At 40.9% G+C, this 144179-nt stretch overlaps 3 protein-coding genes across 16 annotated transcripts in view; 2 read left to right on the forward strand and 1 right to left on the reverse strand.

The window, feature by feature from the left end:
- The window catches only part of CZH5orf63 (chromosome Z C5orf63 homolog), a 10100-nt gene extending 2594 nt beyond the window's left edge, over window positions 1-7506 (forward strand). For 3 of the 6 annotated variants that reach the window (XM_068667090.1, XM_068667087.1, XM_068667091.1), the window contains 3 exons: window positions 3021-3141; window positions 6422-6478; window positions 7250-7506. In XM_068667090.1, coding sequence (XP_068523191.1) covers window positions 3025-3141; window positions 6422-6478; window positions 7250-7429 — 354 coding nt within the window. In that variant the 5' untranslated portion in view covers window positions 3021-3024 and the 3' untranslated portion in view covers window positions 7430-7506. Of the gene's footprint in view, window positions 1-3017; window positions 3142-6421; window positions 6479-7249 lie in introns of all 6 variants that reach the window. The other 3 variants (XM_068667092.1, XM_068667088.1, XM_068667089.1) reach the window with 1 other exon arrangement.
- Window positions 7507-22148: 14642 nt separating this feature from the next.
- Window positions 22149-90253, forward strand: MARCHF3 (membrane associated ring-CH-type finger 3). Of its 9 annotated transcripts, none has more exons than XM_068666920.1 (8): window positions 22773-22851; window positions 31963-32024; window positions 61958-62050; window positions 63527-63634; window positions 65850-65899; window positions 71436-71643; window positions 84607-84816; window positions 89557-90249. In XM_068666920.1, exons 5-8 carry the CDS (start codon window positions 65874-65876, stop codon window positions 89713-89715), a joined length of 603 nt encoding a protein of 200 aa, XP_068523021.1. In that variant the 5' UTR covers window positions 22773-22851; window positions 31963-32024; window positions 61958-62050; window positions 63527-63634; window positions 65850-65873; the 3' UTR covers window positions 89716-90249. The 9 variants fall into 9 exon arrangements, with proteins under 9 accessions (XP_068523018.1, XP_068523019.1, XP_068523023.1 ...); XM_068666921.1 differs by lacking the exon at window positions 22773-22851 and adding an exon at window positions 23192-23336; XM_068666922.1 differs by lacking the exon at window positions 31963-32024 and having other exon boundaries at window positions 22762-22851.
- Window positions 90254-99402: 9149 nt separating this feature from the next.
- On the reverse strand, window positions 99403-128041 carry LMNB1 (lamin B1). Its single transcript, XM_068666788.1, has 11 exons — window positions 127611-128041; window positions 116945-117101; window positions 115631-115756; window positions 114434-114604; window positions 112956-113081; window positions 111172-111392; window positions 110022-110247; window positions 102049-102153; window positions 101445-101564; window positions 100643-100744; window positions 99403-100331 (listed from the first exon to the last, which is right to left on the reverse strand). Exons 1-11 carry the CDS (start codon window positions 127961-127963, stop codon window positions 100290-100292), a joined length of 1749 nt encoding a protein of 582 aa, XP_068522889.1. The 5' UTR covers window positions 127964-128041; the 3' UTR covers window positions 99403-100289.
- Between the last annotated feature and the right edge of the window lie 16138 nt (window positions 128042-144179).

Consider the following 144179-nt stretch of genomic DNA (forward strand, 5'->3'; position numbering starts at 1 on the left):
GGCCTCTGTGTCATTCTCCAGAGGTGAATGAATTGACAGCCAGGGTTCTGTTTTCCTTAGGTTACTTATAAAAACATTCAGACAGATGCATGCAAACTCTGAAAATGACAGACTCCTGTTTCAGTAGTAGTACTGGTCAATGAGGATTTGCTCCTGAATTCTCAGGGTAGTGTTGCTTATGATTATTTGAAATTTTAGGGGGGCAGGGGTAAAACCCTGCACTAGTTTCTTTATTCTTGTGAGATCCTGAAGCTTAGGTATTGATACTGTTTCATCTGTTCCCCTTAGGCTGGTGTTTTGGCAGGAGCAGTCTCATTGGGCTCAAATTTATCTGAGGATGGAGAGATCTAAAAATTGGTGATAAAGGAGGGAACCAGAGTCATTTTATACACATAGTGTATGTATGTGGGGGAATAAGATCCATGGAAATCTAGGCATTACTCATTCTGCTGGTCACAGAACAATTTGAGGAGCATTTCCCTTGTTTTGAAGGAACAAAATTTGTCTTGCTAGGCTGGCAACTGAAGCATTCCTTTAAAAACTTGCCAGAATGCAAATGGTTTGTTTTGACGTTTTTATCTTGCACGTGAGCTGGCCAACATGCTGCACTTCGTTGTGCCAAAAACGCATCCTCTCTGGGCAGCTATTTGCTGTGGACCTAAACATTTCTAACTATGGGTGAGGCTAGTCACTGTCATTCAGATTTGCATATTTTTTTTTCCCCAAAATGCTCAAAGCTGATTTTTGTGTTTGTGTATTTGCTGTGTAAAATCCTGGACAATTAGATTTCCAGCTGGCTAAGTGAAACACATGCACTGCTGTGCACCCTGAGGAATAGCAGCTTGTGCCGTGCTGGTCACCTGCTGCTTCGCAGGGACAGCAGGCATGCTGCTCTGCCCCGGCAGCTGACTCTCAAACTGGTGCCAAGCATGACGCCTGCAGCTGAAGAACCCTTTTTGGACCAAGGTAGACAGTAAACCCAAACACAGAAACCTGTTTGTTGCAGAATATTCCGTTTTAACCAGCATTTTCAAGGTGGTCAGAAGAAAAAAAAAAATAAAAAAGGAAAAAAAATTATATGTACATTTTTCCTGAAATTTGGCCACCCCAGTTACAATTTTCAATGGATACCAAGTTTTCTTTGTATTTGTTCTGTTTAAACTTTTTCTGGAAATATGGCAGGGCACCCTTATCCATGTCCTGTGGAAAAATGGGTGGCCCTAAGGCAGGTGGAGCAGTGTCAAGTCATGTGTTTGATTTTTGTCATGGTTGTTGCTTAGAAACATAGCTGCTAAGTAGCCTTAAGTTTAGATCCCACTGCAGTGTTTTGTGTTCTGTAGTAGACATGCTGGTTAAACTGTTTCTCTTAAAATACATAATACTGCTGTCCTAGTTTCAGTTAGGACGGAGTTAATTTTCCCCGTAGAAGCTGGTAGGGTGCTATGTTTTGGCTTAGGATGAGAAGAGTGCTGATAACATGCTGATGTTTTAATTGTTGCAGAGCAATGCTTGCACAAGCCAAGGACATTTCAGCTTCTCACTCTGTCCTGCCAGCGGGCAGGCTGGGGGTGCAGCAGGAGCTGGGAGGGGACAGACCCAGGACAGCTGACCCAAACTGGCCAAAGGGGTATCTGTATCATCAGATGTCACGCTGAGCAATAGATAGGGGTGGCTAGTCAGGGGAAGAGGGCTGGACTGCTTGGGGTTAGGCTGGGCATTGGTCAGCGGGTGGCGAGCAATTGTACTGTGCATCACTTGTTTCATACATATTATTAGTAGTAGTACTATTATCATCATTATTGTTATTATTTTCCTGTCTTAATAAACCATCCCTATCCCAACTCACAGGCTTCACTTCCCCCTCCCTCTCTGGGATGGGGGAGAGAAATGGGAAAAGGTGAGCGAACGGCTGTGTGGTGTTTAGCTGCCGGCCAGGTTAAACCATAACAACTGTATAATATTAGTACTGAGAAATCCAGTGAAAGCACTGGGCTCTTTGTTGCTGCACATCCTAAAACATGCTTATCAATTGCAACAGTCCTTTTCTTCTACAGTATACCTCACACTGAAGGAGCTCAAACATATAATGTGTGCTCTCACGTTATGTTTGTGATCAGCTGTAGTTAGTAAAACTTCAGGCAAGTTGCGCTTGAACAGAAATTAAACAGAAACCATTTGGCTTTATGTAAAACCAACTTGATTGCCACAGTGTAGACTGTGTATCATCTCTGCCCACTGTCAGTGCAGTCTCCCTTTTGCTTCTACTTTTTACCTCCGAGACCCAGAATGTCTTGTAAAGATCACATTAAGATGCAACCTGGGAGGAAGCACTGTTGTTAGTAATGTTACTTGAAATAGATGACTTCAAAACTCCAGTATGGTACCCTTCAACAAGACTACTTTTAATCAGCTTTCTTAAACCACCCCAAAGAAACCAGAAACAAATCAACATCTTTCATAAATTAATTTGCTGTTGCATTATGGACTCAGGGCAATGTGCATTTTTTTAATGTTGCTGAGTTAAAATGTCTTGGCTACAGCTTTTCTTTTGCTGCAGGAAGCATTATTTTAATATTCCGATTAGGTAGAGATTAGTTGTTTGATGGAATAATTTTAAGTAGAATATGTCAAGCACTGTAGCAAGATTACAGAGGTTCAAAGCATTCACTTTGCATTTTGTTAATATCACGTAATTCTTACTGGCACATATCGAGTTGAAACACCGTAATGCATTTATGTCAGCATCGATGTTACAGAATTTAAAAGAGGCATTTCAGCAAGAAAATATAATGTTTTTTAGATGAAGCTACAGTTCTGGAGCTACCCCAAGTTCTTTCTGGCCAATCACATACTGACATATTTTTCTGACTAATATGTTGATACTGTGAACATAAAAAAGCTGTGAAAATGGTTTGATTGTGTACTTTAGAACTGCTCCACATTAATTTTAAAATTAAATTTCATAAGTTTTAACTTATCGCAAAACAATTAAACTACACATTTTATTTTTGCCTTAGCAGGATTATGGTGCTGTGTTTTCTAAGCAGAGCCATGCATCTAGCAAGATATTCATCCCGTCTACTGGGAAGACAACTGTGTTCAGCCAGTGCAAATAAGCCAGTGTTGACTTTGTTCACCAAGGTAAAAGTAGTTTACAATGTAAAGCTAGGCAAGACTGCATATATATCAGTTTTGATATATGTGAATCCCAGATGAAGCAGCTTGGCTTTTTGTGTAGTATTGGGTATTCTGCTTTGGGGATTTCTTTAGATTCTAGGCTTTACAGCACACTCCTCTCACAAAGAAGTAGTTACAAGCAACAAATGGAGACTTCAAGACTGCTGAATCTCACTGGCACTATGGTCCATTTTCTAGTGGAAAATTATTCTGTGACTACCAGTGTTTTATCCTGGAAATGGACATCAAAGATGAGTTTTCATACCTAATCTGCTCTGGACAAGCATGAGCAGTCAAAGCAGGCTCTCCAAAGCACTCACGTTTAATTTCAGTGCAAACTGTGAGACTGAAAATATATCAAAGCAGTATTGATAGTGTATGAAGAAAAAGAAAATTCTGCTTCACTCCCTTTTGCTTTATTGGCTCTGTAAAGCTAACAGGAATAAAATACAGAAAAAGCTTTGTGGCATGAGCAGTTATTCTTAAGCATATGTGATGAGCAGGAATGGTCATCTGTGAACTGTCACCTTCCACAAATTGTGATTAAGGGCCTACATTGTCTGCAGAGATCTTCTCCACTTTTAGTCAGGACGGCACACTGCAGTCTGTGATGCATTTGTATGGTTCACGTAGCCGTTGAGGTCTCTGAGAGGAGAAAAGCTAAAAAATGCAAAGCACTGAGAATGTTGAAATCAGTATGGAGGTATTTGTTGATGAGGGATTTGATTAAAATTATTTCCTTCTCCTGCACAATGTTTGTTCATTCCATCCCTACCCATAAAGGAATGTTTAAACTGTGGAATGTAGGAATAGATTTAAAAAAAAAAAAAGTACCAGTTGTTTCTTAATCAGTGGAATACATTCTTTAAGATGTACTATACTTTAAAGTTAAAAGTCTCTTCTCTCCCTGCCTGATTCAGCATCAGTTCACTCACAGTCAGGATGTGATAAAGTAGGGAATAATGAGCTTAGCTTTGGGTTAATAATTGGAAAAAAGCTCTTCTGTATCATTTTGTGTCATAAAATTTTATACTAGTAAAACTGTATGAAATCAAGTTTTCTGGGAGCAGGGTTCAAGTAGTTCTCTAACTGGCCGCTTTGGTTGAACATGTTTTTAATGTAAAATGTTTTTTGTGTCTGATATTACTGGCAGATGCAAAGCAGAATACAGACTGCTTTAAATTTAGTCAGCACTCTTAGTTAATGCTACTTAACTACATTTTTCCTTCCTTTGTATTTTTAAGTATAAGGAGGAAAAGGCAGGAGAGAGTTATGGCTTCTGTGACCTCTTCAAACTGGTAGATGCTAGCACTGCCAAATGGTTTTCTCCCTCACAGGCTCCATTTATGCCAACACACATGTATTCATATAACAACTGCTCCAGGATTAAGGAAAAAAGAACACTTTTTTTTTTTTCCTCAAGATTACTGTAAGTCAGATCAGTTCTGCTGTCTAGCTTTACTTGCAGCTTTATGAGTACTTATGCCAGCACAAAAGAAGCGCTGGCAGGAAGATGGGCCTGCTTCGTTCACCATCAGTGCCAGCTTAAAATGAGCACAAAACTTCAGTCTAAGTATGCAGCATAAATGAGAATTATCTGCGGAAATAAAACTGTCTTCCACCACGTGTACATTCTAACAGATTTAGCTAACAGCCTAACATTGGTCACTTTAGTAAGGTATTTAGTATTGCTACCTCAGCAATAGGAGTCCTGCTTGCCACAGTAACATACCTCTCAGATGGGAGATTTTCTCAGCTTCATCCAGGCAGCCCTTTTACAAAGATAAAGTCACAGCAGAGACCTACTTTAGGGCACACTTGTACTGAAAATATGCTAGAATATAAATGGACCTTTAAGCAAATGTCACTGTTCACTGAAATAGTTTACAGTCTGATTTTAAACCAGCTCCAATCTTTTTAGTGCCATGTAGTGGTAAAGGTTGTCAACAGGGCAAGAGTAAAAGCATATTCTTTGCTAAGAATCAGCTTAATTTTTTTAATACTTTTGTGTGACTGTTAGAATGCTTTCCACAGAACTGTGTACATCCTACTCCCTCTGTAAGGAGCCTGAGACTTTGCAAAATAGGATTCAGGAACATTTGTCTCCATTACTGATACATACCTTTGAGTCTTTAGTATGTCTCTCCATGCAAAAGCGTCAAGAACTAGCTCCTCATACAGGACTGTTGACCTTTAGCAGGTTGCATAGGTTTTCAGAGTATAAGGATTTGTCTGTATGAAAGACAGTTTAGATCAGATGTGAATTAAAAGTAGAGTATTTAATCCAAATTAATTCACACACAGGAAATAGTTATTTCTTATTTCAGATTAACTCTGTGTGTAAAGAAGATTTTAAGTTGAAGGGAGAGAAGTAAATACTTCCCAGCTGTGAGTGGTATTTCATGGCAGAGGGATGGAGCCACCATATTTGCTGCTGTCTACTTTGTTATGTGAGTTATAGGCCAAATGCTACTACTGAATGCTGAAGCAACATGCCTTCATGTTCTTCAGATATGCATTGCTCTAACAATCATGATGCATGATCAGCAAAAGACAGCTGTATAACTGTAGTGGAAGACTAGGAAATTTTCAAAAACGAGAGGTTTTATTGGAAAATCTGACCCCATCACAGGTTGAAGCTGTGTTCCATTTCACCTTGATGGAGGTTCACTATCCTCCCAGCTGTGCAGGTTGGAAGGAAGCAATTGTACTTAATTCCTATGAGCCAAACTCAGCCATGTTATTTTAACTTACTTTTTTTTTTTTTTCCCTGTTTGAACTGCCCCCAGTGACTTGATCTGAAGTAGACTAGGAGTTGATCATGTTGACTCCCTCATTCCCCTTCTGACAAAAGCAGTACCAGCAGTTGTTTCCAGCTGGAGATGGCAACACTTTTAATACCCATTACAGCTGAAATATACTGGGGGGGGGGGGGGGCGGGGGGGGAGGATAAAACACCTAAACTGTGCCCTTTACTTTTAGAATAGCAGTTGAAAACTGTTTGTTTGTACCATGAGAAAAATAACAGCAAATGTATAAATTTTGTGAGGGAAGCAAGAGTAGTTTTTCATTTCATCCATTCTGCAACAGTAAAGATTTAGAAGCAATAAGATGTAGGAGAGAAATGGGAGAGGGAACCCACATTTACAGTAATGACCACTCCTGTCTGTTATGTCACTTGATGCTATAAATGATCTGTGTGTTTTAGTGCATGCTTTAAGATGGTCTGAATGTTTTCCTTTAGAAACCTTGCCCTCTGTGTGATGAAGCAAAAGAAGTGCTCGAGCCATATAAGAGAAGGGTAACGTAATACTGTACAGTTTATATAGAGAAAGAATAGCTAATCAGGATTCTTTATTTGGGAAAGAAAATTGCTTGGATTTATTTGCATCCAGTATTCTTTCATGGGTGACCTCTTCAAGACAATTTCAGAACTGATTTCCATAAAACTCATTATCCAAAAACATTTTGCAACAAGGCTACTCTAATATCTATTGGCAAACTAAACCAACATACACTTAATTGCAAAAGTTTTAAAACCACTGTGTTTATAGATACTATTTTTCTTGCTGGTAGAGGAGTTTGCAACTCTTATGAGGCAAGAAATGATATAATTTGGGAAGGATACTGGTATTGATGCAGGGCTACCAAATATAGTTCAAATATTTGAACAGTTTTTGCTGTTCTTCAACAAAGATTTGATGTCTTTCTTGAAAGAAGAAATTGTTAGTAGCAACATTAAAGAGGTGTTGCACTCTGCAGCTTAACATGAAGCTATTGTGTTTCCAGCTGTATATTTGTTGTAGCTTATGCTCAAAGGAGAGTGGTTCTGCACAGGGATTCAAAAATACCTTGCTGGACTAAAGCAAGAGTTGTTTGCAGATACCCAGCCAAAGACAGTGGCTGCTTATTTTTTGTATCCACAAAATGAGCAATTATCTGTGACTTGGAAGAATAAATCCAAAAGCACAATGAAAACATTGCATTTCTGAGGAAGAAACTTGATTAAAAGACAATCAGATATTGTTTTTCAGTGTTTAGTATGTACTAACATATTTCTTTTCTGTGACAGTTTATTTTGCAGGAAGTGGATATTACCCTTCCAGAGAACTCTGCATGGTATGATAAGTACAAATATGACATACCTGTTTTCCATTTAAATGGAAAGTTCCTAATGAAGCATCGAGTAGACATTCAAAAGTTTGAGGAGCAGCTTTCAAAGCTGGAGTTGCATAATGACAGAAACCATTGAAGAAAATGCAACTGTTCTCATATGATTCTGAAAGGACTGTGCAAAATAAATGGCATGAAAAAAAACAGTGTTCATTATCTGGCCTTACTTTTATTGGAACTTACGGTACCCCTGTCCTAAAAAAATAGAGTGACTTATATTTTATTTTGTATTAGTCAACCATACACATAGCCCCACAAGCAGCCTTTGCTGTGCCTACTGCATCTATTGTTATCCTGGACTGGCTTTTCATTGACAAAAAAAAATGTTGCTCCCTAGCAGCAGATAAAATGAAATATGCATTGAGATTGTTAGTACATTTAAGTTGCAAGTCTTTAAGAGACATGAAGAAATTGAGGAGTGTATCCTAAATGCTGATTTTGAAATGGGGAAGAGGTCTGTAAATGCACTGTAAATGAAAAGGACACTTGATTAAGGACAGCACACTCTCAGTGAAACAGTCATACCTCTAGAACAATCAGCACAATTTGATATAGCTGTTACTCATATGTGAACACCAAGTGGATTTTTTTTCTTCTCATGGGATGAATGTGTTGCACTTAAGGCTATCATATCTACTACAGCAAGCTTTTGTCTTAGTATTTGAACTACTCCCAGTCACTTCTGAGAAAGAAATAAGGAAAAAAAAAAAAAAGTGTAATAGAGCCAAAAGAAGAAAATCTGTAATGGAAACAATATTTATTAGCTCCAAACCAATTTCTACTAGTGCCACCGATTTCAGACTATAAAATGGAAGCAAGAAACCCAGAGAGTTTCTTCAAAATTTTCCAAGCAATCAACACAAAAACAACACAAAGGCAATGGGAATTCTCCCTTACATTCCAATTACATTCTAAAACAAAAGCCATGCTAATACACTATCTTCTGCTCTGCTTAGGGATGCTTGTGGCATGATTCTCCATCATTACAAACCCAGTGAGCAGAGAAAACTTGTTTCTCTAATTGTGTTATGGGAACAGTGGTTGGGCCTCTGGGCTAGAGTTCTGTGGTAATTCAGTCCAGTCTTTATGTTTTCTGACAGAAAGGAATCACATTTAGTTACACTCTGCAACACAACTGCAAATCCATTTATCATTTGGCAACAACATTCTTTTATGGAGGGGTTCTGTTAGTACATTATTGGTGATGAAAAAATGTGTTGTGGACATACAGAATGCCTAAGTTAAATTTCAGGAGCAGAAGAAAGGTAAATTAAGTCAACTGTTCTAAGCTGAATAGTCTGTAATATACACCGAAGAAAGGTCTACTTCAGCTCTACTTAATAGAACCTCCTAAACAGAAGCTAATCTACACCTGCTGCATTTCTATTCTTTCTGTCATTGTAATATTCATTCTTCTCTACTTATTAAGAATTTAAACAATTTTAATAGATGTAGTCTTCGCAGGGAGAAAAATCCAGACACAAAACCTGGTTAGGACAGCAGATTGAAATTCACTGGGATTCACTACAGGCTTAAGCTTTTAGGGTATGGTTCAATAAGAAATGAGCTAATCTTCTATTGTGAAAGTAGGCACATGGTCCCATCCGGCATCTTCAGCCAATGAGGATGAATTTTGCAAGATCAAATTTTGCGGGAGGGGCAGAAATTAAAACTTTCTTCCAGTTCAACAGCTTGAATCTACTTTGCAAGGGGTATGAAAATGTCTGAGTGTTGCCAGAACAGAGATCTGTGCCCTTCATAGAGCATAGTTCAGGAACATCATCTAACTACACCCTGAGATTTGCTTCAGAGGACTTCAGAAAACTTCATTTCATAGTAATTCCTTCTCTTCAAGAAGACTGCGGAAAGAGAAAAGCATCAGTCTTGTGGTGGATTTACTAGATTTGCAAGAACTCAAGAGTCAGCTTAGAAGTTTAAGCATCTCATTAAACCTGTTTCAACTTTTTATCAGCAACTCTGATTAAATGTTTGGTCCAAAACTGAAATTATAGCCAATTTTTCCTTTATGTAACCATTTTATACTTTCTGTAACCTTACTTTACCTCTAGATCCTTTTCTTTTACCCTGGTGTCATCGTTTACATTGAAGATGAATAGTGAGTTGTGGAGACTTAAAAAACAAGCTGAAACTTCTCAGGAGTAAGTGACTGAACCCCAGTAACACAACAAAGTATTAAATGTAAAGGGAAAAAAACATGTACTTTATGCAGTATATAATGCTGCAGTTAAATTTCTAAGTTAACCACAAGTTACTGTTAAATAATGTGTGTGAATTTTATCTGTATCAGCAAGCAAATGCCATTTTATTTCTTTCTATAATATGAGATGGTTTCAGAGGGCTCTGGCTGGTTCTTCCTTGCTGAGATTTTGTAATAAAATGACCAGCATATAGTGCTTTTCAGGCATACATCAAGCACTCTTCTAAAATACACCATTGTTATCTCAAAGATAAAGAGAACAGAGGTCATGTGGACTTGCCCCATTTCCTAATATACATCACTGACAGTGGCTGGAATAGCCATCATAGAGCAATTTTCCTTTATTTTTAATGTGGTCTGCTTTGGGGAAAAAAAAAAAAAAAAGAAAAAAAAAAAAAGGAGGTCAAAAGCAAACTTCTGAATCATATAGTAGGTGATGAATCTTTTGTTCCTTATTCATTTGGACTGTGGAGGTTTTCCTCTGTAGTCACTCAGATATTTTTTTTTTCCTCTTTATTTTGTAACATGAATGATAACAGGATTTCTATAATAGCTTTTGTTCGTGGCGTAGACTTTATCAGTGAGATAGAAGTTTTCTATTTTGGCTGTAGGTGCTGTGTATAATGTAGAGACAAGGGGTGACTGCCTCTTCCAACTCTTCTTTCTGTTTAAAATCAAGCACAACCATGTATTGTGTGTGCCTCATCAATTTTCTTTTTCAATACAAGTCTGTGAGAAAGGTCGTTGTAGACCTATGTGCAAGCAACAGGCCCAGACATCTGGGTGGATGTTCTGTGATGTGGAAAGATCGCTTCCAACCATGAGTCTTAAAATCCCATCATAGCCTTCCAAAGTCAAAACAAGGATATAATTCCCAAACGTTCCAGCAGTATCTGAGAAGACACTGCTATTCTGCAGTTTCAAGGGAGCGGTATCCCTCCTCTCATCAGTTTGGGCATAAAGACAGGAATTGGGAACGTATGAATATAAAGCACTGGTAGCAGACAAGGAGCTGAGCTATAGTCATTGCCAGGTAAAAGCCCTGAAGGACAAGCAGATGAACAAGAGTCTGGGAGTAAGTTTTAGACCACAGGTTCTACTGCAGGATTCTGATTGCAAATTTAGGTTGTGTCAAGGTTGCAGATGTTACTCCCTCCTCTGTTGTCTTCACTATTCTCCCTAAGTGGGAGAACCTCACTGGGATCAGAGTTTTGCCTCAAATGGTTAACTATTTCCCACTTCCTTTGGCATGCAAGGAGACTGACTAAGTGCTTGTGTGACTTTGCATGACTAGTGGGTCTGTCACTTCCATCTTCCAAATACAAGAAAGTACAAATCATATGTAAACTTGTTTTCCTCTGTTTCATATATAATAAAAGCAGTAGGCTCCCAGCACATGCGTCTCTCTTAGTCAAATGTGTTGAAATGTAACTTCAAAATGAGAAGGCATATGCCCCTGCTGAATATGTGTTTATGGAGGCATATGCAACTTTGTGAAAACTAGCAATTCACTCTTGACAGTGAACATTGGCAGGAATGTGAAGCTCCATAATATACTAGCCCTGCAATGTAAAAAGAGATGAACTTACTTCCCGTTCCTGGCCAATTGAAAAGGACATACACAATGTCCCATCTTCCTCCAGTAACTATAAATAACAAATACCCACCAGGCTCACTTGTTTTATGTTCTACTGACTCTTTATTTGTGTCTTCAAATTACACATGGCCCATAGAAGGGACTGTCTCATTTCTCTAAGTAAAGCAGTTCTAGGACAGTGTCGTCCCACATATGTGATACATAATCCCGGCTTTCCCTCCTGTCTGCTCAAAGAAAACTTTCAATAAAGTATCATTCTAGTCTATATTGTGTTTCTCACACTGCTATTAGTGTCTAACTCCCAAGTCATTAAGTTCTGTGTATGCAAGACTGAAATCTAGTCATGGCAATCTGTATTAATTACAAGCGCAGCAATGTGCAGAAGCAAACAGGTACAGGTGCACATGTTGGCAAGATAGTGTTAGCTCCTTTTTTTGTTCAGTGAGAGCATAAGTTTCTAGTGAGTTTTGCCCTATACTGTATCATCTGCTTTTATATCATCTTGCTGGCAAGAAGTTTCTGTCCTATTCTTGAGAAGTTATTGGACCTTGAATATCCAAACCTGAGTTGCTTCTGGGCAAGACTGGAGCTGTGAGATACACCTGAACAAGAAAGATTCAGCAGTTAGGCAACAGTACTCCAGCTGGATACTGACTTGTGCCTCCTTGGGAAAAAGCATGGTAAGAAAAACAAAACCGTCCTCTCCTCTGATCCCCACTTCTCATAGCATTTCAAATCATATTCTTGTTCCTCATCTTTATCTTCAGGTGTTACATGGCACATGCTCAAGATATCTCAAAAGGTAAATTGAGTTTTTTGAGGAGGCAAATATTCTCAGGTGTCTGTTTTGCCTATGGAATGAACTGCAGAAACTGAGGGTGCTCCACATTTTTCTTTTCTGGAGTATATACAATTGATCAAAACTACACAGAATATAAAATAAAACACTTCCAGTTAAACACAAACCTTACTGAAATGAGACACAGCTACATTCATTTATAGGGAGAAGATGCCAGAACAACATACGATATGCATTACTGGAAAGCACCTACATTTTATGGTGATGCGCGTGTCTAGAACCGTCAGCTTTAGTTCTGGGACTTACTTCATACCACATGGTTTTAGCTTGTCACTTAAGTGATAATCCCATTAAGAAATGAGATTTAGAGCACATAATCATGTATCAGCCCGGCTCTTTTCCTTCTCTTCTCCCTTTCCTCTCTGTCTCTTTTCAGGAATGTTTAGCCCATGGACCAGTTTGATAAAGTGATCCAACAGAATTTTATTCAACTATTACATTACATTCCTACAAGTTTCCTGAAGATCTGCTTTCTGGAAAGTGACAGTAATCTCTACGTCAATGCCCCCCAGTGGGGGAAAATCATTCTGACCTCTACACTGACCGTAAAATTTGACATCTCTTATCCAGAAAGCGTATCACAGCAAATAGGCCATGGAACTGTACTGCTGTGGTGGAAGGAGGTTTATGGGACAGAGGACACCAACCTGCTGGTAACCAGCTTCATTAAGTAGTTCTGTTTTTCACGAATCAGCCTGTTTAGTTGAAAACAAGTGCTTGAAGAGAACCACTGTAAAATTCAGAGGCTCAAAAATGTGAGCAGGGACCACATTTATACACATAGATTTAATGGGTCTATAGATTTAAGCTTCTACCCTAGCAGGTGAGGCATCCATTTCAACAGTGGCTCCGCCGTGACTCATCACATCTGTCTGCAAGACTGGGTACTCAGTGATTTTATTAATGTTCACACTCCAGTGAACATCTACAGTTCTGCTTCATTTAATTCACCTGCATTTCACCAAGGCTGAATGACTCCAAAACCACTGTCAGGTCCTATCCTCTTATTTCAATATACAAATAGCACCTGTATGCAGCTTACATTTCCACCTGGAAGAACACCTGTGTCATTGGAGGTGAACACACGGCCGGGTGCAAAGATAACTGGTTTTTGCTTGTTTGTTTGTTAAGGGTTGTGTTTTTTTCCAACCATGTCCTAGGCTGTATCAAAAGCAGAGTGGCCAGCAGGGTGAGGGAGGTGATTCTCCCCCTCTGCTCTGCTCTTATAAGACCCCACCTGTGAGAGCACTGCATTCAGCTCTGAGGCCACCAGCACAGAAGGGACATGGACATATTAGCATGAGTCCAGAGGAGGGCCACAAGGATGATCAGAAGGCTGGAGCACTTCTCCAATGAAGACTGATCAGGGAGCTGGGGTTCAGCTTGGAGAAAAAAAGGCTCTGGAGAGACCTTATAGTGGACTTCCAGTACCTAAAGGAGATGACAAGAAAGCTGGGGAGGAACTCTTTGCCAGGGGGTATAGGGATACGACAAGTGTAATGATTTTAAAATTATTTGGAAGAAATTCTTTACTCTGAGGGCGGTGAGGCACTGGCACAGATTGCCCAGAAAAGCTGTGGATGCCCCATCACTGGAGGTGCTCAAGGCCAGGCTGGATGGGGCTTTGGGCAACCTGGTCTGGTGGGAGGTGTCCCTGCCCATGGCAGGGGGGTTGGAATTAGACAGTCTGTAAGGTCTTTTCCAACCCAACCCATTCTGTGATTAAAAGAACACAACAATTATTACATCAGCACTGCAATGTTCGTTTGTTTTTAAAGAAACAGCATGGCTGTTTGGGAAAGTTTACAAATGGAGGTCTATAATTTAAAAATAAATAAATAAATAAATAAAGTTTCGAGCATTTAATTTTTTTCAGGTTTCTTTTAGGTTTTCAAGTTTGCTGTCTCAGAATTCATAATCATCATTTTAGATGCAGCTTTAGATTTTTTTTTTATTATTACTTGGGTGTTTTCCTTGACATCAACACCCACTTCACAGGCGTAGAGATGCAGCTGGCCTCAGAAAAAGCTGTAAGACCTGTAAGACCACTGAGAGCAGGGGTTTTGAGGTTTTAACTTTTTTGCAACGAGAAGCTGACCCAAGCCTGGGCCTGGCACCACTCCCTTTCGCACCAAGGTCCACAGCTGCACCAGTACCTCGGGGCCCCCTTACTCCAGGGCAGGCTACAGCAGGGGCCATGCAAGGGCCCGGCTGCCAACAGGGTGCCCGTCGGTGGAGTAGTAGGAGACAGGTGGGGAGCAGCAGCTGGAGACATGGCCTGGCCACCTGAGCCCAGCCACAGGGAGGTGAATGCTGGCCGCACCACTCAGTGGCCTTAGGTTCAGCCTCCTTCTGCCTTTATTTATTTATTTATTTTCTAAGTAGCCAGGGTTTGTGTGGCTGTTGCAGATGAAACTGCACAGTACCATCTGCAGTGTGGGGGGGAAGTTTAGCTTTCCATGTCCACAGATTCCTGAACTTCATTTTAACCCTCTGTTGCATTCATCTTTCAACATGGGCTCTTAGTAATGTGTGCAGGAGGTATGCAGGGTGATCTCTAATTCAGGCTGTACAGAGTGATCCAGTCACTTCAAAGCCCTGAAACCAGCAAAAGCAGAGGACACCTACCTATTGGAAGTGTCTTTAAGGGTGAGGGGAGGGGTTATCTGACAACCACTCTTGGGGTTGGGTCTTGGTTTATTCCTGTGTTACAGATAGTCCAAGATGTGAGTTTTGTAGGGTTTAAAATGTCATTGACCTTTTAATAATTGGCAATGGCTTGGTCTGTTGCTGCCCCTTAGGCTGATGAAGTGACTGACCTGCGAGGTGTCCTTCTGTGTTGAAGGTACCTGGGGTGTGCGATGCCTGCTTTGAAACTGTCAGGTGGTGGGCTGCGTGCATGCAGTGGTTACAGGCTTACTCAGGTAATAACCTTGGTTTGGAACATCAGGATGAGCAAGTTGACAGATTTCTAAGCCTAAGAGGAACTTTTGTTTGTCTTCTACCTTCATCTTCTGCTTAATTCAGGCCACAGGATTTCATGAATAAATTCTGTACCAAGCCCATAACTTTTGTGTGGTCTTCACTCACCATTAAGGACAGGCTCCATTCAAAGAAGGTGTTCAAGTGTTTTCAGAACTGACTAGCAGATCACAGGCTTAAGCTCCAAATGGCCGTGTAATATCTACTACTTAAATTATCAGTAATCACAATGAGAGCTATTTTGGGCTATCCAGATTTTGCATATACCCCTTACCAAAACACACAAGGGTATTTACAATTCTTGTGAATCAGGTACCAGCAAAGCCTCCTCCTCCTCTTACCATGAAGGTGAAACATTGTCTGCTAATGATGTAGATGGGACTTCTTGAAGCGACTTTGGATTTTGCTGTTGGAAAGTTCTTTGCTCTCTCTGAGCAGTGGTGCACGAAGGATATCCTGGCTTCTTCTTGTTTCTTCTGCTTTCCTGAATTTGTCTGCTGTGGGTCACCTGCCTTGACCTGCCACTGTTTTCAGCAGCAATCAGAGAAAATACTTTGGGTCTGGTGTCTGGGTCTCCTCAGCCCTACACAGGGCTGGAAAAGTGGTACCTGGTGGAGTGCTGGTGGCCACTGGGGCTTCCCCTGTGATTCAGTTTGTCATATGGTTCTGCTTTTCCCTCTTGGATGAACCTTACCATAGAGCATGCATCAAAGTAGCCAGGCTGTGTGAGCAGCTAATTTAGACTTTGGGAGCATTTCAACATGGCATATGGCAGCGAGAGTTGTGGTATGCAAGAGAGCCCCTTCAGTGATAGCACAGCTAACTGATGCAGGTAACGTAGCACATTCTGTGTTGCAGCAGCAAATTTACTTCTAAAATTCCTCCTTCCACCACTGGTTAGGTGCAGATACTGAGATGCTGACCATAAGGTCCCTGCCCAAGATCAGTCTGTCTGCATTTGGATGGCTGGGTGGTAGAGGGAAATGCTCTTTTAGTTGCATCCTCTTTTGGCACTGCTAGAGATGGATTACCTTCAACTGTCTCATATGCAGGTGAAGATTAAGGAGGTAACAGGAGCTATATAACAAGGACCTCTAGCAGAGCCATGCCAAAAGTACTACAGCTAGTGTTACACTGCCCTAGGTAGGGGGCAGCCCCCTGCCTGTGTGACAAACAAGAGGAAAAAAACATTGAAAATAAAGAGGAAGACAGAGAAGCAATTTTCAAACTTGTTCAGTTGTTTTTCCCCACAGCAGGAGACCAGAGTGGCACGTAAATGACATAGGACCTCATGGAGAGAAAAAGCCCATCCTGCTTTGCTGAACCTCTGGCTGCAGCACTGGCTACAGATGGGCAAGCTCAGGTACTGGCCGTGCTTTTATCATGGTGACATGAATCTTCACACGTGCTTATCTATCTTCTGTGTTTATGTGGCTATGTGTATTTCTGATGCCAAAGCCAACGCTCATAACACTAGTTGTAATGTGTACATTGCATGACACTGCAAGGTAGAGCTGCACTGAAGAGCATCAGAAGGAAAAGCAGGAAAGAGGAAACACAGGGATGATGCTAATGAAACATGTTTATTCTAAAAAGAAAATGGATACACTTGCTGCCCTCTCTCTTAAAACACCTTTCTGAATTTGTATAGAGTATTACTTCTTGCATCTCTGCAGTAGATATAAACTCTTTCAGAGGTGTGCATAATATTGGAACTTCGTCTACATTTGAAAACACAGCTAGCAGCTGCATAGAATGCTCTTTGCAATTAGTTTTTCCCCAGGTCCCTTGATGCAAGCCTTAAAGGGGTTGTTTTTGCCAACCTTTTGAACAGATTTATCCTCAGACCATTATTGATTGAATGATATATTACCCTAAAGATGATTCCAGCTAACCAGAGCAAGCCCAGAAGAACCATTGTGGGCATCCTTTGTTTAAAATAGAACATAGATTATATGCTGAGGAAAAGTGTGTGAGAGCATTAGAAAGGTAGGCACAACAGATTTCCTCTGCAGAGGGGCTGTCTTCCTTTCCTTCTGAAAGCTGGCAGGAAGAAATACGGCTGCTGCTTACAGTCACCGTTTTAGGGGGAGGAAGAATATTAATGACACTGTGCAGGAAGGCTTGTCACAAAATCGAAGTGCTGAAAATCAGCAAAGTGGCAATACAAAGTAGAACACTTATCAAGGAATTCAAGCTTCACCTGTATGTCATCCTCGCTGTGTCAGTCCACTGAGTACAGCAGTTATTCCTCCCTTCCCTTATTATGATATAGCCCTTCCCACCATGCAGAGTATTGAATCTATCTTTCTTTGCATTACTGAGCCTGCTTTTGCATAAATGTAAAATAACAGGAAGGAAAAAGAGGTAGTGACTCTCACTTTGCTCTCAGTTAAGCTCCATGCAAAGCACTATAGACCTGAATTAATTCCAATTATATTTTCTGTCTTGAAGATATTGATGATATTTTTAATTCCAGGTTGAGGCTTCTTCATTTTATTTATTTATTTATTTATTTATTTTTACTGCAACAGCAAAGCTTTTAAACACATCTGTTTTTTAAGCCTACTAGCAGTCTCTTTGACTTAATTCAGCTGAATATCCTGGGGTGGCTGCAGACAATTATTTAGTATAAAACTCTCACTAGTCTGGTGAGAGTCTAAGTTGCTGGCATTTTGTTGGGTTTTGGGGGGAGGAGGTGGGAAGGAGAGAGGAAAGAGCTATCTGTTTCTTCCTGAAGACTAGCATGTCTCTGCTTATCTGTCCTGTGCAAACTCTCCAAACAGGACTTCTAGTTTTATTAAAAATTCAGTTATCTTGACACTTGTTTCCACCCTGAAGTTAAGGTCTTTGGTACAAATTAAATCCACCCACCCACTCATCCATCCATCCATCCATCCATCCGTCCGTCTGTCCGTCTATCCATCCATAAAAAACAAATCCATCTCAGCCCAACAGGCTCTTTGAAAACCCTTGCTCTCCTCTCACAAGCAGGATAACAGGGGGTTCAGAGCTTAGGTGCCCACAGATTGTTGGCTCCCAGAAACTACATGCTTAGATTCAGTTTAAAAAGACCCAAGACAAAATGCCTCGTTTTTTTCCCAATACAAGGATGTGTCAAAAAGATGTGGGATCCTGTGGGAGAATGTAATTTTAAAAACACTCTGTTTTCGACATGAAAATCATTTGTTCAAAATGGTTTTGCCAGGCCTTGCTTTCCCATTGAAAAAATCTCAAGAACAGCATTTTAAAGTGTGATGGTAACACCCACACAATGCTGAATTGTAAGAAAACCACATGTTAAGTCTGTCTCAGGTATGTCTTTCTGACCTGGAATATGTCTGTGTCCACAGTCTTGCTACCTTAGCATCCTTACACACTTCACCCTTCTTCTGCCTGCATGTCATGCACTTTTATTTTTCCATGTGGCCAGTATTTGCCTTCCACTTTTTCTTCCCTTACCAAAATGTAGATGGTAGAGCTGATATCTTTGCTGAAATCATCATTCTGATTTTGTGTTTTGCTCTCTCTGCTCATTGTCTGCCTGTACTCTATAACCAATGTGGGACAACGACTTCAGCATTTCCTCTGTGTTTGTGGAGTGCTTGGTGTGGTAGAGCTTCATAATTAGCCAACTGCATGTGCTACTGTAATAAGTGTGGTGGTAGCTCTGACTGTGTCAGGGAGATTTAATAAAACTGATATGAACTTCCACATGTTCCCTATTTTTTTCCCTCATTTGCTGTTTGTTTTGAATTGTGTTCCTTTCTCAGCAGCATGCTTTATATAAAAACAAAATAAAGAAAAACTTTTATTACATTGGCAAATAGCAAACAGAGTTATTACACAGACCTTCTTGTGCTTGGGACTACTGAATCACATAAAGAACTTTTCAATTCCCAAGAAATTTGTACTTATACGACAGGAAAGAAATAATCAAGCATCATGGACAGGCTGAAGTGTTTTCCACAATACAACAGGCATGGTGGGAAGCAGGCCTCCCACACTGTCTGTGCATGAGGGCTGCTTGCCTGAGTTGTAGGGTGAGCGTATACTGGATGTAAGCTGGTGGAGAAACTAGGGGAAGATAACTATACCATGGAAAAGTCTAGGGCTGTTCCTTAGCTGGTTCTTCAAAAACTCCTTACTTTGCTCCGGTTGAGCCAGTTTTGAAGCCTTGTGGGAATTTGAACAGAGTGTGTACACCAAACTCAGGTCCAGGCTCTGTGCATGTCTCTTTACCCCTTGAAGAAGGTGAGCTTTCAAACAGTGTCCTGGTAGGGAATACTTCACCACAGCCATCCAGAACAGGACCCTCCAACCTTTTGGCCAGGTGCTCAGTGGAAGTGAAACAACACTGCTGTGTCCAAGGCTGTGACAGGCTTCGCAGAGGCTAGTGTCCCTGCCAAGAGGTCTGGGAGCATTGCTTACAAGGAGCATTACTTACAAGAAGCCCCTTGTACATGGCAAGGAGCTTGTCAGAGAAGCTCCCCTGGAGAAATGAAGCCAGAGGTGCTTGCCTGGCCTCCCTGTGGTCAGGCCTCTTCCACTCAGTGCTGGGCAGCCAGTGCTGGAGCCTGTTGCACGTTGGGCAATGGTTCCCCATAGCAAAAGTCATTTACTTTTGCTGTGAGGTTGTGCCTCTTCTCAGTCATTCTCCAGTGACCAAGCAATTGGTCAGCATTTCTCTGAAATTTGGATCAGCTGGGGCAGCCAAGAGATAATTACTGACAGCCCAAATATTCTGATTGTCATGGTGAGCATTACGGACAGCATGTGATATAGACTAGCCCTATAAGCACGCAGTTGTTGAAGGGCCCCATTTCCATTGTAATTAAGACCTTCAGAAAACTTACAGTTCTGGAAAGATTCAGACCACGAGGGAGAGAAATGCCATTTGTCCCTATGCTGTGTATGACAGGCAAAGGCTGAAACTCAGCATGCAGGTCCATGTTGGTCTAAACCAGCCTGATCCATGGTGCTGTGGTTCTGCCACAGGGTGAATGAGAAAATACAAGGGAGTGCCTTGGGGACAAGGCTGGTGCTCAGACAGCTCTGTGTTGAGGCGACTCGTGAAGGTGCACCAAAAAGCTGCTGTTTTTTTCCTCTGGTGGGACTGGTTTGCGGCTAATTTAGCACCCAGTCGGATCACTGTAAGTTACGACTGATAGGGAAAGAGCATAAGCCACTACCAGGATTGTAAGGGGAAGGGAAGGACTGTAGCTGTAGGATGCTGTGAATTGGCTTTAATAAGAGGCCTATGGCCCAAGTGACTGCTGGATGTCACTTGGAAAATTTCTGTCTTCTGGGACCTTAACGCTTTGATCACTGGCTATGGCTGCTTATTCTTTCTTTGTTTTGTTTTGTTCTCCTCTTGGAAGTGACGTTATTTAGAAGTGAGTCGCAGCATGCTGACAGGTAGGAAGTCTGTTCTCAAATCCATATTGCCCAGAGCAAAGCAGTGGCTAATAACATTGTCCACATGGTGTTCATGAACAAGACAGCTAAAGGCGTGGCTGTTTGATCTTAACGAGCCTTGCTGCTTCTTGTTTGCCACAGAAAGCAAGGCAGAGAGGTGGCAGCCTCATAGCTTGGATGTGGAAGTTGCTGAGCTCTACAAAACGTAGCAATTTAATAAGGTTGGGCCAGCTGAGGCAAGGTTTGGGGTTAGGCCTTAAGCAACTGTGGTGTACTTGAGCTCCTGAATTGCTCTTTGTGCCAGCTGGATTTTGTCTTGATAGGATTGGAAATAGTGTTTATTTGTTGATGAAAACCACAGGTTGCTTGAGGACTCATGCAAGTACAGCCTGTCCGTGAGCCTCGTGTGGTCCTTGGTGGAGACAGGCATATATCTGCTGGCTTTCCCCGTGCTCAGAGCTGGGGGGGCAGCAACTCCTCCAGAAGCTGTACAGCTGCACCAGCCTGCAGCCCTGCCCAGGGTGGCGAGGCCTGTCCCTCTGGGAATGTTTTAGGAGTTTTTGGCAGGTAGGGGCAAAATCGTTTTCTCTTTAATCCGGGCTGACCTAGAGTCATTATTACCTCATATTCACTTGTGTGCCAAAAAGCGGTCAAATGGTTGTGGCTTGGCTGGGAGGATTAGGTGGATCGAGTTTCCTCTGCCTGCAACTGCCTGTGCAAATGGTGCCCCTGAAGACCAGCCTACAGCTGCAAGCTGCAGGGTGATTACCCTGTGGTGAGCGTGAAACCCTGCAGACCTGCTGTCACCCCCAGCTGAACCAATGGATCGTGCAGTAAAGGGGCGGTGTGAAAGACAGCCCTGACCATAGCCAGAAGTGACCATTTTACCTCTAACCAAAACATCATTTTCACATCCCAGATCTTTAAAGCAAAAGCCGTGGCAAGCCCAGTGATGTGCACATACAGATGCAACTCTGAAATATCAGAGTTTTGCAGTTGTCATTGCAACCATCAGATTTTTGGGAGAGGGTTCCTCTACATGATGGCAGAGGCTGCAGTGCCTCGGGAGCAAGGCAGGACAAAATCTTGACCCAGACAAGCATGTTTTTCTGCTCCCTGCCCCAATGCAAGTAAATTGCTCTGGTTTGGGTCTCTTCCTCAGGTTATTTCATCGTGGTATTGTTGGTGTGCTGCTGTCAGGCAGGTTCTTACAAGCTAAATTTTAAACTGGCCACCACTGTGTTAATGCTACTTGATACAAAGGTGTTGCAACAGGTTCCCACCTAATAGCAATGCATTTGTTATATTTTGTTCTGGGAAGTACTGCTTACTAACATGTCTGTTTCCTGAACAACCTTCATGTTGTCACTCAGTTTGGTTTCCTTATTCTGCAGGCCATCGTTCACAGTATCAGACCAATTCCTGCTGGTGAGACACAATGCTTAACACTGCATCATGACATCCCAAATTAAACGGGAAGGATGAGGGGGCTACTTAGAAAATACTGTATAGCCAAACATTTTGTAGGCATTGTGGACTGACAAAGAAAGCAAGGCATACTTGAAAAAAAGGTGATGGCAAAAGTGTCTACAATTTGTTAGACATTATATTCATTATCTCCATACATGGATGTTATGAATAAATCTGGTCCTGATAGCTGCCACTTGGTATGTGCACACTTGGTATGTGAATACTTGCAAGTCTTTTGACTCATCTGTAATCTTCTGCAGTTTTTTAGTAAAACCATATTCAGGCCTGAACACTGAAGCTATCAGCAAAACAAGGTATCTATAATAATTTTAATAGTATCTCCATTCATTTTAACAAGGTAAAACTGTTTTTGTTTTTATTTTAAGAATGGAAATTATTCCTTTTGAAACATTGTTCTTCCAGGCACGCAAATTTAGTTTATACCCTTTTGTTCCATGATAACTAGCAGGCTGAGTCCAGCTTTTGAGCCTGAGAATAGCCGCACATTTTTCTGTATCTTGACAAGAGGAGTATTTTCACTTCTCCCCAGGTTCTTGAGTGTGTTGCCAAAAATGATGGTATGTGTTTCTTATCATGTCTGTCAGAGTAGTTTAGGTAACATCCTCTTCTTCATTAAAATCATAATTCTGGGAACACTGAACATGAGAGGAAAACTTATGGTTGATTATCTTAACTATGAATACTTTGTGTTATGCAGAAGGCAAACTTCTATCTTTTCATGATTTATGTTTATCCAACTATCATATCAGAAACGGTTTAACCAAGGGTATTAGAATTTGGTTTAATTTATATAGGCATCCTTAAATATATGTTATGTAATCAGCTTTAAAATGTGTTTTTCTATTGAGAAAAGACAGATAGTGGAGCACAGCTAAGAAAAAAAAAAAACTGAAGCTGACTTCAGCCTCCACACGCATGTCTGCATTATCATATCTGGTAAGTTTTCCCTGTAAAGTTTAATAGGAAATCGTTTTCACTCCACAGGCTGTGTGGGTGGGAAGCAGCATGGGATTATAGAAAATGTGTAGCAGAAGCAGTTGCAATTAGAAAGACTCCATAATGGCTACACATACATATGTGAAATGCTTCTGAGTATCAGTGACTCTCTGCTAAATCCAGAGCTGGGCATGTGTTTTCCTGTGTGTGAGCTGTGTGCTTTGAAAGCTCTTCTATGATTCATCAGAGCAGCTGCTTTATGGCTGAAGTCACCATAGGGTTTTTGAAATACAGTTAAATAGGTAAACTGCAAGCTGCTTCCATCTGTTTTGAAGATTTCAGAGCATGAAGTTTTGGGAATGCATTTGTTCACGAATAGCAATGACTTGCAAAGCACGGTATTGTTGTTCATTCATAGTGAAGTAGCCTGTTTTCAGCTGTCTTAAGGTCTGAGGATGAAAGCTGGCAACAAACCAAAATTTTGAGTAAGTTTTGGCAGATAAGTAATCCATCTAATTTATTGAGTCTACAGAAAGGTAACTTATATTCACCCAGGTATTTAAAACAAGGGGATGGAGATTTCTAAACTACAGTTCTTCAAATATCTCTGATAAAAAGTATTAGCATTTAATGGAGTCTTTTAATCTCAGTGATTAATTAAAATTAGTTTTTAATCTTTTCATCTTGTTTTTCAGGCTTGTATCTAGTCCTTTTCTTTGTAATTATATCCCTTTGGATTGAATTTTGTTGTCTATATTTCCTTTGTCTGTGTGAGGAAGTTTGCTTTTGTGCAGCCTTGGCTAATGTAAACCCAAGGAGCAATTTTAGTGCAGTTTTGAACATTGTGCCCACAATGCTTTTTAATCAAAAACACATGAAAATTGCAATTCTGCTATCTCTGTGAGGATAATATTAGCAGAGTTTCATCTTCTTCACACTGTGCTTGCTTGAGACTTAGCTTTGTGTTAAAAGCTCTTGTGGAGGCATTCTATAAAATTGAATGGAGATTAAAGCTAATTGGTTTCTATATAAATCATGGAAGAAATATGAATAATAAGTTGAAGAAAATGTCTTTTTGGTATTTTTTTTTCTGCTATTGAAAAATTTTGTCACGGAAGAGGTGTTTTCCTCTCATAAGATTTAGAGCCAAAGATCAGGCATGTGTTTAAAAAGAAAGCTCTGAAAACACTGGAAATAAAAAATGATGCAATTATTAAGATTTATATCTTCAAAGTTTTAATAATTCAGAAGCAACATTCAAGAGCACTTCAATTATCTCAGATGAAAATTTTGTGGACATTAGTCATAGTATGTTTCTGGCCAAGAAGCAGAGAAATGTAAAATACAGTTTTCAAATTTCAGATCTGAGCTTTAAGCTTTGAAAATCCCATGTAAAAACTGAACAAGGAGGTTACTCAGTAGTGTAACATGAGACAGGAAATGTCACAGCTCTTATAAGCCAAACCAGTACATCTTGCCACTCTGTGCTATTGTCTGTTGTGCATATCTTTGTTGTGCATAACTGAGAGGCTGCATGAGCTAAGTTTCTCAGCTTAACAGCTTTAGGAAGAACTTCTATTTTGTCATTCCCCATTGCCTACAGACTACTCAGTTACATAGTGAGAAAAGGTGTCTAGATTTGTTCACTGCTGTCCAACTCCCTACTGCAGCAGTATTGGGTAGGCATTAAGCATTAAGCGTAGGTATGAAAAAACAATACTGTAAAAAAAAATACATATATATTAAAAACATATCCCTGAATGAAGGAATAGCAGGCCTAAGAAAAAGCCTTAAGAAAAAAGACTTCATCACTCAAAATTTTAGTTTCTTCTCTGGTGTTGTGTAAGTCCTTTCATCCCCGCCTCTGCTTACTTGTGAAATAGCTGAGCCTTACTATTCCTATCTGAGAACACGTTCAGGAAGGATTAGGGAATGCATGGAAGTCAACACATTATTGAAATGCACAGCATTGCCTGACATAATTCTCTGCCCCTGTTTAAATTTAATCTATTGATTAATATTGATTAAATAAGTAAGGAATGTGCTATCAAGAGAAAAAATACTCGCATCTTTTATGTAAATCCCAGGTTGCTTGACATACTGTTTTGCTTAGCTGTTAGTCTTCTATTGCCCATTCCAAATACATAGCTCATGTATTTAATTTGAACATGTTAGCTACAAATAATTTGTCAGTGTTTTATTTGCTCACTGTTTAATCAGAGAATCCCATGACTATTCAGCCTTAAGATGTATGAATCTTTTGAATAAAAAGCTTGCTAAAAAATACTTTCCATGTGGAATTTCCATAATGCATTGCAAATTGACCTGTGAGCCAGAACAAAAAGAGGCAAAAGACACATTTTTACAAATTCATGTAATCCTCAAACTTGTATAGGTAGGGACAAAAATTAAAAGCAAACAAACAAAAACAGTTTATATTTGAAAACTTTAATTCTTACAAAATATAAAGAAAAATAAATGAGCTTAATATTAGCTTAAACAACATCTTAGAACAGAACAGAAATCTTTTCTACATCCAGTCTGCTTAAGAGCTACTATATTTGCTGGTGCCAGACTGAATCCTAGCTTTGGGTACTGACAAAAACCATCCCCTCATGCTAGATTAAGTGGTTGAATACATGCCCAAAAAGCCTGGGGTTATTTGGATGAGAAGACAGAGTCGTGCAGCGATGATTGAATTTGAATCTGTCATGAGAGCAAGTATTCATTCACTCACAGAAAGTCCAGAACAGAAATAACCTAAGCTTATAAATACAGGGTACACTGCACAGATGGTTGCTGCAACAATTTGCAGAAACTTCTAGGCTCACATTTTCAGGGGCAGTTCTATTGATTAAACTCTTCTAACTCTAGACAACAGGATTCAAATTAGTCTCTCACGTCCTTTTGAAAGAAGCTTTCAGGGGACTTTTCAGGGAAGCTTCCCAGAGATAGTGACCCTTCAGTTAATCCATAATCTTTGTCAAGTCTATAGGTGTGACCTGGAATTCCCTCCCTCCCCGAGTAATATAGTTATTTTGGGACTGTTAAAATGTTTTGGTAGTCACTGTACAGCAGTGGGATTTTGCTATGTATTTGCATTAATCTGGCATTACCTTATTTATATTAATCTGGAATTACCTTTCTTCATAGTAGCCCATATGATGCTTTCTTATGTATGCTTATGTATGTGTTTTGGGACTGTGGCTGAAACAGCCTGACAATTACTGAACAGTGCCTGCACAGTCTTGAGGCTTCCTCTCTTCCCCCTCCCCCCCCCCCCCCCCCCCCTCCTCCCCTGTCCCCAGCATTCTGACCCCTGAGTGAGGAGGCTGCTGGGGGAATGGCTGACCTGAGCTGGCCAAAGGGTTTTTCCATAGCATATATCATCATGCCCAGCAATAAAAATGGGATAGAGGATGGGGTGAGGGTGTATTCTTCTAAGGTGGCTGCTGCTGGACATCAGTCTGCCTGTGGGAAGGTGAATGATGGCTGCCTTTGCATTGGTTCTGGTTTTCCCCTTTTCTTAACTTGTTAAACTGTCTTTATCTCAATCCACATGCTTTCTTGCCTTTGTTCTTCCTGGTCTCTTTGCTGTCCTGCTGTTTACAGTTGGGTTGGGGATCAAGCGAGCCGTATGCCCCAGTGCCTGGCTGCTAGCCAAGGTGATTCCACTGCAGCGTTGTACAGAGGAACTGGAGAATGGCAGCCTTGGTTTGGTCACTCAGGAAGATGCCACTCTCTGATTGCATTTTTTCCTAACAGGAGAGAAGGTGATCATTTAGTCCAGCTAAGGTAGAAGGCTCTTTATTCTTCCTTTGAGTGCAGAGATGTAAGTCATTAGCTTGGGGGCATAGGAATTGCATTGGGTTTCTTCGAGTCCTATGTTGCAATCCAATGCAGCCTTGGATCTTGCTAGCCTCAACATCACCTGGGTGTGAAACAAAGCTTTGTTTTCCTTTGGTCAAAGTGCTGCCAGAAAACACAAGCTACTCCTGTCCTGTTTCTGTTCTGTAAATTGATATAAATGGATGACAAATAATGTATGTGTTAATTTGAATGGTATCCTACATAGTGTATGTATGTGTTTCCTAATGAAGAATAACTGTTATCCCTTTGCTGTGTACCACAGTGACACGTATTATTTAAAAAGAATGCAGCAACTTGGAGTAACTGTGGCTATCTAGTCAACTCATGTTTTGATTCCCGTCAAACAAACACCAGAGCCTTAATTCATGTACTTAATAAGAGGCTGCAATGAAAGAGTGACTAATGTGATCTGCCTTACTGAGGAATCTATCTGACCAGGGAGATGTCCAACTGACATCTCTTTAATCTAAATCAATGGCTTCATTTTTTTTCCCACTTTTTCAGTGGGAAATTTGACTGAGTGTCTTCTGGCCAGTTCTGTATTTTCATTCGTGTTCCCATGTGTGGGACAGTCTTCGTGGCAGTGTCCTCAGGGTGTTCTTGTTTTCCCTACCCCAGACACTTCTGGAAGACAAATGCTTACCACAGTGCCTGTAAGAAAACTTACTGACTGTTAATGATATAGGAAAGGAAATTGAAAGGAATTTATATATTTCACTTGCAAGAGCTATCCTTGACCATTTGTGCAGCAGTTCTCAGCATTAACTGTATATCTTTAGAGCTGGCACTCCACTGTAATTAAGTAACAGGTCTCTCTCGTTAATAATCACTGCAGCAATATAAGAGGGGAATTAACTAGATGTAAGCACCTTTTACATAAATAACTTTTCTTGTTCTCCCCTAGCTAGTCTGTTGCTTCTTTGGATGTGGATTATAAATGCTTTAGGACAAGGAGTTCACCTATTTTTACTGTTCCAGAAGTGCTTCATACATTAGCACAACCCATAACAAACAAAAAGCAAATCATCTTTGATTGTAATGCCACTATTAATGCAGAATTAGTAGATGTGGCATTCCACGGGATTTCTGTTGTAATTTTGCATGTGATGTACTTGTTATCACAAGCTGACAGGTTCTGGAAAGCCAAAACAAAACCAGAGCTAATCAAGACTGAAGGTTTGCACGTGCACTGTTACTCATTACACTGTCAGATATTAAACTGCTTCAAACCAACTGAGTATTTTGAGACCTTGACTTCATATGTTACCGGGAGGAATGTCAAAGCTAACAAAGGATGATGGGCAGTTCTGCCATGGGTAGTTTCCTCTTTCTGTCTAGAAATTTGAAAAGTTGCTGAGGAAAAAGTGAAGTAAAGGAGGATATGGTTTGGGAAGAGGGAGCTCATATTAATGCTTATCCCCTACCCTAGGTGCCTAATGTTTTGGATAGTATACTGTGTTATCATTTAACCTGGAAAAGAGATGACTGAATTCCCTCTGGACTGCCAATTATTGCCTTTAATATTCAGAATTTAGCAACATGTAACAACAGAAACATTGCATTTCTGTGAAATACAACTTTAAAGGCTTTTCAGCTCTTAGCTTCCCTGCAGCCTGTGTTTAGTAGTTGCACTGGAAAAGGCTGAGTAGCTAATGTTTCACTGAGGGAGTGAATATAGCCTGATGTTGTCTGTAGGGGATTGATTGTAATATGTATGTTCTCTATTATATACATATTCTGTAGAATAAATGTATGTAGTGATCTGTAAACAAGTGAATGCAGTTTTTCTTTTCACTTTCTCCTTTTCTCTGTTTTTTTCCCTTTTCCCTTCTCCCTTCCCTGTTCTCCCTCTTCCTTTCTTTTATCTTTTATTCCTTGCTTACTATAATGAAAAAATGAAATCATTACCCATTTCCCTTCCTTTCTGTAGTTACTGGTAGACCTAAAAATAGCTTTGGCCTGATGCTGTTTGTCACTAAATTAGTTTTAGAAAGGAAATCCTTTGGGACAAAATGTTAGTACTAGTCTTAGGATTCAGTGTATTTCTCAGTGGCAGGAGTAATGGTAAAGAATACTTGTAAGATTCTTTGATTTGAACCATCAATCCTGGGCAACTTTTAGAGCTGGACCTTTAAAGAGAATGTTATCAAAGTGTCATCAAGAAGGAATCACGGGTTTTCTGGTCATTTGAAAACAAGACAGTTCTATTTCAGCCACACAGTTGACTGTATAGCAACAATTAAAAAATCTGCAAGAATCTCAGCAACAAGCCCTCAACCTCAGCGTTCTTGCACCTGTGTAAAAAAAAAAAAAAAAAATGGTTTGTGGCCAGAGAGGCAGATACATAGGATTTACCATCATAGCAGCTGCAAGTTACAATACAAATAGTCCAATATGTTCCGCCTCATTAAATGAGCAGTTTGGTATGTTATGTGATCCAGATGGTCTATTAAGCAACAACTGTAACTCCTCCCCTTTCATGTCTGTTCATTTTTGTGCTTCCTGCTGGAACAGCCATCACAGAGCCTAGCACTGGAGGCAGTGCAGGCTTTTGAAGGGGGATAGGAAATCATGATCAGAAAAGACTTTCAGAAAACTGTTAATTAGTATAAGAGATCCTGTGAACAAAAGCATGCTGTTCTTTTAGGAGAGATTAAATTCTGATTCTCTCTGATCTTAACATCAATTTATCATGGCTTTATAGATAAATGTGGGAAACAGCAGAAGGTAAGCATTTCTGGCCTGAACAGTGGCGTATGAATATTGCCAGCCCCCTCTCCTTTCCTCTTCAAATGACAAAGGAAATTGCTGGGACTGAATGTGAGCCCTTGCAAATTTCTTTCCAATGTGCAAAGCAAAATGCTGGGTATTGTTCCTTTCCTAGCCTCTTTCAGTTCTGAAACTAAAGTTTCAAGGTGAAAAAATAAGGCTTCAGATATCAGACACGTGGCTTCATCCCAAAACAGTGGAGGAAGCAGGTAAGAGCAGACTGGCATGGAGACTGGTGTTTAACCTTAGCAGCAGTTGACATGAACAGTGCACAGTGAAATTCCAAATGGAAAGCAAGGCCTTATCTATAGATACTTTGGAAGTGATCTTGTAACACTTGTTTTACTGTGGATCTCTGTGCAAGTCAGATCCACTCTTTCCAAGAAGCACTTTATGCATTATTACATTTGGCAATGTAGAAGAGATGTGGATGAGCATTTAAACCTGCTGCTTGCTTTGATACTTGCTAGGAAGGAGACATTTGGGATTCTAGTAATTTGTCTACATTCATGTTTCTTAATGCAGATATATATTTAAGGTACCAGATACTTTCTCTTTGGACCTTTCTCCTCACATGTCCTTTCTTCTCTCTTAAACTAATATTTTTGTAAATATTGACACTGTGTTCTCTGACTTAAACAAAATGTATGCTTTCTCACTTGCTTCTTGATTCAGCAAAGACACAGAGATAAAGCTGCCTGAAATGCACTAGAAATATTTGAGATTTCTGGGGCTTGATGACAAAATCTTAGTTCTGATTTTTTTTGCATGCTGCTTTTAGGCACTTTTAGCTGTTTCCTCTCACTGCATGAAGCTTTTATTTGGGGTTCTCGGTGTCTTTCACTATGTAGCACTGGTAAGTGTTTTACAGTCAATTCACTGAACAGTTTTTGATATCTTTGTGACATCTTTGCCATATGGGTATAGATGATTGATCATCAACAGTCAACCTCCCTGCTATTTTGCCAAGGAGAACAGCTGAGATTAAAATACAGCCTTGTCCTGAAGGGTACGTGATCGTGCAAGATTTGGGCAGTGCTATGCTAGCACTGGGTTATGATGCTTGGACATATGGAGTGCAGCACACATGTATAGTAAGTACATGGTGATCTGAAGTGCAGCCAGCATAACTGGTGACAAATCATCCTTGCAATTTGACAGAGCCCTGCAACTATGTAATCTGATTTATTTTTAAACTTCATTTGTACCAAGTATTGCTGCTGTGGCAGCGTAGCTCATGGAGAGAGCAAGTGCAGTCCAGCAGTGAACACAGGGAACTTGGCAGCCAGGACTCCCTGTTCCTGCCTCTGCCATTCAGTCTCTGGGCACACAGAAAGAAGCTAGGCAGTATTTCTTTCCACCTGCTTTATTATTTATAAAATAAAAATTATTGTCTTGAAATGATTATTTGAGTAGTATATTAGAAATTACATCCTTTCTTATAAAGGAATGGTCAATTTTCACGCTACATATAATATCAGTAAACTAAGCAATATTGTTTGTCTGTCGTGGCTGGGCTGAAGGATCAGCATCCTTCAGGATATCTTCTGAAGTCATAACAGGTATGCTAATTTCCTTCAGATAGCCTGCATGGCACATCTGGTTGCCAGTGGTCACCAATCACTAGATTTTCCATGATGACAGCCAAAGGAAGTGGTCATTCTTCTTTCCTCTAGCTTTGCAATTTACTTTCCTGTGCTGATACAGTTGGGCAGTTTATTCCTCCACAACAATGCTCTGCTACTTCAGCCTTCTTCCGAAAATTATTGTGATCAAAGCTTCATTTTAGAAATGAATTTGAAAGGATCATTATCAAAGATAATAGTGTAATAGCATAATAGTACTTGATTTTCTGAACTTCATGAGGTCTCAGTTTATTGTTATAGTCATATAAATGTATTCTTTTCTCTAGAAAAAGCATGTTTTTACTTTTTCTCCAGATCTGGTTTATTGTTGTTGTGTTACTGTTGGTTAACTACCTTTTTGTTGTCTTCCTTTTCATTTATCTGCCTTGTTTCATGACCTTCTTCCTCTTCTGCTTTTTCTATTCTCTCCTGTCCTTGCTGGTCTCCTCATTCCCATCCCTCAAGGCTTCTTAGCATCAGATGTTACCAGCATCTCTCACTTCTGACTCCAGTAATTCATGTTGGCTAGGCGAGCACTGGAGGGAAAGGCTGCCTGCAGAGACTTCGCACTGCATTTTTCATGCTGACAAAGAGGTTCTTCAGATGAACATGGCACTCACCCGTAATGTCAACCACGTATACCATAAATAACAGGAGATAGCGATGTGGTCTTAATGTCTCAAACTTTCACAGGCAGAGCTCTTTAGCAATATACAAAGCCTGTTCCGATTACACACAGAAAAATAATAAAATAAAATAAAATAAAATAAAATAAAATAAAATAAAATAAAATAAAATAAAATAAAATGTAAATTGTAAGAACTCACCATTTCTCTCTCTTGTTTAGCTGAAAAGCAACAAAAGATCTCTGCAAGTTGAGGCAAATCTGTCAATGAGTATCCAAGAAAGGTAGGTTTGTTCTGCTCCTTGAAGAGCTAAATATGCTTACAGAAGGTATTGATGTGTTTCTTGAGTTCATTGTACACACTCTGCAAGAACAGGCTGGCAAGATGGCAACCAGTTCTGGAACACTGCAAGGCTGATGAGTAAATCTTTTTCTGTAGAATATAGAAGTACCTCATCCTGTTGCAAAGACTGCAGTAAAAAGAATTTATTTCATTACCCAGCTGAAAAGAAAAAAGAAAAAAATATATTATATATAGCTCTCTGCTTCTGATGAAATACAGCTATGAATCTGTGTGCCTTTCCAGACTGAGGAGTAGAAATATGAACTTTTATATTCCAATGTGTTCATGGATCCAGGCAGTCCTCCACACAGGACTCACTACTATGTAGTGAGACCAGGAGAAACTGTGCCATCACACGGCAGGGATTTGGTCAGCTAAAGGGGAAACCCTCAAACAAACAGGAATTCTCTTGGCAGTCCTTCTTCTGTAAAGAGGGTTGTGTACCTGGGCAACTACTTGACATGCTAGGTCTGCCCTAACCTCCTGGTAGACTCCAGAACTACGGTTAGATATGTGGGGCTTTTTACTTGAAGGAAGGAACAGTGCAGGCAAGGAAGTAATAACACTCTCTTCTCTAAAGCTGTCATGGACATTAAATCCCTATATGGAATAGTTAGACATTTGGTTCTAATTTGTAGGTTTCTTTATTTCCTCTCAGCACATGTGTAAGGTGAGTTCAAGATGGACATGTCATTGAATTCATTATCCCATTGGATAGTACAGAGAAAGATTGTGGTATAAAAGCAATCTTTGACATGTTTTTGAGGCTCAGTATTTTCTCACTGCATTTTGAATATAAACAGATATAAAATGATTTTCAAATAATTATCTGGTTACCAAATCTCATCTTCATATTTCTCCCCTCTTACCTTGTATTGACGTAATGATGCATATCAGAGGACACAAGCAGAATCGCCTGCTCCAGCAGATACAAGACAAAGTATTTTGGGTACTACTGCACTCTGATCCAGCTTGGCCAATGGTCACTCAACACAAATTGTTGAAGCATACGACTGACTGCCAACAGGGAGATAGGAATTCTATTTGGAAGGGGCTTTGAGTTGTATACAGGAACAATAATAACATTCATAAATCCTAGGTTTTAGAATTGTAATTATAAGACATAAGCAATAGGATGTATGGCATGATGCTTGGTTACACCTGATTATGGACCTCTGACTGGAAGTTTGTAGTAGATCTATATAAAGAGCCAAAGGTGGATAAAATAGCCTTGCACTATATGTGGAGGTAAAAATAATTGCATGCATGTATTGACTGTCCTGGCTTGGTAGCAGGAAAAAAGCCATTTCATTACACTGTAGGTGCCGGATGCAGAACCAGAACTCCTCTTTAATGCTTAGCAAATATTTTTTCTAGAACTGTTCGTGTTTTCATGGGAAGTTAAATACACAGCTTCTCTGTATTCCACATAGCATGAATAAAACACCACTGGCAGAAGTTATAAATCAATTTGAGATGGTAGTTAGTACATGGAGAAACCTAAGGAGAGTTATGCTAGCTTAGTGTATTAAGCACGCACACTGCTAGACACATTTGTCACTCTGGGGAATGTACTTAACAAGGAATGTAAGACAGCACTAATGAATATGGGGGAAAGAAGCAATAATGGAAAAAGCTGTCAGCTGTTAATTTTTGTTATTTAAGGTAGACAATTTTATACTGTATTAAAGATTTTTAAAGTGTTATGCAGTAATATAGGGATGTTTAAAATTGTATGTGAGGATGCTGTGCTGTTGATGTGAACATTTTCTTGCCAAAATAATTTTCATCTTCCCTTGTGTGTTACATTTTATGGCTTGGTTCACTTTATTGGTGCTACTGGCAGCTCTCCAAACCCTGTGCTCCATCCAAAAGAAGCTGCCAAAATGAAGCTGTGCCAAACCACAACTATTGCAGTGTTGGTTTGTTCAGTTTTTTTGCAGGTATGATTTACAGTATTTAGCAAGCAGTCATTTACTGATATTCACAGCAGCAGCAGATCTTCAGTATATATGCTGATATAAAGATGAAAAAAAAAATGAAAAGGGCCCAAAGCAAAGTCTTGAACCTTAATATCACCTGTATCTTAGATAATGTCTGAACATGAATCTACTCCATGACTGTGGGTGTTTTCTACTTTTGTGAGGGAAGTAAACAGATTTTTGAACTTCTGCTTGACTTGTCTTGTTAAGAAATCTCATTTTCCTTGTCTTTGGTAAGATGGCCTCACTTGTAACCTAGGAAAAAAAAATATCACTCCCTTAAGCAATATCTTGCACTTCCATGTCTCCATCAAACTGCTACTGTCAAAAAATCAGTGAGATAGGAATGTGGATCAAATGTGGCATATTATGGAATGTGGTATATTGTAAATGTCTTTTGTAATATGTTTATTTTTAAAAATAACTTTGAAGAAAAACGACAGTTTTTGTCAGAGTTTGAGAAAATAATCACAATGTATGTTTACATTTTAGCATTTAGCATTTGTGGATTATTTTATTTGTATGATGTTTTCTGATCTAAGTTAAGAAAGGAGGTAAACGTGCTAAAAACAGATACATGAAATTGAGGAAAGTACCTCCAAATAGAGGTATGAGACTTAATTCACAGACTGCCTGCATCTTCACAATCATTCTGACAAGCGCTAAATGGCAGTATGTTACACCTACTTCTCACATAAGTAATTATGCAGAGAAGTATCACTGGTGGCTCTAGTCCAGTGTTTGTTTATAAAGTAGCAACAGGGATATGAATAATTTAACAGAACACCTTTAAGCAGTGTGATTTTTTTTTTTCTTTTTGAACACTACTCAAAATTGAAATTGTAAATACTTTCTCTTGTGTTTTGAGATTAAATATCTAGGTATATTAATACCTCTTTTGTTTATTGTTCCTATTGTGCTTTTTTATTTTTATTTTAAGCATATAACCTTAGATAAAGACTGAAATCAGTAGTCAATATCAACAGTGGTCCATGCTTCATCTTTTTATGCCCTTTATAAAATAGTTTATCTTAAATCTGGAAGCAGTGTGATATGGCTACATCTTGGTACCAGACTGTAGGTGAAGTGAACCAGACTGTAGAATCAGCAGCCTTATTTCTGGCAAGTTTCTGGATCCCTGTTAGCAGCTGTGGCCTGAGAAAGGACATTTTTTCCTGTTTTACCAGTCTTATTGTGGATTATTACCACCCTGAGCAAGCAGTGTGAGTGACACAGCCCAGACCAGCTCTCCCTCTCCCTCTCCCTCTCCCTCTCCCTCTCCCTCTCCCTCTCCCTCTCCCTCTCCCTCTCCCTCTCCCTCTCCCTCTCCCTCTCCCTCTCCATTTTTACTGAGTTGTCACTGAAATATTTATCAGCTGGAGTAAGAGTTTGGTCAGCCTTTGCTTACAAGGAAGAGTCTTTCACACAGTTCTGTGTGCACTTTATTTCCTTTTAGAAGCTATTTAAGATGTCCAAACTACTGTTTAACATCCTTTCCCCTCTTATTTGTTTGGGTTCACTTATAAAGACATTATAATCAAGCTAATTTCTTTAGTTCTATGAGGATTCCTGATTCAGAAGCAGAGAAGTCAAATGTCTAATATTTCTGAAAGCAGTGATAAAAAAACTTTAACGGTGACAAAACTTTTTTTTTTTTTTTTTTTTTCCTACATGAAGAGAGACACTGAGAGTGCATCAACACATTGTCCTGTCATTTATGAATCTTTTTTTATGGGCTCAAATCTATGCCATCAGCCTTGCATGTCAGCCCTAAGTCTGGGCAATTTCAATCTTGCCTTTAGTCTGTTTTCCATGGAAACACTAACGTTTTTCGTTATAGTAGCAAGGGGCAGAATTTTTCAGTTGTGTTAAAAGTCTCCTGACTTTCACATTTAGCTTCTGAAGAATAAAAGTGCTTGTATGGGAGGGAAGGAAGGAGGGAAGAAGGGAGAGAGGGAGAGAGGGAGGGAGGGAGGAAGAAAGAGAGGGAGGGAGGGAGGAAGAAAGAGAGGGAGGGAGATAACTTTTTAACATAGATTTATCATAATTCTTCATCAGTCTGCCAAGACTGCTTTTCCTGTGTGACGAGATCAAGGAATTACACCTTTCCAAATCCAGCTCACACCTTCCCCGTGTCTCTGTAAGGTACTAAAGCAATAAAGACTTGCCGGAGTTTTTAGAAACATGACAGCAGCTTGTAGCCTGAGGAGAGATCAGTCATTCTCCTGCCTGTCCCTCCAGCTCATTGCGTCCTCCTCTAACACCACCAGTGTGAAGCTGCCATTAAGCTGAACTTAAATCAGAAGAAAAAATGCAAGTTTCTAGTTGTTTCTGGTCATTCACAAGGAATAATGGTTAAAAGCAGCTTAGGAGAAAGCATCAAGGTGAAGATCTGTACTCCCTCTGGCCACCAGAAAATTATGTGATGGAAGAGGAAAGGTGGAGAATGAAGGAAATGGTCTGTGTTTCAGCAGTCATATTATGATGTAGATTTAATTTTTCCTAGAAAACTTTCCTTTCTAGATGACGGTTTATGAGAAAGATTTCAAAATTTAAAATAAAATACAATAATCTATGGATACCTAACTGAATTATACATTAACTGATTACCTTGTATCTTGCTCTTTTCCTAAAGCTAGATGGTGGGAAAGAGGCTCAGCTTTACAAATGTTTACATACCTCTGAGCTGATTGAGCCCCTTTGTTATTAGCTGCCACTGCTTGTAGCTCTTCTGTGTAAGGCATGTATGTGAAATGGAATGAGAGAATAACTGGCTGTGGATAAGGGGGGAAGAATATATACCCTGCAAAACAGAATCACAACACAGACAGGCAAAGTGAAAGCTTGAGAGAGAGGGACGAACAGGGAAAAGAGGGTACGGAAGGGAAAAATATAAGGGAAAAGCATGAAACATACTGAATTAAATTGAGGGAAAAGCCACTAAAATATATATATATATGGCCAGCAGGAGTAGGAGTGAGAAATACCAAGATGATCGAGTAAGTTACACATCTGTCTCTGAATTAAAAAAAAAAAAAAAAAAAGAAAGTCTTACACTATGTTGTTCAACGAGGTACAAACCTTTAAATTTGGAATTCTTTTAAGTTTTTTTTTGTCCTTTAAATGAAGAGCAGGGAACAAGAACAGATGATCTAGCTGTTTCACAAGCTTACTCCAGGCTTACAGGAAATGAGAATCACTCAGTGGTCCCCAGGTCACTCAGTGGTCCTAGTATTCAGTAGGCCTCATGCAACTGTCTTGGTAGTACTTGCGGTTGTTTGCAAGCACCTTCCTCTGCCTGTGTGTTTTGTGAAATGTTGAAGTACAACAATGCTCAAAGAGATCCTCTCCAGAAAAGGGGAAACTTCATCATTATATTTCTGCTTATCTGCTGGGTGGGGATGTTGTGCAGTGCAACTGTATCTCAGTGTCCCTTTGAACTAGGTTTTGACATTTACCAGGTGCTGGCCTATCAAAATCAGGAGGAAAAACATTGTGCATGGCTAGTGTACTTTAAAAGAACCAAGTATTGTTGCCTTGTATCTGGGATTTTTCTCTCCTTCTTTCAAAGAAGTAAAAGGCAAAGAATAATTAAATAAGAACCAGTAGGATTTCTAATTTGTATTGTGGTATAGTCTTCTTATAGGTATACCTAGTAACTTTTCATCTGAACTTTTTATTTATTTTTTTATTTATTTTAGTCATGAAGGTAGAATACAGCAAGTGAAACCTGCCGTCTAAACTAAACTAAACTAAACCAAATAAATAAAATAAAATAAAATAAAATAAAATAAAATAAAATAAAATAAAATAAAATAAAATAAAATAAAATAAAATAAAATAAAATAAAATAAAATAATAACATAACATAACATAAAGGTTAACAAGCTGTTCATATAGAAAAAAAAAATATCTTTGGCCATGAGTAGTTACAACTTACCGCCTTGTAAGAGTGTTTGTTGTTAGGTGACAAGTGATGTGACAAATTGATTTATTCTGGCCAAATTCCCATCATTCCCACCACCATACATCACCTCCTGCATGTGTAAATTTATGAAAGTGATTAAAATCAGGCTGTTAACAGCTGAAGTTATCTGTATATCCTAGTGCTACGATATGGTCACAAGACATGAGACTCAGCACAGATTCATTTATTTGCTGGAAAATACACTTTTGAGGTTGGTCTCCAAGTCACACAGCTGTCTGTGCTTTATGTATATTGTTGCCACCACATACGCTGGCTAGATTACACAGAAAATAGAAAATGAGGCAGTAAATGAAGTCCTAATACATAAAAGCATTTTCTGCTGTTGCTTATCTCGTACTGAAACTTATGTTGACATATGAAACTACAGGCCAGTCAGTCTCACCTCTGTCCCTGGAAAGGTGTTGGAACAGTTTATTCTGGATGCCATCTCCAAGCAATTGGAAGAGAAGAAGGTTATGAGGAGTAGTCAACATGGATTCACCAAGGGGAAGTCATGCTCGACAAACCTCGTTGCCTTCTATGATGGCATCACCAGCTAGGTAGATGAGGAGAGAGCAGTAGATGTCATCTACCTTGACTTTAGCAAGGCTTTTGATACTGTCTCCCTTGACATCCTGATAGCAAAGCTGAGAAAGTGTGGGATAGAGGAGTGGACAGTAAGGTGGGCTGAGAACTCAATGACTGGCTGAGCTCAGAGGGTGGTGATCGCTGGCACAGAGTCTGGCTGGAGACCTGAGACTAATGATGTTCCCTGGGGGTCGGTGCTGGGTCCGGTCTTGTTCAACATCTTTATCAACGACCTTCATGAGGGAACACTGTCTCCCCTCAGCAAGTACGCTGATGACACAAAGCTGGGAGGAGTGGCTGACAAGCCAGAAGGCTGTGCTGCCATTCAGCAAGACCTGGACAGGCTGGAGAGATGGGCGGGAAGTAACCAAATGAGATTTAAGAAGAGCAAGTGTAGAGTCCTGCACCTGGGAAGGAACAACCACATCTATCAGTACGGGCTGGGGGATGACCTGCTGGAGAGCAGCTCTGAGAAGGAGGATCTGGGGGTCCTGGTGGATGACAGGTTGACCATGAGCCAGCAGTGTGCCCTGGTGGCCAAGAGGGCCAATGGGATCCTGGTGTGCATAAAAAGGAGCGTGGCCAGCAGGTCAAGGGAGATGATCCTCCCCCTCTACTCTGCCTTGGTCAGGCCTCACCACTGTGTCCAGTTCTGGGCTCCCGGGTACAAAAAAGACAGGGATCTCCGGGAAAGAGTCCAGCAGAGGGCCACAAAGATGATACAGGGCCTGGAGCATCTTCCCTATGAGGAAAGGCTGAGAGACCTGGGTCTGTTCAGCCTGGAGAAGAGAAGACTGAGAGGGAATCTCATCAGTGTGAATAAATACCTGAGGTGTGGGAGACAGAGGGATTTTGCCAACCTCTTTTCAGTGGTTTGTGGGGACAGGACAAGGAGTAATGGCCACAAAATGGAGCACAGGAAGTTCCACACCAACCTGCGAAAGAACTTCTTCATGGTGAGGGTGACAGAGCACTGGGACAGGCTGCCCAGGGAGGCTGTGGAGTCTCCTTCTCTGGAGATATTCAAGGCCCATCTAAAGCCTACTTGGGCAGCCTGCTCTAAGGAACCTACTTTGGCAGGGGGGTTGGATCCAATGATCTTTTGAGGTCCCTTCCAACCCCTTCAATTCTATGATTCTGTGATTCTGTGATTTATGTACAGTGGACAGGCTCTGTACAGTGCGGGACAAGTCTCTCCATTAGTTGGAATGCATCTTCTATGGCATTAGTTAAAAGAAGAAAGGTTTTGCAATCTTTTGGAAAAAAAAAAAAAAAAAAAGAAAAAAAAAGTTGAACAATTTGAAACATTGCACCTCTTTTAGAAGTCAGTAACTTAGCTGTCATGCAGCCATCTGTGTGTTATATTCACTGCATTCAGCTCTGGGGCCTCCAGCACAAGAAGGACATTAGTGTTTTAGAATGAGTCCAGAGTAGGCCACAGAGATGATGAAGGGTCTGGAGCACCTCTCCTACAAAGACAGGCTGAGGGATTGGGGTTGTTCAGCCTGGAGAAAAGAAGGCTCCAGGCAGACCTTACAGTGGCCTTCCAGTGCCTAAGGAGGGCCTACAGAAAAGCTGAGGAGGGACTCTAACCCTTTCAGCTGTGGCATTGATGAGTGACAAGGAGATGGGTCTTGGCACACACAAGAATCACAGAATCATAGAATGGGTTGATTTAGAAGGGACCTTAAAAATCATCTAGTTCGAACCCCCTGCCATAGGCAGGGATGGCACCCACTAGATCAGGTTGGCCAAGGCCCCATCCAGCCTGGACTTGAACACCTCCAGGGATGGGGCATCCACAACTTTTCTGGGCAACCTGTGCCATTGCCTTGCTACCCTTACAGTGAAGAATTTCTTCACAGTGTCTAATATAAATCTATTTTCTTTTAGTTTAAGACAATTCCCCTTGTTCTGTCATTTTCTACCTCAGTAAGAAGTCCTTCTCCATCAATGAGGTCTTCCTCAAGCCTTTTCTTCTTCAGGCTGAACATCCCCAGCTCTCTCAGCCTTTCTTCATAGAGTGTTCCAGCCCTCTGATCATCTTTGTGGCCCTCCTCTGGACTTGCTCTATCAGACCCATATTTTTCTTGTGCTGGGGGCCCCAGAGTGGGGCCCTGGCAGCACACTAGGTGGGGTCTAATGACAGCAGAGCACCTCCCTCAATGTGCTGGTCTCACCTATTTTGATGCAGCCCAGGATGCAGTTGACCTTCTGGACTGCAAGTACACAATGCTGGCTCATGTCAAGGGTTTTATCCACCAGAACCCCCAAGTCCTTCTCCACAGAGCTGCTCTCAACGAGTTCTTCTCCCAGTCTCTGCTCCTGTCTGGGATTGCCATGATCCACATACAGCACCTTGCACATGGCCATGGTGAACCTTGTTGGGTTTAAGTTGGCCCACTTCTCCAGTCTGTCCAGGCCTCTTTGGATTGCATCTCTTCTTTCTTTGGTATCAACCTCACCTCTCAGCTTGGTGTCATTTATAAACTTGCTGAGAGACAAAAAGGGCCTTAAGAATGTAGGGGTAGGCAGCTTTAAATGCTCAGGTGCTCTACTAAAAGGGTGAAAAGCCTGTAAAGATGGAAAAAAATAATACAAATTTTAAGTGTTTAATCAAATAGGACAAGGTTGCAGCTAACTTCTTTTCCTATATATATGGACACAGCACAGAGGTCTTCAGTTCATCTTTTTTCCATTTTTTCCTTTTTTTTTTTTTTAAATATTAACAGAAACAACATACACAAAGTTCTCCCACCTGGAGACAGTACTCCTTTCATCAGTACTGTCCTTTCTAAGGCAACTCATAACCAAATTCACCAAGCTGTTAGTTAAAACATCTGTGAGCTAGAAGTGATAGAAAAGTTTCTGAGTTGTTTAGAAGGGTGATACAATTCACAGTGAATTAATTTCTCTCAATTTGAAAACTCTTTTGGGAGTACGTTTACATGCTTTACAGTCTGTAGGCACAATTAGTCATTGCAGATGAATCACAGGTACATATTCCTAAGTTTTTAAGGTACTTAATTTATAAAACACCATACAGGATGTTAAAAAAGGAAAATAAATAAATAAATAAATAAATAGATAAATAAATAAAGGACAGTTTTCAGGGAAGCATATGTTTGTTTTTGAACTGCTAGCATCCAAAGTTACCCAAGTAGCAGTAGCACAGGAATTGTTAAGCTGGATTTAGAGGAAAGGAAGGAAACTAAATCCAGACTGATGTGTGCTTGGTTTTGTTTTGCATACATTGCTTTTCAGATACAAAGTATGGGATTGTGGTTCAGAGAACAAAGTATTTCAATCTATTGTACTCGTTCTTTTAAAAATTCAGTATATGAAAGAAAATGTGTGATACACAGTCTACCAAGATATCTGGGAGAGAACAAGAGCTCATTCTGAGAGTGCTGTTTGTTTTTAGGCAAACAAAACTTTGAAATCTCCAGGCACAGTTTTCATTCTAGGACTGTTGAGATTCTGTTGAAGTAAATCTAGTGTTTTGTTATTGTTTTTGTTGTTTTGTTTTGTTTTGTTTTGTTTTAAGACAGAAATCACAATTATTAATAACTGCAGGATTTGAAAAGTCAAAGTTGAAGATGAGACAGAGAAATAATAGTGATGTATAAAACTAAGCAAATCTGTCTACGTATAAATCATCTAATTATTGTCTGTTTTACTTAAGGCTCCATTATAGAGCATCTGTTCATACAGTATGTATAACTGTGAAATTAACATTTTTTAGATGATCAAAATTTGGGAGGGTAGGTAGAGAAAGAAACTCATCATGTTTGTTTTTTTTTTACTTCAGAGTCTCTGCAAAGTTGTATGTGTTTTCCTTTTGTTTCTGTTTAATAGGGGCAGGAACATTTTAAGAACAGGTGTTAATTAAAAGGTTAAACTAAACTTCACACCATATGAGATTCCAGTTTTGAGGTGTTTTTTTGTCATCTGGTGCTTGGTAACCACCTCATCTGCTCTGAGTTACAAAGATCTTCTGTTCTGGCACCTTTCTTAAGCCAATGTGAAAGGACTTGAGAAGGCACGAGTCTAAAGAATCAGACAGATGAGAATATTAGATTCTCTACCAGTAGGAAATAGTACTTGAAAGTAGGAGGGGATCTGTTTTAATTTTTTTACAGTGAGCATTAACCTGTGTGGGGGAACTCTCTATTTGACCCTATAATAACCTTGTGAAAACAATATTTTGGGAGTGCAAAATTGTACAGAACCATGTGAAAGAGGCTTTGTGCAATATTAGTACAGGCATATGGCTGTAAACTCATGAGCAGATGCACAGACAAAAATTCAGTGTTTGTCTGGGCTTGTTGGAAGGGTCTACTGGGCACACTGTCCTGTTTTTTCTTGAACAGGTAAGTGTTATACTACTGACCTGCTTAAAGCTTTGTGAAACTGTTTGTAATTCAGGAAGTGGAAATGCTGAACAAATTTTCTTTTGACTTTAATACTGTGGGTACAGAAAAGCCACTTATCATGGACAGGCTTAAGCAAATGGGTTACAAGTACTTGGTGCTTTCTTTTGTGTCACACAATTGAATGCACTTCAACAGAACTGACTTGGGATATCTCAGAAAAGCAAAATGCATTCATAAAGGGAGATACTGATAAACTGGTCATCTCTGGCCTTTTCAACGAGCAATGGCTAAGCAACAAAACAGTTCATGATTTGCCAATGCTAGTGTGGAACTGCATCAAAATTTGTAAACAAAATTGGCAGGGATGAATGGGACTCAGTAAGTCAGGCTGATGGTTGGACTTGATGATCTTGAAGGCCTTTTCCAACCCAGATGATTCTATGATTCTGACTCTAATTTGTATGTCACCTTTTCTTGTATTCAAATTTTAATAGAAAAAGAGTAGTGAGCTGATCAAAAAATCTCTTTCTACAGCTACTTGTTTAGCTACTCACTTTAAGAGCGTTAGGGTAATGCATCACATAGAAATCTGTTCTTCCATCTGCTGGTCTAATGATACGTTAAGCTATAACAAAACATTCATTCCCAAAACCTTGAAATTTTATCCCCCGTATTACTGACATTATGATCCATTTCCTTCATACATTCAGAGCACTTTGTAACTTTGTAAAATAACTGCAAGACTGTGACATTTCTCTTTTGTGTGTGTATGTTTTTTGATTTTTTTTCCCTCTTTCAGTTTCTTCTTTTCCTTTTCCTTTTCTTTCCCTCCAGCATTGTAGGGCAAAGGTTGTGGAACTGGTGCAGAATGGAGGTTTAAGTACATGCAGAAGGTTGTGTCATAAAGCCTTGCCATGAGGAAGAAATTATTTTTTCCCAGTTACATAAGTGAATGCCAAGACTTTCAATTAATATTATTTTGGATTCAAGCGATCCAGTCCTCGTTTAAAAGTTTCAAGCAATGGAGGCAAATAAAACCCCATGATAATAACCCACTGGTAGTCAGTGCTCCTTCTTTGAAAGGCATTTTATAATGAGCTGCCAATACATCTTGCCATGTGCTTATTTGAACTGTCTAAGAGCCCCTAACTTCAAGTATATCTCTGTAAACATTGCTGGACCCTCCACATTTTAGCCTTTCTGCAGGCTAAACCCAACCCAACTTAACCCAACCCAAGAAAGACTTAGGGTCAGAAGAGAGTCTCACTGTGGAGAAGTTCTTCGCCTACTTCTGTAATAAAACAACTCATCTTTTCCTCACCAATTTAGTTTTTTTTGAAAACATCTAGCTGAGCCCAATCAGAGGTACCTCAACGAGTAACCAGATCTTTACCATCTGTCCTCAGAGACATCATGCCTCTGTAAAGGTTGCTCTGACTCCATCAAGAACTGGATCTGCTTATTCTGTCCCAAGAAGAGGCAATGTCTGCTGAGAGGCTGAAGATGACTTTGCATAGAAAGTGGATGCTTTCATTTTAAGCTCACACAGATGCAAGGTGGTTTTTGGTGATTAAGATCTTTTAAAAAGCAAGTGTACTGTCTTCTGAGGGCAGAGTACTGCCAGAAACACTGAAGAACAATATCGTCTCCCTGGCATTTTTCTATCTTGGGTATAAGTGCCTAATCTTGAAATGGGAAGTTTGGATACTTATGAATTGAACAGCTAAGACAATGTCACAGACATACTTTCTATGTAATAAATATCAGCTCTATCAGTCTTAGAAACATTATGATTAATTAACACCAACATTTTGAGAACATGTGCAGTTCTTTATTTTTGTGAGTGCACAATTTAAGCAGTGATAAATTTCACTAGCAAATGTAGAAATATCGGTATGGTAAATGCCAACTTAAATGTTGAACCAGATGATCTTCGAATTCTTTTCCAACCTTAATGATTCTATGATTCTTGACTGCCAGGCGACTGACTTTTGACCAACATTAGATTCCTACCTTTCCAGGTGTTTTTTAATTATTTCATTAATCAGATGCATTTTCAGCCTCTGCTTCTAGCTCACCTATATGCAAATACTATTGAAATGATTGCAGAGCAAAAGGAACAAAAAGCTGAATTTGACAAATTTTTCTGTACCATTAGTAGCTAAATTGTTGTTGCAAATCTCTGAACTGAAGAAGGTCTGCAACAACTAATCTGTACTTTGGATGTAGCATAACATTAATTTTGGCATTCTTTAACCCCACTTAAACTGTGGAAAAAACTGTTCAATCTGATTTACAACTGACATAACCCATTTCTGGCTGATTTGGAATTTCTAAAGCTTGAGACAATTATAGCAAAGCTAACCACTAAATATTTGTTGACACAAAATAACTGAATGCCAAGTGAAGAATCAGACATATCGTAATATTAATTTTGCCAACTGGCACAAAGGAGCAACATTTAAATTTTGTGCATTCTATTTTTTAGTATCATCATGATTTCTAATGATCAATTTTGTAAAATGGGTTTCCAAGCCTGTTCTGCAAGTATCCAAAATAACTGATTTTGCTGATGTGGCCCTACTAGGAAACTATAAGATGATGGTGGCCCATGTAATGAGACCTTGCTTAACATCAAGGAAATCTTGTCCCTGTGGTGGTTCATGGCTAATCTCTCCTTAAAATCAGTAGATCCAGAGTTCAGTGTTAGGTTCCCATTCAGAGCTGGTGTTTTCTACGTATTTCAAGAGAAGGGAACTTGATGATATAAGATCATGAGATGATTAATTAATGAGAGTTTTAGGAAAAAGAGGTGTTTTGTAGGAAAAGGCACTGAAAATTAGGTACCATCTCAGTAGTCAGATCTAGAGGAAGGATGGGGAACTGACAGCCTTCAATCAGGATACAGCTTCACTTCATGTGGAGCAGTACTATGTGATTATATGAAAACTGAAATGGTGCGTCATGGTGAAACCTTTCTTCACTTACTGCTGGAGAACATTGAAGTTGTATGTCAATGAGTGTCACACCAAAAATCCTTGAATACCGCTCTGGGTCCCACATTCTTAGTCTGGAGGGAGAGCAGAGCCCAGTCCATCACCTTAATTACAGGGCTGCAAACAAACAGTAAACAGTGACAGCAAACATTTTTGCTAGGAGAGTTGTCATTTCAGAAGTGCATGATGGCAGACATGCCAAAGAGTAATGGATGGGCTTATTGTATTAATGTATTAGTGTTCCTTAAATTAGGAAAGCAAATGGTCAGCAGCTTACTGCCTCTGGTGTCTATACCACAACCCTGCAGGGAAGAGCAATCCCAATGTTACTGGAAGTAATGGAAGGGTTCTGGTGAAATACCTAGACTTTGTATGCAGGAAAGGAAGGGGTTTTTTGTTCCTTTCTTCTGTCTACATTACCTCAATGGAATTGTGCCTGACCTCTCCTGCTGAGCACACCTCGCTGTCTGCAGCTATGGCTTATTCCTGCCACATACTTTACAAAACTCTGTTTTTGTTGTTGTTGTTGTTTGTTTGTTTGTTTTTTCCCCAGTCTGGAGTTCTAAAAAAGCTGACATTGTTTTCGGGTGTTATTTGCCTCATGCTGTTCTTGGGCCACTCCAACACTATGTCCAAGCTGCTGGGCTCTACACAATTCCAATAAACTTTGGAAATAAACATAGCAGTTGTTCTACGTTACATTTAGTTTTATGGTGCCTAGGGATGCAATTATTTAAAATCTTAAAGTCTGAAATTAAAAATAGAATTCTTTTTGTTTACTTCATCTGTTGTGGAAAATAAGTAAATACTCACATATGCAATCAGGTCAAATACTGTTCTTTAAAAAAAATACATACATCTGTTTTTTAAAGAAATGGATAAAATAAATAAAAGCTTAATACTTAGCAAAATGAAAAAAGCAATGGCTTACACTAGACACAGGTTAAACAATAGAGTTCTGTTTGATACGGCACTAAGACTAGTCTGCTACAAAACCTTACCAAGCATTTAGGGTGAAAGAGATCGATGATCGTGCAAAACATGCAGCCAATGCCCAGAGCCAAAGCTCAGAGCCAAAGCTCAGGTTACTTACAGTACTCTCTAATTAACACAAAACTTCTCATGTGGTATACTGAAAGCTTCCCAAAATGTTCAGAGGAAGTAGATTGCAAAAAATATTAATATTGTTAATAATATGTAATACTTCTTAAGTAAAGCACTAAACAACAACACTTACCAGTGATGGAGTAAAGCTAATACCACCTTATGAGAAGGAAAAAGAAGGAAAAGCTGTATGTGCTAAGTTATAGTCCAAGTTAATTTAGCTATTTTATCTTCTTTTTACATATGCAGAAATGTATCCAAACATCAAATGCTTTATGCTTTCATAAAACCTCAAATATAGAGATTCCAGGAAGGTCTTCTAAAATGGGAGTGAATTAGTAACTCGATACAGCACTCAACATCTCCAGCTGTCTAGATTAACCCGAGTTTTTCAGGTAAGCCCGTCTTTAAGCAAATAACATGAATACAGACATCACTTCAGCATGACAAAAGGTTCTAGTTTTGTGTCATGTTTTTGTTTGCTTGTTTGTTTGCTTGTTTTAAATTAAACTGTGTTTCTAAAAAGTACTGAAAATGAAGCATAAAACTCAGTTTGGCTTGAGAAAATTATCTTTCTTTCTATACTACTCATTTAACTTAAATAGAATGTTAATTTCCACCAATCAGTATATTATGGAAACAAATGTTCCTGTGTTGTGAGAACAGCTACAGATTGTCTGTGTGCAAATCCTGTTAGCTATACTGAAGTCCTGTCTGCAGGTCATTGCACACAACAGCAATGTAAGCATGGGATAATGTACACAAGCAACTTGGACAAAGTGAAGTGATTCCCAAACTCATGCATTAAATGGGCAAAAGACTATCAGATTAGACCCAAACATTAGGTTTTATGTAAGTCAGCCAACCTTTTTCTCTGTAAATGCTTCTCCAAGGCTACGTAGCAGCAAAGCTACTTTACCAGTGTCTGAAATGCCCTCCTAGGCTTACTCAGAAACAAATTCTTTCATAGCACTATCATTAGAAGAAATACAATACAGAGAATAAGTTTCATGAATCTGGGATTCATTCTTTACAATAATTAAAAGCTCACTGAACTGAGGATTTGGTTATCAGTAGTGTCAGTTCTTTGTGAAAGAATGTTGGTAATAAAGTTGATATTCAGTTTAATAGAGTTTTGACTTTTTTTTTTTTTTTTTTTTTTTTTTTCAGTAGAACTCAGGAAATATACAATCTTGTCAACATAACCTGTGCTAATTTGTTGGTTGTCATTGCAACACTGCTCTGCCAAGGACAAAATAATAGAAAATAACTTAGGATAGTACAGTCTGTAAATTATTTTTACCTGAAGAGTTAGTGTACATGTATTCCTATTCTGAACAGACCCTAGAAAAGTGAACATTAATTATCTGACTGGGGGACGTTTGTTTTAAAGAAAAACTTAGCAAGAGAGAGATAAAATAATGAGAACAGAAATATCATCTGGTTTAATTATTGAACAGTATTTAGTGGTGATTAATCATTGCTGGTACTGATGAAACAGAAGCAAGAAAAAATATTCAGTCTAACATTTTGTAAAAAAATCTCAAAATGCTTAAGTCAGAATCCTTTTTACTCAATTTTTACTTATCAACATTGCTAGGGAACTTAGAAACTCAACGACTTGTGCACAAGAGAAATTAGCTGTGATATTATCCTGTCATTACGTATTATCCTCATCCATAACTTTTCACTCTCATATTTGTTTTTCAGAATAATGCTCTGAATGATTTATGTAATGATCTTTCTGGCTATGGCATACTCACATGCTATTTCCCACAGCTCATGCAACAAATACTGCTGTTGCTGTGGAATTGCCAGCTACTTAATGCTCTATTTATGTCTGCTGCAGACTGAATGACTCTTAAAACCTACAAACCACTTTCAGGATAATCTTGTGAAGACTGTCTTATTTTTTCTGGGTTCACGTACTTGGAGTAAATTATGGAAGCTAAGTAAGCACCTTCTTTAAAAAACACATATATCTTTTTTAAGATTGCATGAATCTGGTTTGCTACACAAAATTGCTGCATTTTAGGAAACAAATATCCTTGTCTGGCCATGATGGCTACAGGTAGAGAGGCAAAGAGCTTTGTATAGAAGTCTCAGGAACTCTTTTACTTTTACTTAATTTTACCAATTTTTTGTTGTTGTTGTTGTTGGCTGTTCTGTGGGAGATGGAGAGATATTACATGGCATGTGGCAGTCTGTATGAGACCAAAGATTGCTAGAAGGTAGAAAAACAGTCAGAGACGTGAAATAAAACTGTGGGTCATGCAGGTTGCCAGAGTACTCGAAAAAGCTGTTGCTGAAATGTTGTGTATATTTTTAGGAGGAATAGCTTTAAGTAGAAGCTGCACTTTCCTTCCCGGAGGGAGGTGGTAGTGGTGATGGCAGCTGGTGTCACTTTGCCCAGCTTTCAAGCTCATGACCTAAGAAAGGGCCATGGGCCATGCACAGATCCCCTTTGAGAGCAGGGGAAGAGCTCCATTAGATTCAGTTGATGATTGTTTTTTTCAGTGTTCTGTTATATTTTTTTCAATGTATCCAAGCCTTGCAGCAGTTGTGGTAAAACCACTTGGCACATATTAAGAAGTTAACACATAAAAATTGTAAATGTGGTGTCTGCATAGAAGTACCTATGGTGAAAAATTAAGCAAGAGTGACTGCTTTCTGGCTTAACTGTGACAGTCATGATAAATACACAAGCTCTGCAGAAGGTGAGCCAAAGGATACAGGTAACTGGCATAAAACCTTTATTGACTGCAATATTTATTAAGATATGACAGTAAACACAAATGAATCGACACTGTTATGAAGCTGTTACAGCCCAGGCAGTCTGAAGTATTTTAGTTTTGTTACTCTATAAAAAGCTAGTACAGAAAAAGGCATACCATATTCCAGCCCTTTAAGGGGATTTCATTCTATTTTTTAACCTCATTCAACAATCAGGATGTAGCACCATGTAGTGACAGATGATTTTCATTGGAGTTATCTTATCATTCCTTTCACTTCCAACAGAAATCCCTTTGGAGGAGAAACCAAAGAGCTAATTCTTTTGGTACTGGGCAACAAACATCTCCATGGACAGTGGGGTGAAACTTCTGGGGAGAACAACTCCTAGGGATGAAGTCTGAGGATAGTAAAGAATGTGATGCAGCTGCAGAGACAAAGTCAGTTCTCCTTTTGATGTTTTTTGTTTGGTTGGTTTTGTTTTTGGTTTAGTTTTGTTTTTTACTTTTGTTTTTTAACTTAGATATCCAATCGGAATCTTTCAGTGGAATTCTTACAGGCTAGTGTGTTATTGAGAGAGTTACCCAGTAGAGGGTTTTTAATTGTGTACTCAGTGATGGTGACTGTTTCTTGAGACAGTCAGTGCGTGGTGCCTACCTGTGGCTTGGTGTTCCTTGTTGGAAATGAGGCAAATGTCTTTAATTCTTCCATTAAGTCACCACAAATGCAGAAAAGGGAGAGAAAATACTCCAAGATGCTTGGATTGCAGCTGAAGTGCAAGAGACCTTCTTCTTCTTTTGTCATCAGACCTGAGCTGTGGTATCTTAGTTCTCAGTACAGCTGACCAGTGCTTCATCTCAGGAAAGACAACAGTGTGAGGTGAGGTCAGAAATGTGGTAGTCTGCAGCATCCACATAATACTTCCTATCAGTGCATGAGCTACAGAGGAATGTTTTCATCACCTTGGCATTATATTGAGGCTTTTTTAATTTTGGTTTGGTTTGTTTTTTCCTCTTTCTTATGCAAAGAAAATATGCCTTGGCTGATGATGAATAATCTTGATAACCTAAATCAAGAATCTGACCCATCATTCACTAGCATTTGCAAAATTCTTTGAAAATGCAAAGCGCAGTGCAAATACTCTTTGTTCCTGCTCTTCCATCACACTCCAATAGCAACTCTGAACGACTGGTGGAGGTTTAATTGGTGGAGTTTAGTAGTTAAGTTTTGCCAGGGTTGGAGTGACAGAATCAAAAAGAACTCGGTCTGTGGTTTTCACATCAGTGTACTTGAGAACAATCTTTTTCCCCAACAGCCAGATGCTTTATAAACCTCACTGGACTGAAGAGTGAAAGATTTGTCTTGTCCTAAGTAGGTTACATTTTAGGCAATTGATTTTCTGAGGGTTTAAAAAATGAAATCATAACACTGACACAAGGTCAGTGTTAGTTTTTTGCTTTTCTGCTCTAGGCTGTCCATGAGAAGCATCAAATGCTTTTATTTATAAAATGTTTAGAAATAAAGAGCTTCAACAGTTCATGTTTGTATCTAGAGTTAGTAAATATACAGGGCTTGCTTAAGCTTTTCAGTATTCACACAGTCATAATCACAAGGAGAACAATATTACAGCCTCACCCTTTGGGCTGCTTGAACCATTAAATACATCTTTAAGGCCTGATTCTCTCTGAGCTCAGGTCTCTGTGAAACTGAGTAAAGTGACTTTTGCAGATGCTGTTGGAGACCTTGCCGACTAGTACAAAAATCCTCAGACTTTACGCAAGCTGAGGTAAGCAGGGGCTGAAGCAGCTGCTGGTGCCAATGCTCAGCTGATGGAGACCATCCTGAGTGAGGCCTCCACTTGGGTGGTGGAGGTCATGGACATTCAGGGGACAGCAGCTGCTGAGCATGGCCATGGGCACGGGAAGTTTTCTGGGAGGTTATCTCTCTGGATGCTTCATGAAGGGCCATGTTAAGCCTTGATTTGAGCCCAGACCTCTGCACAGGCTGCTGTCCTGAGCTGAGGAGTCAGCTCAGAGCCTGGCACAGTCAGAGAAATGTGCTCTAAAACAGACTAGTGTCCCTCGCCTAGCGTATTTATGCTGTTCACTTTTTAAGTATGCATAAGGAATATCAATTTCTATTATTACAGCTTAAATCACATCTGAGGGAGACTGGTGCAGCAAGGGGAGGAGAACTACTTAGTGTGAATGGGAGTATCACTGACAGGGAATAAATTTTGTCTTCTAAGACCAGCTCATGAAGATGATCAAATTTTAAGAAGTTGGAAACTGAATCCTATTTCTTCCTTCTGCCCCTCCAGCAAAATGGGAAGACACTTTTTCATGACTGCTGGAGTTGTAGTTTCTCTGACTTACTGCATGGGTCTCTTCCAAGGCAGAGAGGAAGACGAATGTAGTAGCTAATCTTCCTATTAGTAGGACCAATGTTCCTACTTTTCTCTTCATTGTGCCTGCAACCTCACAATTCATACAGCTCAACTGCAGCATGAAAGGAGGGCTTCTCCTATAGAAGCTCATTTTAAATTTAGGCTGTGCTAAAACCTGATAGATCAAAGTATTTTCAATAACGTAGTAGGAACTGATCCATAATAAAGCCCTTAAAGCTAACTTGGAAGTTGTAAACTGACTTCATCGCATGGGGAGCGGTCAGTCAGTCAGTCATTGTGACTGTAGGGTTGTGTCGTAAAGGTATGATAATACTGCTTTTAAGGACACATTTTGGGCTGGAAGTAATTGTTAGCTGCAAGGGTAGTGTGGGCTTTCAGGCATGACCTACAATACAAACTTAATGCCTAAGTGCTGTGTGGCTGCCTGATGTTTCAGTGCTACGCATGTGAACAGCCAGCATTTTATGTGTACCACAAAAAGTGCAGCAGGGGAGAAGAAATGGAAGTACTTAATTTAACATTACCATTGTAATCATGCGCTGCTACCACTGAGGTTTAGAAATCAACAGGCAACAGTCACAGTCCTTTGAGATATTTTGTACATATGCATGTTTCCCACGCACACAGCATGGGAAACAAGCAGGAGGAGTTGGAAACCGTGATGCAATTAGACAAATATGACCTGATTGCTTTCACAGAAACATGGTGGGATGGATCACATAACTGGAGCACTGGAATAGGGGGCTACAAGCTCTTCAGAAGAAATAGGCAGGAAAGAGGGGCAGGGGTGTTGCTATCTATGTCAGGGAAGGGACTGTTTGAGAAGAGCTGCCTCTGAGGAAAAGGACAGGCTGAGAGCTTGTGGGTGAAAGTTAAGGACCACACCAATGAAGGATACCTTGTGGTCAGGGATTATTATAGGCCACGTGATCAAGGGGAGCCTGTGGATGAGGCCTTCTTGCTTCACCTACGAGAAATGTCATGCTTGCATGTTCTCATCCACTTCAGGTGGACTTCAACCACCTGGATGTCTGCTGGGAAAACTACACAGCAGGCTGTGAGCAATCTAGGAGACTCCTGGAGTGCATGAGGATAACCTCCTGGTCTATGTAATACTAAGCAGAGGACAAATATTACTGAACCTTGTGCTTACCAATGCAGACAAGCTCATTTAAAAAGTTAAGATTGGAGGCAATCTGGGTTGCAGTGACCAAGCCCTGGCTGAGTTTCTGATCTCAAGGAACACGAGCCTGGCAAAGAGCAAAATCAGGACTCTGAACTTCCAAAGAGCGAAATTCAAGCTATTTAAAGACCTAGTGGATGGGTTCAGAGATCCCCTGGAACACTGTCCTTAGGGACAAAGGAGCTGAACAGAGCTGACAACTCGTTAAGGGTGTTTTCACTGAAAAATGAAAACACAAAACTCTCCTTTTGCCTGTGTAAGAAAGCAAACAGGGAGGGCAGAAAACTGGGATGGCTGAGCAAGGAGCTGCTGGTCAAACTGAGACACAAGAAGGAAATGCACAGACAGTGGAAGCAGAGACATGTGGCCTGGAAAGAGCACAGGGATGCTGCCCAGATGTACAGGGATGGGATCAGGAAAACCAAGGCACAAGTGGAACTGAGCTTGGCAAAGGATGCAAAGAGTAAAAAAAGAGACTCTATAGGTACATTGGAAGGAGAGTGTACCTCCTCCGATAAACAAGAAGGGAGAACTGGTAATGACAGACATGGAGAAGGCTGAGGTACTCAGTAACATTTTTGCCTCAGTCTATACTGCCAGTCAGGCTTCCCACATCTCTTGTTTCCCTGAACTGTAGACGGGAATGGGGAGCAAAGTATTTCCCACTGTAAGTGAAGAGCAAGCTTGAGACCACCTGATGGAATGGAACAGTACAAGTCTATGGGGCCTGATGACATGCATCCCAGGGTCCTGAGGGAACTGGTTGATATAGTTGCCAAACCTTTCTCCATCGTGTTTGAAAAGTCTGAGCAGTCAGGTGAAGTCCCCAGTGACTAGAAAAAGGGAAACATCGCTCCCATTTTTAAAAAGGATAGAAAGGAGGATCTGGGGATCTACAGACCAATGAGCTTCACCTCTGCACCTGGGAATATTATGAAGCAGATCCTCCTGAAAGCAACGTCAATGCACATGCAGGACAATGAGGTGATCCAAGACAGCAGCATGGCTTCACCAAGGGCAAATCATGCCTGACCAATTTGGTAGCCTGCTATGATGGAATGACTGCATCAATCAACAAGGGAAGACCAACTGATGACATCTACCTGGGATTCTGTAAGGTCTTCAACATGATCCCACATGACATCCTGATGTCTGAATTGGAAAGAAGTGAATTTGAAGGGTGGAGCATTCAGTGTATAAGGAACTGGCTTGAAAGTCACACCCAGAGAGTGATGGTCAATGGCTCTATGCCCAGGAAAAGGCTGGTGGTGAGTGGTGTCGCTTGGTGATCTGTCTTGGGCCCAATACTTTTTACTGTCTTTATCAATACCACAGACCATGGGATCAATTGCACCCTCAGCATGTTTGCAGACAACACCAAGCTGAGTGGTGCAGTTGATACCAAAGAAGGAAGGGATCCCATCCAAAGGGACCTGAACAGGCTGGAGAAATGAGCCTACCTGAAGCTAATGAGGTTTAACATGGCCATGTGCAAGGTGCTGAACCTAGATCAGGGCAATCCCAGGCATGAGTACAGACAGGGAGATGAGCTCACTGAGAGCAGCCCTGCAGAGAAAGGCTTGGGGGTTCTGGTGGACAAACAGCTCGACATGAGCCAGCAGTGTGTGCTTGCAGCCCAGAAGGCCAACTGCATACTGGGCTGCATCAAAAGAGATGTGACCAGCAGGTGGAGGGATACAGTTGTCCCCCTCTACTCTGCCCTTATGAGGCCCCACCTAGAGTGGATGTCCAGGTCTGGGGCCCCAGTATCAGAAGGATATGGGTCTGTTAGAATGGGTCCTGAGGAGGGTCACAAAGTTGATCAGAGGGCTAGTCCACCTCTCCTATGAAGAAAGGCTGAGAGAGCTGGGGTTGTTCAGACTAAAGAAGAGGTCTTGTGGGAGACTTCATTGCAGCTTTCCAGTCCTTGAAGAAACTCTACAAAAAAGATGGAGAACATTTTTATTTTTTTTTCTCAGTCAGACAGGACAAGTGAGAATGACAGAACAAGGGGGAATGGTTTTAAACTAAAAGAGGGGAAATTTGGATTAGAGGTTAAGAAGAAATTCTTCACTCAGAGGGCAGTGAGGCACTCGAACAGTTTGCCCAGAGAAGCTGTGGATGCCCCATCCCTAGAAGTGTCCAAGACCAGGTTGGATGAGGCCTCGGGCAAGCTGATCTAGTCGGAGGTGTCCCTGCCCATGCAGGGGGGTTGAAACCAGGTGAGCTTTAAGATCCCGTCCAGCCCAAACTGTTCTATGTTTCTATGGTTCCATGTTGCTCTTGCTTGGTTTCACTGTCTCACCCACTTTTTCATATTCTCACTCATTTATATAGGTTTCAGACAATGTTTTATCCACTTAGTTTCACTTGAAAGCTTCTCTTAAATAAATCAAAAAGGAGTAATGAAAAATTACAAACCTGACTGACTATTGCACAAGATTTTGTGTATGTCTTTTTTAAAAAGAGTTGATTCAAAGACATCTTCATAGAAACTCCTAAGAGTAGTGGCTGGTGGACTGTCACCATTTTCTTGTTCACAGTTGTGTAGAAACAGAGCGTGTTCAGAATCATAAGCAAGTACGTCTTCTCCCAAAAGTCTCAAATGGCAATGAGTCAGGTACTACCTTGCACTAGCATAAAAAATTAAACAGGTTAAATTTGCCACCATCTGGGCTCCCTCACATCTTCCTGCACTGGCCTGTTGCCATTACTTACCTACCTACTTTGGCCATTAGGCTACTGTGGTTTGCTTTTGGATGATATACCTGAGCTCTGGTGGGTGCCGAGCTTGTTAAGCGTTAGGGGACTGAAAAAGGGAATTTTATTCCTCTGTTTTGCTTTTTCAGCTCTGCCTGACAGTTATGAGCTGATGGATATACGCAATGAGACAGATAATCTGTATTTAGGTTCCGGGAACACTTGTCACAAATACCTACCCATAATTAGTCCATCCACTGACTGTATCGGCAGCCAGGAATGTAACGTGCGTGAAGCAGATACTGGCTGTCAGAAAGGGCTGATCTCACAAACATTATATGCACATATGTTTAATTAATGTAAGGATGGGACTGTTTGACTTTGGAGAAGAGCTGCAATGAGGAGGGGTCTGAACAAGTCTTTGGCTTACTTTCAACTGATTTTTGTTACTCTTTTTAATCAGTTTTCTTTATTAGGGTTACAGATAAATTGTATGCCTGGAGGGTATTATAGAGACAAGTATGTCAACAAGTGTGCCAGATCATTAAGATGAATTTTCTTGAATGATGTGATACCAGGAATTTATTCTGCATCCACAGCTGTGGTAAGAGATAAACCAGGAACTAGGAAGGAAGGAGAGTTGTTGGAGGATATAAGCTTTCTAATAAAAACACTGGGGATGCTCATGTTGGAAGACTGAAAAAATGTAATGATAAGTATGATTAACTGAGAACAATGCCCAGATGGCATGGGAAATGTAATTAACCTTTGGCAATGCAACAGTCTTAGAAAGATGAGACAAAAATCCACCGAGATGCATTAGAATAGTAAGATGTTCATATATACACAGCGATCAGTTTCCCTATGTCAGTATCAGTGTTATTATAAAATATGTATGGAGACTATATCAAGACCCAGAAGCAATCACTTTAAAATGCAGTAGCCAAAGACAAAATAGGTAAAAGTGATGGAGATAGCCAACAGATAACGATTTGGCTTACGGTTACCAAACTTGCAATGTAAAAAATGATCCTTCTGGCATTAGAGAAAAAACTAGGAGACATGGTACTTAATGAGGAAATTTGTTTCAGTGCTTCCCCCTAAGAAGGTGTACTTTCTTCCTGACCTGACAGACTGATAAACCTCAGGATGCCATTAAACTGATAATGAAGTACTAAGCTAAAAATAGTCTCCTTTTTTTTTTTTTCCTGTATGCCAGAACCAGCTGAATCATCTGTGTAATCAATTTACTCATGAGTTTGAGACATCTCTGTGTGGAAGCCTCCTGGGACAAGAAGTGTCTTTTTCTTTCTGTAGCTCAGAGCAGATTCAATGCACATCATCTACTAAATAAGCAGAAAGAATTGGAAACTAGTCACTTGATCCTGTTTGTTTGCTAGCTGTGTTTGGATTATTGTTGAATGTGCTTTAAAAGCTTAAACCTGAGCATAAATTTAACCAAGGAAAATGCCCTTCTTGGAAAATGTTGTATGCTTGTTTATTCTTTCTAAATGCTGTCCAGTTATATACAGCCCCTCTGAAGCCAGATCTTCAAACCACACATTTCATGGGCTATGTAACTAGAAATGGGTTTCCATTAAGAGACACAACAAGAATACCTCAAAGGCTCACTAGGGCTATAATTTAGGACTTTTAAGGTTTCCATTTTTAGGTTTCATTGGTAATTGTCTCTAACTACACTCAGCTTAACTGTTGTATGTAGCCATGGGGCCATAGGCATCACAGAAGATACCACAGTCTTAAAGTGGCAAGAATGGATGAGAATAAGTTGTTGTCTAGAGGAAGTGGAGTGGACAAGGATACACAAAATCCTGCTTTGTGGAACATGGAAGTTAATCAACTGTTTATGGAAATCCTGCATCCCAAACCTCCACCAGGGTGTTTCTCCTTACCTACCTCAATGACAAGCAACAACAGAAGCATAGTACTTTCCTGCTCAGAAGCTACATGGGAACATTTTTAATTACTTGTCATTGGTTGGTTTTGTTTGTTTGTTTGTTTTGTTTTGTTTTAAGAATGGATAATGCTTTGTGTATTGAAGTAGGTTGGCATAAGGCATTGCTGAAGTCAGATAATTTATTTTACTTCTAGCTGTTTATAACCTTTCCATAAACCCCAGGCAATGAGGCAAAACTTCAAGCTCTTTAGTTATTTTGCCCATTGGCAGTGATTAACTTTTCTTCATGCAGGCTGACCTGCAAAAGAACCAACATGCTTTGCTAAGTTCCAGCCATCCATGCTTCCATGTTTTCTGTGGCATCAGTGATGTTTTACTATATGCAGAACGGTACATGTGCATACTTTTTGATGAGCCATAAGTGAATCTATACTAAGATAATGCTTTAAAAGGTTAGCTGAAGGAATTTCATAATGATCACATCCTCAGACCTAATGGGATTTGTCCTTTTAATGGAATTTGGCCAGAGTCCCTTCATTATACTTATATATATATATACTTCATTATATGTGTAGAAGGAACTCCAAACCAGAGTACATGTATGCTGGAGAAGTATGGCCCACTTGTTTCTAATACTATTCTCTGTCCCCACATGTATTAGGCTTGATGTGCCTAATACACCAAGGGTTGTTCAGGGTTGTACAGGGTTGTTCAAGGAAAGGTTGGACGTGGTTTAGTGGGTGACATTGGTAGTAGGGTGATGGTTGGACAAGATGATCTTGGAAGCCTTTTAGAACCCAAATGACTCTATGACTCTATGATTCTATGATTCTATTCCTGTGAAATGTGAACATACTTTTATTTTAAGAGGTATTGGATGGACATTCAGAATGGAGAACTAAATATTTCTTGTGCTTTTTTTTGTTTGTTTGGTTGGTTGGTTGATTGTTTTGTTTTGTTTTGGTTTTGTTTTGTTGTTGTTTTTTTTTAGAATTGCCTGTGATGAAAATCTTCTCAAGGGCTTGTTACTGTTGGATGCAGTTTCCTAGGTTAGCAAGTGTCCACTTCAAACTCCTGCATTTGTAGCCATTAGATGAAGATCACAGCTTAAGTCATCTTAGTGATAGGGAGCCAGAATCTGACTTCAATGGCTATCCAGGAATTTAATCAGTTAAAAGAGCTATATAGTGTTATCATCAGGAAACCATAGTGCATATGTAGTCTTCTAGAGAAATGGATGGCAATACTGCAACTTAGACAGCAGTTATTAGACTGCTGAGAAATTCTAGCAGCACTAGGATAAGCTGAGGTGCAATCATCAAGCTGTTTCATTGTCACAGTCCTGTACCAAGTTTATAATAGTCACACACAAAAATATGCATCTCAAGGTTGATTTCAGTGCAGAAGACAAAATAACACAGAGATCAAAATCACAATTGACACCAGCACATGCACCACACTTGTGTTGTTTTTATTTCTCATAATACTAGGGCTGATATCTAACTTTTAACTCTTGTTCTTATTATTTTTACATGTTGGTATTTCTTTTGGCTTTGGATAAAGAGAACAATGTTGTCCAGTTAAATTGTATTTATGTTGTTTCAATTAAGTTCTGTCCTCTGGTTTTCATGCACTACTGCAGTATCTTAGTAATTTGCTTGAAAGTTATTGAGTAGAAACTGGATTTTATTTACTTATTTACAGCAATTATTTTTCATTCCCAGGTCTATGTCAGGCCTGATTTATTTGAGCAATATCAAGTTAGTTTGACAGTCACTAAAAGCATTACTGGCGTGCTTGTTGCCGGAAAAAGGAATAGGACTGCCCAGTCACTTCAGCATTTAGTTTTACTCAGCATTAAAACATATACTTGTAAAGTATATGGAGTAGGAAAGTAGGAAAGTAGGAAAGGATCACTTTTTAAATTTTCTTGCAGTATTCCTATGTGCTTGTCGCATCTGGAGTGATCTCTAGAGTACAATGTAAATAGTTTGATGAAAGACTTTACCCCCAGAATTCAAGTTCAGAGGGAAATCTTCATGTAAACATACTAGGAGACCACTGAGCCTACATTTTATTCCTGCTGAGAAGAATAAACTCCTCTTGTTCTCATATTAGTGTATCTTCCTGTGTGGAGGAAAATGCAGTGGGAGTATTTTTAGCTGCTTTCATCTGGAGGGTAAGAATAGGAAAGGGAAAAGGAAAAGAGTTGAATTTTGAGTCACTTTTCTTTAAAGAATGTTTTTTTAAAACAATATTTTTGGAAGACTAATTCCCTCCAGTAAGCATCAAAAGCTCAGCTACTGCCAATTAAAACACTACAAGATAAAATAATACAAAGTAAGTTCTTTTTAGTGAAGGAGAAGGGCTTGTTAGATTGCACCTTCAGAAACACATGGGGTGATCACAGTCTTCAAATAAGAGGAAGCATAAATTTTGCATATAAATATGATTGTCTGGAGTGTGCTTGGCAAGCATCACAAACAAGCTGAGTTTCATGGATTTACAAAGTGTCATCAGTTGGTTCGTCACTGAATAAAATATTGGAAGACTTCAATATACCACAAGTAGTTTTCAGTGTCACTGTAGTACTGACAAACACAATATATAGGGCAGAAGAGGTGGAAGCTGTCTCTTCCTTCAGCTTAAGTATCCATGGTACTTAAAGCACATAAGCTTCATTAGCAGTACCATATGATGGTTTTACTAATGCAGGTGTCTTGCATACAACACTACTGAAAGGCTTTAGATAATAAGATTTTTTTGGATGCATTGGATAAGGAGGACAGAAGTGATCAATACAGGAAATAAACGTTAAAATTAAACATTTCTGCAGATGAAGTCTGGGGAAAAATGAATATAAAGGTAACTGAATGATTTCAAGACAAATTACAGTGCAACAAAATAGTAGTATTCAATGTAAGATCATCTTTATTTCAAAACTAAAGTCTTAAAGAGAAACCATATTCATTGAGCTTCCAATGAAGTCTTTGTTAGCAAGTGGAAGACTGACACAGTATAACTGAAGTCTAGCATTAAAATGTAAAGCTATTGAAAAGAGAAATGTTTTTAATTTTCTAGATTTTTTTCACTTGGAAGTGTGTACAAAATATATTTTTTAATTTCCATATGTTCAACTTTTTCCATCAACGGTCAGGACTCGAAAAGTGATGATTTTAATATGAGATCATATTTGAATACAATCATGATTGCAAGAGCTCTAGCTTGACAAATCAAATAAGCCCAAAATGGCATATTAAGCCCAAATGGGCATATTGAATTAACAACAACAACAAACAAAAGAATTAACAGTTAAGCTATCTGTAGAAATTCTGTGACCGTATTGCTCCAAGTACTCTCCTTTAATAATTAAAAATGCTTTGCTTTTTGGTATCGATTTCAGGCTGTACCAGTCCTGAAGTTTTCAAATGCCCAACTCCTTTGCTAAACAGTGCTGCCCATGTTCTCCATCCTGCATGCTACTGCATGGAGCATCAACAGCTCAGGAGTTATGCTGAATAGGCCACTGTAAGCCATATAAAAAGCAGGTTTCAGACTGCTCCAGTTTGCCGGAACATTCATTTACACAAGCTTCACACAAACAAGAATTTGTTACTAAAACATGGGCATGAAGTTAAGCAATATGTACATCATTTGCAGCTTACACAAGTCATTTTTAGCATAATCTCACCCAGTCAGGGGAAATCAGTTGAGCTCAGCTGATGTTTACCTGTGTGAGTGGAGAATGAATTGTGGTTAGGAAGTTAATATGTGGGACAGGGCTGTAGGTGTATGATGTTAGCAGTCCTCCTTTCAGCCTTGCGATAGAAATGGTGAGAGATATTTTTGAATGTTTCCTGGGGAAAACATGGACTTGTTCATACATGAAGGTTTAATTTTGACCATTTTCCCTTAATATTCAGCTTACAGATGATGAACAGGAACTATAAGTCCAACATAAAGCTCGGAGAGTTCAGCAGTAACTTTTTCATCAAGTGGAGCCACATTTTGATCAGGTCTGATTTGACTTGTTCTCTTCAAAACTGTGTACTTAACAAGGAGGCATTGGTCTCACAGTCTCACTGCAAGGCTAAAAAACAACTAGCTTTAAATCTCCGGGCATAGTAGGTGCAATCTGTGTATATTTTTCAGCTGTCCCAAAGTGTGCAGATGTAGTATTTTTTCCGCTTGGCCTGAAAACATGAACATAACATGATGTATGCTGCGTAGAGGGAGCACCCTGCACTCTCAGATTATACTTTTCCTGGTAAAAAGAGCACCAGAAATGAAGTATCTGTGGAGTAGAATCCAGACAGAGTCTGGAGAATCTGGCTGATCCAACTAAAACTGCTGCTGTTGTAAATTGCAATAGAAAAGCAGCTTTCTGATGAAGTGTTAAGTACTTGCAGAGAGAGGGATAATTGAACATTTCACGGTTCCTGTGTTAAAGAAATAGTGTTAGTAATATATATTGCACAAAATTTACTGAGGTTATCAGATCAACCAATATTTACTGAGTCACTTTTAAAGAGGAATTTTGATTTCAAAGGGCTGATGTGATGCTTTGTCCTTTGGCCTTTGTTGCAGACAAAAGAAATGTCCTGGTGCAGGCATCACCTTGCAGGTTTTAGGCCAAGAATTAAACATGCATCTCTGTCTTTAGGTTTCAAATTCTGCTTTTCACAGCTGTATGAAGTAACCTAATTTAGGAAAATGAAAGAAAATCTAGTATATACTTTTTAGTGGAAAAATGAACTTCCAGACCTCTAAGTTGTGAGCTTTCAGAGTATAACTATGTACTAATTCTGTTGCTGAATATTGGTGTTTCTGTTCACGCTCCTGTCCTCCTTTCCTGACAAACTGGGCACTGTGCACAGGCAGGCATATCACCCAGCTTTCAGGAGACAGTACAAATCCCACTACAGGGAAATGAGCTCTTCGGAAAACATTTGACCAAAAGAATCTATGTTAGCAAATGGCACCTGGGCTTGACCCCACATCTCCTGGCCATGTGGGTTGGGGAACCAGTAAGAGTGCTGCAAGGAGTGCCGTGTAGGCAGAGGACAGCCTGCAGCAGGGCTCCTGCATGCGGCTGGTGTGTGCCGTTGGCAAGTGGCCATTAAGTGGGTGGCTTTGGAGTCTGGCTTGCAACAGCCACTTGTTGCCAGGAATTTACAAATGCAAAATGCATATACAGAAACACTAGTTTATTTCCTAGATTATGTTTAGTAAGAGTGCAATTAGGCACATTAGGCTATTCCATTTGTGCCCATGTTCTACCAGTCTCCACAAGCACAGGGAGCCCATTCAAGTGAAGGACAGCTGTGGAAATACGGTTTTTTTGCAACCCACATTGCTTCGGGGAGCCTGGAAGCAGCTTGCTCAGCTTGGGAAGTGCACGGCTGGTGCTGGGAAATCTGCTTGCAGCACCTAGCAGTTACGCTGAATCACAGCTTCCTCTTGTTTGCCTAGTAATCCAAAATGTCTTCTAGGAAAATGAAACAGACGGGTCTTGCATTCCAACTGGTATGAGGAAAGACATCACTAGAAAAGTCTAATGGAAAAGAAAATCTGCATCTTTCCCTATACTTTTAAAGAAGGTATCATTACTATTTCCAGATGAGTTGTAAACTATGCTTGTATCACTCTCTCTTTTTTTTTTTTTAATTGTTATTAATGCAAGATTAAAATGCCAGTAAAATGATTACTTCTGTCATATATTATCATGCTTTCTTAAACGCTTCAGCTAGCAAATTTTATGAGATTTCCTGCGCTTGCGACATCCTCCATTTTGACAGCTAGCAAGAAAAGACAAATTGAAACAAAAGACTTCAGTTAGCATCTGTACAGACATATAAAACAATTCATTAAGTTCCACGGTGCCCAAAACATAGTCCGTTTCTCTCATGAAAAGTGGTTCAAGGTTCAGTACATAACAAAAAAAATAATTGATTTATGGGCAGGCAAAGATTATTAAAGAAGACTCTTAAGGACTATTCATGCTGAATTGCTTTGTGCCACTGCCTGAGACTACCACACACTTCTTTGATGTGCCTGTTTATAGAATTACACTTTACATGCAGCCTACTGCATGGCTGTTTTTAAGAGGCCCTGGAGCCCTGTGCCATCAGACCAACTGAGCAGAAAATGTTATCTACAGCATGAAGAATTAGCAAACTGTGTGCTGAAACAGTCAACCTGAAATTTTCTAGTATCAGTGAAATTCAGTATTGCACTGCTTACTATTTGTTGGCATACTTTAAAGTAAAATCTTGCAAGGAGCGTAAAGTTTACCATCCTCTTCAACTGGTAAACAAGTATTGCACCTTCCTCTTGCAATGCTCTCAGTTGTCTCTCAGAGCTCATTGGATTTGTTGTTGTTGTTGTTGTTATTGCAATTGTTACAAAATGAATGCTGTTGGAAGGCTGTAATTATTGTTCTTCAACATCATTTCACTGTCATTGTGTCCCAGAACTGCTGTGTACAGTAATGCACTCCCAGCCATCCACAGTGATAGCTGGAGTCCAGTGAGTGTTTTGCACCAGTGCAGTGAAAAGTTTAGAGGAGCGTCCTCCCCTCCTCTAAGCAACATGACTGTCAGTGGTAGGAGTTGCTTCATTGTCTCAAGCTGTAGAAATTAACTTTCAACTTTTAGTTGAGTATTTGGTGCAACTTCTGTGGGATTCATATGTTTTTGATGAAAATTCCTGTACTTTTTATTATAATTATTATTATTGTTTCATAACAAACATGGTAAAGTGTACCAGTTGTAATGATACCTGCATCTACTGAGGCCATAGGGCAGCAGGCCTTTCCCGTTACACAACCTGGTCTTGGTACTGGTGTAGGCTTAGTTACTTGGAAAAACAACCCTGGTGCACACAGGATCACTCAACAGGGCTGAAACGGAGTCCAGAAGCAAAAAGCAGTAGTAGCTGATGGGCTGGGATCTTGGAGGGATGAAGAGAGAGGAGGCATGGCCAATGGCACACCACAAAGGACAGGAGGGGCTGGTTGGGAGCCTGGTCTGTGTGAGCCCTTCTGGTATCTCCCATGGCATGAGGTTCCCAAGTCTTTTGTTCCTAAACTGATGACTGCCAGCTGAAAGAAGTACAGATATACCCACATGTTGGATGACAGCATCTTGGGTTATGAGTGGTACTTAGTTTGTTTCTTTTCTCACTAAACCTCAGTGGGGTTGAAACCAGGAGGGTATCCATGCAACTCTGTATGGTGGAGTTTGGAGGGAAGAGCCAAGGTACATGTGAAACAATTCTAACTATGAATACCTTGGAAATGATGTGCAGAAAACTCCCTAATAAGACTGTCAGAATTATTAAAGTCAGAGTATGAGGCACCTCAGCATGTCCTGCAATTTTAGAGACTTTCTGGCCATGCCACCTTCATGGTACTACGGTATTATTTCTTAACAGGTAAAAATTAATAAGTATAAAATAATAAAATAAAAAAAATAAGTTTTACAGTACTCTGAGGATGAGAATTCTGTTTCTTTTGTGTTTTCTTTTTGTTTGTTTTGTTTTGTTTTGTTTTCCAGTGGGAAGGTGACTCTGAGAAACAAATCGACACATCCAGGCTCAAGAGCAAGTCAACTAGTCACTGCAAAGCCTAGTTTAGTCTCTGGAGCATCTTAATGTAGCTGCAATGGGATGGAGCTTAATCACAACTAGCTTAACTTGTTGAAGTATTTAGCTTCTCAGAGATTTCCCAGCTAGTCTTGACTCATATCTTGCTGTATCTAAAACCGTAACAGTAGTTTAATTAAAGCAGAGGGTTTTTTTTTTTTTTTTGTGAAGGACTGGTTCATCTCTACAGGAATCATGCAAAATAAGGATAACCTGAAGAGGTATGTGTCCTTTTCTGAGAAACTATACACACGCACACACAGGGAGGGACGGGGGGAGGGTGAGGAAACTGTCTTAAGAAGCAGGATGGCATAAAAATTTTGCCCAAAGTTCAATGAGGGAAAGATGAACCCTTACTCTCCACTTCAAAAGCAAAGTGATGTATACATGTATATTGTAATACTTGATTGATAAGTTTGAAGCCAATGGAGAACAACATTGTCACACACTGTCTAACACAGTGCATCACAACTGAAACAATGCTTTTTATAAGAATGCAACAATTTTCACTCCTAGGTAATTACTAGGACTGTTAGGTGAAATAAAGGCAGATGTTTCTCCAAAAACTGCACCTTTCTTCCAGATTGCAGTATAATGCAGAATTGCATCTGTCATCGAAGTCAGCTCACGTGTCCTGAAACCAGGATCTTCCTGTGAGCATAGGTCACTGTTCTCTCAGCACCAGCCTCCTCTGGTGCTCAGATCAGTGATCTGTGCAAAGTGCATAGATTTGTACCTGCAGAATTGGTTAGGTAAATAGAGGCATTATCATGGGCCTGTGTAGGAGATATGGCCACACCAAGTCACACAAAGTCAGCATGTGCCTTGGTTCCACTCCTGGCCTTTAGCACAATTAGTTTGCCATTTCTCCTTGATACTGGATAGTGATTTTAATAGTGAACACTGGGCTTTGGATAGACTGGAAAGGGAAATGTTCCTCTGGCATGTGAAAGTGCATAAATAGGAAATAGAAATACATCTCCAAAAGCCATTAAACAATAAAATAAAAGGGCTGTGATTATTTTAATAATGCAGTATTTCTTGGGACAATTTTCTCCAGATAAGAAGGTAGTGTTTTTTCCACATGTGTTTTTAAGTTTTGAAGCTGATTGATGCATGCTTGGGTTGCATGTCTTTAAACTAACAGGGTGACTCATGGGAACACAGAACAAGAAAGGTGAATGGATTTCCGAGTTTGGAGCTGTATGACTAGGAGAGATGTATTATGTGTTATTCTTAGTAAAGGTGCTGCAGAAGGGAAAAGCAGGCAATTCACTCAAGAGCTCTGTGTGAATATTTGTTTAACTTTTGTATCCTATTGCTTGAAGTGCAGTACTTTTTTGCCTCATGAAAATCAAAACCACTTATGGTTTCAGCAGAAAATCTCCACCACTTAAAGAAATCTATTATGATAATTTAACTCATCAGCATGATAATGCTTTAAGAAATGAGGTCTGTTCGCTCACAGTAGGCTAAAGTGCAGCAAGGATTACAGTTGTAGGTGTTTATTGTAAGTGCAGATGTTTTCTTCTTTAAATTCCTTTCCAAGGTAGCAATGCTCATTTTCAACATTTTGTATTTGAGCGTAATTCAAAAGCAGTAGCAGTGCCTCACTCGCTGACATTTGTTGAGTCTCACAGTTTCTCATGATACAGAAGTCATAAATCTCTTTAAAAGGATGTGAAAGAAGATATGCTGGAAATACATTACAGCATATAAAGAAACAGTTGCTGAGCTCAGTGGGGGCATACTGGTTGCAATAATCAGCAGGTGACAAAGCCCAGAAGTGGCTTGCCTGGGAAACAAAGACTGCAAGTGTTTGCTGGCATTTGTTTGTGGGGCTGAGCCTCTTCTCCAGCATATTTGCATTTCTTCACACAATGTCAAGAAGAAAAATACTCCCAGGTATCTTGTAATAGGTACTGCAACCCTTGAGAACAGGAGTTTGGAATGATTTTTATAAAAGCAGCGGGGTGCGGGTGGAAGGGTGGGAAAGGCAGAATGGGGCAAGAGAGAAAGATGTTGACCTGTCTTTTAGCACTGGGGGTGGCTCCCAGCAGATCAGGAGAGAGGAGAGACTCTAAGGAATCACGAACAACTTCTGGAATCACATCCTATAAATTATTCCATGGAGAAAGATGTAGTTTGCACTTGTATCTTCTACCCAGCTCCACCACGACCTCAGGTAATTTGCTTGGGCATACTGCATCTCAGTTTCCTGCTGTAGTTTCTCGCTTTGCAGTGATGGTTAGGTTTAATTTACTGACTGTATGTGTACTGCCTGCAGAGTTTGGGGGAGGAGGGAGCAGGTGGGTTTTTTTGTTGTTGTCGTTGTGTTGGCTTTTTTTTTTTTTTTGGGAAATAGCATAAACAACTGCAAACTACTGCAACCATTTGCATCTGTAACCATGTAAATTAAATAAGGGAGTGGACTTGTTATTCTGAGACTTGCGCTTTTCACATATGCAAACCAGAGGACTGAATACAAAAGTAGTAGGAACATATGTGAAACTTTCAGTGTTTGCTGATATTTAGTCCATAAGCTATGGAGTTATGGAACAAAGTGGATCGAATAAATCACAGCTAGGATATTTTAGTCAGTGACTAGTAGAGTGCTTTTCCATTATGTCCTTCCATCAGGAAAACATCCACTGATTTTTTTCAGACCAGAAATTTGAAATTTCTGAGGACATAGAACAGCTCCAAGAATTAACAGCATTTTATTTTTTTTCTTGCTAAACTTCACACTTATGGTACAAACAAAATGCATGCAGCATCTTTACACACATATATATATAAATTTGCGTGTATATATATAACACATTAAAAAAATAATTCGGTCTTAACTCAGCACTTCTCAATTTGTGATCTTAACGATGAACGCTGAAAATGAGATTTTTGTATAGCTGATCAAAGTGATAGCACAAGAAGACGAAGGGAAGAAGCACATAGTGAACCGTATGTACGTTTATCAGTGATGGCTGGAAGAGAGTACTGGAGTGGGAGGGCCACTCTAAAAGACAGCTAGACTTTGCCACCTCCCATCACAAGATCTCATGTCCTGGAGGTGAGAAGGGGAAATTAGAAACTGGCAGTGAAGGCAAAGCAGAAAAACTAGAACAGGGAAAAGATCTGGGCTAAATATTGCAGTCGTAAGGTAGTCTTAAAATAGATTTTGGATAGACGAGAGATGTGCAAGAGGAGTGGGTGCAGCAACACATTTCTTCAAACATGCATCCATCACACCGTATCCAACCACTTTTCTCTGAATTTTCTGGCATCTGAAATAACGCCTGATATTCTGGCTCACACCATTTAACATTGCATTCTTCTGAAATGAGGAAAAAAATGTATAGACTCCAACTTTCTTGTTAAGAATGTTATCTGGAAGGGGGTCATATGTATTTGCTCTACCAAAGTGGGACATCAATGCAGTTCTGTACCCAGAAATTTGAATTAACTTTATTGCTGCCACACGGCGACATTACATGTGCTCCAAAGCTCTGCATTTAGTTGCATCATCTGATGCTTCAGCAAATGCCCTTGAACTCATCAAGGGGCTGATGGATGTGTTTGTAAAGGCTCGGATGGTCACTTTATACGCAATGGTAAACCCGCTGTTACACTTAATGAGGTCAGTGAAGCATCCAAAGAAGACACAGAAAGCTGTAGCATGGGTCTGTAAGCATGGTGATGCCTGGGCTTTTTAGGCTTAATGAAGCAGCTACTCAGCTGCTGAATATTCTTGTTGAACAGTCTCAGCATGGATTTTAAAATGAAGACGTTGCTGATATTCATGTCCCTCCCTGCTCCTTGGAGAGTCCATGGCTCTTATGAAGTCTGCATCTTTTATGGTTTAATGGTTTTGAAATCAGCCATTTGCCTCATTTTCATTTTAAATGAGGGCCAGAGTCTGGCTTCCTTCCTTCCCTGTTCTCTCAGTGTTACATGCACTGTAAGACGGCTCATCAGCCTCCAGTTTGCTCTCTGGGGTATTCATAGTCCGAAAATAGCCAGAGCAACGCCACAAAATGAACACATTCCCAGGCCTTTTCCTATTTTAGACACCTTTTAAGAATCCAAGTCCCCACGTGAAGTCGTACAAGCGGTCCAGCGTCCCCATCACAGCCTCGCAGGGCTCCAAAGTCTCACCGACACCCACTCAGCATCCTCCAGGGCAGCGCCACTTGCTCGCATTGCGAGATTTCTTTTAAAGTAAACACCTCTGCTCAGAGAGGCGGCTCTGCGTAGTTTTTGGAGACGTTTCTTCCTGTGGTGGTCCTCCTGGTGCTGTGGTGCCCCAGGCTTTCCGGGAGGGGGGTTTAAGCGCGGTGCGGACAGAAACACGCCTGCCGTGGGTCCGTGAGCACCGCGGAGGCAGCGCACGGCACTCACGCGTGCCCGCGGCCACGCGTGCCCCTCGGGCAGGGTTTTACCCGTGCTGTGCGGGGCTTTGCGGGCTGGGAAGGGGTCCCGGGGGCACGCCGCCTGTTGCTCCCGCTGCCGCAGCTGGTGCCCCCGAAGAGCACCGCAGGCGAGCGGAGATCTCCAGCTCAGCTCCCTCCCGGCACAAGTTGTGTCCGCACGCAGCCTGGGAGGAGGCGGCTCTGCGTGACTCGAGCCTGCTCCGGGCTCCCTCCCGAGCCGCGCCGAGCCCCCGCCGCCCGGCCCCGTCCGTGTGCGGGCAGCGCATGGGGGGTCCCGCAGCCCCCCGGCGGCGCTCGGCGAGGGGTCGGCGGGCGGGGGCAGCCCGGCCTCCCCGCTGCCTCCCGGCGCCGGGGGCCCTCGGGGCGAAGCGGAGCCGAGCCCCCGCCCGTCGCCCCCGCCCGCCGCCCCCCTCCGCGGGCGGGGGCCGCCATGACGAGCAGCAGCGGCAGCCGCCCGCCCGCCGCCCCCCCGCCGAGCCCCGCCGAGCCCCGCGGCGGCGGCGGCCCCCCGCGGCATGTCATGCAGGTGTCGGCCAAGGACGGGCAGCTGCTGCTCTCCTCCGCCGTGCGGAGCCTGGCCGCGCACAGGTAAGGGTGGGGGGCAAAGCGCGGGGGGTGGGTGCGGGGACGGGTCGCGGGGTGCGCGGCCCCGGCCCCACGGGCGGCGAGCGGGGTCGCTGGCGGAGCCGGCAGCAACTTTTCGAGCCCCCTCCCAGCCTCCGTGCGCGCCCCCGGGGCGCGGCTCCGCGCCGCCCCCTCCCTTATCCCCCCCGCAGCCGTCGGGGGCTGTCCCGCAGAGGGGTGCGAGGCTGTCCCCGCGCTGCTCGGGGGGCGCAGGGCGCCGTGCCGCCCGCCCCGGCCCCCCAGGCCCTTGGTGCTGGCTGCTTGTGGTGCCTGGGGTCGGCTGGCCCCGAGGAGGTGGTGCGGATCCATCGCCGGCCCGCTGGAGGCAGGTGTGGAACTTACCTGGTGGGTTTGGGGGTTTCCTGAAGCTCCTCTGCTGTTGCAAGGAGGTGAGAAATGCGGCGGTACAGGGGCATCCCGCACTCACCTGCCCGCTCCTGAGTGTTTTTTTGTTGTTTGTTGTTTTTTCTTTTTTTTTTCCTTTTTTTTTTCCTCTTTTCTTCTTCCACGTTTTGAGCCCCACCGAGGGGGTGCTTTAAACAAGCGTATCAGAGTGCCTTCGGTCTCTAGCCTAGCAGCCTGCTGTGCCGACTAGAGAGCACAGCACACATGCCACAGAAGTTTCCTGCGTTGTGAGTCGGTGACGCACGCAGGAAGAGGGACATGGCCCTGCGTGCTGACCAGTGGTTTCTCCCTTCTCCTCCAGCAGCCCCTTCAATGACCGGCCAATGTGCAGGATCTGCCACGAGGGCAGCAGCCAGGAAGACCTGCTCTCCCCCTGCGAATGCACGGGGACCCTGGGGACTATCCACCGCAGCTGCCTGGAGCACTGGCTGTCATCCTCCAACACCAGCTACTGTGAGCTCTGCCACTTCAGGTTTGCAGTGGAGCGCAAACCCAGGCCGCTGGTAGAGGTCAGTACTCGGGGCACGTCCCCCAGAGCTCAGCGAGTGAGCCCCGTCTGCTTTTACATAGGCATCACGAAGCCTCCGCCAAACAAGGGCAAGCTGTCAGCTTGGGGCTTTGCAAGGCAGCGGCGGGAGCTCAAGGAAAGGTCAGGAACAGCAAAAGCGGTGTTTCAAACAAAATCGAAACAAGCAAAAAGAACAGGAATGATGTTTTTGCTTCATTGTAAACAGAAGCAGAGGTCTGGGGAGCAGTGTGCAGGGGGTACATAGTACACCAGGAGCTTGATAGAGGATGGAGGAGAGGTGTGTCACTACAAAGCAGTAGTTACTGCTCAACAGCATCTTTATTTAGAATATTTAATATAGGCCAGGAACTATTTTTTGTTTTACTTTGTTTGCTTTTGAGAGAGAGAAAACAAACCAAAGAGCCTTATAAACCTAGGTTCTGTGTCAAGCCCACAAGAAGGAATTGGTTTTGCTCAGTGTCTGGCATCTCCAGCCGTTCTTGAACGACCTTTTGGCCTCCTCTTGCCTGTGTACCAGACCAGACAGTGAATTGGGCAATTGTTTCTCCCTTATCAATTAAAATTCAGTTATGGGCCAATTGTAGAAGCTTTAGTGGCTGCATGAAATTTGCCAGCTTTTTTTTTGTACCCCCAGGAAAAAAAAAAAAAAAAAAGGAAAAAAAAAAAAAGAAATAGAAGCCAAGATCATGATCTTTGCACTGTTAATGATCTTTCTCTTCTTTATTTTCCTTTGGGGGAAAAAAAAAAAAAAGAAAAAAAAAAAGGTAAAATTTATGGTTTGTGTTGGAATTAAAAATGAATTAAAAGGATTTTTTACATTTTTCAGAAGTAATGAGAAGTACCTTGCTGTAGCAGTTGGTGACACAGGTGCTCATGCTAAGCCTCCTTCATCATTCCTGTAACCTGTAGCAGAGCTGTTGAAGGAGACACGCTATTAAAAATAAGGGAGAGAGGGTGTCATGTTTTGCCTTCACTCACAGGTCGGAGGATACAGGATAATACTGACTGCAAAACGAGCAATGCTGAAACAGTGCAGAGCGGTTTGATTTTGGATTCTGCCTTCTTCAGGCTATGCCCTCACAAGGGCTGCTCATGAGGTTTCCTCTGCACAGATGGGGTGTGACATTTCTCTGGGCTAATGGGGACTGAAGATGTTGAAGGCAAAGCCAACCCTGCCCAGACTGAGGGAGTCCGGTTGCTTGATCGCTCCCTGCTGAAGCAAGACTCTCTTTTGCCAAAAGAGCAATAACATTATTATAATGTGATACAATGTACTTTCTATACTGTATATTATATGATTTATATATTATGTGTATATATATAAAAACAATAACTAAAAACTGCCTGTTGTTTCTCAGTTGAGGACAAATGAGGAGCAGGTGCAGAAACATTTCTGAAACGTGGTACTCATTGTTAATTGTTTTTCTCTTTACTACCTAACCTTTTCTTGCTTTTCAGCTACCACATCCACAGTATTTTAACACAGTCGATAACAATTACGTGCTGTTGCAGAAAAGCTTGTAATATGACAGCAGCTCACTCTTTTAAAGTCTTTTGCTGTCTTGTAGGAGTACATTTTTGATTTAGAAGGGAATTGGATTTATACTTTTAATGCTGAGAGCAGCAGAGATAAAGAGTAATGGGACAAATCTAAGCAGAAAGACATCAGCCAAACTTTTTGATTCTATTGCTATAATTTAGGTTTGTACTTAAAGTTTGTACAAATTTAATGCACAGTGCTTTGAAATCCCCAAACCTCCCCATGCAGATGTTTACAGTGAATCTGGAAGTTCCCAAAGTGCAACTAAATGAGATGCAAGTTGCCAGATTATGTCACTGCCTGTGCCCTAAGAGCACTGTCCTGTCTATCTTCCTGTATCACCTACGGTAGCGGGACATGGAGGGAGGATTACCAGATGCAGCAGGATCAATTTTCACAAAAACCTGCTGTAATGTTTGGACTAGGGAGAAGCCAGAGTGACCACCTGCTTCTAACTCCATCAAGTGCAGATAAAGAGTTGTGTTTGTCTGAGGGGATGACAAATCAGGCAAGTATCATCAGCTCCCTAGAGCTGTTCCCCTCCCGTGAGGTGCTGGCACAGCTGACTGTGTGAGGCAATACCAGAGTCAAAGTTCTCTTCATTTAGTAAGATAATTAGTTCTCCAAATGTTCCTCTCAACTAGATAATGGAAATGGTAAATGGTCCTTTCAGTGGAGGTGAAAGATGAGTTTACCAATGCATTTTGGGAGGTCAAGAGGGGCTATTATACTCATAAAGCCATTTGTAGAGCGTAGCCAATACATGCTTATCCTGTAATTCCTCAGCAGGTCATATCTCATGCAGACACTGTATCCCACCCATTGGTCAGTGACAAGTAGTATAAAAATGCCTGAAGCAATCAATCATCATATTTGTGTTTTCTGCTGGAGATTTAGAATTTTTCCATCAGGAAAAAAAAAAAAAGAAGAAAAAAAAAAGAAAAAAAAAAAGAAAAAAAAAAAGATACTTCTGCCTGTTCAAATAAATACTACTCACTTTCTTAAAGGGGGGAAACAAAACAAAACAAAAACAACGACAACAAAAACATGCTATTATTTCTCCTTACCCCTTTAATTGGCTTGATCACTACCTCCTATGGGGCTTAGCCATGAGTGTGAAGGAAATCTCGGTGGGACCAAATTGAGTTACTTTACTGGCTTTATCCAGAAATGTCATATCTGACAGGCGTTCATGCTGTTAGCACCCAAGAGATGCTGCATCAGTAGTGGGCTTGAAATGAAGTGAGCAGTAAGTGGCAGGGCTGCTTGTTCAGCCATATTCCTCCCTCCCCTGTGTACATTATTACGGAAGCAGCAGAGAATTTCTTGCTGCGCTTAATGACTTGGTCAGAGCAGGTTAGTGAACCCATTCCATTTCTCCCTCACCCATGCTGTCAGTTTGTCATTAGTTCATTATGAAACAAGACCAAGTACTCCATGAAAATTTATTGCAAGATGGCGTTTTGCCTTCTTTTAAGCAATTGCCAATGTTCACTCTTAAGGATGTGGGCCCATGTGCTCAAACTGGAGATCTTTAGCTCAGATAGAAGGGAGAGATCTCTACAACTGTATCCTGCCTCCTGCATACTTCATGCACAGGATGCAAAAATGCAGGGATCCAGCTTTGCTTTCTCTCCTCAACTTACATTATGGGCAGCAGCCTGTTTTGTTGTTTTGTTTTTTTTGTTGCTGTTGTTTTTCCCTGGCTTTTTGTTGCAAAGAAAAGCATAGGTAAAATAGCTTTGATTTTGACATCCATTTCCTATTTTATCTGTTGTATCTTTTCTTCATCACAAGCTTCTTTTTGGTCAGCTAAGTTTCAAACTATGCACTTCTCATGGGAGACATTCCTTTATCTGTGACATACAGCGTGCTTCTGTTGTCTGGGGGAGAAGTATCTGCCAAAGTGTAGGTGTATTATCAGCCAAAGCCCACAGCCTCAACAGAGAGGCAGAAACCAGTAGCACAGTGTCAGACTGATCCATCCAACCTTCTCTTTGTGAAGTTTCGGGCATTCCTGGATCTCTTCTTATTTTAACCCATATTCTTTTTGCCAGAAGAAATGTGTTTCTGAACAATTAATCTAGATTTATAGTAAGGATTGGCTGCACTTATAGTATCCAAGGAGAGCAATTTGTTCTTTGCCACCCACCTTTTGTGTCATGAGTCATCATGTCATGATTCTGGGTAGTAGCATCCTTCTGCTGGTCCTTTCTCTTTCTCTGACGCTGGGACAAATGGACTAAAACAGGAGGAAAACAAATGAATTGTTTTTGATACCTCTTTGCCACCCTCTTGTTTTTGTCTTTTACCCCCTGCTGCATTGGGTGGAAGCTCTCTGTGTATTGATCTTCACCAAGTCAAAGAAGCATAACTCCTTCAGTTCTCGGCACATTGTTAAAATGTTAAGTTCTTAGTACATTGGAGAACCTGGTACATTGTTAAAATGGAGTAGGAAATGGAGTGTAATAGAAAAAGCACTTTTTCAGGCTGAAAGTCACTGAGTTATTTTGTTCATCTCCCTTCTGGAGAGGGCACCCAGCAAGCTCTAGCACTGAGAAAATGCCAACATCAAGCAGGGGTAATCTGCTGGAGCACAAACTTTCTGTAGCATCTTTGGAGTTGCCATTTAGTCATGTTTTTGCTAGACCACTTGCTGCTGTTCAGGCACTTGACAAGCATCAATATAGCAAGTCTAGGCATTTCTCTTGATTTCAGAACTCCTTTTAGATTGTTTGGAGTCATCCACTGCACTACAGTCTATTTGCCGGTAATCCAACATACATTGTCAATTTACACATTTCCAGTACATGCACATTCCCCTCAGTCCCTTGTGATACTGCAAAATTCAATTCAAAACGTACAGCTTGTTACAGGAAAGATCTGATTCCACCTATTCTACCACATACTAGATGTGCTGCACCCCTGCCTGTGCAATCTGCTGGAAACAAGAGGTCTACAGCATGTCAGCTTGCGCACGTGAAAGTCTCATGTTTGACATGTGCCTGGGGATGATGAATTTCAGAACAAAAAGCAGCTACTGATGAGTAGCCCTACTTTTCCCCAGTGTCCTTGTCTCCTCAGTGACAGTGGGAGCCTAGCACATTTGGCACAGAGCACCTAGGATAAAGTAGCAGAAACTCCAGACGCTGGAGGAAAGTCTAATACTGGGATTGATATGGGTAGACCTGATGTTCCTTATGACACACTTAGAAGGATGTCAAAAGAAACACATTGAAATCAAATTACAGCAGTTTCAGTTAGTGATTTTATAGACCTTTCACTTTTACATTATTCTTTCAATAAGGCCAATCCATTTGGTATCTAGTGGTTCTTTATTTCTTTTTCCTTTTTTTTTTTTTCCAAGCAAACAAGCATTTCATTAACAATGTAAAACTCTTCAGCAAAACAGCATGAAAGAATGAATAGTCGGGATAAACATCACAATAAAGAGAAGAAATTAACTACAGGTTTTTCCCTAATCTATTTCTGCCTCTGGAACTCATACTAGAAAAGAAAACGAAAGAGGGGAAGTGGTTAAGAAGAGCTTGCATTATAATTTAAAACTTCCAGAAGCTGTACGCTGAAATCTGAATTTACTTTTCGTGCAAGGCTCTGAGTCATGCTCTTTTTATCTGTTGGGTTTCTTTTCACTTACTTTTCCCTCCACTACTCAGTGAAGCACGTCGTTAACAATCGATTACATTAAATAATGATGAAGACACACCAGATTTGCTGCACATAGTTTGTAGAAGGGTTGCTCTCAAAGCCAGAAGAAAAATGGTGACTTGGCGTAGTCACCAACAGGGATGTCTTCCATAAATCTCAGAGCACAGAGGAGCTGTGGCAGTCTGTGCAGCATGTTCATGCCAGGAGCAGGTAGGTGCTTCTGAAGGGAATAGAGGATGCACTCGGGATCACTGGAGCACATTGCAAAGCTGGGGAAGGAACACAGAAGCACTGGCAACAGGGAAAGTGCCCATGAGCAACTAAAAAAAAAAAAAAAATAAATAGAAATTGGAAAGAGAGGCTAGCCAGAAAAAAAAAAAAAAAAGGCAAATTACATCAATAACCTTAAACAAATGGGCACTGGGACAGCACTAGCACTTTGGAAAAGAGAGTCACAGAAGATCCAGAGGGTGTTGCAGGGGACTAACTGACTAGCATACATATGTATATACATCTCACCTCTTGTCTTAACCCAAAAAGAGCTAGGTGGTGAAGATGCTTTTGTACCTCACAGTCCTCAACTGCAAAAACGGCCCCCTTGAGATCCAATTCACATGGGAGGAATTTGAAGCAGCCTTGTAGATTTCTAGCAGAAATGTGTTTGAGTTAAAGTATTACAAAAAGAAGTAACAGTAAACCCGATGACACATGCAGTTTTTAAAACCTGAGCTGTTCAAGAACGACTTTTTGCACCTAGAATACCCTTCTGTATTCTTTCCTAGTGGGGAAAAGTCCAGAGACCAAGACAAGCTGCATAAAGCTTCATAAGTCTAATAAAGAGAAGCAAAGTAGTTATTTTACGTTCGTTACAGAAAAGTTTGGCAACAATGCTTCACTTTTCTCAAGCACAAAGCTCTCTCATAGTTCTGGGAACAAGAATGCAGACAAAAGCAACTCCCCTGCCAAACACAAAAGAAAGCAAAACCCAAACCTTGAGGAAGAAAAGTAAAAATTATTTACCAGCAAGCAGATCATGGGTCACATCTGTAACTGCTCTTTGCTAAATTTAAAGGAGCAATGATCAAGGGTTGAGGAAAGTTCCCAGGAGAAAGTAAATGGACACTCAGAGAGGAAATAGGTGCCATGGAAAAGGCCAAACACTTCTTTCAGGAATAGTTAAAATGAGGGAAGATACTGTGATTTTTTAAAGGTAGAGCTCTTTGTGTGTCACATTATGGTACTGGTGATTTCTGTGTGGACATTGTGATTCTCTGATGCAGTTCTAGGCTGCGGGGTTATCATCTCTGTCCTGCAGGTAGCATATCCTACCACCAACAGGAGCCAGCCAAGAGGCTGCTTCTTCTAGTGAAAAAATTGCTAAGATGAAAAATTTCAGTGTGTCTGAATTTTGTGAGGGATAACAAGCTTTTATTGGATCATTAGTTTACATATATTTGACCTTGTAGATCAAGGTATTTGTAGTGTATTGAACTTTGTGTTGCAGATAGCAAATCTGCCTTGCTTTGTATTTAAAATGCAAAAAGGTGATTTTTGTTGATTGATTTTTTCTTGACTGCATACATTTGTTTGGTTAATTGGGAAGACATTCATCCAAAAATAGAATGGTGGCTTTGCAAAACATACAGATAAAAGGAAATATCTGCTTCTCCCAGAGTTCCACAAAATTTTTTTTCTTGACGTATCTTGAAAACTTTTACCTGTTAGAAGTATCACCTGAAATATGAACTAGAAGTGGGTAATAGGAAAACTGACCAGCAGGAAGCCAGTCTAGTGTTAAAGGATTCAATATCATTTAATTGGACCTGCAAGAAGTTTCATAGATTTTTTGCAACATAGCAAGCTCTGTTCTTTGTTTTCACTATCATATAGTTACTAATCATGTTTTTAGATATTAATGTTGTATAATCCAGAAACCGAACACCATGTTTACCAGCCACTGCCACCTCCACAGCTCGGTGGAGCACTGTGTATCAAACGCCTGCTTTTCAGTTTGCAGGCTACCCAAGGTCTAGATGACAGATTGTTGTAGTGTAAGAGCAACAACCTGCAGTACTCTGCTCACTTACTTTCAGCCTAGGGTTGGTTCTTGTCTGCACTGTGGCATATTATTTTTTTCAAAACAACAGCAACAACAAAAATGTATCCTATACCATCTTTATAATAAACACTCTACTCTCTCCACTTAAAAAACATGAAAGTGAAATTATTTTGGTATTTCACATAGTAGCTTTGGCTCATTTGGACATCAACAATGAAAATACTCCCTGGAACTTTAACCCTCATTTAATATGAGGGTTAAGTGCAGACTCAGTTCTGAAGAGGCCATAGCACTAACATAGCAAAGATAACAGAGCTCAGATCTTTAGTTTCTACCTGTCAGAAATCTAGAAAGTCTAGACTCTGGGACTAAAGGAGCATTTCCATCAGTTATCACTATGACCTTTCCAAAAGCAGCTCACTGACAAAAGCAGCTTATCTGATCTAAGCAGGAAAACTCAAAACTGAAATTTAAGTGTTTTTGTTTTGTTTTGTTTGTTTTGCAATGAAAAAGTAGCAGTCATATATTTGTTTTCCTTGGCAAAATATTAACCTAGAAAAGTTTTGAGTTAACCAAAGTATTTCATTGCACTGGAATTGAACATACATACCATTCTGTTCTGAAAGACTTTATTTTGAGTTACATTCCAGTAAGCTTAGTTTCAAAACATAAAAAAAAATAATAATAAAATAATCTTAAAAGATATTTTTTCAAGTAAATATTTGAACAAAACTACCTGTTCAGATGTTATTATTATATATATATATATTTGGTCAATAAGTGGTCCTCTTGGTCTTTAAAAACGTCCTTAATCCAAGAGAAATGCTCTCAAAAAAACAGGCAATATCAGTCTTTCTTGGCCTAAAGCCTAAAGGAAAATGCTCCTATTGGTCATTGCAGGAATGAAACCAGAAATGACAATAATTACTGGCAGTTTTGGTTGTTTACAGGCTGCTTTTGTCGAGATTCACTGCAGGGCTATCAGCATGAAAAGAATGAAATGAAGTGACATGTTTGATGTGTAATAAGCTATTTTTAGTTCAAAGGGAAACACATTTAGGGAAGACAATTCCTTCCTGTCTCCTCCCCCCCCCCCCCCCCCCCCCCCCCCGCTTCATCTGTGATAACAATTTAAATACCTTTAACTAAAAAGCAGTGTGATGGATTTTCTTCATATTCTGCAGAATCTCCTTTGTTGCTGGTATAATTCAGGCAGTATTTATGTAAAATCAATTTTCCAAACAGAACATATTGAACTAAAAAGGGCTTCTCAGTAGAAACTGATTGTAGCCTTAGGATCTGATCCAGAAAACACTGTGCACGTAATTCACTTGGTTTCTGTGAGTCATTTAATTGAAGTTATATCTATGAGTTGAGCGCTTCTAGAATTTGGCCTATGGCAGTGGTGAAATAGCTCAGACTTCTGGAGGTGTTTTGGAGCAGCTTCCTGCTGGCAACTCATTTTCATGAGCCAGAGCCTCTCAAAAGTGTCTGGTCCTCAGTTGCTGCTTGTTCTGATTATTTCCTTCTTCAAATGGAAGACTTCACTTTTCTGTCACATTGCACACATGCCTCAGCCTGTCTCACGTCTCAGATAAGCATTTCTCCGGTTTGTTATGTTTGCTTAGACATGATGAAATAAAGCAGTTAAAAAGAAACTGAGCCCATTTGCTCATCTCAGGGGCCTGAAGTTTCAAATTGTTTGACAATGTCAAGTAAACATCTCAGTATATTCGTGTTGAAAGGGGTTTGGGGACAGATCTGGCTTTGTGTGCAGTTTTAAATATCAGGTGAAATTTTGGAAGCCAGTAATTGGCACACAGACCAGAAGTCTGCCAGGGACTGCTGAAAATCCATATAAAGGTCCCCAGAGCTGTAGCTGCCATTCAGTTGGAAGAAGCGCAGAGACCCTCTGATGAAGGTCAGGAGCTCTGTTTTATCTTTCTGGAGTAGGTAATCATTTAAATTCAACACTGCTTTGCGATGTAACTGCAACAGATCCTTCTAAGTGTACTACACATGTCAGAGTGTGAGTTGAAGGTGCCTTGGATGTGCTAGTGGTGTTTCCTATCCCAAACACAGCACATTGAGCATCCTTTTCAAAAGTTCTTTCATTAACTGTGGAGTTTTAGCCTATACCACTCTTAGAGAGGCTCTTCCAGAGCTGGATCCTATGAAGGCTGGGAATTTTATTCTGACTCTTACCCTAAATTTATTTATGGCCAATTATTAGCCATTTGTTCTTAAGCCAGCATTGTCTATTAGCTTAAGTACCACTTCTCCTTCACTGATGTCCCCCATCTGTTCTCCCATTTTCTGGCCGTCCCCAAGGTGCACTTAGAGAGCATGATCTTGCTGGGGTAAATGAGTCAAACTTTTAAAGTCTGCCCTTGTAAAATGGGCTCTCAGTTTTCTTGGTGTCCCTTTTCTGTACCAGCTGAAGTGATTCTTTCATGAGCACGGGAGACCATCACCGGTGCATCCCGGGGGAGCTTCCTTGCTACTTCCCCGTAGCAAGGAGCTGCATGGCTGAAGTCGTGGCCTTTCCCAGGCTATTTGCTGCTGCTCCCCTGCAGGAAGGGCCCTTTCCCCAGAGTTGGGACAAATGATCTTGGGTCATTTCAGCAAAACCTCCGCATGTTTCTCTGCCTGTGTATCTGGAACAGTAATCAATGTTCACTTTAAGATGGCATTTAATGAAAAAATGCCTTGCCAGCTTGGCCAAATTTTTTTTTCAAATGTGACCCTTTTTATGAGCTGCCTTTTTTTTTTTTTTTTTCAAAAATGGAAATTATTGCTCGTGGTCTCAATTTATTGCAGAAGTAATTGAGTACATTGACACATCTTAATATAATACATTTCAGAGTATCATAGTGCAGGTCTGACAGTGGCATCTGGCCTTGCATCTTATTCTTTGCCAGCACGGTAGTCCCTCCTGCACTGCCACACTAATTAATCAGCTCAGCACTTTGCTGGAATCATTGTCTGAGTTTCAGTTTCACAAAAGGATTTGCTGACTTGGCTTCTTAGCTATAAAGTAACTTGACAGTGCACATTTCCAAAACAGAAAACTGAAACCTAGAATCTAAACAGGAGCATATTTAGAAACACGTGTATGCTACTTCAGGAGAAAAATACATGCTGTGACTGAAATCCATATAGCCATTGAAATTACTTATTCATTGCTTTTGACTTCCATTTCAGAAATAGCTAGTGAAATTACACCAGCTTTTAAGGTTAGACTGTAAAAATTTTATTTTATTTTTTAATTTATTATTTAATACTACTTTTGTCTGTCCTGGCCTCATCTAATATCTGAATCGCTTAGGTTTAATTCTTTGTTCATGTGGGTCAGACAAGACAGAAACAGCGCCTGGAGACATCAGCCTGTGAAGCGTGCGCAGGCTGTTTTTTATCTGCTTAAGCTTTTGATCACAGTAATCGGAACACCATAAAATACTTCCAATGCCTTCTACTGTATCTTGTGAAAGTCATGGAGTGGGAGATGACAACAACACGCTTGTGCATTATTCCTTGAGTGTGCTTGTTCTTGGGTGTTCTTTGGTGTCTCTCAGGTCAATGTGCAGCATTTCTTCTCTAGCTGAGCCACCTGTGTACCTCAGGGCACAGACTGTCCAAGGGTGTCACCTGCACTAAAAGGGCTCGGGGACGTGGCCCTGCCTTCTTCACCACCCAGCTGCTGGGACACATGGTGCTGAGCTGTGGAGCTGCTGGCTTTTTAAGGCCTGCCCTGGGAAAGCAGCGAACACCTGCAGTTCCCACTGAGGTGAAGGAGAAGTGCAGGTGCTCAGCAGTTCTCTGGCAGGTCACCTTTTAAACAAATATGTCTCGCAAACCCTTTTGGCAGTCGTCTTTAAAAGCAGAATCCCCACTGCCAGGCGCTTTCAGTTCCTCTCATTTTCCTGGTGGTTTCTCATTACGGGGATTCATGGAAATTGAACAAGGTGAAGGTTGCAATCAGTCATGTCTAGAAGCATCCAAATATAACCTGGAACAGTGAAGCATACGCCCCGGGGAGTGTTTTTCAGTAAATGGAATGAAGATGCCGAGGAAAGTGGCTGCAAGCCTTTCACACGTGACTTTATGGTTTTCTCTGTAAATTTACAGTAAAATGACAACCTGTTCGAGTGTAAAGCTAAGTCTCCTCACTTTGTGCAAGCCCTGCTGAGGCAAGCTCTGCATGCAAGACCCTTGCCCTCTGCTCCATCCTGCTGCGGGGGAATGTGTGAGTGGATGGGTGGGTGTTCCACTGCTGGTTGGCATCAGTCCCCTGATCCTGGTGTTTGGGTGTTCTCATTTATCTTCAGGTTTACACCCCGCTTGGAAAGGAAGGATCATCATTCAGCCTCCCTCTTTTGCACCTGCTTGCAGAAGTGGCTTATAGTCGTACAAACTAGTTACGAAGCACTTCCCACTTAGTTAGGATTTTAAAAGGCAACTCAAGAAAAAAAAATAGTTACTATTTTTTAAAATGTATTTTTATGTTCTCCTGAATTCCTGAGTCATAATTGAAAATGAATGCAGGCTACTGTGTTACTGTGTTGCAGTGAAACCTCACAAAAAATTTGTGAAATAGTTACTGTGTATTTCCATCTGAGAGATGGTGAGGCCGGGGCAAACTTGTCTTCTGATTTGGAGCTGTCCTGATAGTGCTGGTCTAGTGCCAATGGCTTCCTGCTCCTGGTTGTAATCGATTTCCTGACTGTGGTTTTACCCTGTATTAAGATGGAGAGAGAAGTGCTGCATTTGTTTTCCCGGAGCAGGCAAAGCAGGAAAAGATGAAGCAGGGTTTGAAAAGAACAGGTGGGATGCCTAGGTGAGCATACTTGCTGCAGCCGACATGGCTTTTTTGTTGCACTGACAGCAAAGAACAGGAGCACTGCTGGCAGGAGTGTGATGATCTGTCCAAATCCTTCACCTTTCCACAGCAAAAAGTTGCATGGCTTGGTACTCATCATGTTTAAAGATTGGCTTAAGTGATGAGGTTTTTATATTAAAAGAGCTCAGTGTGCTGTTGTAGGCTGAACTTCCTTCACCTCTGTGACCTGAAATCCTGTTTATAGAAACAGGGGCATGCAGGATTGATAGCTGTTCAATCAGCGTTCACTCCAGCAGCTGACTTTCAGGCACTCTGTTCTGCAAGATTAATGTCCTCTTAGTAAAAGTAACCTTGTGTGAATCCAACTCTGTTTGCATGTAGGTTCCTGAAAGCAAGTTAAAAATGGCTTTGGCGATATTACTGGTAGAATTAAAGTAGGATACAAAGCACTAACAAACAGTGTCTGTGCTCTGGAGTTGTCAGAAGAGCGTGTGATTCTTTCTGCATTGAGAAGGGAGTTTCTGAGACATTCCAGCAGCCAAACACCATGGGCAGCACTTTGCCAGGACATTTCGGTGAAACATGTCCCCTTCTCAGGTCAGCTTTTCTACAGGTGAACAAATGATGCTGTGGGTAGGTATGGCTGGCGGTGTGCCTCAGCAAGAGGGACAACCTCAGGTGGGAGCTCTCTAGGGACAGCCAAGGCCCTGTCCTGCGTGTGGTCTCTGTTTGCCCTTCTGAGAGGGGCAGGCCCACGTTTCACAAGCAAGCAGCTCGTCTCGTGCCACGCGTGCTCCCCTTGCTGACACTTGCTCTGTCTGCGTTTTGCCTGCAGTGGCTGAGGAACCCAGGCCCCCAGCATGAGAAACGGACTCTCTTTGGAGACATGGTGTGCTTCTTGTTCATAACGCCACTGGCAACCATCTCTGGCTGGCTGTGTCTACGAGGAGCTGTGGACCACCTGCACTTTAGTAGTAGGCTAGAAGCTGTTGGCCTCATTGCACTCACTGTCGCACTCTTCACTATTTACCTCTTTTGGACCCTAGTAAGTATTGGTTTCCTATTCAACTCACAGGAGTGAGGGAAAGAGTAAATCAGAAAATAAATTGCACCTCTGCCACAGAGTGCTGCAGAGTGGGTAGACTATTGTATGAAGTGTCACTTACGCTTAGCGCTGGTATAAATATACAACTACAAGAAATCTCGTGGTTACATAGATGTTAAGTTCTGTGGAAAGCTAGAAAGATGCTGTACATTTCAGATCAGTAATTCCCAAATCCCAGACACTGGAGAGGATAGCAAGAGGGAGAGAGGAAGAATTGTGCAAGTCTAGGTACCAGCTGGTTTCCCACAAATCTGGCACACCTAAGAATTTTCCACACTGCTCTTTGTACAGTCCCTTATCACTACACTTACCCGTTTGTAGGAGCCCATAGCCCCCGAGTGGTTACATCATTAACACACTGCTGACACCACAGAGTCATTCTGCACATCCTCAGAGAGGAAGAGACCCTTGCTGGGTCAAGGTCTCCCAGCCTAGAGGCATGATTTTTACTTTATAATGAGAATAATTCACTGATAGTTGACATCAGAATACTCCTAATCTTTGTTTTTCTGCCAACTATGATGCTGTGGTAGAACTATTCATGTTACCTTGATTCAAGGGCATACATCAGGATGTTTCCCCCAAGAATGTCAATGTAATGGTCTTCCTGATGAGCAGTTCCTCCGTTAATCATCCTTTAGACATCTCCAAGGCCTGGGTTATCTTGCCCTTTCCTCAAAGTACATTTTTTTAACTCTTTCACACATAAGAGAGTTAACTATGCATTGGTATCAATGGTAAGCTCAAAAAAGAGAAGGAAGAAACAAGCAAATAAACATCCCCCCTCCCTCCCACAATAACTAATGAGGAGCTCCAAGAACACTATGAAAGGTAACAGCTCTTTTACTTCATTCAGAACAGTAAAACCTCAGCTCATCCACAGAGGAGTTCAGGCTAATTTTAATACAATAGTAGAGAAATCTCAGAGTTTTGCCTCAGCATCCTGCAGTTTCACTTTTCTTTGCTTCTGCTTCCTTTCCCCATAAAGCAGCAGCTCTGCCCTTTGACAGGAAAGCAGTGACTCCAGCAGTAACAGGGCACTTGGGTTTCCTGCCGCACTGTGTGTAGACATTTCCTTTGGGAAACGTCTTTTCAGCAAATTTCCCAAGCTGACGTTGCTGAAATTGCCTTAGCATGACTGCCTTAGAAATCCAAATGCTGCCCAGTTTTGGTGTTATTTTTTTGTTGTTGTTTGTTTTGCTTTGTGTGTGTGTGTGTTGTTTTTTGTTTTATATATATGTATCTAAATCACCAACATCAGAATGGTTTTAAGTTGGAAATGGCAGTTTGGCTGATTTGCTTGGTTAAATTACTTGTGACATGTGGACACATCCAACCTTGCTCATTAAGACTTCTGCAGCATTTCAGCCATAATCACCATCAGCATTTATTGCTATTGCACTGGGAGAGGTAAAAATGACCTCTGTTTACTTGATAACTTTCACCCCTCCAGAAGTTTAGCGAGAAATCTGTATGCCCTTTATTAACCTTAAGGTTATTTGGCACTCGGAGAACGTGTTGATAGTAAGCTTGATATAAACGCATACCTCGGTTGGTTTAATTGAAATACAGTATCCTCAATGCCCAGCTTGTAACCTGCCATTCAGCCCAGAAGGAGGCGGATGGGCTAATGAAGCGCTCTGTCCATCAGGCAAGAGCAAGGCAGGAGGCCTTTCAGGACACAGTAAACGCCCTGTTCAGCGTGGAGTTAATTCAGTGGGTAGAGCAGAGGGAGATGTGGTGGGAAGGATGTTCAGGCTCTGCTCAGTACAGAAGGTGCCCTCATTTCTCTCCCAGCATTAGCGCTGGATGAAAGAGTTTAGCAGAGGCTTATGTACATCTGTAAAATAAGACAACAGGCTCAGGTGCCAGCGTATTCTCACCTGCTTCATCAGAAGGCAGGGCTATAAAAGCAAGGAAGAGGTTTAATACAACTTTACAAACAGCACTGAGCACTCTACACTGCTCAGCAGCCTGGGATGCACCAGTCACACAGGAAAGCCCCAGCCTGCATTTACCTCTGGGAAGCACCACACTGCCCTCACTCTGCAGCAAGGGGTGACCTGCCAGCACAAGGGCTAACCCCATCGAGGGATTCAGCCTTTTTTTTTTTTTATTCCCTACTTTTTTTTTTTTTTTTTTCCCTTAGCAGATGGGTGAATCCTGTACTACTTGCTTAGTTAAGGCTGTACAGGGAATATACTGAGTGCTGTTGGGTAAATTACACACAACATGTGATATAATGCTCCTCTAGGACCTGGGAAAATTAAGAAAACTAAAGCTTCATTTTACTTACAATAAATCAGCTTATTTTCTCTGGAGGCAAAAGCTGGCATATGGATTATTTGCACACCACAGTAGCCCAGTGAAAATGGGAGTGATGCAGTTTTTAGCATCCAAGAAGCTATTTCATCCCTTCCCCTAAAACAGCCAAGTTCTCCATAAAAATACTGTTACTTTTCCAATGTATTTGATAACTGTAACTGATATACCACCATATATATATATATATATATTTATATCCTGCTATACCCAAGATAAAAGCTTCAGACAAAATTCTATTTAAGAATTCAGGGCCACATTCTGCTTTCTCACACCTAAGTAATCTTGACTTCTATAAGATCAGTAGGGATCGGGGTGCAAAAGGATTTGGCCGTGTAGCTTCTGGTATAACATAACTGCTGGTTATGTTAAACAAAAAAAGGCTATCCTAAATGAATCTAAATTAGAAAGACAGACATCTCCCCTTGAATAGGTGAACAAAGAACTTCAGTGTGGCAAGGACCAGTGTAAAAACAGGCGTTTGTTCAGCATCTCGAGTTTCCCATCCAGTGCAAGTGTTTAGGGTGAGAAACGCTGGCTCTCGATGAAATCGGGTAGCTGACATCACTTGGAAACTGCCTTCAGGCAAGAACCCATTGTAAACAAGCTGTCAAACTTAACTGGGATATCCTGTGAAAATGCCTTAAACAAACAAACAATTAAAGCCTGGATTAACAATGTAGCTCTTTCTCAAAGACTCTGGTGTGATGCTACTGGAAAACCCATCCTAAACTCCAGCTTGCTTCTCTGAAGCAGTCACAGCATTTTGCATGGCATTCGTCTGTGCAGTTTTCTCTCTCTCTCTCTCTCTCTCTTTTTTCTTTTTTTTTTTAACTACCACATGAATTCTGCTGATGCTGCAGCTCTTTCTTAAAAGGGATTTCTCATGTCCTTACATATAGGATGTTCCACAGAAATGAAGATGCAGGCTGCTTTACCTTCGGGGGAAGCAGAGGAGATCGAAAGGTGGGGAATGTATTCATCTGTTGGAAGAGCTGTCTTTGGGCAACCGCTTATTGAACAAAAGCTCTGTGGGTTTCCCTCGTTAACAGCAGACAACTGGATAAAGATCTAAAAAAAAAAAAAAAAGCTTTTTTTTTTTTTTTTCTGTCGCTAGTAGGATTTTATAGAATGGTAAATCATTTATTTAGCTAAAAGCACCCCTTTGCACTAAGAAAGGGTTTTGAAGGGTATATTCATAGGCATGTTGGTACCTAACACAAAAGCACCAGGCTTTGCAGTCACTCCACACCTCACCGGCACTGCTGCAGAGGGTAGGGAACCGAGCAGCACAGCCCCTTTGACAAAGGCACTGGTTGGAAGCAAATGCTTCACTGCAAACAGCAGCATCTTCCATCTGCCTGTGTAAGCCAAGCGTGTTACCTCCAGATACAGCATCTGCATGGCACTTTCTACCTTCTGAATAGCAGCGACCCACAGAAGTGGCACAGGTGCATAAAAATTAATGACAAATAACAGGCTGCGCATGGAAACAGAATAGCTAACAAGACAAGGTTCCTTCTGCGCTCACTGCTTGGGTCTCTTCTGCCCACAGCTCAGTAACATTTTAATTGTCATTTGGCATGTTTCACCCAAAAGGTACCAAGACTGCTAACAGCTTTTAACAAAGCTGTGAATGTACAGCATCTTACACAGACTTAATTCACTGCACTTGACTGTCACTAAAATAAGCAGTAAACTATTTAAAAAAAAAAAATGTACAGGACCAAGCTATCTTGTATATCTTGCATAGCAGTCATTTCTCTTCCGCTGTTAGCAGAACCACATCGAGGCTTATCTGATTAAACTCAAAAGACAACCTCAGCTGGGACATTAATTCTAAGACAGTGAGAAGATGGCTCACATGTCTCTGAGCAACCCTGAGCTCGATGCATACAGCAGTAAAGCCATTACAAGGTAGAATATATAGCCTTGTATAGCCTGTGCACACCTTAGCTACCTGCACGTCTTCACCATCCAGACAGCTCCATTTTTTGTCAGTTTAACAACTCAAACCCAAATTCATCTGGTTGTAAATGGCTACCAGTAATTCCAGTTCTTGGGAAATACTGGCAGGATGTCCAACTTTTAATTTTGTAAAAAGGGAACGAGTGGTGGGCAACAGCAGAAGGTAGGACATGAGCTGCTTTTCTCTTTTGCCCTGGATATGTGTGGAACCTGCCATCTGTATGTTAGGTCTGATCTTTGCCAACCACTTGTTTGTTCAATTTTATTCCATCCAACAAGGCTCCTTATAGGTGTTTTGTCCCACTTGAAGGTTTCCCCCCTGCAACTCTAATTGATTCCTTAGAGGAATGAAGTGATTCTAAGTGCACTACACCTCTTTTCTCCCTGCAGGTATCATTTAGATATCATTGCAGATTATACAACGAATGGCGTCGGACCAATCAGCGGGTGATACTCCTAATCCCGAAGTCTGCCAATGTTCCTTCCAACCAGCAGTCCCTGCTGGGCCTGCCATCAGTCAAAAGGAACTCAAAGGAGACAATCGTCTGATCTGGGGATTTCTGCACTGGGTCCATGCACTAAAAATATTTTCCTCAAACTCTTCGGACTCAGACACCGTCCAGAACCCACTAGTGTGCTGTTCTGATTTACAAACTCTTCACAGAGGAAGAAATCACTGTCTGAATTCAAATCATGGATGCTGCAATCATATGATATTTGCTAAGCTGCCAAACGTGTTTATTTAGCAGATACTATATGGAAGCTCGTGTTAATACTTGCATCAACAAGTGATGCAAACTTTTCTATTGTTTAAAAATATTAAACTATGATAATTAACAATGCAAAACAGGTGTAAAGAGTGCTTTTTTGTTTGTTTGTTTTGTTTTGTTTTTTGTTTCTGTTCCCATAGTTCTGTGTCTTCAGGTAGATGGATAGTAACCAGTGCTGTATTTTGTTTTTCTGAATCACATTAACAATATCGCAGATGGTTTTTTTTCCCCAACAGATTTTATTTGAAGGATTTTATACTAGCACTTTGGATTGTTAAAATACTTTTTTTGTGTGTGATGACTTCTACAAATTGGCATATTATTTAAACACTATGAAGTGATTGGAAGATGATCTTCTGTTTCTTGTTTGACAGAGAAGTTCTGAAAGGAAAATTCTTCATGAATAAATTTGGAATATGTGAAAGAAAGAAGTGACACAAATTGCAATAATCTTCTTACTTGAAAGTACTCTATTAAGTAACACTCAGGGAACAAAAAAATTGCACTGTTTCCACTCAGAAGCAACAAATTAGGCATCACATCCTGCACTGAAGTTCTGCTGGTGTGAATTTACTTTGCGTTTACACCAAGTTGAATTTAACCCTAATTGTATAAATTTATTTTGTAAGGCAAACCCTGCATACATAATGAATGAGATCATTAGACATATTTTAGGGAGCAGGAAGTTGTCTTGCATAATTATTAACATTCCTTTAAAGCTGCAGAATTTGCAGCTTGACAGGTAGATTTAGCAGTGTATGTAAACCCTGACCTCTCTTTGTAGCATTGAGACTAGGGCTTTTTTTAAAAAATGTAGAACACAACCTACAGTGGTGACTGAACTGAATTTGCAATCTAAATACTAGACTTGATTCCTGGATGGCATTATCTATTTCCCCATTGGCTTTTTCCCAAACCATTCAAGAATTCTTTACTCTTAAATGAGACATAACAATTATGTGGAGATATATATATATATATATTATTTATTTATTTATTTTTACAAAACTATGCCATCAACAAATTCTAGTAGAATTAGCAAGTGATACATAGCTTATTTGAATGTGTTTTTGTGTGTTTGGTTTAGAAGTATCTGTAGATGGTAATGCCATCATGTGCATTATTTTCCAAACTCTGCAGCAACTAATAATAAAAGGAACAGACAGCAAAAAGGATAATGATTTACATAATCTGGACAGATCAAGGTAATATGGGTATTCACCCACAGAATATATTTAATGCTCTCTTCTAGAGGAGGGAAGGCTTTGTACACCAAGACAAATCTGTTAACATGACCGAACCTAGAATTGTCCAAATAATAGTATAAAGAAGCTATTTAGCAATATTTGCAGCTTTCACAGGGGTAAAGGAATCAACCATCTACGTAATACTGTAATGACAGTTTTATTCAGAGATAAAACTGCAGTATTACAGCAAGCAAAAATCAACTTATGTCTAAAGAAGTCATGAACCTACAGGTCTGTAATCATTAGTGTGATGGTAAGGTCTAGAGTCGTTCATATGTTTGGTATCAAACACCTGCTTCTCTTCCAGTATAAAACAGGGAAAAATTCACAAAATTCTGAGGAAACGTGTATCAAACTGTGATTGCCTAATGTGTTTACTGCTCTGTTACCATCTTTTCAGAGTAACTCTGGACAGAGGACTGAAAAATCACATAAGCAGAGTGTTTCAGGTTAAAAAGAAACCTGCTGGCCACAGGCAGAGAAATAAAGGAAGCCTAGCTGGATCACAACGCCGCCACACTAGGACAACCAAGATTTTAACACATACAGATTTTCTGTATGTAAGATTTCTTTAAAATTAAGTTGCTGCTTCTGCTTCTTTGGGCAATATCCCAAAAAGCTGCCCCATGAAAGAAATGTGAAGTCGGAGGTATTCTTATTTTATAAAACAAAAAATTGAGATGATACCGAATTCCCAAAGTAACAAGGAAAATGATCGTTCAAATCAAGCTGCAGATCATCTGCACACAGAACAACATAATGACTTCAGCCAGCTGGTCTGTGTTAGTTCAAGTTCCATTTCTGGTTTCAAGACATACCATTTAGGCAGAAGGCGGCAACCTGAAGCAGACAAACAGAAAGTTAAGTCCAGTTTAGCAATGTATTTAAATTGCTGCTCTAGTTTCTGTGCCACACCAGCAAGTACAGCAGAACTAACTGGCGAAGCAACTAGCAATGGTCTCCCAGACATTTTATTGAGGAAAAATTAAGAAAAGACCATTAAAAGAAATAATAATAACATAATAAGAGCTGTTAGACTGGGTCCAGAGGAGAGCCACAAAGTTTATTAAAGGGCTGGAGCACCTCTCCCCTGAAGAAAGGCTGAGAGAGCTGGGGATGTTCATACTAAAGAAGAGAAGTCTTCATGGGAGACATCACTGCAGCTTTTCAGCCCTTAAAGGGGGCATAAAAAAGAAGCAGAATGACTTTTTGCTCAGGTAGACAATGACAGGACAAGGGGGAATGGTTTTAAACTAAAAGAGGGAAGGTGCAGATTAGATGTTAGGAGGAAATTCTTCACTGTAAGGGTAGTGAGGCTGTGGAACAGGTTGCCCATAGAAACTGTGGATGCCCCATCCCTGGAGGTGCTGGACAAGGCCCTGCCAACCAGAGTGGCATCCCTGCCCATGGCAGGGGATATGGAATGAGCTGATCTTTATCTTTAAGGTCCCCTCCAACCCAAGGCATTCTGTGACAAACATAAGAATTAAGTCTTTATTTACTTAAGTCTCTATTTACTGCCTAATGGTGATTTGGGGCATTCAAAGTAATTCTAAAGCTTAGACAAACCAATATACACAACAGAGACTCCCACTTTCATAAATACCTAGTAGGCCTGTAAAACAAAGTCTACATTATAGATATGTAGCGTAGTGTGCACCATAACTGATGATAACGCTACACTGCATCCCAATTCATTATTGTTATTCTCTCACTATGTATATATACTACTTCTTTCCCACACGTAGCAGTAGGAGAATTAGCTTTTTCAAGATCAAGGGCTACATCCCAACAGCTGCCAAGTCTGTTACCACTTGTGACTGCTTTTAGTTCTTATCAAATTTTTACTGACTGCCTCTTACACCTGACAGTGGCAATGCTACAGACCTTTTTTCCCTCCTTTTGATGTCACAAGGTTATAGAACTGATTACAACTTTTCCCTCAACTGTATCCTAAGTGTACAAAATAGTTTCACAGCAGAATTTAAGTATATGTAGTCAGTGCTGATACACTCTCTACAAAACCCCATTACAAAGAGCAAAACACACCACCTTCTGGGAAAAAAAAAAAAAAAAGATGCTGCAGTTGCACAGAAAACTGATGTAATTTTTTTTTTTCAGGCTTAAAGAGAAAGTCAGGACTTTATTGCCAATAATCTTTCCTGTTCATAAAATGCAACAGTGACATTAGCTTTGAAAACTCACATCCAATATTTAATTGGTAGCTAAATGAAAATAACCTACCATACAATCAGTCTAAGCTGGAATGTACCCTTATTGATACCACTAAATTTAAGTTTTCTTTCTCCAGAGTTAATCTTACAGGGAACAAGTTCTGTGTTTATGCAAACACATGAAAGGAAACTGGAGAGAAGCAGCAAAGAACTCAGAGCAGTAACTATACACTAAGCGAAAACAAAGGTAAGTAGTAGCTAACTTTTGCTGTAATCCTGGGATGTATCTACTTGAGTATTACAAATTAAATGTCCCAATGTTTCAGTGATATTACCTGTCATAAAAAGGGAAAGCCTAAATAAGCATTGAAATCCATTGTATACAGCCTGTTCCCTTTATAAAATCATCAGTTAGTACTAGCCGGGCCCAAAGAGTCGTGGTGAATGGAGACAAATCCAGCTGGAGGCCAGTCACTAGTGGCGTCCCCCAGGGCTCGGTGCTGGGGCCGGTCCTCTTTAGTATCTTCATCGATGATCTGGACGAGGGCATTGAGTGCACCCTCAGTAAGTTCGCAGATGACACCAAGTTAGGTGCGTGTGTCGATCTGCTCGAGGGTAGGAAGGCTCTGCAGGAGGATCTGGATAGGCTGCACCGATGGGCTGAGGTCAACTGCATGAAGTTTAACAAGGCCAAGTGCTGGGTCCTGCACCTGGGGCACAATAACCCCAAGCAGAGCTACAGGCTGGGAGATGAGTGGTTGGAGAGCTGCCAGGCAGAGAAGGACCTGGGAGTGATGGTGGACAGTTGGCTGAATATGAGCCAGCAGTGTGCTCAGGTGGCCAAAAAGGCCAACGGCATCCTGGCTTGTATCAGAAACAGTGTGACCAGCAGGGCTAGGGAGGTGATCGTCCCCCTGTACTCGGCTCTGGTGAGGCCGCACCTCGAGTACTGTGTTCAGTTTTGGGCCCCTCGCTACAAGAAGGACATCGAGGTGCTTGAGCGGGTCCAGGGAAGGGTGACAAAGCTGGTGAGGGGCCTGGAGAACAAGTCCTATGAGGAGCGGCTGAGGGAGCTGGGCTTGTTCAGCCTGGAGAAGAGGAGGCTCAGGGGCAACCTTATCGCTCTCTACAGATACCTTAAAGGAGGCTGTAGCGAGGTGGGGGTTGGTCTGTTCTCCCACGTGCCTGGTGACAGGACGAGGGGGAACGGGCTAAAGTTGCACTAGGGGATACTAGGAAGAACTTCTTTACTGGGAGGGTTGTGAGGCATTGGAATGGGCTGCCCAGGGAAGTGGTGGAGTCACCATCCCTGGAAGTCTTTAAAAGACGTTTAGATGTAGAGCTTAAGGATATGGTTTAGTGGAGGACCGGTAAGTGTTAGGTCAGAGGTTGGACTCAGTGATCTTGAGGTCTCTTCCAACCTAGACCATTCTGTGATACTTCAGACAAGAGTTTTGTAAGGTTTTATTCCCATCAACAACATACCTTTTTTGACGAAAAGTACTTTTTGGCAAAAACTATTTATAGTTGGTTGTTGTAGCCTTTTCTTCAAGACAAAGTCATTTTTATCAAGCAGAAGATCCTACACTACTTACAGTGCTGCATAGATTTTAAAGACACTGTTTCCACACTTGAAGATTTTCCATAAGAACCCCCTTTTCACTCTGGAAACACTCAAATTAGCATCAAAACAATACACTAGTTAAAGACAGTTAAATTTATCTGTGAGATGTTAAGAACAGCATTAAAACTTCCTCTTTTACAAAGGTAGACAAATGTATTTTACTGTATTTTTGTGTATTTTACTCCGTTTGCACAAACATTTTGTTGGACTATAGAACCATAGAACTATCAAGGATGAGGGGGAATGGTTTTAAACTAAACCTCAATACGACAAGAGGGTATGGTTTTAAACTAAAAAAGCGAGATTTAGATTAGAGGTTAGGAGGAAATTCTTCACTCAGAGGGTGATGAGGCACTGGCACAGGTTGCCCAGAGAGGTTGCGGATGCCCAATCACTGGAGGTGTTCAAGAGGAGGTTAGATGAGGCTCTGGGCAACCTGATCTAGTGGGAGGCATCCCTGCCCATGGCATGGGGTTGGAACTGGATGGTCTTTGAAGTCTCTTCCAACCCAAGCCATTCTATGATTCTGTGATCTAGGTTGGAAAAGACCTTAGAGATTGTCAAGTCTAGCCACCAGCCTGATGTAGTGAATCTCATCCTTTAGTGCCACTACTACGCCTCTTAAATCCCTCCAGGGATGGGGACTTCACCACTTCCCTGGGTAGACCTTTCCAATGCTTGACCAACCTTACTCTCCATGAAGATCTTTCTAGTACCCAATCTAAAGCGCCCCTGGTGCAACTTGAGACCATTTCCTCATCCTATCACATAGAGCAGGGATAAAGAAGTCAGATAAAACACAAGATAAGTTGTAGCATACAGCTACAGTTTATTACACTGGGGTTTAGTAATGAACTTGTTTACTATAAACAAACAAAGCAATCTAAAATTTTACTGCTTTTGCTAAGAGAAGTCTGAAAATGAGACGTCTATAGAAATAGAAACAAATAACAGGAATGAACACCTTCCCTCAGGAATGTTCATCGCTGTGTTCGGTTTACCTGGCAAGGTTTTGGTAGCGAGGGAGCTGCAGGGATGGCCTCTATGAGCAGAGCCCAGCAGCTGCCTCATGTGCAGAGCAGAGCCAGCTCCACACGGCTCCAAAAGGGACCTGCTGCTGGCCAGAGATGGGCCAATAAGTGAGGTTAGTTGGGCCTCTGGGAGAAGAGATTTAAGGAATCTTCCCCATGGAGAGGAGCCCCCGCAGGAGCAGGGGTCTGGGGGGAGCTGCCCCCACCCGTGGGGGACCCGTGCTGGAGCAGTTTGCTCCTGGGGGATGGATGGATGGACCCCGTGGGACGGAGCCGTATGGGAGCAGTGCTTGGAGAGCTGCTGCCTGTGGGCAGCCCCCGCAGGCTCAGCTGGGGAAGGACGGCATCCATGGGAGGGACCCCACAGGGAGTAGGGGGAGCGGCAGAGATGAAGCATCAGGGATTGAGTGCAACTCCCATTCCCTGTTCTCTTTTGCTGTTTGGTGGAAAGAGGTGGGAAAGGGTGGATGGAGGGGAGATGTTTGTAGTTTGCTTTGAGTTTCTCTGTTCTCTAGCTTACCAGTAATAGATAATAAATTTCATTTATCTCCCTACACTGAGGCTGTTCTGCCCACGACCATAATAATTGAGTGATCTTCCTGTCCTTATCTCAACCCTTGAGACCTTTCAATCATATTTCCTCCCCTTTCCCCTTTGAGAAGTGGGAGTGAAAGAGCAGTTGTGGTGGAGCTCAGCTGCCCAGATGGGTAAAACCACTATCATACACCACTAGTGCTGTAAAAATTGAACTACTTGTTTCTTAAAATCTTCTTTTGCTGTTTTTTTTTTTTTTTTTTTTTTTTTTTTTTTTTACAGGAATTAATCCATTTTAGCAGACAGATTTCTAGCAAAGTTTTTCTAGTTGCATGCAGGAAATCCCTAGCAGCTTTTATGTGCCAGGAGGACACAATATGCATCTCCTGTGAACTATAACTGATCCGTATCACATCTTGGTAATTTGTATCTGCTATCAACTCTAGAAGAAACAATGTGCATAAAAATATTCTTTAAGTACTGCTATGAAAGTAGTAACGAAAATGTCTGTAGAGCTAACTAGGACATTGTTTGCTTACTTTCTAAAGGTCATAAACTAGCTTATGAGCCAGAGAATCATAGAATATCTCAAGTTGCAAGGGACCCAACAAGGATCATCAAGTCCAACTCCTGGCACCACACAGGTCTGCCCAAAAATTCAGACCATATGATGAAATGCACAGTCCAAACACTTCTTAAACTCCAACAGGCTTGGTGCAGTGACTGTGTCCCTGGGGAGCCTGTTCCAGTGTATGACCACCCCCTCGGTGAAGAACCTCTTCCTGATGTCCAGCCTGAACCTCCCTTGTCACAGCTTGACACCATTCCCTCGGGTCCTATCACTGGTCACTAAAGGGTCAGCGCCTTCCCCTCCACTCCCCCTCACGAGGAAACTGTAGACCATGATGAGGTCCCCCCTCAGCCTCCTCTTCTCCAGGCTGAACAGGCCCAGTGCCCTCAGCCGCTCCTCATGCATCTTCCCTTCTAGGCCCTTCACCATCTTAGTAGCCCTCCTCTGGAGGCTCTCCAACAGTTTTACATCCATTTTGTACTGAGGTGCCCAAAACTGCACACAGTGCTCGAGGTGAGGCTGCACCAGCGCAGAGTAGAGCAGGAAGCACAAAGAACACAAATACAGTTTAGACAACAGCTAATAAAGCTATCACAAATAAATATGTGATAAAATAATAGAGCTAATAAGCTCACTTTTCCGCGTTATGCTACATTTACCAAATCTGTCAGTCTGCCTTCTCTCACCTGGGCTGGTGTAATTATGGCAGTAACTACAATAATCCAGGTAGTGTATTTTAACCCAGTTCCAGACTAACATGAAAACTCTTGTTTCATGTTAGCGGGGCAGATGGGAATTAGTATTGACATAAAATCATATTTACATTTACGACATGTGCAATACCTCTTTCAAGATTGTGTTTGTTTTTTCAATACAGTAATTGAAGGTCCACCCGACTTCAGAGTGGGAAAGGTAGGGAGGAGGTGGGAGAACTTGCTCTGTCCAGTAAAGCAGAAACCGTCTAAAGTTAACGTGGTACTTTGCAGGATAGTGCAGGAAATTTTGTTGTGCCCCACCCACTCCCCCCCCCAAAAAAAAAAAAGAGTATGTATTTCAATAACAAGATCTCCATCTGGTGGCAGAATGTTTCATTCTAAAAGTTAACAATACACAGCAGAAAGAAATTTACATTTCCTAACATTCTTTATGCCAGGTAATGTACTAAGTAAAGTACTTCTGGAAGTAAAACCATCTTTCTAAAAACCAGCATCTCTCCCACTGCCATCTATCACAAGAGTGCTGATTTACCTGAATATTGTAAAGACTCATCTAAAAGCTCTTTATACAAAAGCCTCAAGTAGCATGCCCAGGTAAGAGTTACAGCACTGTTCAATATTCTGTGGTGATAAAAGACAGACTATAAAAAGCTAGAGCCAAAAACACTTATACTGGCAGGTTCCTAGCATGAAATAAGATAGCAACCAATGGCTACATGCAAAATAACCTTTCTCATCTGTGGTGAAGAGCAGTAACAAACCTATTTAACTGACCCAGCCGTCTTTGTTGGCATTGACTGCTGCTAGACTTTTCTATTAGTTTTGAAAATAACATCCTAGGATTAGAATAAAGTTTCCCACAACTTAAGTGTTTATAGGGGCAATGCCTGGAGATACCCAAGACTAATGAAGAGAAAGCCACTGTTCCTACAAATCAAATTTAGAAGTATTCAGAACATTACAGGATACGAAAAATGATACTGAAAATCTATGAAGATGTTTATACTATGTAAGAACACTTACATGTGAATAGCGAATTAAATCAACTTTTACTTTGAGGCTTAATGAAATTGTTTAAGCCACCTTTACTGTCAAAATAAGCAGTATCACTCCGTACTGCACTACAATCTCCATCCATATAACCCTTGTCCGCCTTCATCACCTTGTACTGCCACAGATTTGAAATGCCATTATGTAGTTCACCAGAATAGGAAATGGATCTAACATGGAAGACATGTTAAAAAAAAAAGTCAAGTCTGTCACAGAACTAATGATAGAAAAAAAGCTCCAATGACTACAATGATTCTATCCATGCTTTCAAAAATACTTCCAGATTAAGAAGATAACTGCATAAAATGCAGTCTGAATAAAGCTCTAAATAATTCATTTTCCACATGTCAAGCTATATTACCCATTATTTTAAAAGAAATCTTTACAAGTCAAGTGCCACTATTCCATTCACAGAGAAGTTTTTCCAGCTTCAAAGCTTATCAATTTCTAAATATTCAGAAATCATTCAACTTCAGCCGAGTTCTATCACAAAACAAATCCCAAAAGCTTTATCAGAAGTGTCTATACAGAGATACTTTTTATTCAAAGCTTTCGACATCAAGTAAAGGCAAAAAGGACAAAAACTTTCAACAATGACAAAATTACAATTGTTTTCCATACAAATGTAGACTACATCTCTAAAAGATTTGGTTTTGTTCCTAAAAACTATAAACAAGCAAGGCATTCCATATTAAAACCTACTTTTGTTAAAAAAATCACGTAAGCAAATTTAAGCTGGTTACACTATCTTAACAACACAACTAATGCATATAACATGTATCCCCCTTCAGAATAAGAAATCTAAGCAAATAAAAGAGTACCAATGGAAAATTGTACTGCATCCTTCATCAGCTGAGTGCTCACATGATCTATGCTTTCTTTAAACTTTTTTAAAAAACAAGCAACAACAACAACAAAAAGCTGTTCTTTTCTATAAGAAACTTTCATAACCTTGATTGTGCTGTAGAAAAAGACCAAGTCTTCAGTAAAAAAAAGAGTTCATAGTATCGAAAACACCTTTCCCTTCCCCAACAGCACCTAAATATAGAGGTCAACAGTACATGGCTAGAGGTGTACAGTCTAAGAATATCAATCCCCAATAAGCAGTGGTGTATTACCCTTCCAGCAAGGTTTCTATTACAAAAAAACCTGGCATATAAAACTGGGTAGGAGTTTCATTTTTCAAACAGTACATTGTTCAGAATCAACAATTCACATCCTGCAAGAAAGTTACAGATAGTTTCTATTACACAACTTCCTTTTCAGTGACAAAGGAAATTAAGGCCATCACTCTCAGATTAAAAATTCACATAAAGGAAATACAAAAATATGTTGTGCTTCTGAGAAGGCTCTGTTCTGTAGACAAGAATTACCATTATTTGAAGAACCTGGCTGGCCGGAGGAGTTTACATGACCATACAATTTTTGTTAGATGCTGTTGGGCCTCCCTGTTGTCAACAGAAGAAGACAGGTTTGGAAAAAAAATCCATTAGTAAAAGGATTAGCAACTCAAAATAATATACTGCATATTTTTAATATATTAAAAATATATTAGCCTGGTATCGTCTAGCCAAGAGTCAGAATGCCATAAAGCTGTAATACAACCTCTTTCATATGTTACAATTAACAAAATTTAAATTTAAAAATTTATCAAAACAAAAGAACACCCACCACACAGACATAACTGCAAAAATCCATTCCTCATGTACCTGATTTTTACTATCTAAATAACCTCTGTAGGACAACAGTTAACATGTACCTGCTGGTCTTCTTCCTCAACAATTATTTCTTCTTCATCTTCATTCTCCTCTTCCCCCTCATGTATAGTTGTTTTAAAGACAGTGCTTCTCTGAGCAACCTCCTGCAACAGAGTTACATTTTAAAGACTTGACTCTCCTAAAGATCTGATGCCAATCTACTTGTATTTTGAGAAACTGGAAAGCCATCTGGTTGGAAAGCTACTTGTACAGTTTGTCTATGCAGAGCAGTACACGAAGAGTATATAAACAGCATTCCTAGCACTTCGATTTTAACTCTCTGAAGGATTAAGAAGTCTTTCTAACAAGACACTTGTCAAGTTCTTCCAAAATTTGTTACAAAAAAAATATATTGTAATTTACTTCAACTGCTACAGCTCATAGTGACTTATCTACCCAAAATTAATCTTACCAACTCCCCATGAACACAGTTTTAACGAAAAACAAATTTAAACGAGGAGAAAAGCTTACTAGTATCTTTTAACTCAAAATACATTTTAAGGCATTGCCTGATTCTTGGCATCTGGGCAACATCTGAACAAGTCATTCTACTACTCCATACAGGGAGGGGGCAGAGAGGAAATAAAAGAATCTACAATCTTCCAAACATCACATTCCTATACTGCAATTAATTTTAAGACAGGTACAGTATGCTGGGTTGAAAAGCAGCAGCAGAAAATCTTACTAGACACTCGTGCATTGAAGTGCAAAGTTCTTACAGTGGTTCTACCTTCATCTTTATAGGGGTAGATACTGGGATGGCTAAACAGTCAAAAAAGCTTAAATATATCTGAGGTACTTTACCTCTCCCTGAGAATTTTTCAGTACAACTTTCACATCTTCACCAGTGCCCCAAGAATTCTGGTTCCTCCAGATGAGGTGAGTAGGTGGGCTAGCAGTTACTCCAGCATTTGCAGCCCAAATCTGTTAAAGGTCACAAATGAACATTATCTGTTAGTCTTATGTACTGCATTTCCATGTTACTGAGTTAATGAATTCCATTTAGGTAACGCCAATGAATATCCTCCAGTTAAAAAAATACAAGTCTCTGCCTAGTCACTTCCAAGTTGTTGTTTTGTGTTTTGTTTTGTTTTTTAAATGTAAAATATTCTTTTATTTTTAATACAGACTTCTGAATATGTAAATGCCTTTATTTATGGTCAGAATTATTGTTCCATAAAGAACGCATGTTTCTGAAAAATACAGTTCTCTTCACCAAGGAGTTATTTTTCCCAGCAATTGATACAAAAAATGCCAAATATAAATGGAAGTTATTTTTTTCTGAACATGTGTATCGTACGAGCAAAATTAAAACCTCCATACTGATATACTGATATATATACCGACCGATATACACAAATTGGCCTCAAGCCTGTTTCAGATGAACAGCTGAAGCTTGACAACTTACTGTAACAGTTTGCCCTGCCTTCAGTACATATCTTGAGGTATATCTGTAACGAGCAGATGTGTCTCCAATTTTTCTGATCATCTCCCAACCTCCCATAGGTTGATCCTAACAAAAAGAAGAAAAAATGTTTCCATCAGCAGTCATTCTATTACACATTGGGTATTCTACATATAAAGACACAATACATGTGGCACAAGTCATGGTAAAAAATTAAAGCACCAATCATTGGGAAGGGCCCTACTCGCTAATAACCCGGGGCCGAGGTTGTGCTTGTGCTTCAACAGGAACCCGTCCTAGATGGGCGTCAGCATGATGGGTCCCTCCAGACGTCTCATCATCTGCCTTAACATGATCACAGCACTCTCCTCCATGGTTTGGTCTCCAGCTCAAACAAAAAACAATGTAGGGAGGGTCCCGCTGGCATATGCAGGACACACAGACAAGGACTCCAGGAGCTGGAAGGGCAGCCAGCGCCCCCAAGCTGGGCAGCAGTCAGTGCCTGCCTCTCCAAGGGATGTGGTTACCAAGTTTATAGAATAGTATAGATAGAATTAGTAAGCCTGGTACTTTTCCCCTCTGTTTTAATTTGTGTTAATTCTGCTTTCTTAATTTGTGTTAATCACCCTTTTTTATGTTAATAAAAAAGGGGGAGATGTGGGAGTGTGGCCATGGGGGTCAATAAGCCCCATGGCTGCTGATAACATCAGACTCTTAAGATGAGTTTTGAGCAAACTGCTAAAAGGAGCTCATACTGAAAGTCGCTGGAAATAGAATTGAATCATAGAATTGAAGGGGTTGGAAGGGACCTCAAAAGATCATCGGGTCCAGCCCCCCTGACAAAGCAGGTTCCTTAGAGCAGGCTGCCCAAGTTGGCTTCCAGATGGGCCTTGAATATCTCCAGAGAAGGAGACTCCACAACCTCCCTGCGCAGCCTGCCCCAGTGCTCTGTCACCCACACTGTGAAGAAGTTCTTTCGCAGGTTAGTGTGGAACTTCCTGTGCTCCGTCTCGTGGCCATTACCCCTTGTCCTGTCCCCACAAACCACTGAAAAGAGGCTGGCCAAATCCCTCTATCTCCTACACCTCGGGTATTTATACACTTTGAGGAGATCCCCTCTCAGTCTTCTTTTCTCCAGGCTGAAAAGACCCAGGTCTCTCAGCCTTTCCTCACAGGGAAGATGCTCCAGGCCCCGTATCATCTTTGTGGCCCTCTGCTGGACTCTTTCCCAGAGATCCCTGTCTTTTTTGTACCGGAACTGGACACAGTACTCCAGGTGAGGCCTGACCAGGGAAGAGGCCTGGCCAGGGCAATGATCACCTCCCTTGACCTGCTGGCCATGCTCCTTTTTATGCACACCAGGATCCCATTGGCCCTCTTGGCCACCAGGGCACGCTGCTGGCTCATGGTCAACCTGTCATCCACCAGGACCCCCAGATCCTCCTTCTCAGAGCTCCTCTCCAGCAGGTCATCCCCCAGCCTGTACTGATAGATGTGGTTGTTCCTTCCCAGGTGCAGGACTCTACACTTGCTCTTCTTAAATCTCATTTGGTTACTTCCCGCCCATCTCTCCAGCCTGTCCAGGTCTCGCTGAATGGCAGCACAGCCTTCTGGCATGTCAGCCACTCCTCCCAGCTTTGTGTCATCAGCGTACTTGCTGAGGGCAGACAGTGTTCCCTCATGAAGGTTGTCGATAAAGATGTTGAACAAGACCGGACCCAGCACCAACCCCTGGAGAACACCACTAGTCACAGGCCTCCAGTCAGACTCTGCTCCTCCGATCACCACCCTCTGAGCTCAGCCAGTCATTGAGTTCTCAGCCCACCTTACTGTCCACTCCTCTATCCCACACTTTCTCAGCTTTGCTATCAGGATGTCAAGGGAGACAGCACCAAAAGCCTTGCTAAAGTCAAGGTAGATGACATCTACTGCTCTCCCCTCATCTATCCAGCTGGTGATGCTGAGTTGAAGTCGGTCAGCAGCCCACACAGCCAGCTTCTCAAAGGGCTGCCCAAGATCGGAATACCCAAATCCTTGGTCCAGACACCACCCCCTCAGCCCTGTTTGCCCGTCCTGGTCACTGCGCTCCCTAGGGGCAGCTTCTGAACGGCCAGGGAGGGGTTGTTGCTGGCTCTGCCTACGCCTTGTCAGCCTCCCTCATGAGGGCTGCTGGGCCCTGGCGGCTGCCTCGAGTGGGCTCAATACCAGAAAAAAAGTAGTTTTTCTGGTAGTTTTTCCGTGTTTTAATTTGCATTAATCATGCTTTTTATGTTAATAAAGAAGAGGGAGACGTGGGAGTGTGGCCATAGGGGTCGACAAGCCCCATGGCTGGTGGTAACATCACACTCTTAAGGGTGAGGCCATCAGGAATGTAAAGAGTTTAGAGGGAACAAAGAAGGGTGATTCAGGAGACACCATGCCATCTCAGATTGCTTGTTCTCCAGCTGCTAAGGCATGTAAGTTGCTGGGTGGTGGCTGGTTCCCAGGCAAAGTGGTTGAACAATGAATAGTTAATGGGAAAGTACTGCTGTGGGGCAGATGGTGTAAGCAGGTAACCTGTCCTCAATAAGGTAGATGAAGTTATACCCTCAGTAAGAGAGAGATAAAGTTATGTTAGCAGTTACTGACCCTAACAGAGCCCTGGTGTCCATGTGGTCATTATGCCACAAATACATACATAGAATTTTCAGTGAAAACATTTACTATCAATTTAGCTGATGACACCAAACTTGGAGGAGTTGTGGACTCTGTTGAGGGTTGAAAGGCCTTGCAGAGGGATCTGGATAGGTTGGAGAGCTGGGCGATCACCAACCGCATGAAGTTCAATAAGAGCAAGTGCCGGGTCCTGCACCTGGGACGGGGAAACCCTGGCTGCACGTACAGACTGGGCGATGAGACGCTGGAGAGCAGCCTAGAAGAGAGGGATCTGGGGGTCGTGGTAGACAACAAGTTGAATATGAGCCGGCAGTGTGCCCTGGCAGCCAGGAGGGCCAACCGTGTCCTGGGGTGCATCAAGCACGGCATCGCTAGTAGGTCGAGGGAGGTGATTGTCCCGCTCTACTCTGCGCTGGTGCGGCCTCACCTCGAGTACTGTGTGCAGTTCTGGGCACCACAGTATTAAAAGGACATGAAACTGTTGGAGAGTGTCCAGAGGAGGGCTACGAAGATGGTGAAAGGCCTGGAGGGGAAGACGTACGAGGAACGGCTGAGGGCACTGGGCCTGTTCAGCCTGGAGAAGAGGAGGCTAAGGGGAGACCTCATCGCAGTCTACAACTTCCTCGTAAGGGGGTGTCGAGAGGCAGGAGACCTTTTCTCCATTAACACCAGCGACAGGACCCGCGGGAATGGAGTTAAGCTGAGGCAGGGGAAGTTTAGGCTGGACATCAGGAAGGGGTTCTTCACAGAGAGAGTGGTTGCACACTGGAACAGGCTCCCCAGGGAAGTGGTCACTGCACCGAGCCTGACTGAATTTAAGAAGAGATTGGACTGTGCACTTAGTCACATGGTCTGAACTTTTGGGTAGACCTGTGTGCTGTCAAGAGTTGGACTTGATGATCCTTAAGGGTCCCTTCCAACTCAGGATATTCTATGATTCTATGATTCTACCTTCAGCATGTAAATAGCTAGTTTTAGTCAAATTGATATTACATCTTATTTCAAGAGAAAGCTCAATACAGTCTGCTTTTTAATTCTTATGTTACATTTTTTTCAAATTAATGTTTTACTTTTTTTTTTACAGCTTGGTCTAAATAAATACTACAGTTTAAGACAAGACAATAATAAGAAAATGATTTTCTGAAAAACAAATAATTCCTTTTAGTCTTCTTAAAAAGATGTTTCTAAATATGCACACCTCTCACTATGTACTTTTTTGTTGGATAAAAAATAATTGAAAGGAATAATAAGCATTGGCAAATCAAATAGGAAAACATATACAGGTCATCACTGCAGAATGACAATTTCAAAATGGGTATAGATATCTTAAATTCTCCCCTCTCCCAACCAACAGACACCTTCCAAACATTAAACAGTGGAATCTGGAAAGTTAATCATTTAAAAATAATCTTATTTACCTTAATGGTTTCTGACATTCAGTTGGTCATTGCAATACAAATATATAAAATCCTCTCTAAATGAGTATGGTATATTTTCTATCTACTTAGATATGTACATTGCTCAGTCCAACACTTCTGAGCATCTCTAAGTACAGCTTATAACCCTGCGCTACAGACTACTGCTATACTGCTGCCAAAGTACAATAACCATGAATCCTATCTGTGGCTACTTACATGTATAACTGAACCAATGGCCCACTCATGGAGCAATGAATATGTGGTTAGATGTGACCCACAATAGGAGGGAAATCTGCATTACACACAGACACGGGGGATTACTAGAAAAACTCAGAAAGGTAAAAAACAACTGGTCCTGATTCATTAGAAGCAGGCTAAATTCAGGTAAATTAAAGACATCTAGACAACTATCTTGGTCTAGACAGCTAAATGTTAAGGCTTTGTCCTTTGAGCACACCCAGCCTGTAAGTCTTATCCCAGACAGGTAATTAAGATTAATTCATGTATTGACACTGTGAGGCAAGAGGCAAGTAAAGAACCAAGAGCTCTCACTCTGTGACCCGTAATTCCGCGTGCAAAGACCCGAATGAAGAGGATTTGTGAGTGTACCATTCGGTTGTGTGGGATTTGGCTGTGTGACTGTGTGTGAGGGTGTGGCTGAGACGGAACTTCATTCTGAAGCGAGTGCAGAGGTCTTCTAACTGCGGTTCTTATCTCCCGTGAGGGACTTGGCCGGTGAAGGACCGAAGCAATTGGTCTAGGAACTCATGGGTGGGTTAACCACTTGCAAGAAACCTCCAGATACAGGCACAGCCAGCGATTCAGAGACTCTTGGAGGGTTCCAGGGATTCGGAACTTATTTGAAGGTTCCAGGATGGGTCAGGAGAGAAGTGACCCATAAAAGGAACTTGGGAGGTTGAGTCTACTCCTGGAGATTTGAAAGTAAAGCTTAAAAGAACTTGAAGTATATCGGGGCATGGCTACCTTTTGGATGTTAACTGTATGTATATTAAAACTTTTATTTGGGGACCTCAAAACCCCACAGGGGGAGTGCCACTTCCAGTAGAGATAAGATAGTATCAGAGAATATTGCGAAGGCATTAAATGTGATGAACTGGTCTGTGGAGGACTATTAACATTCCCATGCTTTATTCCCTGTACTACACTCCTTGTATGGAAAACAATAATCCAAGGAATGCAGTTTACCACAAACCCAGCAGAAAGTCCTCAAGAAGATAGAGTCTCTCTTATGGTTCAATTGGCCTTGGCCAAATTCAAAGCCAAAACACGAATTAATGACATTCAAAAGAAGAGGAAGAATTGTGATATATGGAGTAATAACTCGTGTCAAGAAGACAGTCAATGTTAATAAAGAAGGGGGCAATGTGGGAGTGTGGCCATGGTGGTCCACAAGCCCCATAGTTGATGACAACATCAGACGCTTAACAATGAGGCTATAAGGAATGTAAAGAGTTTGGAGGGAACAAAGAAGGGTGATTCAGGAGATGCCCTGCCATCTAGGGTTGCTTGTTCTCCAACCGTTAAGGCATGGAAGTTGCTGTTGTTTGCTGTTGCTGTTATATGCAAAGTTGTTTGACCAGTGAAAAGTTGTTTTTGAAAAGAACTGCTGTGGAGAGAAGGGTATAAGAGGGGAGCCTGCCCTCAAGGTAAAAAAAAAAAAAAAAAAGGCAACACGATATAATGAAGTTATGTCATCAATAAAGAAGTAGAAAAAAGGAATGAATGGGGACAGGCTAGTAGAACAGGAACCAGGATGGGAACATTGATCACCTCATGAAGGTTCAGCCAAACTCAGCAAACCACTCAAAGAAGCTCATACAGAAAGTCACTGGAAATGGTACACCGGAGCTGGGAAGAAGCTCAAGCTGGGAGAAGTGGAGCCACGCACACAGCTGCCCCTTGCTGGTAAGCAGCTGCACATTATGGGGAATCATATGTCCTTAGAAACAAAGACTGTCCTGGTAACCTTACAGCTTGTTCTCCTTATTAACAATCGGACAGTTTATGAGCCTGAAACATGAAACCAAATTGAGGTCAAGGTGTGGGATGCTGCAACTAAAAATGACAAGGTTACAGTGCGATTGCTCGGCGGCACCTAGCTAGCAGTCTCTGAGGCCTTAAAGAGCCATGTGGGACCACAGTCAGAAACGTGTGGTTTGCCAGACAGTGAGGGAGTTGTGGGCTCGTTTACCGATCTGACTGCTACACCATGGGCCCCTCTGCTGCTACAGCCATCAAGGGCCTTTGCTGTTACGCCCCCTAAATACCTGCATGTGCCTTCTGACCTAGGCCCTATTGGTCTTGAAAAGGAGATGGATATGTGTTTTTTTTCAATCCAGGAAGAATAGGATACATAAGGCCTGAAGGCCGAGTTGCTTGACAACTTAAAGCAAGACATATTGCTCCTGCCCTGGAAGTTTCTGGTGTTTGTAATCAAGAAAAGGAATGGAAAATGGAGACTGAAGTCATGGAAGATAGGGGAGCACTTCAACCAGGATTACCAACTCCAACTATGCTCCCCCAGTAATGCACATTAATAGTGATAGACTTAAAGGATTGTTTGTTACATTTTCTGATTGTATATATGTATAGGCGTACTCGGGTTTAGTATGTAAAAGCAATGTTCTGTGTATTTAGAAAGTCTGATGTTCGTGTGTGTGTGTTGGTAGAGCACAGACTCCCTGTGCACACAGCACTGTTTACTTGCCTTTTATAAATATTACTAAATTCAGATTGAGTTGAGAGTTCATTTATAACACCAGGGGGAGTATCTTCATTAATTAGAGGGAAAACTTAGATGCTGGCAACCAGATTAATCTTTGCCATTTAAAACATCAAGATAAGCTCCCTTTTTGGTAAAGCTAAAAGATCTGACTACATTAGACAAAGCCTGTGCAACACTGAAAACAAAGAACAGTTAGCAATTCTGAACACAGTTTAGGTGCAGACAGCACACGGGAAAACAAGAATTAGACTTCTCTGAAACTGAGGTTACAAGAAATCAGGTCTCTTAATTCCAGCACCCTACTGAACCAATGTTCATTTTTTCTTCTCCCAAACTAAGGGAGGGAGAGAACCTCCCTCTGCCCAAAGGGATACCAAAGGTTTTCTTCCCTGTACTCCATTGTCCAGCCTTATCATATCTACAAGTGATCATTTGTAGAGTTTTTATGCGTCTTGGGAGGGAGCAAATTATTGAATGTAACAGTTAACATCCTTTGGATCAAAACATGAGTAACAACACATATCCTTAAATGAAATACCCTTTGATAAATAGATATAGTCTTGCTTCTCCAACTGATAAATACTTCAAAATACTCAGAGAAAAATAATCTGGAAGCTTTGGCACAGGCAATGAGGGCTCCTACTTCTAGGAACTGTGGATGCAACCAAGGAGTAAGGAAAATTATGATTTAAAGAAGCTCTATGGAAATAGAAGGGACACTGACAATTACATTAAGACCTTAATTTTCCATCAGTATCTATTTCTTCTGGGGCGTTTTAAAGCAGAGACAAACTTCAGAAGAGATTTTTAAGACAGGAAATGGTGTAAGCAGACATTAGGCTATCAGTGACAATGTTAACGGTAAAGCCAGATCACGCTTGGCAAGGTAAACTCTGAAGTGTAATACAACACTCAGGTGGGTGGGATACCTAGGGTATAGTTAGCAAGAAAACTAAATCATTAAAACCAACCATTATCAACCCAGAACACTGTATGAAAGCTCATCTTGTGATAGACTGATTTCTTCATGACAACTCTTATACAGCCCAATTTAGCTCCAGAATTAACATGAAGCCTGGGATCTGACCATTGCGGAGGATGCCTTCCACCGCTAGTTGTCAGCCCACTGTAAAGTCACATCATGTGCATTTTCTAACCTGTTCAGAGGTGTTCTTCAAGCGGATAAATTTTCCATCAACATCTATCTCCTCAATGGAGACATTTCCAGTGGCAGAAGCTGAGTGGGAGATGCTGACACTACTGCTGGCTTCAGATTCCTCCACATCAATCCTCCTCCTCTTTCTTTTGGTTGTACGTACACTACGGCTTGATGAAGCTCGTGAAACTGTCACTCGAGAGGACGGACTTGGAGTAAGTTTGAGCCTAAATCAAAGGACACAAGACACACACAAACCACACTTTTTACATTTTTTTTTTAAACCTTGAATTATATAATTTTTTCCTATCCCCTCCTCTTCCCAAAGATTTATATAGATAAAGGTACAGGAATACTATAAACAAACAACATTACAGCAAAAATTGAAGCTATAGGTACTTTAACAAATTAAATAAAATGTTGTTCAAGTGGGTGATTAATGCTGTGGGAACACAGAATACTGAAGGATTATGTTAACATTACTAAGTATCTTTATGCCTTTGCTAGTGACTATATTCCTAGGTATCTGGAACAAGTCAAAAAAGAAAACAAAGAAACTAACATCACCACAAAAAAAGAAAAAGTCTTACAGGGGCTTTTGTATGAAATTTATGCAAAAAGCCAATGGCACAAGTCTTTGTATTTTGTATTTTATCCCCACATTTGAGAGGTATCAGCCCATATGAGTAATATGTCAGTCAAAAACACTGAAATACCAAAAAAATTTCAAATGACAGCTGTGGCTTGCCAAGAAAAATATTGCTCAGCATTGCTGAAGCCTGGGATCACATGTGAAAAGCATATCTGTTTGATAAGCTGAGTAATCATAATAGCTATTACTGTACTAAAACTATTTTAGCAACATCTCACAAGTGGCTCACAAATAATGCTGTAATTACCCCTGAAAAACAGTATTAACAGTGGTGCCAAATAGACTGACAAATGACAATTCACTATTTCCTCAGGGATAACTCTTCATGGTGGAATGATATCTGTTCCCTGGGAGAACTGTTGGTCTGATACTCAAGCAGGTTGCTCTCACAAAGACTTAAGTGTATAGTAGACACTTCATTAATGCATTCCCAGATGTGCCTTTTAATAGAAGTGAAGCATATAGAGACACCAACATCTGTTGTCATGTTCTTTCATACCTCTCCTCTTCACCTTCCAGCAGTTTCCGGTACGCATTGATTTCCATATCAAGTGCCAGTTTAACATCCAGAAGCTGTTCATAGTCATTCAACTGCTGCTGCATCTGACTTCTTATTTCTGCCATTTCCCCCTCTCTCTCAGATAGCATCTTGCGGCAGTTTTCCCGTTCCCTGACCAAGGTGTCCTCAAGCTCTTGTACTTTATCTTGCCATACTCTAGACTAGAAAGCAGTGAAAAAACATCAAAACATCAGTGGTCTAAAGACCAAGTCTCCAAGCATTCTACTTTACAGGTAACCTCAAACTCAAAAATAGGTTAAGCATTTTCACCCCCTTGCAGAATTCAAACTCACCCATATTCTTCCTCCTGTTCTCCATGTTTCCTTCTAAAAAGGTAACACCTTAAGTCCCAGTGAAGTTTGCAACCTACTCTGGAAGAGAGCTACCTACTTAATTTCTCTGAAATCTGAAAATGTTGCCACAGCTGAACTTACTCAGTTGAGAAAAGGAATCTGACTCTTTAGATCAGTTTAAGACATGCTGGGCAAGACAACACAGAATGAAAATGCAGCTCAGTGAACTTCTGATCCTGTGATAAGTAAGTGTTGTTTCAGATGTCTGTTCTGTGCTTCAGCCTACTGCTGCCAATTCAAAATTCTACAAGAAAGTTTCTCTAAAGGAATAGGGTTTGTTCTCAGTGAATGAGAAAACCTGTCTGCCTACTTGCTGAAATTAGTGGTTATTGGTCCACAAGGAAAGAGAATTTGTTACATACTTGAAAAAAATCACATCAAGCAAATAAAATTTAATATTGTACACACAGAATGGAATGCTTACCAAAGAATAACTGAATAATGACATCTTTAAGATTTACTTTCCCCAAGCATGTTTTCTCTGTTTAATAGTCTCTGAAAATCTTTTAATTAAAGGACAGACAAAAAACAATGCCCCAGAATCGCCATGCCTGGTGTTAAGTAACCATGTCTGCTATGCAGGCATGCTGCTCAGGAAGTCATCATAGTCCAGAGACAATGAAAACAGGCAGCCTGCAAGGCTGATGCAGAGTACCATTGTAATTAGTTACCCGTCTTAAGACTTGATACTGAGTTTATGAAAAGGAGTCGAGTGACACACAGAAGACCCTAGTGGAAACAGCTACAGTGTTCAATGCTGGGAATCCAAACTACCATCAGTGGTAAGAGTTTTCTTCCAAGAGAAGAAAGCTAGCTGAAATCAGTGCTAGCAAACTTAAAAGAAACTTGTACTTGTTGACACCGCTGGCCCTAGAACAAGCACAACAACAAAATCTTTTTTAGGGGGACAGTTATAGTCAAACATGCAGAGGGCAATTTTGATAGTCTTGAAATTCACAGGAAATAACCCTGCAAATTCAGAAGGAAGTTTTCTGAACCTAGCTGCCACTCAATGTAGGCAATAGAACATTGGTATTTAACTAAGAAAGAAGTAAAAAAAAAAATCCCCTCAGAAACACATTGACTGAGCCACCAGAAGAAACACAATGGTATGTAAAGGCAGGAGTAAGAGATAAGTAGAGAGAAGTCTCAATTCACTTCTTGTGCAACTTCACACACACTGATTACATCACCTGATCTCTTCCAGAAACAAACTTGCCTACATAATAGGAAAATTGGTAGTGCTTGTACCCTTACAGACAAATCCAAGTCGTGAAGTTGAACATAATTACAGGTTAAGGGAAATAAGTCTTTTTGCATTAAAAATCAAGACTAATTAGTGGGACTGAAGAATCACAAATAGCTTTTTACCTCTTTCTGAAGACTGCTCAGGAGGGAAGAGAGCGTTTCAATTCGCACGCGACTTTCATCAAGCTCTTCTCTTACGGACTTGGCTGTACAATTGCTCATCTCAGAGGACAGTTTAGCATTGTCAAGCTGCAGTAGATCAAGTTCAGACAAGAAAAATTATTCACCAAACAAAAACACACACTACACTAAGCTGCAAAGTTCCTCTCTGCAGCTTTAACACAATGAAACATTTCTCTTTAAGGGTTAAATGTGGCAATTCAATTACCATTTCATATTGCTCTATCTGAAATCAGAATCCTCTGAATGTTTATAATAGGATAAATACCCATTAATAAATACCCATTAGTAACATCTTCAATGAAAAGTTTGAAAGTTGGACTGCTAAGTTCAGTTTTCATGCTGATCAGTATTTATCTATTTAAATACTTAAGAAAGTATGCTTAAATAGAAGCTAAACTAAAATTGCTTGTTCTCTACCAAAAAAAACAAGCAAACTGATGCTAATTATCAGCCATGTTAAGCACATTGGGAACGTGCTTTCAGATTTCAGTGCACAGTGCCACTACTTCTTCATTTTAATCACTACTTCACACAAACATTTTATGTATTTAAGCTAGCTACAACATTCTGCTGATCACCACCTTATCTACCTAAGCAGCACCACAGACTTAAGTTGCATTGAACTTATAGATCAAATGGTATAATTTCTATTTAAGATAAATCTAAAAGCACAGAAGCAGTACACCTGAGAAAAAGGAATAAAAAAAATCAATTATGAAAGGTTTTTCAGATTAGAAAACAGGAAAAGATTTTTTTGCTAGATTTTAAATTACCTTCTTTCTCTATTTTTTTTCAAGTCAGATTGAAGCCGTGAGGATAGGCAACGGCATGCTGTCACCCCACCTTGTTTTTAAAAACACTAACTGCAACAAGCAGCCACAGAAACTGGGTTCAGTTGAGACATCAGGATCCATCCTTACAGAAATTCTGAATCATTTAGAGGAAGGAAATTATGAAGTATAACTGATTTCAGTTTGAGTATGCTTTCACTCTTCTATAGAAGTGGGAACCATTGGGTGTGGTAAAGTTTTCACACAAGAATTTTTATATAGGGTCTGAGGACTCAGGATGCTGTCTTCTCTGAAAGCTGTTTTACAAAATAAGCTCTGTACAAAACACAGGACACCTTACTGATCAGGATTGTTACAATATAGTTATAATAAACACATTAATTTCCTTGAATTCGTAGCAATCCCAGTACAAATCTTTTTCCACACAATTCAGTCACACTGTGTGCTCTACACTTACATTGTTGTGCTGCTTGAGTTTTAACTCTGCTTCTAAAATAAGACCTGAAAAATTTACCTTCAAAAACACTGATCTTAAACCAAGCTTCAGAATTAAACCCTTTGAAATGCAAGTAATAATGTTAGGATTCTTCCATTTATCAAAGCGAAAATAAAGAACATCAGACTCACTTTGGTGCGATAAGTCTGTTCAAGCTCTTCTTTGTACAGCTTCACTTGTGCATCATGTTGCTCTCTTATTTCCTGAAGTGCTTGGCTCAGTTTATGTTCATATTCAATTTGGCGACCAGAATCAACCTCAACTAGGCGAGTTTCATGTTTCCGTTTTGTCTCATTGATTTCCTAAAACCAGAAAAATAAAATAGCCATTCAATAAATGAAGCAAAACAAACTATAGAAGGCTATTCACTGAGTAGATAGCAATACATTGTTTAAGCTAGTCTTGTGGGTCTTCCTTAGAGTACTTTAACACTGTTTCTACTGCAGGTTTCTCACAGGGACACTTTTCCATGTCTGACCAGCAAAGCACCTTATTTTGCAATTGAAAACACTTAGGATGTGAACATGAAGTCATATTTCCTTCTGAGCTGCCTACATTTTCAACAAATATACCTCAATATGATCAGATTTTAGAATTAACCCCCAATTCTTATTTATCTTTCATGCTTGCTCAAAATCAAAGTACTATGAAGTTAAACAGTCACTTTTACTATCAACATTTTCCCCATTTATTTGTATGCTTGATTTTGATGGCTAAGAAAAAAGATTCTAAACCCTAACTAAGCTGAAAACAGAACTAGCAGGAAATGTGCACATAAAATGAAATACAGTGGGGTTAGGTTATTTTTGTTACTACTTCAGTTTTTCTCCTGAAAACCTTGATGCACTAACAACTGGAAGGAAGTGTGGCAAGAAGAGTTCTAAAAGAAATACCCAGCAACTATTTATACTCTTCAAACATATCCTATCAGAAAGCTCTGAAATTAAAAAAAAAAAAGTTCATAGCATGTGTTTGAGTGTCACTCACCACTTTATTTCTCATAGAAGCACAACGTGAGAAATTATTAATTTACTTTCTTACACTATGAAAAGATTGCACATTGCAATACTGTTGGCAGAATTTAAACACAGAACAACATAACACGTGAAGCTATTTTACCATTTTTAATCGCACTGAGTTGACATTATTTTTCTATACTGAAAAGATAGAAATCTTCCAGCTAGAATAGAAATAAATCCTGCTCTGAGTGGAGTTTAAACCAGATGAGGTTCATCACAACCCAAATTATTCTACTACTCCAGAATTACCCTCCCCCCCATTTCTTCTTTCCTTTATAAATACAAATACTTCACACTAAGGTAATTTACCTCCTCATACATATTTTTACGGAATTCCAGATCCTCAATGAGACTTTGACAACGATTTTCAAGATCCACCTTCAGTAAAGTTTCATCTGCTAGCTGTTTCTTGACAGCAGCTAAAGAAGCTTCAAGCTTTAAGAAAGAAAAAATGTTTAGCACTACAAATACAGAGCAAAACTCACACAACACAATAACCTCAGCTACCTACATGTACAGTTAATTAACTACATTTTAAGGCTGAACATGACAATCAAATCCAGTATCTGAAAGCACTCATGCATTTTCCTCCCCCTTTGTGATTGCTTGCACAAGTGAATTCCAGATATTGCACATTGATAAATTGTATTTTAAGGCTAGGTATCAAATGTCCTTAAAAACCTTCATTTTTTCTGCTTGGCAAATACCAGTTTCGTGGTTTCAGATGTCTGCTAAACTCATTCTTGTGAGGTAGTGTTGCTTAAAATTGCAAATCAGATGCTTCAAAGGGTCAACAAAACTAGCAGAAGACTTTTTTCTTTGTTTTATCAGATGTCCAGGACCTAGACAGCCACACGCAGAACCACATGGAGTGCACATAGAATCACAAACTCAAAAGGTAGAAGGCACCATGAAGTATAAACCATACTGATACTTCTGCTTCCATGGAAAATCAACTCCATGTTCTTGGTCTTTCCCCATTATGAGAAACAACTAAAGTGTCTTTTCTCCAGCACTCTCTCACTGCCTCACCAACTTTCCTATTGAAAAACTACTATTCTTAATCTTTATTAGGAATTTTGCTGCAATTTAAAACTGACATTTTTTGGTCTGCTTTTGACTTACACAGACGACTGACTGCAGTAGTCTTGAAGATCAAGACTACAACCATGCTGTCTATGACGAGTTTGTTGTCTATTGCAACTTCCATATTCCTTCTGGAAAACTAGTACTGAACTAGTTATTCATTGCCTACCTTTGTGAAGTCAGTCTCTCCCCACAACATGTTCTCCTGTTTGTCAAGTCTATTTTGAGCTCTTGATCTGTTCGTCAATATAACTGTTATCCCTTGCTATTTCACAGAGTCTGCAGTTTTAAAAGCACTATTTCACCATTCATGCTGTTCATAAACCAAACTGTACTGGACACAGACGCCTAATCCAATACTCTCTCCAATTCTGATATATAACTTCCTTCTAGTTTTGACCATATGACAATTTTCTATATATATTTTGGCTACAGAGTTGCATGTCCACGATGACATGCTGTTTATCCTATAGATGTATTATACACAAATCACCTCATCTACTGACAGAAGCTTAATAGTTAAATATGTCTGCTCACCTGTGCCAACTGATCTCTTAAATCGTCAAGTTCTCCTTCCAAACTTCTCTTATCACCAAGAGCTGTAGCAAGTGCAGCTTCTTTAGAATGGAGTGCTGCTTCCAACTCTCTAAGTTTGACTTGGACTCCATTAAAATCAGACTCCTTTTTTGCATAGCTGGAATAAAGGAGAGAAAGCTGTAAGAAAATGCAGAAATGCCCCAAAGTAGGCTGGTGACTAATAAAACAAGGTCTAATTTGAATATCAAACTTCAGACACTTAATACAAACACTGTCTTGGCTTACATTACTTCAGTTTAAATAAACTCCTTAGATCTTAGATTTGTCATCCCATCCCTGGCGATGTTTAAGGAAAGGCTGGATGCAGTACTTAGGGACGTGGTTCAGTAGGCGATATTGGTGGTAGGGATGCAGTTGGACCAGATGATCTTGCAGGTCTTTTCCAACCTTAATGATTCTATGATTCTACATAGCATAAGCTAAATACTTTGCTTGAACTGTAGAAAACTAATTATAGGGGAAACACGGCATGTCAGGGGATCTTAAAAGTAAAGCATATATGGAAAGGGGAAGAAACTGTGTCTATTAAAGGTCTTCCACTTTCTCTTTAGGAAGCCTCTGCAAAAATGCCCTGTCTTTACCAGTTTTAATAAGTTCCTACCAGAAATAAGTTCCCACATCAAGTGGCCCTTTCCATACGGTAGAAACAAATAATCTTTGTTGTCTTTTATACATGTAGGAACTTGTGAAAATCCACTGTTTGGGCTGCAAATAGCCCTATTCCAAGCAACAGACCAACTTCTCAATTAAAATTGATGTTCACTATGTAAAAGCTGTAAGCAGAAGTTGCAGCATAGTGAGCTGTTTTGCAACACGTAATGGTGAAGTCCACAGATCAGATAAAAGATACCCATGACCCATCTATACAATAGTCCATGCCATCAGTGAAACTGCACTGGTGATGAGGTACGGATGTCTTCTCCTTTAAAACAAGCACTCAGGGTTTCCAAATTACTATTCAAATAAGTTTTCAGGTCAACGCAATTGGTCAAACAGTGTCTCAGGGAATTACACCATAGAAGGATGTATGCAAATAAAGCAACCAAGTAGTAAAATAATTCTAAAATGCTTGTTCCTTTCTCTCTGCGACATCCAGATTTTTCTAGCAAAGGAAGTAACATATATAAATCCTTATAATCAAACTATGAACATTTTACAAGAATGGACAGATCAGGACAACAGCTAGCAGGTTTCTGTCCAGTTTTCACACTCCTCTGAAAAAAAGAAAACACCACACACTAGTATTCACAACACTAAACTGCAGAGACTAAAAATAGGTAAAGATTCTTAAGAACTAGATTCTTAAGAACTAGATTCAAAGGGTTAAAGCACTAATACATCTACTAGTTTTCAAATCAAGATACAGAACACACAAGAAACAAAAGCAAAACTTATCATCAAAATGAGACCAGTCAAGTCAACCTACAATTTTAAAACTGAGAGACTTCTAAATTTAGAAGAGGCTTTTCCAAAATAACATATAAGTACATGCAATTAATATCATGCCCAAGAGAAAAGCGTGCAAAGGCTTGCAAAAAAAATCTTTACAAATGAAAGTAATTTGGGGATGATTTAGGCATTACAGCCACAAGATGGCAGGCTTTACGTAACAGACTTAGTACTAACTAATCCCATGTCTGCTGGGTAACACAATACTCAATGAGGTCATACACAGCAAAAGCCTGAGACACACAGGCTGTTCTAAACTCCAACATATTTTCAAGCACTTATTGTCACTTCTGCTGCTCAGCACCATCCAGTACAACAATGCTATCTAGTTCCTCAATGGCACTTTACCTATCACTTATTAGACCCACTAGTTCTTAACAGTTAAGTGCATAGGTCAGGTTTTGGCCATGTGGGCTCTTACCTGTAACTACATTACTCATTGGAGTAATGCTACCCTGTCATTCCTCTCCCCCAGTCCTGCTAATAACTTCAGCATTCAAGGGTGCTGTGTGGCAGAGGAGAAAAACAGGAAAAGATGTCTTACTATGGTGTACACCTACAGTAAAAATCTCTCCATCATTTATTGGGATGGATGAGGGCCCACACCAGGTCCTCACTGTTTGATCATGGATGGATAACATTTATCCAAAAAAATGTAGGAACTCTTACTCAGCCTATCTCACAAGGCTTCATGCTGAAGTCAAGCCTGTCAAGATGGATCCTGAGACTAGAAGTGCTACATGAACAGCCTTGAGAGCTGTAGTGTGGCCCTCTCTGAATTATTCTGGACTTCAAAATGGGAAGGTTCTCTATACTCCTTAAATAACTTTTTAAGAAAAAGTATTTTTCTCCCCCAGTGCAAATACCTCTATCACTTACAAACTGGTAGGCAGCTGAGAACAGCGTCCTGCTCCAGCAGGGGGATTGGACTAGATGATCTTTCAAGGTCCCTTCAGATCCCTAGGATCCCTAGCATTCTGTGATTCTGTTCTTGCAACTGAGACAGAGGAAGGTATGTACTGTAGACTAGCAACAACAATTATTACAACCTAATACACTACCTGTACTAGTAAGTTAAGCACTGCCAGTTACATCAAGTACTCCCTTTGCTTGTTTGTAACAAGACTGGCTGTGAAACTATCCTGTAATTTAATGACTGAAGTCATATTAAGAAAAAAAAAGAATTAAAGTTTAGTTATTAGTGTTATGAGTTGTCTAACTATGAGACAACTCATCTGAACACATTCTCAAGAAGAAAACAAGCTCAACACTTCATTTGTTGAAAGCCAGATGAAATCTCAGCAACTCAGCAGTGTCATCCCAGTCATGGGGAAATATATAGAAAAGAAGGGCAACAAGATCAGAAAAAAAACTCTGAATCATCAAAACAAAGATCAAATGTATCCAATACATACTTCACCCTTACACTTCGTAATTTCAACAGGAAGAACTTGAGCTTTCTGTAGAGGAAGAAAAGCTAGCTGTTGATATACTGAAGCTGCATTTTAAAACAAAACAAACAAAAATGGAAAACAAAAAGAAAACCAAACACCTTCTTGTTGCAGTGTTCAGAACTGTGCTCCTTCAGGTACTTCTGCTCTTGAAAGAAACAAAAAAGTGAAGAATTAATTGTTGGCTTGCCTCTTCTTCAAAGAAGAAACCTGCTTTTCTCTCTTTGTAGCAGTTGGATCTTTTTATCCAAGGAATCATGTGATTTATATCAAAATAATGTAGAACTAAGATCTGACCAAAAACAAGCCAGATCCCCTTTATTTTCTCTGTACTTCAGGGAGAACTTGCACTTCAAAAATGTAACCTGTATCACTCAACTCACAGAGACTCTGCAGCATGCCTCTCAGCTGATACTGCCAGCACTGGTCTCACTAGTAGAGCTGCAGCTGTGAATGCTTTAGAAAAGGCTCTGCACATACTACAAGAGAACTCGATGTGTGTTCCCCAGCACACTCCAACCTCCCAAGCAAGTTGACAGTAGCAAGCATGCCACAGTGCCACCCTCTAGAGTGCAAGCAACTCTGATGCTGGGGTTCATCTGCCCACAACACCTTTACACAAGATAGTTTCTCACACCAGATGCAGCCTAGTCAATGCAGAGTCCTAGATGGTTTGATTTGCCCACCATTCCCACAAAGTAGCCAGTAAAACAGAATACATGTAGATGAGCTCATACAACTCTAAGGTACTGTGGTTAAGCTGTATCTGGTCACCTGTGGCATCTCATTTAAGACTAATTCAAAGCTCTCAGAAATATGAATGCCATGGTGATGCTGCCGCTCTGGTGAGTTAACTAGACCACTCGGTTTGCAAACCAGTGGAATGGCCAAGACACTGAATAGCTCCATGAAAGAGGAAGGCTCCCTTTTCATGCTCTTGCAGTAACCCTTCCTCTTTCCTCATCTCTGAAGTTCATGAAACACCCTAGAACTTTTTGCAATCTCCTTGAATTTCTTACTAAGCTAGCAGAAAAGCCACCCTGCAAACAGATAAAAATAATTTTATACCAGTTTAGTAAGATGAATAGACCAGGGTCAGATAAAACCACACAATGACAAGAGAAGCAGAAAGACTGCTCCTTTCAGTCAGCAGCTAGATCTTTAGCTGAGCTTGGCTGTGATTTTAAGTTCCTTTGAAGCTGACCATGTGCAAGACACCAAGCACCCTAGGGAAGATCCCTTCCAGTCTCCCAGCAACCCTGAACTCATTTCTGCCTGTATTTAGACAGCTAGATCACAAAGGAAAGCATTACCAGCAGTAACCTCAAAAAAAATTTGGTTTTCAGCTAATTCAAGAAACAACTATACAGGTGTTGTAACTAATGATAACGCAGACCATACTTACTTCTCTATAAAATTAGATGGTATTGCATGTTGTATTCATTTTCCACCAATTATGGAAAAACTTGAAAAACTAAAGCACAAATCTAGTCATTGATGGCTAGGTAAATAAAATATGAAGCATTTGTTTTCCGTGGTTTTTTTTTTGTTTGTTTTGTGTGTGTGTGGTGGTGGTTTTTTTTCCTTCTCCCCTAAAGGAGAGGAAACAAAGCTGTGTTTTGCAAGGATACAATTTACAAAAACTTAAGAGATACCTGTCTGAAAGCATTAATGATTTTGTAAACATATCAACATGCCAATAAGAGTGATAGGACACATTTGCCACTTCTGTAAGCTTATATATGTAACTTGGTTTCAGCTTTCTCATTTTATCCAGTTTATTTGACTAGAAATTGTGAGTGTTTAAGACTACTGCTGAATGCATATCCCCAGTCACTTACTGCTTAACCATGTCTCTTCTTGAAGAGCTCAGCTGACCACGTGAATCCAACTACTCTAACCACCAGTCTTGGCAGAGCCTTCACGCAAGTATTGCATGCATCAAGCCACTGCTCAAAATTCATTATTTTTACAGGATCTGAAAAAGAAGTGTAGAAGCATATGCACACATTGTTTCATAAAATCCGATGAGCTTCTTTCTGTATATGCCCAATCATAAGGTAACTCAGAATTCAACAGCCGATGACCAGTTCACTGAACAGACCTGGGTTTCTTCAGCCTGGAGAAGACTGGGAGGGGATCCTACCAATGTTTATAAATACCTGAGGTGTGGGAGACAGAGGGATTTTGCCAGCCTCTCTTCAGTGGTTTGTGGGGACAGGACAAGGGGTAATGGCCACAAAATGGAGCACAGGAAGTTCTGCACCAACCTGCGAAAGAACTTCTTCACGGTGAGGGTGACAGAGCACTGGGACAGGCTGCCCAGGGAGGCTGTGGAGTCTCCTTCTCTGGAGATATTCAAGGCCCATGTGGATGCCTACCTGGGCAGCCTGCTCTAAGGAACCTGCTTTGGCAGGGGGGTTGGACCCGATGATCTTTTGAGGTCCCTTCCAACCCCTACAATTCTTTGAATCCACGAGGGTGGTATGAAGCCCTTTTACCCATGATTAACCATTCCAGATGAACAGGGTATCCAGTCTTTTTTCTATAGCACTTCATGTTTATTAGAAAGAACACGTGAAACATGTGATTAATATGAAATTCCCATATATTTTTTTCTTTTTTCAATAATCGAGGTGAGAAAGGCAGGAAGAAATCAACAGTAGGTCTGCTGTGAGAGCTTGCACCTTCTAACTGGTGCACTAACCTTTGAAAACTGATTAAGGTGGGAATGAAAATAATCTCCTCTGATTTAAAACACAGAACTCATTATCTGCAGCAAAATTAAACTGAGGTCCCACAGTTGTCAGAACCCTTTGCCAGATTTTTATATATAAATATATATATATAATCAATCATAATCCTATCCAAGTACATCTTAAAACATGAGTAAACAATTCAAAGTACTTCAAAATGCTGATTAGATTACAGCTCTAAGGTGCAACCATACCCTGAATTTTCACTAAAACCCCCACGCTACATGTAATCTATTTCTTCGCTGACAGTAGTACCCATAAAATTTCTGCAGAACTTGCTTAGTCAAGAGTTTGTAATAAAACCCTCTAGAAGGTAAAAAATAAAAAAGCATCAAAACTTTTTAAAAGAGCTGAAGAACAAGCTGCAGACAGTTGTCTAAACAACTCTAAAGCAGGGTAGCAACATACAGCAGGAATTTGATAAAACAACGTTCTGTCATAATTTCACTATCTTAGACAGCAGTAGATCTCAATTTCTGTACATGGCTGAAATTTATCACTAGAGCTTACTTTCCAAATCTACCTCTCTGACTTATCATTACCTGTCCGGGTATCTGAGAACAAGCCTTCAGCTCTCACGTCCTACCTCACAGCAAGTCACAGGATGTCGTTACATCCTACCCTGCAGGGAAGACACACTTCAAGAAAAATGCTTACATTTGGCTTTAAGTTCTTGTGCAACAAATTAATTACTCCCCTCCTTACCTTTCCAGGATGCTGTCTCTATGGGAGACACCACAACAGCAACAGGCTTCTGATTAAAGCTCAGCAGCTCCCAAGCCACGCCACCCATCTTCACCCGACTTCCCAATACCACCCACCACAACAAAAACTGAAAAGTGTTAAATCAGCTGCCCCAAACTGCACCTCTAGCTCGTGGCAGCATACCACATGCGCACCATGGGAGACCCTTGAACAGCTGTTACAACTTTGCCTGCCTTAACATGGTTCTTCCGAGCAGTTGCTTGGGATACCAGCTGCACAGTGCTGCCTGCTGGCACAGCAGTTATGGCAGTAACAGTTAGGATGATATATAGTTATTACCCATATTTATTAGGCTATTACAGCCTAATCCCATCTTGAATATTCACTTCTGAATAAGGATGGAGAGGGTATACTCTCTGTCTTGAGACACAGCTCAAAAGAGATAGAGGTAACCTCTTTAATATTAAAAATGGTTAAAATTTGTTCCTTGCCACAACTACTTCACTACAGATTATTGTACTCTGTAACAGTTGACAATCCATTGTACCCTTTACCAGTATCTTTGATACAGCAAAACCGAGTCCCAGGACTGAACTGTCCTCGTGTATTTTATTAACATTATCAGGTAACACAGCCATGTCAAACTTCACAACACAAACTCCTGTCAGGTTAATTAATCAAGTTACACGAGGACTTTTCTTCCTCAAGTTTTGCTCTGCAGTACTCCCTGGTTTGCAGCTGTTGCAAGCTATGAAAGCCTGACACGCTTCCACCCAAAGGCAGAAACTTCATCCAGTCAGAAGGATGCTGGAATGATGGAGCCCAACATATATCTGTCACTTGCATGATCTTTAGATATTTCACGTCAACTCTTCTTTCCCTGCTTGGCCTGCCTCATCTGCTCAGGTCTTTCCACCCACCCCAAACCTGTGGTAACCCAAAATCCCAGCCAAGGCTGCCCAGTGGTGGGAGGGTCATTCTGAGCTTAAAGCTTGGTGCTAATTTTTGAGTTTCACAATTCAGTTTACTGTATAGCCAACCTAATATTTGTTTTAACAGGGGTGAAACAAAAGTGGGTGGCTACTGAAGCAAGAACAAGGATCCCACAGTTCCCCAAACCCTGGTTTTAATTACCAGTGAACTTAGGTTGCTGAACTACAGATCACATTTCCTACAGCCCTTGAATGCAGAGATGTAATAATCACAGTTGAGCATTCTACTTAAAGGAAGGAAGGAAACGCAGGAATTTCTCTACAACAGCTATCACCAACAGGAAAGCATACAGTAAAGTCTTGCCTAATCAGGAAAAAAAATGGAAATACTGTTAAATCAGTAACTTCTCCCAATTCTTTCACAAGTGAGGAACAGATTTCCCTTTTTTCCACCTCATGAGAGCTATCCCAGAGTTTTGTACGTCTAAGCTCAAGAGTACGTGGATTTTTCCACAATACAGTCTTGAGTTGGGAGATTTATTTCAGCTTATTTCCCTTCTTTTTACGTCTGTCTTTGCTTTTCAGAAAACAACTTATCTTCCCCATTGTTAGAACAGAGTAAGTTGATTTTCTTCACCTCATTTTTCCCCCATTTCTTCAATATTTCAACTGTTAAGAGAAGCCTTCATATTCATTTAGTTACAGCAGTACCCACTGCATGGCAGGAGCTCTGCAAGCAGAGCATGCAAAGAGTCCAGTATATATAGCTGCATCAACTTTAGAAAAAATGCAGCTTTTCTTGATGGATTAAAAATGAGAACAGAACGGAGTTCATGAAATCACACCATATATCGGAGAGTGAAGTCAACTAACAAGAAATAAAACAAATAGGTGAATGAGCCTTGAAATGTGGAAGTGCTGCAGAACTTTGGAAGTAACCAGAAGATTCAGTTTGATGCCCTCATTAGGCAGAAAATCAAGGGGCTGAAAGAGGACTGGAATAATAAAAAGTGCAGCAGAAGTCTTTTGTACTAACTAAAGAAAGCAGAGCTGTGCGTATATCTGGAGAAACAATAACCACCTACAGAAATATTCAAACGGAGCACGATGGCCATGAAATCATTTTGCCCAAAGTCAGCCAACTAAGTAGCCAGTCATCTGTGCTCTTTCTGCAGTCCCAAGATGACTCAAAAGAGGAATTCATTCTACCATTCATCTCCAGTGACTCTGAAGGAAACCAAACAACCAGCCACCACTCGTCTGACTCTCAGGATGTGGCTGCCAGGACACCCAAGCCAAGAGAATGGTTTGCAGCCTGGCAGCAGAGACAGTCCCACATGGCCTGCCCCTCTCCCTCGCCCTCAGTAACACCCTATATGCCAGCCCTGGTACTTTTCTACATCAGAAGTGAGTAACTTTCTGCATTCTTAATGATCTAGATTAATAACTGAATAACCAAGACAAAGGACAGAATCATAGGAAGGTGGTAGGACGATAAGGCACTGTTTCCTTCCACAGAAACACACAGCACAATGACCTCATTTGTGTCCATCTACGACCTTACACAACCAAAAGTGGGTGAGACAAATCCCACTCCGATGACCAGGATGAGTATTTTGCAAAGGTCTAGATACTCTGCAAGAACTAGTACGGTTGATTACCCAGTATTTAAGCCACAGCCAGCATGTGCACCATGCTTCCACTCAGCTTTCTGAAAGAACAAAGAAATTTGTGTTAAGAGAATGTGAATTCTCACTACACTTTGCAAATGGAAATCTGTAGTCCTAAAGTACCCCCATGCACATTTGTGCAAAGTATTTTAAGAGTGTTTTTGCCAGTTTTTAGACATTTTAAAAGCTGTAATGAAGAAGCCATCAGGGGGTATTGTCCAAATACAGGAATTTTCCATGTGGAAAGAAAAAAAATCACCTTTTCTTTGGAAGACTTTGGAAACAGAGTCACAGATAAGCATCTTAAAAATACCCAAAGATGGCCTAAGAAACTACATGCCACAGCAAGATCTGCCAAACTACAAATAACCACAGACACACTTACACAGAATCTGGCAGTGTTATGCAGCAGCGAGTGTTCATCCCACAAAGCTACCGAGTAGTTCCAGCCAGGAACTAAAATCTCGTTGTGCTTTGTAGTGCAACAAGATGATCTCAGACAGGTACTCATATGAAGATGAGTGTAATATTCCTTGATAAGAGGCCATAGCAGCAGCACAAGAACAATTTTTAGTCATCTTTTTACACTGGTTATCAGTGCACAGGAAAATGCAAATGAGAAAATGAAGAGCCTCCTGCTCACATCATTAAAATGTCTCAATTACAGCCACAGAAAGGGAAGCAGCAGTAATGGCTTTTCCTATAGATTGTGTCTTCATCCCAAGCCTCCACCTATTCATCTGTCAGCTTCTGAGAAGATTATATCTTTCCCCATCAAGTCACAAAGAGATGGAAATTCCTGGTTAGCCTTTCAAGTCATTTTGATGCCCATCTGCAGCCGCACTTTGCTTTCCCTGCCACTGCCAATATTGTTTGTGATAGAAGTCTTTCACGGGTTGACAAAGAGCAACCACAACGACCTGCTGGTTAGCAGCACACAATAAAGCATGCAAAGCGAGGCACATTAGGAGCCCAGACGATGCAAGAGATGTCTGCAGACAGATGAAAACGTCAGGGAAGCACTGTACACACGGGGTATCTTTTTTCATTATTAAAATTAGAACAGAGACTGCACTCAGCTGAAAATAAAAATTAACAGATTATACGAGAGCAGAGCAGGGTTAAAAGCAGGGCTCTTTGCTTTTCTTCCGAGATTAATCCACGGGTAAAGTACGGCATACCCAGGGCGACATCTGGTGCGCCCTGCTCGCCCAAACGCCGGGGAAAAAAAAAAAAAAAAAAAAAGAGCAGCAAATTCCCTTTTGTTAACGGGGAGCTGAGCCTCGAGCCACGGGAAAACCAGCAGCAGGCTGCACGGGGCAACCCGGCCGGCTGGCAGGCGGCCCTGCCCGTGGCAGGGGGATGGCATTAGGTGGTTTTTTGGAGGGATGGGGATCGGAGGGGGGGGTGAGGGGGGGTGGATGTGTAGCTACGATGCCTCGCCCCGCCTCGGGGCCGGGCCGCCGCTTCCCGCCGGGGCGGATCGGGGCGGCGCTGCCTCCTCCTGCCGCACGCTCATTCATTCCCTGCCCGGCCCGGCACGGCGACAGCAGCAGGGGGAGCCCTGGGAAGCGATGGGAAGGGATGGGAAGGGATGGGAAGGGATGAGAAGGGACGGGTCGCCCCCTCCCAGCCCCGCTCACCTGCTCAGCAGCTGCTCGTGCTCGGCGCGCACCTTGCCGAGCTCGATCTGCAGCCGGGCCCTTTCCCTCGCCGTGTCGTCCAGCACCTGCCGGGTGTCGGCCAGCTCGGTCTCGTACAGCGCCTTCAGGCCGGTGACCTCGCGGCCGCGCACCTCCTCGCGCTCGGAGGCCTGCAGCTGCAGGGTGCTGTTCTCCGTCTCCAGGCCGCGCACCTTGTCGATGTAGGCGGCCAGACGGTCGTTCAGCTGCCGCAGCTCCTCCTTCTCCTGCAGCCGCGAGATGCGCGTGGGGCTCAGCGGCGCGGCGGCCGCGCTGCCCCGCGAGCGGCGGCTCAGCGGCACGGACGACGACATGGCGATGGCGGCAGTACCCCCCGGCAGCACTCCCCTCCCCAGGAGCAGCGCCGGGCTCGGCGCCGCGATGCAAAATGGCCGGCGCCCGCCCAGCCCCGCGCCCCCGACCCTCCGCCGGCGCCCACGTGACCGGCCCGCAGCCAATGGCGCTCCGAGGCGGGCCGCGCGCCCGCCGCGATTCAAAACCCGCCGCCGGCCGCAACTGTCAGGCACCGCCCCGCCCCCTCCCCCCCACCCCTCCTGAGGGGACCGGCCCGGCCCCGCCGCCCTTTGTTGCCTCCCCCCCGTTCCTCCAAGCGTTGCGGCAGCCGCAGTGTAATAAAATGTAATTATGCGCAGCCGGCTCCAGCCAGGTTTCGGTGGCGGCGTGTGGATGCGCCTGATCTGCTGCCAGCCCGGCTCCTCCGGGCGCGCGTCGTGTCCCCGGCTGCCGGCTCCTTCCCTCGCTGCCACAGGGTGCAGGCGGCGGGGACTGCTGAAAGTCCACTTTATAGCCTCAAATCAGCAACATCCCTCCACGAGCACGGCTAACTAGGCTGTGCCTCCGTAAATCAGTCCGCACCAGGGCCACTCGGCGAACGCTTCGAAGGATCGCTTCGAAACCCAGTGGCTCTTCTCACACAAACTCCTGTAGGAAGGGCTTCGCGGCAGGAAAACACTAAGATTTTCTCCTCACCTCATTTAACACGGTTCTTGCTATAAGGAGCCACAAGCAGAGGCTAAAAAAATGGTAGTTTTCCACAGGACATGAGGTTGGCCCCATCTGAAGCTGGGGACTGCATGTCCATTCACAGACATTCATTCTCAGCTCAGTTTGCCTTAGCAAAATCATTTTTGCAAATTTCAACTATTAAGAGGCATCCCCTCAAGGAAATATATATATATATATATATATATACTGGAATATATATATTCCAGTCAGAGGGGCTTATATGAGTACAGGTAATTTAGCCACAGCGGGGAGTCCCTGTTTTTTCCTACATGGTGCCTTTGTTGTTGACACAGATTGTTCTCTCTTCCTTTTTCCTCTGCCTTTTAATGCAACCTTCTCTTTCCCAGCCCTTTGGAAAACAGCAAAGCTGGTTAGGAAGAGTGAAAACAGCTGGTAAAAGAAAAAAAAAAAAAAAAGGAATTTCATGTCTATAGCACCTGCTGCAACATAAAATTGTCAGTAAAGTAGGATTATGACCCAAGGTAGTTTTACACTGCAGCTGGCACTAGAGTGAAAGGATCTGTATTCACAGGCAGTACAAGAGACATGTAAAATTTGGGATACTTTACTGGTGTACAAGCTGAGCCCTCTGCAGGTGTTTAGCGTTGGTTTTGGTTACGTCTGCTTCACAGATTTAACACAGCACTGGGTGTAAATCACTGAGCTTTCATTCTGTTTTAGAGATGTATATTACAACTCTCCCCATATTTGATTTGCAGTTATTGTGCTTGAAGTGAAGCATATTGCTTTTACCAAAGGAGTTATGGGAAGTTTTTCATTTCATCTCCCAGATTAAAAAGACATATTTAAACATTTAAAGCTCCCTGTCGTTTGCTTACACCTGAGATTTCTTCCTGGTATTTATGTGATTGAATTCATCTTGTTCCACTAGGCTGAGACAGAAAAAACGAACAGAAAAGCGTGTAAACCATGCCTCGGCTGATGTCAGACACTTTGCTTGTGAAACTGAATATCGACATTGTTCTTGCTCCTTTGCTCTTGGCAGCTTTGGCCTGATAGAAACCACATATGTGGTACGCTTCCTTTGTGTGGAGAAGCCGGTAGGTGCCATTATTAAGTCAGCCAGAGGGGTCACTGCTCAGAGGCACAAGACAGCCACAGAGGACTGAGCATTGACACTGCCCTCCCTACAGACTGCTGCCCAAGGGAGTCAGGAGTGTCTTCTCTACCTCAAAGCGAAGCAAAACAAAGGAACGTGTTGTTTAACCTTGTGGCTTACAACTTGACTCAAAACGATTTCAGCTTATTAAAACTCTGATATGCTTTGCAGCTCTTAGAACTGATCTCTGAACAAGAACTTTGACACAGCTTTGAAATACCACCGTCACAGTCTGATACGTTTACAGCCAACATAAATCATATATATCAGGCATCTGTAAATCTTACAGACACAGCAGACTACACAGCATTGAGACCTCCCTCCCTTAAACAAGGAAAATATTTCATTGAGATAATATAGCATTTGTTCCTTTCATTTTAAAAGTCTCAGCTTTCCAACACACACCATTTAACAGCGAAGTTTTCATTTCTAAACTTTTTACATAATTTACGTAAGCTATTAAACTATTTAAAAAAAAAAAAAAAACTCTTAAAAGTAATTTACATAAACTATTAGTGATGTTTCTCAAATGCCAGGGTGAAAGGTATAGCTAATTGAACAAGTGCACAAGTGCCTCCCCAATTAGATGGTAGGGTGGACCGTAAGATCTTCCCTCCACAGTACCACCAGAGATCTGCCCTGGGGATCTTTAGTCTTGAGCAGTTTCCCATCAAGTCCCCGGTAGCACAAGGCAAATTCTCCCAGATGCTGGGTAGCACCCACACCCTGCTGTGAGAGGCAAGCTGTATGGTTACCTATAGCTGTAGAGAATGCAGGGGGAACTGTGATATTGCTATCACGCAAGGAACAGCAAAGAGAGACTTACAGGCCTCATTTCCCCAGGCTGTCTTTTCTTGGTACAATGCAATCATATGTTGCATCTCCTGGGAATCCTTGGTCCACCCCCATGGGAAGGGCACTATCTGGGCAATCAGTCATCCCGAGGCACAAGCATAGCAGTAGCTATGGTTGAGACTCTGGACAGTATACTTGACCCATTCTATCCAAGCATTCACATCCCCATACCCCATTTCAATCTCAAATGTTTGAACTATCACATTTCAAAGAGGGCCTCCTGTTTTCTCCTTGAGTTTTTCCCTTTCTCTGATGGCAACAGAGGATCGTTTCCATACAGCTGTTCTCAATCTGGCTGTTGGGTCTCTCCCAGTTATTTGTTCTCTCTGCTCAGTTGTTGCTGGACATTTAAATCTCTACAAGATAACACCTCACAGGCATCAAACGTGACAGACTGTGTACATAACCCTCTGTCATGGTGACCCATATTTTGATGGGGTATCCCTTATTACTATTATCTGGTCATGCCTTTTCCAAATTGCTAATCGACCAAGGCCTTCTTTAAGGCCTACAATTACTAGAAACAAAAGTAACAGTTGAATTTTCCCTGTCATTATTTTTAAACTTTAGGTTTCCAAATAATTATCAATACAAGGAATAAGATATATGTACTATTAGAACAAAAACCACTTGGGAGCACTTCGATTTGCTATAGGCCACTCCTTTCTCTCACTTGCAAGCCACACTCATTAGTTACCTGTGAAAATAAAAGGTTAGTTTACAGTTGTAAGCTTTTATCCTGCTCAGACTCCACTATGAGATTTTTCTCTTCAATTTCAACTTCCAACAAGTCTTCTGTAGGAACAGCTTCCCAAGTACTAGGGTCAACGTATGCCTTCACTCGGGTATAGTGAGTCCAACCTTTTCCCACAGTTCTTACGGCTGTTTCAGTGGTTAGTAATTGTCCTTCCCATTCAGGCCAGAGTTGATTCTTTCCAGGTCCAAATCAGGACCCAGTTTCCTGGGTGGTGGTGGTGAATGGGGAATTCCAAAGGTGGGGTTTGAGCCAACAGTCCACGGGTCCTGAGAGATGACAAAGAAGAGGACAACCCCAGAATGCAGTTCCTAAGAAAACTCTCTTGTTTTGAATTGTGGTATCTCATCCCTTCTGCCCAGATAGGGCAATCTGAACAGCATCTCATATGGTGAAATTCCTATATCCTTTCTTGGTGCTGTTTAAACCTGTAGGAGTAAGCATTTTACCCAAGGAAGATGGGTTTCTAACACTAATTTAGTTAATTGCTTCTTTAATGTCTGGTTCATTCACTCCACCTTCCCAAAAGAGGAGGGGTGCCAGGGGGTGTGAAAATCCCACTCAGTCTCTAAGGCCTGCTTTAACCCTTGCAGTAAAGCTTACACCCAGACAGTCACGTGGTCACTTAGGACAAACAAGTAATTCAGTAAAGTCTACCTGTATACTTTGAAAATGTAGGATCCCTGCCTCCCGTCCCCCTCTAGGTGGGTTACGGAAGACCTTTTTATTTACCTTTTGATATATGGCATATTTGCTTTGCTAAAGTGTGTATTAATACACAGACACACTTTCTTAGCACAACATCGCACATTGCTTGCACCTCCCACTGACTCTTGAGGTAAAACAATTAATATTTGCCTCATTGGTGCTTTATTCAGCATTTCTCTCCCATCAGGGAGTATCCATTTTCCTTCAGACTTCCTGGCAACTGATTCCTTAAAAAAAAAAAATCTTTCTCTTAAAACTTTTTGGTTCTTTCTTAGTTTTCAACAATTTCCTGAATCCTCTCTGGATTTATTCTTCGTTTTGTCTTAGACATTAGATGCCATAAATACTTGACTTCGTTTTCTACATATTGTAGTTTATTTTTCAATACTCCCAAGCCCTGCTCTCCCAGAAAGTTGAATAGCATGTTAGTAGCTTCATTCACAACTCTTTTTTCCTGTCCTGACCATAAAAAATCATCCACATATTTGTAACAGTAACACCTCCTCGGGAGGTTTCAGTTGCTCCAAAATCTGTTCTAGAACTTGCCCAAACAAATTGGCAGCCCTGTAAACCCAAGGTAAAACTGTCCACCTGTATTGTTGCTTCCACCCCCATTTCAGGGTCTTTCCAGTTAGAGGTGAATATATGTTTGCTCTCAGGGCCTGAGAGCACTCCATTAATAACACTGTTATTCCAGTCTAACAATTTTCTATTTGAATGCCCAATTTCATCATCAAATCCCTTCCCAACAAGTTAGTCCCTGCCTTGGGTACACAGAATAATTGCCCAGTGATCATTTTATCCCCTAGTCTCAGCTTGGTATCCCCCAAAAGTGGCACTGTTATCCCAGCCCCTTCTACCCCCATCACTTTTGAGGGTATCATTGGTTAATTTAATCCCTGATACTTTACGAGCCAGTAATGACCTAGCTGTCCCAGTGTATTGGGTTCGATGGCAAGGTTTGGGGGGGAGGAGAGAGAAACTGCAGTGGCAGCCCCTGCAAGAAAAATCCAGAAGCCTCCCCGTGGCAGACAAGGGACAATCTCATCCGGCCCCGAAGGGGCCCACCGCTGCCCAGAGCCAAGCCATGAGCAACACAGTCTGTGCCTCTGTGAGAGCGCATCCACGAAAACAACCAAGCAAACATAAACCTGCTGCTCAACAGCAGCTGGGAGAGAGAGGAACGAGAAACCTCCCCGCAGACACCAAGGAGGGGGAGGAGGTGCTCCAGGTGCCAGAGCCGAAGCCCCCCTGCAGCCTGTGGAGAGGCCCCTGGTGGAGCAGGCTGTCTTCCCCCACCCCCGCCTTTCTCGATACTTGGGCAACTGACCAAACACTACAGCAAATACACCAAAACTTCTGGACTGTTACTTAGATAACGCCTACATCCTGTTTCCCTGCTCATTCAACTTGGAACAGCTCTGTCAGACACTACATACCACACCTTTAACACCTTCAGTAACCCTTTTTAAGGGTAACTCACCTATGAGTTTACCAGATTCTCTGGTGTACTGCCAAGCACTTCACTGTGCAAGGGCTTACTGTACACCAAATTTCCCGAGACTCTTCCTTTCTCTCCCTTATCTCACGCTTTGTCCGTCTCCGGCCGCGCCCCTTGCAGAGCTACAGAACCACGGATCAGTAAAACTCCACACTCGCAAAAGTACGTCTCAATCACACATTGCACAGAGTCTCACCCGACCCCCAAGGCAATACTTAATATTTCTTACCTTGGTCTGTGCACAGAGTGACCGGATCAATTCTTGAAACCCGTAGTGCCTACCTTCTTCCTTTCCCCACTACTTCACAGATCCTGCCTCTGTCATCAGTCTCGGGCCCTGTGTCAGCTCTCCGCAGAACCACCACCATCGATGCACAGAAATCAGCGGGGCATGCCTTCCTGCTGCTGCGGCGGTGGGGCTCCCCAGCAGGTGACTGGATCTTGGACCAGCCCCCAAATTGTGAGAAACACGCCGTAGCCAATAACTTAGACTCAGACGAGGATCTCAGTGAAGTAGTAAATTATTCACGATTGCAATGGCGGGCGCTCCACGAGGAGGAGAGTGCCCCTACTACTTCCAAAACACAGTTTATATACTTTTTGATGACAGGACCCTCCCCTGTTTCCCCACTGAGGGGGTAATCCAGGTTCACAATCTATCTGATGCTTCACAAACAATGCATGGCCTTCAGTTGCTGGCCTGTTAAAGTTCAATTTTTTTTTGACGTTTTTACTGCTTGAAGTGGTAATGTTTCTTCACTTGTCTGACTTGACTTTACACTGTGATTTTCACCTAACTGCTCTAAGGAGTCTGTTTGTCTGTATTTTACAAGGTCGCCTGCTAAGCTTTCTTATCACTGTAAGCGTATCTCAATACCACATTCCTTTCCTCTAAACAATATAACTCTGCAAAAACAACATTTCTACTCCCACACCACTCAGGGAACGTCTGCTACAGAAGAGTCCATCTGAGTAAATGCTGCAGTCTGTGCTTTGAAGAAGCCAGCAAAACCAACAAAAATTGAATGCCAATATTTTTCTGTAACAACAAGTTACAGAAAAAATAGTTACAGTCCTGCTAGGTGTAGCAGGGATCTAGAAGGGCTGTTCCTGTCAGCTACAGTCAGTATCAAGTAAGAGAAACTTTGCTAAGCATTTTCACAACCTTGGAGCACAAAATAAACCTGTACTTTGTACTTGTATGCACAGCATATCAGGACCTGATCCCAAGTGCAATTAACTTTACACTAAAGTGCTAAAAAGACTGTCTTTCAGCAGATTCCTTTTTTTTTTTTCTTTTCTCCCCGTGTTATCATTTATGCATCATAAATATTACTGTATTTAATTCTGGCAAGTGAATGAAAATGTTAATTCCTTTGGCTATATAGTGCTGACTAAAGACCACTACTGGGGACACAGACACTCTGAAACAGAATCTTGCTTTATTTTCCCTTTGCAGCGTTGGGGGTTGGGAGGGAAGAGGAAGTGGCAAGCAGGGAATAAGTATGTTTACAGATGTTTAGAAAGACAGCAAAATCTGGAGACTAGTCACATCAGCAGATAGGATAATAGTAATACTCTTCCCTGTTTTTTTTTGGCTTTGATAATGCAAAAGTGATGCCAGTCAGATAACTGTAAGGTCTACATGGGCCATGTGTTTCTAATTACTACTTTGTATTGTAATAACTCATGTACGACTATGTTACTTTTAATAAGTTTCCTCATGTATAACTCAAAGCCTTGCCTAAGAAGTACTTTTAAATTATTAATTTTAAATTGTACCTCATAAGGATTCAAACAGATCAAACAGAGCTATCAGTATTTCCTGCATATACACAAAATGCAAAAAATAAATAAAATAAAATAAAATAAAATAAAATAAAATAAAATAAAATAAAATAAAATAAAATAAAATAAAATAAAATAAAATAAAATAAAATAAAATAAAATAAAATAAAATAAAATAAAATAAAGATTCTGGGAATCTTTCAGTTACTGCTTAAGGTAAAAATATGTATTTTTTCATTTCTGCTGAAGCCATCACATTGAAAGTTTTTTGAAGACTATTTTGTGTTCTGTGGGATATATATCCTCCAGGAGAAGCTGAAATAGCATGAATAGAGGTATTTGGGATGCGGCCTTGCTGCATCTGCATGCTTGTGGCACACTAAGATTGATGAAGGCAGGGGAGGAGAAGGGAATGTAGCCTGAAGCAGCAGCTCAGGAAAGACCAAAGCAGAAAGAATGTTGCAAGAGGTGTAGGGCTCCTCAGTATCCATTACTGACACCACCACTGTTCATTTTTGTTTACTCAAGCAGATCCTAGAGTTTTCGAGGCAGAGAAAATCACCCTGTGATGCATGTTTAGAGGAAGGAATGCACGGTGGTGGTTGATTTTGACTGAGATAATGTCCAGGGAATATTCTATACCTGCCGCCCCCCCTGCATAGAAGTCCACATAGGAGAGATGCAGTGATATTACTGTTAGTCCGTGCTGAAGTCACTTCCCACAGTGATTGCAAAACCCCAAAGCAGAGAGAAAGAAACTACAAATGGTAAAAGAGAAGCAGGAACTGAAGATATGTAGCTCCACATGAGCTATGAGCTGAGAGCTTATTAGGGACAATTTAAAAACTTCTGTGCAAAACTAGAAACATCCCATTTCCACACAGGCAAACAGCTATAATACAGATTACAGAGAATTTCCTTGCTTAATAATATGCCAGTTAGCACAGGAGACTTATGCTTATACTGAATTAATGGTCTTCGGGAAGAATGTTTTGCTGAAAAATTACAGAGGTATCAACCATTCTAATACATGAGAGCACTTTGCTGTAGCTGGTGACAGAACAACTCCAATTCACTTAGTAAGGACAATGGCTAAGAGAACACATTAATTGTTTCCAACTTCTGTGACTTTGTCATCAGTTTTATAAAGCTATTTATTTTTGTTTCAAAGACTAATTATGAATTCCACTGAACAATCACAACTCAAAGTTTTAGTTAAAATATTGTTGTCCTTTTAGTGGTCAAGAAAAAAAAAGTGTGAGTTAGTGCAAAATTAAACATCTTAATTAAACAAAATTAAACACTCGCTTTGACTTTAAATTAGTACCTGAGAGGTGACAGTAGGCATAGTGAGCTTCCTGGTTTCTGTGCATTAATGTGGGCTCTCATGTGGTTTATCTGTTCCACATCTCCAAGCAAGTTTAGTACTGAATTTCAGAAAACTGTACATGTATTCTAGTAGCCTGTTGCTCGCTCACATATGCTGTTCTCTCACAAGTCAGAGCTCATTTATTCAAGAGAATAAACACCTGGAAAAGCCATGGGAGAAATATCCAACTCTATTTAATACCATGAATCACAGTGCTCACCAGACTGGCTCCTCTCTGTACTGACAGAGCATCAAAAACAAAACAAAACAAACAAACAAAAAAAAAACACCAGTGCTAGGTCAGAGAAAAACCACAATAAAACCCAAACACCATAACTCATGCACATTGATGATGGGATGGAACAAGAAGGGCAGCTCAGGTTGATGCACAGCATTAAGATTTCTTTGCTCCCATCAGAAACAGCTCCAGGCTCCACAACAGTAGTTAGGATAGTTACTGGGTTAGAGTGATTTTAGAGAGCTTCAGTGAAAATGCTGAAATCCCACAATATGGACCGCTCCTAAAGTAGTTGCTGTGCGTGACAATGCACAACATATAATAAACCTGCAGCAAATTTCAGGTGCTGACATGCCTTTATATTTAGCTTTATACCAATAGCTTCTTTTATGTGGCTGGGAAGATAAGGAGCGTCAGTGTTTGTTCTAAGGGTGTTGCAGCCTCCATACAGGCATTGGAAATACCAGTTTTCACTTTACACATTTGAAGATTTAGAAGCATGTGAAAGCATTATGCATTTTAAAAATAAAGTACAAGACAATATCATTTTAAAGTTGTCTAGGTTGTAGAGTTCTTATTTAATAATGTTATTCACAAAGAAGTCTTATAGGAACTGTACTATATTTCAGAGTTAGGAACTCTGATTACCTCCAGATGTCAAGGGATTCTGATAGGGAGCACTAGCACAAGGAAGATACTGTAAATGGTAGAACAATTTCATAGCAAATTAAGATTAGTCTGCTTCCTATGCATTTTGCATTTTTCAAAAAGGGAAAAAAGCTAACGAACAAGTAACAACCCCATAACACCCTGATATTCCCTCAAAGTAAAACCAAACAGTAAATTCCTTCTTCCCCAGGACTCAAATCTGCTCCAGCTGAAGTCAGTATATTCAATAGCAGCAGGATCCATCCAGCCAAATGGATAACAAAGAGGTCACACTGGTACATCACAACATTATCCCAATTTTTTTTTAGTATTTTCTTTATTAGTGTCTGTGTGGTTAGTGTGTTGATACAATCTCAATTTAATTACTCTTTAATTACTCATAGCTGGACCGCAATAGTGTTATAGTTAAAATATGGAAAAAATCACCATCTGTGTTTTTTTGTCTTACAAGGCTTGAAGAACATAGGTTTGATGAGTCAGTCGTTTTGACCAACCATTAAGACATTGCATTAATCGTAAGTCCAATAAAATTAAATTATAGGACAGCTCGTCATAATACTAAAACTGTATGATACTTGGATAATCACATGTTTAAAATCCTTGAGAAAACATAATTTTCAATACTTCATCTTAAGTCCTGTATTTCTAGCCTACATGGAAGTACAGAGAAGTACTACATGTTCCAGATCTCATATTGAGGGAGGTAAATACAGCACACTGAGACACATAAACTCATATGCAAGAACAGCAACAGTACGTTTCTGTCCATTATGACTTCCTGCACTGGTACAATTGCAGTTGGCAGAATCCAGAGTAAACCTCATTTCTTAGCTGTGTAATACTCTTTGATAGAACAATCTCTCTGATGGAAATGCTTCCTATGTTTTTTATGTCTTTTTGCTTCTGAAAAGAAAATTCAGAAAAGAGAGGCTTGCTCCAGACTCCTCAAGTTGATAATAATAACCTGTTCCATTTTTAGTGTTGCTTTACCTCTGTCTGTGGAATCATTTCCACTTTCTTGGACAAGGAAAAAAGTGGATTTAGGATGAAAATAATGTTGATGACACACTGATGTTTTAGTTATTTCAGAGCAGTACTTACACAGAGCCAAGGATTTTTCAGCATCTCACACTGCCCCGCCAGCAAGGAGGTTGGGAGTACACAATGAGCCAAGAGGCGACACCAGCAGGACAGATGGCCCAAGCTGTGACCAGAGGAATATTCCATACCCTGTGGCACCATGGTATTGTGCATCATTTTTTTGATGCAAGTTCTTGCACTTCTTTTTAAAAAACAAAAATAAAAAATTAAATTCAGTTGTCTCCCTTATCCCACTGCTGGAGAGTAAACTAACAACTGTTTAGCTCCCAGCTGCCTGCTGGACTAAACCACAACAGAGAGCAAAAGAAAAGATTCACCAAAACACCAGTAGGAAGTTGCAACATGTTTTTGTCTACTAAGTTTTCATTTCTGGAGCTCTGTGAATAGCATGCTGTAATTACAAGTGAGTATAGAATGTTTTCAGCTCTCCAAATTAAATAGAAAAGATGCTTTAAGGCACGATGGTGTATGACCTCTACATTTTCTTTCACTGTTGCCATATTTCATTCTGGCATTCTTCCTACTTCATGAAAGCAATGCAGACACAAACATTCCTATATTTTACTATTTTATTATTCATTATTCTTTAGAAGTCAAATGCTGATTCTACTAAGCAGGTTCTACCGGTTGGTACTTGAAGTACTGTTTAATTTCACACTGCTCATAGTTGTAATTAATAGGTAGAGCTATATTCTGATAAAAACCTCAAACTGCATGCAGATTCTAACCCTGTGGATAAAGGCCAGCAGAAAGAGCGATGCAGAAGACTATCTTGTTGCATGTAGAAATTTGAATGGTGAAGACAATGTGTGTATGTGAGCAGAGGACTTGGAATGCAGAAATTCTGTTACTGAAACACCAATGCCAAACTCAGCAGTTCAGAAAATCCCTTAATTCTCACAGAGCTGTGGTTTCTACATGGCATGTTAGTTGTGTACCTCACTGGAGCACTAAGCCATTCACAGTGGATTTTATTATCTGTATGGAAGCAGAGGTAAGACGCAATCTTCCCAGAAGTATGGGAGCAGAGCCCACTTAGGCCCTGCCACTCTGAGATCATTACCATCATCCAGTGCATTCTTAGTAGAGATTTCAGCAGTCATTGCTCCCCTGTGTACATTCACCACTACATGCACACAAAGAGTCATACTGTAAAAAATGTCTTGCAATAAATAGCCACTGTTACATATGAGGGCATATCAATGTTTATTGGATGAGAAAGTTGATATTGAGGTGTACATAGGTGATACAGCTTTCTGGTCAAGAATTCACTATTGAGGTTAACTAATATTTCATGCACTAGAAGGATGTAAAAGTATATTTTTAATTAGGTGCAGAAATTACAAGCATGTTCTTACCTTTTAAATTCTCAGCAATGTCATTACAGACATTTTTTTTGTGTGTGTGCTAGAAGAAAGCAAGAGGGTACAAGGAGTCTCTTACCAGCCCTTTCTTCCTGATGAGACTTCCTAGAAAACCACACACTTTTTCTTTGTACTGATATGTACAGGGCAAACTATTCATTAAGAAGGACCCATACTAGGATGCAGAGTTTTATTGTGCATATCCTCTGTACTTCAAGAAAAGTGACTTGACCCTGTCATTTTTATTAATAACTTACTTCCGTGGAACAACAGATGAGTGACATTCATAAAATAAAATAACAATTATTGATGTTTTCCCTTCATTCATAGAATCACAGAATCATTAAGGCTGGAAAAGACCTCCAAGACCATCTGGTCCAACCACCAGTGTCAACCATAAACCATATCCCCAAGCGAAACGTCCAACCTGTCCTTAAACACCCCCAGGGATGGTGATGCCACCACCTCCCTGGGCAACCTGTCCCAGTGCCTGACTGTTCTGAAATGTTTCCTCATTTCCAACCTGAACTTCCCCTGGTGCAACTCGAGGCCATTCCCTCCAGTCCTGTCACTAGTTACCTGTGAGAAGAGCCCGACCACCAGTTCATTGACATTTACACTATATGATGCAAGAATGTCTGAAGTAAACTGCAGAAAATTAAGTATTGCTTATTTCCATTTAGCTTCAGTGACTGAAATCATGTATTGCTTTTGCCTCTAGTGTGCAGGAAGCAAGTTCTATTAAAGTTAGCTCATTAACCCAGCATGAATGAGGGGTAAGACTAATGAAGATGAAGCAAACCACAAATTAACAACACAAATCTGACCTGTCTATGTGCACATATGCCCCTCTCTTGGGGACTACATCCTACCACAATGCTGAGCTCCCAGACAGCCCCAGCAGCTCACTAACTCACAGCTGTGCTGGCTGAAGCCAAAGGTCAGATCCAAAGCTGCAAGCACTGAGGTTTATGCAGCTGTGCCTAAGGGCTGTAGGCCAGGAGTTGTTAGCAATAAAGAGGAGTAGATGAGCATGATTGTCAATCACTCTCTACCTCTTCTGGATCAACCTGACATCACCATCTCAGGGGTGGCAATACCTGGGATGGGATGGGATGGGATGGGAATGCATCACCATGCAGTGCTGCTTCCAGGTGCGCTAGGACAGCCTCCCAGTACCCAGTGTGTCCCAGGAAGAGCTGCTGCCTCTTGAAAGTTCTGGTTTCTCCTGAAGATCATCGTGCTTTGAGTGGGATTTCCAAGGTTATGGGCCTCCATTTTGTTCCTAGAAGAAGCCATCTACCACTCCCATTAGTTGCTAAATTAACAAGGGACTGACCAAGTATAGGACTTTTTGCTCTTTATAGGATTTCTTTTTTCATTTTATAACTACCAACTGCTTTCAAGGAATGCTATTTCAAAAAAAAAAAAAAAAAAAAAAAAGTATGCTTATACATTCGTGTTCCTTTACTTTACTTCTTATCAAATGAGAGACTGAACTTACGAATATCATGATCTATGTGTGCGTCATGAAGAATTTCAATCTTAGTGATCCCAGATGTGTAGGCACCGTTTGAACTAATTTCCCCAAATTAGTTTCATTTTTGCATGTACAGGCGTCTCTGAGTCATATTCAAAAGCTGTTCACCTAACACTACAAAGCTCCCTGCTTACTCATTAGAAATTGCATTTAGAATTACATTACATTTAGAAATTTCTCCAAGCAGGTTAGACAAGTAGCAAGTGTTTTTAAGTCATGCCATCCTAAGTTTCAGGTACTCTTCATTTTCTTGGGCAATAGTTTTATTTGAGTCAGTGTAAAATTTTTTTACATTCATCTGCTGCCTGGCACATGAAGAATTTTTGGAATCCTAAAGCTTAGCTCCTCACGGTTTAAGAGATTTTTGTATTAATTCCAAATGGCCAAAGGGCCGAATTCCATCCAGAGATAAATGGCTGCTCATCCACACCGACTTTCGTGGAATCTGCTCTGCTCAGCAGAGGACAAGGTACGATAAAAGGTTCTTACCTGATTCTGCACTCATTTGCAGAAGTAAACACTGCATACTTCTCTTGAAGCATTATTGAAACAGAAAAGAGAATTAAACATCGCAAAGAGCTGAAGAGTAATACTTCATAATACTTCAAATAATACTACAAAATACTTCATAAGTATTGAGTTAACATTCTCTTACTGATAAAAAATATTTTAGAGTTAGAAAGAAATCTTGAATGAATAAAAGTTGTGATGTGTTGTAATAGCCTGTGAATGGGAAAGTAAACAGCTTTTTATAACAATGACTTAAAAAAAAAAAAAAAACCACAAAACAAAACAAAACAAAAAAAAAACAAACAAAAAAACCCACTTTGCTTCCAATTGGTTCTTATAAAGTAGTATAATGCCAGTAAGGTAGTTGCTAAGATATTGATATGCTGCCTGCAAAATAAAACTCTGGTGCATTTCTAGAACTACATTTGCAAACTCTAAGAACCCCTTTCTCTTCCAAATTTCTTGAAGGTTCAAATAGTTGCTCATCTGGTTCAAAAAGTTCAAAGACATCTGAGTAATTCTTTCAGGCATTGAGCCAATAATTGCGTCAACATCTTGAAGAGATTATCTAGTTCTGAAAATTTGCATACAACTTGAAAATGGTTAACCCACAAGATAACCTCTCCACAGATCTGGGCTAGAGTCCTAAAAACAAAATACATTGCTTTCTACCCTGTTCTTCTTTTCAGAATCTAGCTTTCTTTTTGTGACTTTCATTTCTACTAAATATGTTGTTGCAAAACATGACCTCTTCTTCTGTATGACAATATCTAATAACATTATGGAAGAGAAATATAGTGCATAGAAACAACCAGGAGGAAATAAAGAATTTTTTTTTTTTAATTATTTTTAATTTTTGGTGTAGAACAAAATTCATGTTTCACTTTGAATCAACTGCCAAGCCTCAGAATACCCTAAATACAAGATAACTTAAAAATAGAACCAATTCTTAGCTCTTTTTAAAATATATTTATTTACTTTTAATTTTTTATCTTGAAAGCACCTCCTTCATTCCTTATGACAGAAAACTTGGTATTCTTCCACCTCCCCTGGTAACTCTTGTGTAACTAACTGGCTAAGCACAATGGTTGAAAAAATTCACAAACCATCAAAAAATTACTGTAAAAAAAAAGGGGGGGGGGGGGTTGTCAATGTAAAGGAAGTGTTCATAACCATGGGACATAGACTTAACTGAGGTCCTTTACAAAAAGAAAAAGGAAAATATCCTGAGCCATTATTAGGTAGGAACATGACATGCAATCCAACTGTACCTTTAAAAGCAATGAACACAGACTGTCATTTTAATCTTTAGTCAGAAGAATTCCATCCGGCGTTGTGATGTTTTGTACTGTTCTTCTGTCTTCAAAACTCTCTGACTTTTAAACCACTGTAGTATACCACACAGTTTAAGAAACTATGCCTGCTTTCTAAGACACAAAATTTTGTTGCAAAGTTACATGCTGGAGCGAATAAAAAAAGAAAGAAAAAAGTGCTAGATCATGTCAATCCAAAGCAGCACACGCCTTCCTTCTCTACATTACATGTTCTACTGCAGCATTGTATAGTATAGTAACATGGACTGATTATTAGTAAATAACAGACTATTTAAATGTAACAAAGAGCATTCCCAGTGCTTTCACAAGTACACAAGTAGTTGTTTGTAATGCCAAGGTAAAGAAGAGGAGTCAGAGAAGGAAAACATGGTCTAGATAAGTGCCTTTACTTTCTGTCTGGTGATATTCCAACTAGTGTCAGAACATATCCCCTGTATGTCCTTCTCTGCTATACATGTATACTGATAAAGTGTTGGTCCTAAATCATAGAATCATAGAATCATAGAATATCCTGAGTTGGAAGGGACCCTTAAGGATCATCAAGTCCAACTCTTGACACCGCACAGGTCTACCCAAAAGTTCAGACCATGTGACTAAGTGCACAGTCCAATCTCTTCTTAAATTCAGACAGGCTCGGTGCAGTGACCACTTCC

This window comes from Anas acuta, chromosome Z (assembly GCF_963932015.1).
Source record: "Anas acuta chromosome Z, bAnaAcu1.1, whole genome shotgun sequence".
NCBI lineage: Eukaryota > Metazoa > Chordata > Aves > Anseriformes > Anatidae > Anas > Anas acuta.

Coding starts and splice junctions, on each gene's coding strand:
- MARCHF3 (XM_068666915.1), top strand. CDS start 70,536: ATGACGAGCAGCAGCGGCAGCCGCCCGCCCGCCGCCCCCCCGCCGAGC. Junction 70,694..71,435: donor CGGAGCCTGGCCGCGCACAG/GTAAGGGTGGGG, acceptor CTTCTCCTCCAG/CAGCCCCTTCAATGACCGGC. Junction 71,644..84,606: donor AACCCAGGCCGCTGGTAGAG/GTCAGTACTCGG, acceptor TTTTGCCTGCAG/TGGCTGAGGAACCCAGGCCC.
- LMNB1 (XM_068666788.1), bottom strand. CDS start 127,963: ATGTCGTCGTCCGTGCCGCTGAGCCGCCGCTCGCGGGGCAGCGCGGCC. Junction 113,082..114,433: donor AACAGACTTATCGCACCAAA/GTGAGTCTGATG, acceptor GATCTACTGCAG/CTTGACAATGCTAAACTGTC. Junction 111,393..112,955: donor TGAGCAGTCTTCAGAAAGAG/GTAAAAAGCTAT, acceptor ACTGCTTTCTAG/TCTAGAGTATGGCAAGATAA.